This window comes from Schistocerca serialis, chromosome 4 (assembly GCF_023864345.2).
Source record: "Schistocerca serialis cubense isolate TAMUIC-IGC-003099 chromosome 4, iqSchSeri2.2, whole genome shotgun sequence".
Lineage (NCBI taxonomy): Eukaryota > Metazoa > Arthropoda > Insecta > Orthoptera > Acrididae > Schistocerca > Schistocerca serialis.
Genome location: NC_064641.1, coordinates 113,551,088 through 113,695,266, shown reverse-complemented (window position 1 = coordinate 113,695,266; position 144,179 = coordinate 113,551,088).

Below are 144,179 nucleotides of genomic sequence, written 5' to 3'. Positions count from 1 at the left end.
TAAATAAATAAATAAACTACCACTTACCCCAAAGGGTCCTAAATACGCACCAACCGACCGACAGACTGGGCGTGTGTAGGTGGTAGGGGACCAGTTTTGACACAGAAACTGCACGGGACGCATGTCTGGCGCGGACGTGGCGCTGTTTCCCGCCAGCTCTATGTTAACAAACAGCGCAGCTCACGCGGAGATGGATAGCGTGGCGCGGATGCCTGGCGGCGACGAGTCAGCGATATGGCGCGGACGGGACGCGAGCAAAATTCACGGTGAAGTGGCCCTGTTAGAGGGACGACGGACGGCCCTGCTACTGACATTGTCTTCATCAGACGAAGGTGTGGAGGCTCTGGAACTTTTGTAACTCGTAAGTGTCGAGCAGCGAAGAAGATACTCGATACATCCGTTACGGTTGAAAAGTCGTAAGAACTACAGCCTATTTGTCGTAATTGAAGAACTGAATATCTATCCGAAACATTTTCCAGCATTTTCACAGAGTGTTCAAAAGTGCTTCTATATTGCATTAGACGAAGTGAAGACCAGCATTCAAAGAAAAACCAGTGAAACTTCAACGTTTTGATCATAATTCTCATTTTCAATATGACTTTCATTTCAATGTAATCTAAACATTGCTGATTTTTTCCCAAAATTTGATAATCTGAAAACACTAGGGTTGGAACTTTAATAGTGGCAACTATTTATTTACAGCTCGTACAAAATAGATACGTGTTTCAAGTTTAACTGACCTTCAAAGTAGTCACCAGCATTGTGTATAACCCGTTGCCAGCGATGTGGAAGTCTTAGGATACTCTTAGCAGTGCCAGTTCTGTTGACAGTTCGAGCGGCGCGGTCTATGGCCCGACGAATTTGTAGAAATCGAGTTGAACTCACGAGGGCTTAAGTCAGGGGGGTGCAGTAGGTGGTATAGCACTTAACAGTCCCATCAGTCAAACAAATCAGTAACAGCTTGCACTGTACGTGCCTGAGCATTGTCCTGCAAAATGATTGTCAGGTCCTGCAGAAAGTGTCACCACTTCTGTCTCTACGCTGTTCATTTTTGGAACACAACCTACGACCAGCTTAGAGACAGAAGTGATGACACTTTCTGCAGGACCTGACCATCATTTTGCAGGGCAATGCTCAAGCACGTACAGTCCAAGCTGTTACTCATTTGTTTGACTGATGGGGCTGCTAAGTGCTATACCACCTACTGCACTCTCCTGACTGAAGCCCTCGTGAGTTCAACTGGATTTCTAAACTGAAGGAAACACTTCACGACATTCGCTTCAGAACTGCTACAAATTCGTCGGGCAATAGACCGCGCCGTTCGAACTGTCAACATAAGTGGCACTGCTAATAGTACCCTACGACTTCCACATCGCTGGCAACGGGTTATACACAATGCTGGTGACTACTTTGAAGGTCAGTAAAACTTTGAAACACGTATCTATTTTGTACGAGCTGTAAATAAATAGTTGCCTCTATTTAAGTTCCAACCCTCGTATTTCACTGCTGTAGACGAGAAATTCGCTGTTATAGAGCCTAGTTTCCAACCGTGTGATAGAGATTTTGCCCTTAGAGAGAGGAACAAAATATCCTTTCACCCAAAAAACTGAACTGCAATCATTGCCAACGCCAAGGAAAACACACTCCTTCTGTGTAAAATGGAACCACAGGATTTCATGGATCTTAGCACACTAGACCGATGGTTGCACAGGGGCTCGTTCAAAATAACTGATCATGTCTGGTTACAGTTTTTATTTGATAGTCCAGCTACACTAATTTGAAGGGAAAAGTCGTAACATCCAGCAACTGTGGATTTATCAAAGCATTGCAAAGAAGGCGGGAGGTACTGGGAAAAGAAACCTGCCGCTAGATAACGTTTCATTTTCCCTACCTCGTATGATAAAATTCTGTCAGTTAAAAGTGCCAACAAGAAAGCCTTAATTGACATGTGACAGCATATCCCAGATCAAAACAGAATGTTTATGAACAAGTGCCAAGTGAATAGTGTATTTGCACGTCTGTCCGGCAAAACTCGTTAACTGAGTACAGAAAATGTAATGCTGACTGTACGTGTTCAGTGAAACTGCAACAGGAATACTATAAAAGTTTTTCGTATCTTCTTCTTCTGCTGCTGCTGCTTGCGCAAATTTGTATTGCAGTAAACATTACGCGTTTTGACCCCTGTTTTTCTACTTTCTCAAAATAAAGTGTCTGTTTTTGCAATAAGTAATACAGAAAAAACCAGAGTGTTTCATCAGCACAACGCTGTGGCTGCGCAGATTCAACATCGTTCGTGAAGGAAAAGAAGAAAGATAGTCCTATGTTTTTGAAAGATAACATAAATAACTGTTTGATAACTATTACAAAAACGTGCAATATAGCGTTTACCTCATATTCACAGCTTGCATCAAGAAAACCGAAATACGTAAGCATAAAATAGGTAATCAAAGAGTAAACATAAAAAAGCACATTGAATACTTCAATTATATCAATAGAAAAATCCTGCTTCTCATTCACTGCTCTCTGGAACACGCACCGTTTCTTCGACAAAATGTGAAAAAATAGTTATTGAATGTTTCGGGAGAGAAACTGTTAGTGTACACAAGAAAAATTTACGTTTGCAGTATATAGCTAACTGTCACACTGGATCTGTGATTATCTGTCTGTAGTGCAATGCAATATTAATTTAAAATGTTGTTATGACGGACTTCATAAGCCACGTACAAAAGAGGAACGCTAGCCTCAAATCCGTGGAGCGTCGTGCCTAGACCTCGAAATATATCAGTTGTTCCCTCGGGACTAGAAACAAGTATCTCTCTCCTGTCACAGATAAAAACAATTTCGATATGTTAGCTTTATTTCGCACACAGCAACCTATGTCCTAAAACCAACGAAACGTAAAATGGCCAGCGACTACATTCTTCACTGCAAACTTTTCAAAATATGCTCGGTGGTTTACTTGTCAGGGAAGTACCGCAAAACGAACATAAAACCAGTTCACTATCAAGCTGCGATGTCAGACTATAAAATGTCGAAAAATTTCTTCGTATAGTTCCTTCAGAATCGAATGAGGAAGACTGCATAGTGGAGAACAAGCGTGAATCCAAAGACAAGGATTTTTGGTTTCTCATGCGATAAGTAAAAGTTTTGCTGAAACTCTGTCCACAGAGACGGATGTAACTTTGCTTCAGCTAGATAAAACAACTTTTTTGAGGCACCTCGGATGACTTCAAATTAATGAAGCAGCAGCGAGCCATTTCAGCGTCTACGCCAAGCGTCCGTTCGTGGCGACAGAAGTGCGTGGTGTGGAGCACTAAGCGACGCGTACCCGCCACACCCTCTCTGTGTAATTGCTCAGTTTAAGAAGGAGGTGGTGCGAAACACTGCACGTCCATGCCATGCCATTTCTGTGAGAAATGGGCCTTAGGCGTTTGGCCAAACGACTGACCGACTTTTCTTGTCGGTCGGTCGGTCGGGTATGACCACCAGACAGTCGACCCCTCCCCCTTCCCCCCCCCCCCCCCCCATCAGTCGATCTTCCCCCTCCTTCCCCTCCCACCATTAACACCACCTCACCCGATTGTGCTGTGTGTAGCCCTGTCGTGCCAACCGCCTGACAAGTTCGTCTTTTGTCACTGAGCGCGGGAACGTTGTTAAAATAGCGCTAACATGGCAGAGGGTGAGACGGACGAAGCTTTCATGACTTGAGTTTCTAGAGAGGTTTAGAGACTGTAGATGTTTGTTAGACATGTCGTGCGAGGAGTACAGCATTAGACATGCAAGAAATAAAGAGACATTTCATAAAATTTCGCCAAAAGTATATTCATTCCATGTCTTTGACACGTTGTACTTTCAGTCCTTACTAAACCATCCCGGGAGAAAGAGTTATCAGCCGAGTACGTCCTTATCAGCCACGATTTCATACATCTTCTGAAACCACGTCTGTTTTACATGTTTTACACGTGCAGCTGCACTGTGTTTTCTTCTATCTTCCCTACTCTTGGTTATAATGTCTTAATACTGTATTTCTATGTTTCATTCCATCCCTATTCTCCTCGAATGACAGAGGGAATGAATGCGTTTGTGTATTGTGTTTTCGTAGTGTTTCGTTGTGAGTGGACATCTAAACAAATGCACTACGAGAAGAAGATAGCAATGTCAGGGAATAAAATAAAAACAATATGGGATATAGTGAAAGAGGAGACTGGTAGAACCAGAAAGGAACAGGAGCAAATAGCACTGAGGGTAGATGACACATTAGTAACCGATGGGCATAGTGTGGCAAATCTATTTAACAAGTACTTTATATCTGTAACTGATAGAATAGGATTATCAGGATCAGTAAATAATGCCCTTGAATATCTGAAACTAGCCTTTACAAATAGCTTCAGGTACATGAATATGTCACTCACTTCACCAAAAGAAATAACTTCTATAATAAAATCTTTAGAAACAAAGCATTCTAGTGGTTACGATGAAATATCAACAAAGTTTATTAAGGCATGTTCTTGTGAGTTTAGTACAATTCTAAGTTACTTGTGTAACCAGTCAATTATAACTGGGACATTTCCTGACTGGCTAAAATATGCAGATGTTAAGCCTCTATTCAAGAAAGGGGATAAAGAGATACCATCAAACTACAGACCGATTTCACTTTTGCCAGCATTCTCAAAAATTTTAGAAAAAGTAACGTACAGGCAGCTTCTCAACCATCTGACCACAAATAACATATTATCAAGAACACAGTTTGGATTTCTGAAGGGTTCTGATATTGAGAAGGCTATTTACACCTACAGTGAAAATGTACTTAATTCGTTAAATAACAAGTTACAAGCAGCAGGTATTTTCTGTGATTTGTCAAAGGCATTCTATTGTGTGAACCACAACATCCTTTTAAGTAAATTAGAATTCTATGGTGTCACTGGCAGTGCTGCAAAATGGTTCAAGTCATACCTCGCTAACAGGAAACAAAGGGTGTCAGTGCAAGGGACTAGCGAATTAAGTCATCAGTTATCATCAGAATGGGAAGAAATTACATGTGGTGTCCCACAAGGATCCATTTTAAGGCCATTGCTTTTTCTTGTGTACATTAATGATCTCTCATCAGTTAGACTGCCAGAAGCAGAGTTCGTTTTGTTTGCAGATGACATAGGTATTGCAATAAATAGTATGTCGAGTGTAGTTCTAGAAAGATCTGCTAATGATATTTTCATGGATGTTAATAAATGGTTTAAAGCCAACTCACTGACATTAAACTTCGAAAAGACTCACTATATGCAATTCAGAACCTGTAAGAGGTTTCCACCCAGCATGTGCATAAAGTATGAAGAAGAGCAGACAGAAGAGATTGACAGTCTTAAATTCCTGGGATTACAACTTCATAATAAATTCAGTTGGGAGAGCACACCACAGAACTCCAGAAACGCCTTAACAAATCTGTATTTGCAATTCGAGTGTTAGCTGACATAGGCGACATAAAAATGAAAAAGCTTGCATACTTTGCCTACTTTCATTCCATAATGTCATATGGTATAATATTTTGGGGTAACTCTTCAAGTCAAACAAAAGTTTTCAGAGTCCAAAAACGTGTAATACGTATTATTTGTGGAGTAAATTCACGGACGTCCTGTAGAAACCTCTTCAAAGAACTGGGTATACTAACTAATGCCTTTCAGTATATTTACTCCTTAATGAAATTTGTCCTAAATAAGATATCTCTTTTTCCAACAAACAGCTCAGTTCATACACACAATACCAGGAACAAAAATGATCTACACAAGGACTTAAAAGTACTTACTTTAGTTCAAAAAGGGGTCCATTACTCAGGAACACTCATCTTCAATAATTTGCCAGCAAACATAAAAAATTGAATTACAAATAAAGGTCAGTTTAAAAGGAGCCTGAAAGACTTACTAGTTGCCAACTCCTTCTACTCCATTGACGAATTTTTTAATAGAAATAAATGATATATTGTATATATTCATACTATTAGTATTGTTGTTCCACCTTTAAAAAAAATTGACATGTTCCACATCCACAAGGATCTCCTCAGCACCGATCTATGGGACGAAAAATTAATCTAATCCAATCTAATCAGTAAACTTCTTGTCAGCTACTGTGGCAGTTTATCCAAATCTTGTACCGGCTTAGAGGGCGGCAGAGAGATTTTGTTCCTCCTGGATGGAGCGCCGTTGTGCTTAAGTTGGCAGGGAGCAGAAAGGATTTTCTGTGACCACGTCTGCTACATGTGTGGACCGTGATTTTGCTGGGGTGCTCTTCTCTTGTTCCTGGGATTATGGTGAGTGAGAATGCTCGTTTGCATTAGTTGAGTATAGTAACTGAGGTTCATGGTGTGGGTTCCTGTAGTCATGTCCTAGTTCATGAACCACAGGCAACGTATGAGTGGCCAAGTAAGTGGTCCCGACAGTCGGGATACCAGTTACTTGGGAATAAGGCGGGCATCTAGGACATATTCTGAGTCGTGGTCACCTTTGTGCTCATATGGCAAAGACTACCAAATCCACCGTTTAGTCCCTCAGCCGTTAGGGGTAAAACCCAATGGGACTCGGGGCAAGTAAGGCTAGCAACCTGCTTCCTGGTACTTTAAATATGATGCTGGCAATAATCAGAGCAAAATGCCTCGGACCTTTGGAGGTGACGGAGTCCCACCTCTAACTGACAAACCAGGGACTCCTAAGACTTGGCAAACAAATGGTAATGAGATGGGGAGCTATTAATATCAATGGGGGCTACTCTGGGAAGAAGGTAGAGCTGGCAGAGGCTGCAAGTAAGATGGGGCTGGACGTTTGAGCTGTTAGTGACATTCGGGTAAGGGGTGAGAAAGAAGAGGAAGTGGGAGAATACAAGGTCTACCTGTCAGGAGTCAAAGCAGGAATAGCACAATGGGGTGTAGGGCTTTACATCAGGAAAGAAATGAAACCCAGCGTAGTTGCAATAAGGTATGTAAACGAACGACTGATGTGGATAGATTTGACAGTGTCTATCAAGAAAATTAGGATTGTGTCAGTATATTCGCATTGTGAAGGGACAGATCAAGATAAGATGGATAGTTTTTGTGAGGCACTCAGTGATGTAGTTGTTAGAGTAAAGGACAAGGACAGTGTTCTGCTCATGGGTGATTTTAACGCCAGGATTGGAAATCGAACAGAAGGGTATGAAAAGGTTATGGGGAAATTTGGAGAGGATATGGAGCCCAACAGGAACGGGAAACAACTCTTGGATTTCTGTGACAGTATGGGCTTAGTAATCACAAACTCCTTTTTTAAACATAAAAACATTCACCGGTATACTTGGGAAGGCAGGGGAACCAGATCTGTCATTGACTATATAATAACAGATCAGGAATTCAGGAAGGCTGTTAGGGACACACGTGTTTTCAGGGGATTCTTTGATGACACTGATCATTATTTAATCTGCAGTGAAATTGGGATTGTGAGGCCGAAAGTGCAGGAGGTCAGGTCCATATGTAGGAGGATAAGAGTAGAGAAACTTCAGGATAAGGAAATCAGGCACAAGTACATAACAGCGATCTCAGAAAGGTACCAGTTAGTTGAATGTAGTCAATTACAGTCATTGGAAAAGGAATGGACAAGGTACAGGGACACAGTACTAGAAGTGGCTAAAGAATGTCTTGGAACAGTAGTGTGTAAAAGTAGGATGAAGCAAACAGCTTGGTGGAATGACACAGTCAAGGCAGCCTGTAAAAGAAGGCATATCAAAAATGGCTACATACTAGAACTCAAGTAGACAGAGAAAGTTATGTTGAAGAAAGAAACAAAGCCAAACAGATAATTGCAGCATCCAAGAAGAAATCTTGGGAAGACTTTGGAAACAGGTTGGAGACTATGGGTCAAGCTGCTGGAAAACCATTCTGGAGTGTAATTAGCTATCTTCGAAAGAGAGGTAAGAAGGAAATGACAAGTATTTTGGACAGGTCAGGAAAACTGCTGGTGAATCCTGTGGATGCCTTGGGCAGATGGAGGGAATATTTTGAAGAGTTGCTCAATGTAGGTGAAAATACGATCAGTAATGTTTCAGATTTCGAGGTAGAATGGTATAGGAATGATGATGGAAATAGAATCACATTTGAGGAAGTGGAGAAAATGGTCAATAGATTGCAGTGCAATAAAGCAGCTGGGGTGGATGAAATTAAGTCGGAACTCATCAAATACAGTGGAATGTCAGGTCTTAAATGGCTACACAGGATAATTGAAATGGCCTGGGAGTCGGGACAGGTTCCATCAGACTGGACAAAAGCAGTAATCACACCAATCTTTAAACATGGAAACAAAAAAGATTGTAACAACTACAGAGGTATCTCTTTAATCAGCGTTGTGGGTAAAATCTTCTCAGGTATTGTTGAAAGGAAAGTGCGAGTATTAGTTGAAGACCAATTGGATGAAAATCAGTGTGGGTTTAGGCCTCTTAGAGGTTGTCAGGACCAGATCTTTAGCTTACGGCAAATAATGGAGAAGTGTTATGAGTGGAACAGGGAATTGTATCTATGCTTTATAGATCTAGAAAAGGCATATGACCGGGTTCCTAGGAGGAAGTTATTGTCTGTTCTACGAGATTATGGAATAGGAGGCAAACTTTTGCAAGCAATTAAAGGTCTTTACATGGATAGTCAGGCAGGAGTTAGAGTTGACGGTAAATTGAGTTCATGGTTCAGAGTAGTTTCAGGGGTAAGACAAGGCTGCAACCTGTCTCCACTGTTGTTCATATTATTTATGGATCATATGTTGGCTGGGTGAGATTAAGGTATGTGTACATAAAATAAGCAGTCTTGCATATGCGGATGACTTAGTTGTGATGGCAGATTCGATTGAAAGTTTGCAAAGTAATATTTCAGAGCTAGATCAGAAATTTAAGGACTATGGTATGAAGATTAGCATCTCCAAAACGAAAGTAATATAAGTGGGAAGGAAATATAAACGGATTGAGTGCCAAATAGGAGGAATAAAGTTAGAACAGGTGGACAGTTTCAAGTACTTAGGATGCATATTCTCACAGGATGGCAACATAGTGAAAGAACTGGAAGCAAGGTGTAGCAAAGCTAATGCAGTGAGCGCTCAGCTACGATCTACTCTCTTCTGCAAGAAGGAAGTCAGTACCAAGACTAAGTTATCTGTGCACCATTCAATCTTTCGACCAACTTTGTTGTATGGGAGCGAAAGCTGGGTGGATTCAGGTTACCTTATCAACAAGGTTGAGGTTACAGATATGAAAGTAGCTAGTATGATTGCAGGTACTAGTAGATGGGAACAATGCCAGGAGGGTGTCCACAATGAGGAAATCAAAGAAAAACTGGGAATGAACTCTACAGATGTAGCAGTCAGGGCGAACAGGCTTAGATGGTGGGGTCATGTTACATACATGGGAGAAGCAAGGTTACCCAAGAGACTCATGGGTTCAGCAGTAGAGGGTAGGAGGAATCGGGGCAGACCAAGGAGAAGGTACCTGGATTCAGTTAAGAATGATTTTGAAGTAATAGGTTTAACATCAGAAGAGGCACCAATGTTAGCACTGAATAGGGGATCATGGAGGAATTTTATAAGGGGGTTATGCTCCAGACTGAACGCTGAAAGGCATAATCAGTCTTAAATGATGATGATGATGATGATGATGAGTAACTGAGATGGTGTAAGTTTCAGCCTAACTGAACCATTAACCCTAGTCATTTACAGTTTCAGATTGCGACAGACATGTGGTATAGTCTATTCAGTTTAGAGAGTGTTAGGATTTTGCAATCATTCTATTTTTATACTATTTTTATAGGTAGTTACTTTGTTCAGCCAAAACTTAAGAATGTAAAAGCATGGTATGCGACCTGTGTTTGGTTTCAACTGGAATTCTCGTTTGTCAGTGTGAATGTGCGTGTGCTTGCATTCCTTATTTTCTTAATTCTTCTGCCTCGCTAATTTTATTTCTGTTCTGTAATTTTTATCCGTTAGTACATTTGCTTCGCAACGGCCTTGCTGCAGTGGATACGCCGGTTCCCATGAGATCACCGACGTTAAGCGCTGTCGGGTGTGGTCGGCACTTGGATGGGTGACCATCCGAGCCGCCATGCGCTGTTGCCATTTTTCGGGGTGCACTCAGCCTCGTGATGCCAATTGAGGAGCTACTCGACCGATTAATAGTGGCTTCGGTCAAGAATACCATCATTACGACCGGGAGAGTGGTGTGCTGGCCCAATGCCCCTCCTATCTTCATCCTCCTCGGAGGATGACACGGCGGTCGGATGGTCCCGATGGGCCACTTGTGGCCTGTAGATGGAGTGTTTTTTTTTTTAGTACATGTGCTTGTATGGGGTTAGGGGTTCCTCCATGTGGGCCTCTCGCAGGGATTCTGTTGTTCTCTGTAGGCTCCGCATTGGTCACTCTTGGCTGAAACACAGTCATCTGCTGCGTTTAGAGGACCCCCCTCATTGTCGCTGTGATGCAAACATGACGGTGGCCCATATGTTGTTGGAATGTTCTCTTTTAACCGCTCTCAGGCGAAGTTTTAATCTCCAGGGTGATTTATCATCTCTTTTAGGTGACAATGTCTCTATGGCAGATCGGGTTTTAAGTTTTATTCGCGCAAGCGGCTTTTATAGGTCTATTTAATTTTATTACATCACCCTCTTTTGAGCTGTATCTTTTAATTAGTTTTGTGTTGTAATTCGACTCCACCCTAATATTTTAGGCTGGGGGTTTTAACGTGTTGCAGAGTGGCTGGCTCATCCTTTTATTTTCGTGATCAGCCGACCATGATCCTCTGCTGTACAGTTTTAATTCTTTCTGCCTTTCTTCTCTATGTTGTTTTTGTTGCTGTGCTCCATTTTCCATGTTGCTATATTATTGACCATGGGGCTTTTCTTCCCCCGGAGTTTTTCTTTTAGTGCTTAGAATGACTAATGGATGATTTCACTGTGCTCTGTGTGTTTCTGAAACATGGGACCGATGACCATTACAGTTTGGTCCCTTTAATCTTTAAACCAACCAACCAACAGAGCCCCTACTGTTCCTCCCTTTCACGGTAAGCTTCAAATTAAGTACCATTTGAATGTGTACTGTTTCTTAAACGTATTCCCGTACATATCAAATTTTTCGCGATTTATTTTCACTGAGATGCCTTGCTTTGTGTGATTTCATCACTGGGTGTGACTACCTGTACCTGCAGATGTGATTATTTTAGCATCGCAGTTTAGTTTACATTTGCAGTTTAGTTTACATTTGCAGTTTAGTTTACATTTGCAGTTTCTTCTTTGTTCCTCTCATTATTACTTCGGAAATGGGAAATATTCGAGGTTTATTCTGCAACGTAACTTGTTCACACACCTAGTTCTTTTCTAGTCCATAATAGGTGCATCCATATATCTGTGTATTACTGAGTCTGAATTTTCGATACGAGAAGCATTTCGTGTCGTAATTTCCACCCAATAAATTTTCGATGTTCATCATTGATGCGCCAGACCTGTGAATCAAACATCTCCCGAATATATGTGCTGGTGGTGTCTGTTGCAATTTTTCTACTTTCTCTTCCTTCTTCTGTGTGGCGTTATTGTGCACGTGAACGGAATGTGTGCTATGCTTAGCGTAAAATTATTCCTATTTCAGGAGTATCCAATGACTTATAACACCACGAGGCAATTTGTTTAACTTTTTGACTCACTAGGTTATCTACAGCAGGCACCAGCAACCATTATGTGTTTTATGTAAATATGTAGTATTTTTCTAATTGTCTGCATAGAACAAATGTTCAGTTTGAAGTGAATTTCACTGTTACTGCTAGTGATTTATCCCACAAATCCCAATCTCTGTTTCATAGGACGAACTGTACAGCATTTTCCCTTGTACAAATGTATGTAGGCCCATTCATTTATTTTCTTATTAAGTAAAAAATTATTTTATGAAGTGCTCAACGTAGAAACATATTGATTGTTTGATTAATGACGTTTAAAGTGTGAGTCGTTTAATTTCAGCCTGCACTGCATCAAAATTAGCACTATTTTGGATGTGCACTATCCTTTGATGATACAGGCGTATCATCTGCCTGTTAAATTCAAATTATTTATTGTTGAGTAATAAAATTACATGGTGCTGGAGACACTCTCAACTGGTCCCAAGACATATCCAGCAATTGCATCACTGGTTCATTTAATCTATAATTTTTAAATAAATCAAGCGATAAATCAATTGCTATCCAAGCTAAAACGATATACCAACAACTATCCTTCAATGGGGACCATTAATCATACCCTGTATAAGAATTACATTTTTATTGAGTATAGGTGTAGATGAACAAGTAACCGGTTATACAAAAAATCTTATAACAGACACACATTATGTGCAACCACATATATCATTCGAAGGATTTGTTTCATTTTTATAACAATTCCATAACGGTTTCTTGTGGCACACAGAGACAGTGAAAGATATACACTTTATTAATAGAAATCCGCCGACTGCCTGTATTTCTGATTTTAGGTTTTATTTCCGATATTTTTCGGAAATCAAATCTAAAAACAGAAATATGAATACATTATATTTTATATTTAATTTCATATAAATATCGGAAATAAAATTTAAAAACCGAAATAGAGGCAGTTAACTGACTTACTCATAAAATATATCGCTGTATTGTTAGATGTATTTAAAAAATCCAGCTGATCGCCATGCCTTTTTCCATGAAAGCCAAAACATATGACGTTTTCACAGCTCTAACAGTTGCAAAATGTTTCATCTCGTATGTCTCTTTTGCTGTATTTATTAAGTGATATGCGCCAACAATTTTAGGCATTATTCCTGTAATCTGAAACGAGTTTTATTAACTTATAGGGAACATTTTTCATGCTACATACATTTAAATTTGAGTGGACTCTGTTAACATCATCGGCAACTGCAGTGCGGAAACTCTCTGACTAGCAACCCTGGCCTGGCGTGGAATATCTGAGAAACTATATGATGCAGTGTCCTTTATGTCTTCTGTTATGATTTCTGAACAAAGTGCATATTATGCAACACCTAAATATGACAACAAGTGTCTAACAGAGTTGTCAGATCGGTTACTGCAGCTACAATGGCAGGTTATCAAGATTTATGTGAGTTTGAACATGGTGCTATAGATGGCACATGAACAATTGGACTCAGCATCTCCGAGGTAGCGACGAAGTGGGTATTTTCCTGCACGACCCTTTCACGAGTGTACCGTGAATATCAGGAATCTGGTAATACATCAGATCACTGACATCGCTGCATCTGGAAAAAAATCCTGTAAGAACAGGACCAACGACGACTGAAGAGAATCGTTCATTGTGACAAAAGTGCAACCCTTCCGTAAATCGCTGCAGATTCCAATTCTGAGCCATGAAAAACTGTCAGGGTGCGAGCCATTCATTGAAACATCACTGATATGGTCTTTTGGAGCTGAAGGCCCACTTGTGAGTAGTGGGACAAGGCAGGTGCGACCCCACTCTCCATTGTTGCCAAATGTACTCACGATGGCAAATCCAAGATGGTAGAGATAGATATGGAAACATCGCAATGACGTCATGGCGGGAAGTTCAGATTTTGGTGGGAAAATACCTCCACTAACTTAACCCTCTCCCCCCTCCCCTATGGGGCATATGGCATTACTTCTGAATGAACTCGTTTTTCCAGACAAATAATGCGACACTGAATATAGTCGTGAGTGTTTATTATCAGACCAGCAGTGCGGTTACACGTAGCCCATGATGCAACCTTGTGATAAAATCACCGAATTTCGAAAGTGATTCAGCTAAGGAACATGGTATGAAATAGGTATTTACAACTCCCTCATGCTGTTGTTAGGTATTTCTCCAGTATTTGTAATGTATTCTGTCTTGATGTCATGTCAGAGGTTCCACGATATCTCCATTGGATTATAAGTGAAGGTTGATTGAGAAGGATCACAAACCATAGATGGAGTGCTGATTGAAGTCGTCAGAAATGTACGCTGTCTTTTCAGATCTCTAGTAGTGCGCTCTCCAGTAGAAACGCTGTCTGGGATTTGGAATCAAGTCTCTCCATTCAACCACATATCTGTGTCGGATCCTATGAAGATGTCCTTTAATGATTACTGTCACTAGTGAATCATGTTTCTGGCGTGCTCGTATCCTGAAATGTGTCACCTTTTTCGAACCTATCAGCTACAGTAAAATTTTACATAGTCCCTATGCCTCTTGCAACTGCTGTCATTTCTGCAGCTTTGCACATGTGATAGTTGCAATTTAAGTAGGAACTGGGCAGAAGTCGGAGAGATCTATATCTACCACCTTCTGCAACCCAAGTAGAAACAGAGTGACCTGAGTTAGTGCGACAGGACCGTGTTTTGACCATTCAGTGGAAATGGAAACATGTTGTCATAGCTTTTTCAACAGTGTACGATGTGTAAGGCCAGCGCTAAACGAAGCCTGCTCCTGCAACACGAGGTAGTGTTTGTAAAGACAGTACTGAAACTAGGGAAGGACAAGGATTTTGCTACTGCATTGTGGTGCGTTCCCAAACTACATACAAGTAGTGCTGTCTGAAGCAGATCCGTGCCCCTCAGGGCCCATTCACGTCTATCAACACAACATGCTATCTTTGTTATCCTGTACCATCCAACAGAGAAAAATTACGAACTTCAAAAGCTCCACTAACTTCATCTGATAGAAAACCCAATAAGATTTTTACCATATCTCTTTCCTCCCATATATCGAAAACAAATACCATTTGCATGCTGGCATCGAGCACATGTGACAATCCTATTAAATATACAGCTATTGATCCATGGCACGGACCAGTGTAAAGTTGCATCGCCTGCACTGTAGGAGGATGACCCTATCCCACAAACTATACTATAAGTCGAAGAAACCTTCCCTGTAACCCTGTGTCGTTGTTTGAAACATTGTTTTTTTCTGCTGTAACACGCTTTGTCACTTTTATACATTTTGTTTTTTTTGCCACGACTTCGATGTCTGTTTCAGGTTCTAAACTGACATTAATACGTTCTGATCCACAGCTTTTCCCAGAAAACTTGACGTTGCTTGGTATAAGTCATGTTGTTATTGCTGCTCCCATAACACACCAAACACACTAGACGATTTTAAATAAAAGACAGCTACTACATAAGGAAACTGGAAGGGTTTGGCGGCGTTGTGGAGAGTTTCCAAACTGCTGTCTGAAGGTGATTGACGACCTCTGAATTTAAACTCATCTGTTACAGTGATGGAATAGTTGAAGGCTCTGCATTCCGTTTTGACTGATTCCTCATATTTCAGTCATGTATGCAACCACTGTTATCGTCACTAGGCATCCCCAGAAGGTGTTGCCTCTCCAGCAAAACTCTTTCTCCAACTCAAAAAGCTATATCAGCCAATCATTATGTGGTAACCAACAGTGTACCAGCGGGCGAGTGGGATGGAAAAGACATCATCGATGTACTGTAATAATAAGCATTACACTTGATAGTGTGAATAATTTTAGCAATTTTACAGTAATTTCAACACCAATCAATGATGCGACAGCATGTTCCCCAATTTCCATTCTCTTCCATTCTCTACTTTGCGAGTATCATTGCGAATGTAGATAGATGATTGTGCAGTACGTTCATTCATTGTTAATTCTCACCCACATGCATCATCAAAGTATACCAGACAGCGCTCTACTTATTTCTTGCACCATGAGTATAGTGCGTAATTAACGATCGATCTCTGTGCAGATGGGAGTCACAGAGCATTCTCGCAGTCTTAGCATAAAATTAGAGACTGAAAGACCCCCTCGCACTGTCTCTTTCCAGCCCGTCCTGAAGCACTGTTACTGATTTAATCTGCAGCTGGCCAGAAATAGACCGCTACATTCTGCATCTTGCAAATGATTGGAGCAAGCCGAGTCCCTGCCCATCCACGTACACAAGATTTCTCCAGATGCACCCCTGTCGAGGAGGTTAGCACCCCTTATCAGTGTATAGTAACATATTTGAAAGGGCTGTGATGTAACAGCAGACGGTTAAGAAGAACAAGAAATGGGTGGTTATTATGCATGATGAAGCTCCGGATGGATGTAGTTCGAAGCACTTTTATGTAAGCCAACCACACTATCAACTCTAAAGTAGAGTTCTAGAGTTTGGGATCAGTACCAGGAAAATATTGGTAAGAGAGAACATATATACACGCACTTCTAAGATGACGCTACAAAGTTCCGCACTTAAAACAGGCTATAATGTTAGATCGCTCCAGTTTCCGACCTATTAGTCATATGGAATGTAACGCTGTTAAGTTTCCAATACAAGAAATATATTTCCAGCACATGACTTACATTCTTCTTCCCGGTTTCTCTACGATAAACTACGGTAACAAACCGTAAAAGGAAAAAACTACTTCCTTAAAATATCGATTCTGTGTGATACATGCACAATATAGCTTTCCTGAGATGTATAGTTCACTGTTCACATCCGATCATGGTTCTGAAATTATACTATGCATGCATCAGTCCTACATAAAATGATCGTTAGTAATGGAGATACCTCTTAGAAGGAAACAGATAAATGCATAGCAGCGGTGTTTGACTTGTGAAATTACACATCACGCCGCCACTAACTCTGGAAAAAGGACATCTGCGAAGCAAAAGTATACACGAGGATTTCAGTGCCTCACAAACACCTATTGCTAACTTAGAATCATCTTAGTTATGAAACTGAAGTCATGATTTTATACCCAAGATGTGACAGGGGAATGGAGTGCACCGTATAAGTCATAGTTCGTTTAGAGAAATGTGTCATGTTTCATTACACATGAGCTGGAAGTCCTCTGATGTCCAAGAGTTTTATTGTTAACGATCGCAAGTCGACACGGCCCTAAGACCCACACAGAACATGCAGTTGTATATGAGTCGAACGCAGGATATGTCACACAACTGATGCATCCTGACAGATGGGGTGGCTGAGCGGTTCTAGGCGCTACAGTCTGGCACCGCGCGACTGCTACGGTTGCAGGTTCGAAACCTGCCTCGGGCATGGGTGTGTGTGATGTCCTTAGGTTAGTTAGGTTTAAGTAGTTCTGAGTTCTAGGGGACTGATGACCTCAGAAGTTAAGTCCCATAGTGCTCAGAGCCAAGCCATCCTGACAGAACATCAGGAAAAAAATAGTTAAATGATCTGCATCAGTCTACCATTGCCGTGCGGGGGAGCCACGCATTCTGAGGCTTCTTGTCACAGTCTGTGCGGCTCCCCCCCCCCCCCCCCCCCCCTGTCGGAGGTTCGAGTCCTCCCTCAGGCATGGGTGTGTGTTTTGTCCATAGTGTTATGAAACGTCCCCTTAGAAAAATTATACATGACTGTGCTTAAACTGACACACAATATTTTTAGCGCAACGCAATCTGACTTTCAAAAATCCCTACAAAAGAATGGCCCTGACTAACATTAACCTATACCTTTCACAAATCACTTACCTCACAAAAATCTTCGTTACTCGAACTACTGCAATACAGCGAGCGCCACTACTGCCAGCTAAATAAAAGATTCAAACTACGGAAGGCACTAACTACTGATAGGCATAGTTAGCAAATGAAAGATTTTAATAGAGAACAAACAATGTATTTACCTTGATAGTGTTGAAAAATCATAATATACATAGCAGTTCATGACATCCAGTCTTACAAATTTCAAAACTCCGCCATTTCTCTCCCCACATCCACCACTGCTGGCGGCTCACCTCCAACTGCGCAACGCTACGCGCTGTTCACAGCCAACTGCCCAACACTACAATGGCAGACAACAATGCAAACCAGCCACAGACTGCACACAGCACAGCCAGTGATTTTCATACAGAGCACTACGTGGCGTTATTAATAAAAAAACCTAAACAACATACTAACATAGCCCCCATGCTCCCCACAAAAAATTTTACAAATTGTTTTTGGCAGTGGCCAATACAGATTTGAAAAAAATTTTCATAATTACAATAACAAAGAAATCAAATGCACACACCTATTGACACAATGTTGGTCAAAAGCTAAAATTTTCTCACAGTCCATAAAGACAGTCCTGGTCATCCATCGCAGTAAAATTGCAGTTTTTTTTTTCAAAGTCCGAGCAGTAAAAGAAAATGCACACGGAAGTAGTGGATTTCCATGCAGTCTTGAAGAAGTAGTGTTGTCCTTCCAACAAAAAGATAATGCTGACTCTTGACATGCAGACAGGTAATGGGCCACAACAGAGCAAACCCACAGCAGAGTCAGTTGAAGTTTTAACGAATATTGGTAGGTAGGTCATCACAGAGCAGACCCACTATAGTCTTGGTAGAGAGTATGGTACTGGTGGGCCACCAGAGGTGCAGACCCACTGCAGTCCTTGTAGAGATGGCTAGCAGCCATCTGTTGCGTCCGTGCAGGTGCACAATCACCATAGAAGAGTCTTGTGGACAATATAGCAAGTCCATAAACCACCACTTGTGCACTCACAAAGTTTTTTTCTAATTGTCCTTAGAACCAGCAATGCTGTTAACCAGTCCCTTGCTGAATTATTAACACACGTGCAAACACTATCAGTCCCTACTTCTCACATATTGTCCATATACTATGACCAACAGAAACGTGTGCAGTGAAATGTAACTTACAAGTTACTTAATTTGATGAACTGGTGTCAATTACAATTTTATAACATAAGAATACAATAACAAAGGTACATAATACATCATTAAAGAACATAACAATACAGATAACATTTGTAGTAAAACAGGCTTTACAAAAGAATAGAAATAAAAATGTACATCAGTGTTACAAGAATTGTGACATAAGTACATACATAAAAGATCAGAATAACTTTTGAAACATCTACTTCACACATGAGCATTAAAACAAAACAGAACAAATAATGTCTAAACATCAGAAAAATTCTACAACGCAAATCTTATTAGCTAAACACATAAAGAAAGAAAAGAACACAAATTCACATAGCATAATAACACGAAGGTACAGTTTTCAGTGCGACATTTGGTACTGCAGTCCAACCCAAAACTTCATTCTGTAGATCTTTCTCTTATTTCAACATTTGTTTCCACCAAAAAATCCTATCCAAGCATGTTTTCTGTATTCTGTTCACATCCTCTTTCAAAAATAGTTTTTCTCCACTGTACACTACTATTTTGGCCAAACCATTTTCTTATAGCTTCCCAATGCATTTCTTCCAATTCATCACAACTCGTTCTCACATATAGCCTACCCAATCTTAAGCTAACTTAAATCTACTGAGCTCAGATGCTAAACTAAGGGACGAGGCAATGCAGCACCACAAAACAATTAACACAAACAGCAATGACAAAAAAATGGAAATTGGCAAAGCAAGCTACAGTAAATCTAAATTACCAAGCAAATGCAACATTACAATTAATATGAGCCAATGTGCAGCAACAAGAAAAATAAATCAATAGGAAAACTGGCTTAACAGAGTAATGTAAAGTGAAATTTAGTAGCACTATGCCTGGCAAATAGCAGCAGCAAATGCAATAACTTATATTTAAACATGACATAGCTCAAGCAGAAAAAATATTAGAGTAAAAATGGCCATGTTTAGTACCTATGTCACATCTTAACACTAGAGTGATGCATCACAAAAACTTACTCTGCAAGAAAGTTACCAAGTCATTAAAAAAATTATTTATGCAATTCCTGTGAAGGGAAATGTCTATTTGTGTTCTCTTTTCTAGGAAAGTATATCATAAACGTATTCTTTACTGGGTCTGTAGACAGAAAATAGTGATATTAGTACATCTATTAAATTTTATAATAACCAATGCTGCAGTGCAGTTAGAAACTAGATATTAAAGAAAATGAGCAAATATGTACAAAGGAAGACATGAAACATCATTCATTAGCCATATGACATTTCATAAGGTAGTAAAAAAATCTCTCAACTAGAAAGACAGTAGTCATAATCAGATGTATAGACATAAAAATATTTATCGTCATTTCATTAGGCATTTCAGTAAATATCATAAATTAAGAGCTCCACAGTGTAATCATATGTTTTCAAGTTTGAGCGTGTAGTATTTGCGATGCTTTCTACAAAGTAATGTCAATAGAATAGCGAGGATAATGGCCCCTTTTTTTTTCTCCACCTGTGCCGCTGAAAGGCACACACTAATGGCTTTTTTCCAGGCGACTGTTGCGCAGCTGGGTGCCAACGACTCATTACGTGAAGGTGGTCACTTAACTTTCTTACTGAAATATTTACGACACCAGTTTGCATTACAGTGACAGTCTCATATAAAAAATTTCACAGGGTGAGAATTTGTGTTGCAAATGTGTAGAAACAAAATCCTATGAATATAACAGTGTTAAAAAAGTTTTCGTCGGCATTGTGATACATTTGCGCATTTACACACATTTCATAACTCTTAAAGTACGATTCTTGTTTTCCAACATCCTTTTCCACAAATCAGAGTCCCTAACCACTACTCATTATTCATATACGTATTCGTCGACACTTCTTCAGTATTTCATCAAAATAAATACGGAGCATAATCAAATTCCTCATTTATGGTAGCATCATCTTATTGATCATTAACATACCTCAATAGCATAATACACATCGTCGTCGTAAAAATAATATCATAACACCTCAGTCAAATCTCAAAAACGTCGTAGCTTTCTGCAATAATGTCAAAACCTAAAAAAAATTCTCTGCTCATTTCAATAGTGTCATCTACCTCAAACATACTTTAAAAATCATGATCCCATACCAAATACATCTTTCAAAGCTCTCATAGTATCACAGTGGTTCTGAAAAAATATGAACAGTTCACAAAGTACAGACAAAATACAATTTCGTAAGTGTGAAGTTATCCAACTGTGTAATTACGCAAACATCTGTCACTGATGTAGTAAAAAAAATGTTTGTCTCTCTCAGTTAAATGATCAGATAGCTGTGTAATTTATGTGTTACAGAAATATGATACCTATGTGTAAAGTTGTATAAGCAAATACCATATTAGCTAGGGCTCCTTGTGCTTGCCAGACACATGGTACACAAATTAAGCGTGTACCCCCCTGAGGATAAATGTAATTATACCCTCAGGTGTTACAGATTACAGCAATGGAATGAAATGTGTCACGGAAAACCTTTGTATCATTGTACTTCAAATATCTTTAAAAATAAATGATTTAAGTGCAAAATTAATCACTCAAATACGTGTCCTGTAGCGCTAAATGTGCGTCTTGCTGTAAGATAATCTCTGTGGAAGTGTCGTAGTTATTTTCCTCCGAAAGCTAGGTTCTGCAGAAGCCAATGTACTTACTTCATGATAAACAAAAGTGAAATGCTCTGTGTATAGATATCTTAGTTATTACGCTTATTGCCGTGATGAAGAAAGTACTGTGCTGTAACGTATTGTTGTGCTACTGAAAAGGCAGTTTCATTGTAGCTATACCACAAAAGTTACTACTAACACACGTTTTACTTTCCAGAATAATACAGAAAAACTGTGCAGATATAAAACAGAAACACTGCAAAAGCAATATTGTAAATTGTCACACATTAGTAGCGTCGTGATAAAATCGTGTAGCTGTCACATAAACTAACCACTGTCTCATCTGGTATCTCACAGAAAGTACTTTAAATCCAGAATGTATTTTCAAGTAAACCAAAATGTTGCATTAAAATCTCATTAGCAGTACCAGTATATGTTCTAAGTATGTAAGCCTTATAGTCGTTACGTCATCGTGCAACTAACAAGCAACAATGTACACACACAATAACACTGTGACGTCTGTTCACTATAAAAATGCATTCGTAATTTCTGTTTAAATAAGTTCTCTTGGCTCTGGTTGGATATTTAACTTCAAACATTGTTGCATGGTAACAGTTTCTAAGTCTGACAATGCATACTAGAAATGTGAAGTGAGAGGTTTTATGGCAAAGACAAAGTTAAAAAACAGATTATCTTTCAATAAACGGTTTTACATGTTAAATGTGGTGTAAACTTTACTCTTCCTAGTACGCAGAGTTTCAACTTCAACGCAATTATCATGTGGTATACGTCGGATTCTGTAAGGTCTATTGTAAACTAGAAAGAATTTGTGACTCAAGTGTTTCTTCTTATGTGACAATGAATGAGCTTTAATGAGAACTTTCTGACCAATATATAATTTCTTTGCATTTGCTTTACCGTGTAGTTTTCTCCTTTTGTTTGCTGCAGATTTTATATTTTTAAGAGCCAAATCAATTATGTCTTTGTGTCGAAGTTTACGTGTATTCGGGAAAGGTACAAGTTCTCTGATTCTGTTCGGTGGTTCTTCATTCTTCAGTACAAGAGTAGGTGGTAAAGCAGTGGAATCATGAGGCATTTCATTCAGCACATTTTGAAATAAGTGTAAATATCTGTCCCAATGTTGATGCTTTCTGTGACAATAAAGTCTGCAAAGCTTATTGATTTCTTTCATAATCCGTTCAGAGGGGTTACAATGTGGTGAGTACAATGAAATAAAAACAGGTTTGATTTTATGATTCCGAAGCATGCGTGACCAAACAGCAGATCTGAATTGCGGTCCATTATCTGAAATGGCTTTACTAACGTGTCCAACTTCAGGTAAGAAATTTTTAACAAAGGCGTTGGATACAGACCGTCCAGTGGCTTTACGTAACGGTGTGAAAGAAACAAATTTTGAAGTAAGTTCAACAGCGACTAGAACGTACGAAAATCCAATCGATGTTCTGACAAGCGGTCCCAAGAGATCAACAGCAGCGAATTCTTTTAATTTAGAAGGAATAATAGGAAAGAACGGAGCACGATGTGAGATAGTAGATGGTTTCGCCTTTTGACAAAGTTTACAAATAGACAAGACTCTTCGAATTCTGTTTTCCATATTGTTAAAATAACAAGTCGTTCGAAGAATATGATAACATTTTCGTGGACCAAAATGTGCGTAGCTGAAATGAATGTACCAAATGAGCTTATTAACAAAATCGTCTGGAATGCAAAGTACCCATAGCTTGTCATCAACAGTGCAGCATTTGAAGAGTATGTTGTTTCTAACCAGGTAATAATGCCGAATCTGAGTGTGTGTCTTTTCATGCCATTTACTTTTGATGTCTTTCCAAATCGGATCTTTATCTTGTTCATGAGCAATGTCCTTTAAAGATGTGGTGATGAAGTTTTCAAAGGCGACTTTCTGAATGTAAAGAATACTGAAATTTTTCTGAAGGTTGCCTTCTGTGTTACTTTTCTCAAGCCCAGCCGGTGTGCGTGACAGTGCGTCCGCAACAATGTTCTCCTTGCCTGGAATGTAGACTATTGTAAAGTGGAATTCTTGCAGAAACAATGCCCAACGTTTTAACCTGTCATGACTTAATTTTGAAGACATAAGAAATTGTTATGCACGATGACCACTGTATACTTTTACGTGCTTACCAGAAAGAAAGAAACGGAATTTGTTAAATGCCCAAACGATAGCTAAAGCTTCTAATTCAGTAACGGAATAATTTTTTTCAGATTTTGTTAGCACTCGGCTAGCAAAAGCAATAGTTTTCTGAACAGTAGTGTCATTTTCTGTGGCTTCTTGAAATAAATGGGCACCAAGACCGACTTTAGAAGACGCCGTGCTAAGGCAGAAATCTTGCGACAGATCTGGATGAGCTAGTATTGGCGCGTTAAGTAGCGATTCTTTCAAAGAATTGAATTCCAACTGTGCTTGTTCGTCCCAGTTCCAAATAGTATTTTTTCCAGTGAGAGAACAAAGTTTTGGTGTAACAAGAATTTGCATATTCAGAAAACGACGGGAAAAATTTACGAGACCTAGAAAACTGCGGACTTGTTTTTTTGTGTATGGAACTGGAATGGCTCTGATTGCTTCTACTTTTTCAGGATCCGGCTGAATGCCTTCAGAAGAAATAATATGTCCCAAAAACCTCACCTTTGACCTACCGAATTCAGACTTTTCCAAGTTAACTGTAATTCCAGATTCTGCAAAAATATGTAACACGCTGTTAAGGATGCGATTGTGTTGTTCCCATGAGGCTTCTGCTATGAGAATATCGTCCACATATAAGGTGATGTGACGTTTTAAGAACTCAGGTAATATGGAATTTAGCTCGCGAATGAATGCTGCCGAAGACATGTGCAAACCAAAAGGAAGTTTCCGAAACTGATAACAAACGCCGAAACAAAGGAAAGCTGCATGTTTTCTACATTCTGGATGAAGTTCGATCTGATAAAAGCTGGATCTGAGATCAATGGAAGACAACACTTTTACACCATTAAAATTTTGAAGAAGTTCTTCCAACGTTTGCGGCCACTCTGTTTCAGGAATAATGATAGTATTGATTTGTCTCGAATCCAAGACAAGCCTGATCGATCCATTTTTCTTCTGAACAACATGTAATGGATTGTTGTATGAGCTTACTGCAGGCTCAATAATGCCCCTGTCAAGCATAGATTGTATTTCTGTTCTAACACGGTCCCTATAATGTGCTGGAATTACGAACACGAAATTGGTATTGAAATCCCTTGATTGTTCCTGTTTTGTGAGTAAAAACTGTGGAATGTGCTTGTAAAACCTCAAAAAGGTCCTGCCTATCAGTGTCATTACAATTCTCAATTGTTTGAATTTTATTCTGAATTAACTCATTAGTTTCAAATATGCCATCGATATCATCCCTGTCAGTACTTGCAGAGTGATTGTTAATGTCTAGTTCCGTAGAAAATTCCGAACTGTTGTCTAACAGAAGGTAAAGCCGATTAATTTCCGGGTCATGGTTTAAGAGCCAATCTTCAAATTTCAAAGCTATTGACCTACCTTCTTTCTCTAAACTTATTTCAGCATCGTGAAAGTTTAAGATTACTTTGTATTCATTCAAAAAGTCTACTCCCAATATAATTTCCGTCTACAATAATGGAACAATAAGAAAGTTCATAGAGAAGCTGTGGCTTTGACAAAAGAATTCTAAGTTGGTTTGTTGGTGTACATCTACACTTTTTCCAAAGATTGCACTTTGTAATTTAATCTTACGTAACGGAAGGGTGGGACAATCGTTCGATTTGTTGCATTTGCTAAAAGATGTTTCACTAATTACTGAAATGGGACTGCCAGAGTCAAGTACTGCCGTAAATTTTACGTCATTTAGAGTAATGTGAATCACAGGATATGCAATGTTGTTATGTTTTACGTCGTGCTCCTGGAGTAAGATGTCCCTAATGTCTTCCATTTTTACGTAATTACTAGCTACGGCAGCTGCGTCGTCAGTTCCATAAGTACGTTTTGTGGCTGCCAGCGGTATGAGTCATTGCCTATTGTGTCTTTGTTGGCGCGCGTCGTTATTGGGATTTGGAGACCTGAATTCTGAAAATTCACCTTGTCGAGAGGGCCCTGCTCTGTTTGAATCCCGCCAGTTCTCATGCAAGTCAGGTCTGTCGTTACGATCATATCGTCTGTCATCATGTCGGTAGATTCCATAGTTTCTTTCTTGTCAGTCACGTGGTGGAGAATTTCTCCCTGAATCGTAACTGCGCGCTGGACCGTTGCGTCTAAAGTTATTCTGTCTCCCTTGATAATAATTATTTTGGTTCCCAAATTGTCTGTTTCTCTGATTGTCTCTGTGATAGTTACTACCGCGGAGAGGTGATCTTTCCCTGTACTTATTACTACTCTGCCAACGGTTGTCATACAGGTGGTGTCTGTTTTGGTCACGATTTGTGTTGTGAGAATAGCCTTGTCGTGTCCAGTTATTATTTCTTTCATCATGGAATTGCGACGGATGTGACCTGTAATTGTTGTGTTCCTGTTCGTTCCGCGATTGTCAGTGTCAATTTCTAATTCTTGTACGAGTCCCTGAAAAGCTTCAATGTCGTCTTTGCAACGTTCTGCCAAAATAATATGTCGTAAATGTTCAGGTAATTTGATTAAGCAAATGCGGATGAGTTCTGAGGGGCTGTATGGGTTTGACAGGTACTGATTCTTGTGCAACATGTCTTCAAAATATTTCACAAGACTGGAAAATTCAGATTGTTCGAAATGTTTCATCATTATGATGCTATGTTTTACTCGGTCTTGTGTAGCTTGAGACCAATATGCTGAGAGGAAGGCACGGTAAAATTCTCCTCCACTGTGACAATCGTGAATGACCGATCGCATTCTTACAGCTGATTCATTCTCTAAATAGCCACACATAAATTCTAATCTGTGCTCTAATGACCAGTTGGGAGGAAAACAATGAGAGAATTGATGGAGCCACGCTTGTGGATGAATGTCATTGCTAGAATTGTTAAATGTTTTAAATTTATGTGTAGTAATGAACAGCTTATAGTCAAAATCATCATGTCGGCGAGTCGCATATCGGTCATTGTTACGTCCTTTTGGCAGTTCCATTTCAAAATTCGGTGCACCTTGCCAATTTCTTTCATAATTTCCGAAATGTCCTGTGTTATTATTTTGTGGTTGTTCCGTATTTCTATGTCCCTCTTCCCGTACTGGAGCGCTAGTGTTCTCTGAAATACGTAATTCTTGTGCCAACTGATCTTGTACTTCCCAGATTTATCTTTTGTACTGTGTATTGATTTGATTTTGATTTTGTTTGAATTTTCTAATTTGTTCATACTCATCAGTGTCCGTGAAGGCTACAGGTCTTGTGTCATTCAGATCATCATCTGCCTTTGTAGATAAGTTAGTGAACTGATCTGAAAGTTTGGCTACTTTATCCGATAGTGAAATTATTTCCTCTGTGTGTTTTTCTGAATCAAGTTTCAGAGTGTCCATTTGTGTTGAAATCGTATCTACTGTGCCCTTTAAGTTTTCCTGAGTTTTTGCAAGTTGCGTAACCAAATCGGTAGATGCAACTGAGTCAATTTTAGCCCACAAGGTCTCATGATTTTCATGAACAATGGTTTGCAGTTCTTTTATGGCTGCTTCGTAATTCTGTAATGCATTTTCATGACGCAAAAAAATAGGTTGGAAATGCTCAGAAATTTGTGTTTTTACGTCATTACAGACTTTTTGACATTTCGATTCAATGTTATGTAACTCAGTAGTTAAATCTTCACGTGTTTGTTCAAGTGTGGTGTCTAACTTCCGAAGATTTTGTTCCATTGTGTCTAACTGTTGCTGTGTTTGTCTCTGGTATTGTTCCATTGTGTCTAACTTTTGAAGCTTTTGCTGTGTTTGTCTCTGATTTTGTTCCACTGTGTCTAACTTTCGAAGATTTTGTTCCATTGTGTCTAACTTTTGAAGCTTTTGCTGTGTTTCTCCCATTTGTTGTATTAATTGTAATAACAATGCACTGGCGTCTGAAACTTGTCCCTCAGTGCTTTTTGGCAGTTAATTTGCACCGGCAACATTCACATTTTGGCAAGCAGAAAATGTGTCTTGACTTATTTGAGAAAATGGTGAGGACCCAAAACCTGAATCTACAGTATTTGCGAGATTGTGTCCTGTCATTTCGAATTCCTGAGGCAAGCTATTGCCGACCGATCGATCGATAATGCTTCCCTGTTCACTAATTGTTTCACTGTTTACGCCATTATTTGCCGCCCGCTCCATTTCCCTATGCACAGTTACCAAATCACTAGTTTGAACTTTAGTTAATTCATTACACGGTGGTGCTAACACACTGCTTTCGTCTTCACTGTCATTTCTCAGCTTACTTTAGAGCCTAGTATTACGTTTTTCACACGCCATTATTGTCACAATATTTCACACGACAACACAGAAAAGCACAATTTGAAGATCAAAATAAGAAAACACATTAATATAGCACTGAAAATAATATCTAGTTAATTGCAAGCCCAGCTGCGAAATACTTTTTGCAAATCTACATGCATGCCACAACAACAATGAAAGACTGCAACTACAAAGGAGATTCTCTCTACAATTACGCGCTAGCAATACACAATAGCTACACTAATTACACAAACTACAAGAAAAAAATCAGAAGATTCCAGTGAGGTATCCTCGGCTAAGGGTCGACATACGAAACGTCCCCTTAGAAAAATTATAAATGACTGTGCTTAAACTGACACACAATATTTTTAGCGCAACGCAATCTGACTTTCAAAAATCCCTACAAAAGAATGGCCCTGACTAACATTAACCTATACCTTTCACAAATCACTTACCTCACAAAAATCTTCGTTACTCGAACTACTGCAATACAGCGAGCGCCACTACTGCCAGCTAAATAAAAGATTCAAACTACGGAAGGCACTAACTACTGATAGGCATAGTTAGCAAATGAAAGATTTTAATAGAGAACAAACAATGTATTTACCTTGATAGTGTTGAAAAATCATAATATACATAGCAGTTCATGACATCCAGTCTTACAAATTTCAAAACTCCGCCATTTCTCTCCCCACATCCACCACTGCTGGCGGCTCACCTCCAACTGCGCAACGCTACGCGCTGTTCACAGCCAACTGCCCAACACTACAATGGCAGACAACAATGCAAACCAGCCACAGACTGCACACAGCACAGCCAGTGATTTTCATACAGAGCGCTACGTGGCGTTACCAATAAAAAAACCTAAACAGCCTACTTACAGTGTAAGTTACTTTCAATTAGATTAAGTAGTGTGTAGGCTTAGGGACCGATGATCTCAGCAGTTTGGTCACATAAGACCTTCCACAAATTTCCAAAATTTCAAGTCTGCCATTAAATTGTACCTCGTTACAACTCCATCTCAACCAACCACTCCATCCACTCTAGTCATCCTTAAACGCAGATGCAAGTAAGTTTAGAGGCAGATAGTTCTCTGCCTTTCCAGGAAAGCATCAAAGACTAATGTCAACTCACGTGTATAGCCATTACCTCAATAGACATACAGTAGAATACTGCCTCAACGAAAAAAATGACGCTTTCCCTGGTTCCCGATGCTTCCATGTCAACTTTTTCTCGTATTCCTCTTGCTGTCACATACTCGTTCCCATGTACAAGAATTCTTCCGCACCAACCAGAAGACACACAGGTACATCCTGCATTTCCCCTCATTTCAGTGTATTTTCTCTCAATTTACAGGGTGATCAAAAAGTCAGTATAAATTTGAAAACTGAATAAATCACGGAATAATGTAGATAGAGAGGTACAAATTGACACACATGCTTGGAATGACATAGGATTTTATTAGAACCAAAAAAATACAAAAGTTCAAAAAATGTCCGACAGATGGCGCTTCATCTGATCAGAATAGCAATAATTAGCATAACAAAGTAATACAAATCAAAGATGATGTTCTTTACAGGAAATGCTCAATATGTCCACCATCATTCCTCAACAATAGCTGTAGTCGAGGAATAATGTTGTGAACAGCACTGTAAAGCATGTCCGGAGTTCTGGTGAGGCATTGGCGTCGGATGTTGTCATTCAACATCCCTAGAGATGTCGGTCGATCATGACACATTTGCGACTTAAGGTAACCCCCAAAGCCAATAATCGCAGAGACTGAGGTCTGGGGACCTGGGAGGCCAAGCATGACGAAAGTGGCGGCTGAGCACACGGAGCCGGCCGGTGTGGCCGAACGGTTCTAGGCGCTTCAGTCCGGAACCGCGCAGGTTCGAATCCTGCCTCGGTCATGGATGTATGTGATGTCCTTAGGTTAGTTAGGTTTAAGTAGTTCTAACTTTTAGGGGACTGATGACCTCAGATGTTGAGTCCCATATTGCTCAGAGCCATTTGAAACATTTTTTGAGCACACGATCATCACCAAACGACGCGCGCAAGAGATCTTTCACGCGTCTAGCAATATGTGGTGGAGCGCCATCCTACATAAACATCGTACTTCCAACAGATGTTTATCAGCCAGGCTGGGCTTGATGCGATTCTGTAACATATCGGCGTACCTCTCACCCGTCACGGTAGCAGTTACCTGCTGTACAGCGACATCCGTCGGACTTTTGTGAACTTTGTTTTTTTTTTTGGTCTAATAAAACCCCATGTCATTCCATGCATGTGAGTCAATTTTTACCTCCCTATCTACATTATTCCGTGGTTTATTAAGTTTTCAAATTTATACTGACTTTTTGATCACCCAGTATATGTATTTTCCGCAATTCTATCAATTTTTTTATGTCTCTTCTACCCATGCGCCAATGACATGATGTCTCTTCCCGTGTTCTAAAATTGCTTATAAATGTAGTACAGCTGCCAACATCTAGCGCAAATGCACTATTTTTCTGATCGGGAGGCATAGCATAGCACTGTACTCGATTTCATCCAGACGCCTCCACCCAACATATTCCACATTTGCGGTGTGTTTGCTGTTTTCTGTATGTCTGTGTATATGCATATTTCCCAGATGAATCAGTCGAAATGGAATGCAGAGCCACCAGCTATTCTGTCACTGTGACAGATCAGTTTAAATGTAGAGGTCGTCAATCACCTTCAGACAGCAGTTTGGAAACTCTCCACAATACCGCCAAACTCTTCGAGTTTCCTTATGTTGTAGCTGTCTTTTATTTAAAATCATCAACTGTGTGTGGTGTGTTATGGGAGCAGCAATAACAACATGACTTATACCACGCAACGTCTAGTTTCCTGTGAGGAGCAATAGATCAGGTGTTAACGTCAGTTTAGAACCTGAAACAGACATCGAAGTCGCGGCAGAAAAACAAAATGTATGGCAGTGTACAAAGCGTGTTACAGCAGAAAAAAACAATGTTTAAAACAACGACACAGGGTCACAGGGAGGGTTTCTTCGACTTATAGTATAGTTTGTGGGATAGGGTCATTCACCTACAGTACAGGCGATGCAACTTTACACTGATCCGCGCCATGGATCAATAGCTGTTTATTTAATAGGATTGTCACATGTGCTCGATGCCAGCATACAAATGGTATTTGTTTTTGATATATAGGAGGAGAGAGATATGGTAAAAATATTATTGGGTTTCCTATTGGATGAAGGTAGTGGAGCTTTTATAGTTCGTAATTTTTCTCTGTTGGATGGTACAGAATAACAAAGATAGCATGTTGTGTTGATAGACGTGAATGGGCCCCGAGGGACACGGATCTGCTTCAGAAAGCACTAGGGTGTATGTAGTTTGGGGACGCACCACAATGCCGCAACTAAATACCAGTCTTCCCCCAGTTCCTGTACTCTCTTTTATACTACTTCGTGTTGCAGGAGCAGGCTTCGTTTGACGCTGGCCTTACACATCATACACCGTTGGTGGAGCTACGACAACATATTCCCATTTCCACTGAATAGTCAAAACACGGTCCTGTCGCACTAACTCAGGTCACTCTGTTTCTACATGGGTTGCAAAAGATGGTAGATATAGATCCCTCCGACTTCTGCTCAGTTCCTACGTAAATTGCAACGATCACATGCGCAAAGCTGTAGAAATGGCAGCAGTTGCAAAAGGCATAGGGACTATGTAAAATTTTACTGTAGCTGATAGGTTCGAAAAAGGTGACTTGTTTCAGGATATGAGCACGCTAGAAACATGACTGACTAGTGACAGTAATCATTAAAGGACATATCCATAGGACCCAACACAGATATGTGGTTGAATGGAGAGACTTGATTCCAAATCCCAGACAGCATTTCTGCTGGAGAGCGTAATACTAGAGATCTGAAAAGCCAGTGTACACACCATCTACGGTTTGTGATCCTTCTCAATCAACCTTTGCCTATAATCCAGTGGATATATCCTGGAACCTATGACATGATATCGAGCAGAATATATTACAAATACTGGAGAAATATCTAGAGGTAGCATGAGGGAGTTGCAAATACTTATTTCATACCATGTTCCTTAGCTGAATCACTTTCAAAATTCAGTGATTTTATCACGAGGTTGCGTCGTGAGCTACGTGTAACCGCACAACTGCTCTGATAATGTACACTCCTGCCATCACGGCTATATTCAGTGTGCCGTTATTTGTCTGCAAAAACGAGTTCATTCAGAGATAATGCCATATGTCAATTCATAAAGCCATTGTAGCTTTTAACATGAATACTTGTGTGTCTATATTGGACTCATGCAAGACTCCACATGACCCATCTCGCACACACTTTGCTTTCCAATGTGTGTAACGTCCAACCTAAGGCATTATAGCTGACACTCACCTGTGCACACAAGTCTTCGTTCATAACCCACCGATCGTCAGGAATGACTTGATCGAGACACTCTTCATTATGGGGGACGACAGCACAGCAGGATCGATAAGGACACGGCTTTTCGTACACATTGGTTACAGAACTATTGAAGTGCACTAACCATAACCCCACTTTGATTTCGTCTACAGTTTCGTCTCCATACCCCTTTCGCAACTTGTTCAGAAGTGAGAAATTCGATGATATATATCTAGTTTATATACACCTTAATGTCAGACGTCATTCTGGAATGCCCGCCTGCTGCTGCTACCTGCCGCAGGAGAATGGAACCAACAGAACATTAGCGGGTAGATTCAGTAGTTAGTATTGCATCATCATAATCTGGTTCCGACACACGAAGTCAGCACAAGATAGTAGGAAGCATTAGTTTCGGAATGACGATGACACATTCTCTTCTCCTGCTGACACAAGCCTGACGATTTTATTAAATACTGAGAACTCTGAAACTAAGATTCTCCGTCACTTGAAATATGTTGAATGAAGGACATTTTTGATGTAACCATATCGACCGAAGTTGCGTGATTTACAGTCTTGTAAAAGCAGTATCAGGCATTATGGCCGTCTTAAATGGTACAGTTAAAAACATTTACAATGCATAACATGCATCGAACATATGTGGTCCATTAAGTTTTGTAAAAAAATAATAGGAAGTGTGATCAGTTACAAATACGGGCAGTAGCCAATGGTCCAGTTATGAAACTCACAACTTAACAAATTGAACATACAAAGTATAAATACCATGTAGTTCAAGGAAATGGACACAGGATATAATCTTAGTTACAATCAAGTGTACTGTACATAACATTACTTCCCAGTAATGATGTGTGATTTCGGGTGTTCAGCCGAGTTGTTGATTCCATTTTATGTACTATATTTGGACAACCGATCAAGTCGCCTCTACAAGTGCAGCGGGATATATTATTATGTGTACTAGCTGCCTGAAAAGTTGAAGAAGGTGAAGTTAGTACAGAATCAGAAAACGAAACAATTTGAGGGAATATAATTGTCAACGGTGGATTAAACATGGCCATCGGATGCTTTTATAGACCTCACTGCACAGCAGCGGTGGTGGCGGAACATTTGAGGGGAAACAGGGAGAAATTTCGCGTAAATTTTCCGATCGTGTTATAGTATTAGGTAGAGATTTCAAGTTAGTAGCTGTAGACTATACGACTCAAGTTATTAAGGCGGATGGGAGGGACAGAGAGTCGTGTGAAATTGTTTTAAATGCCTTACCTGGAAATTAGGTTGAGAAGCTATCGGAGAACCAACTCGTGAAAATAATGTTTTAGATCTCTTGGTCAGCAAGAGGCCCAAACTTTTCGACCCAGAGCGAAACAGCGAATCGATGATCACGAGGTTCTTACATTACATTACATTAATACTTCTCCCATAGATCATGAATACGACATTTCGTAATGATGTGGAACGTGTCACTTTAACATGAGTTTTTTTACGCAAAATAATTTTTTTTTTTTTACAATTACTGCTTAATATCTAAAAATTCATCTATTGAGTAGACGACGTTGTCATTCAGCAATTCTTTTAGTTTGTCTTTAAATGTTAGCTGGCTATCTGGCAGACTTTTAATGCTATTTGGCAAATGACCAAACATTTTTATGGCAGCATAATTCACCACTTTTTTGTGCCAAAGTAAGATTTAACCCAGAATAGTGAAATTCATCCTTTCTTCTAGTATTGTAACAATGCACTTCGCTGTTATTTCTGGACTGGGATGGGTTATTAATAATAAATTTCATATGTGAATATATGTATTGCGAAAATACTGTGAGTATCCCAAGTTCCTTAAATAAATGTCTGCAAGGTGATCTTGGGAGGGCCCCAGCTATTATTCTGATTACACGCATTTGTGCAGTGAATACCTTTCCTCTTAATGACGAATTACCCCAAAATATGATGCCATTTGAAACCTGTGAATGAAAACTGGCATAGAAGGCTAATTTACTGATATGCTTATCATCAAAATTTGCAATAACCCTAGGAGCATAAGTAGCTGAACCTAACCGTTTCAGCAGATGATCGATGTGTTTCTTCCAGTTCTCATCAGTGCACACACCCAAAAATTTTAAATATTCTGTTTTAGCAAGAGACTTCTGTTCACAGTCTATGTTTAACAATGGTATTATGTCATTTACTGTACAGAATTGTATCTACTGTGTTTTCTCAAAATTTAGTGAGAGTCCATTTGCGGAGAACCACTTAATAATTTTCTGAAAGACATTATTTACAGTTTCCTCAGCTGATTCTGGTTTGTTGGGTGGGACTGAACCCTGTGGGATACCATTCTTGATACCTCCCCAGTTAGAGTACTCTGCTGATTTTTGCAGACTATCTGCACTGTTAATTTCAACCTTCTGCATTCTTACATTTAAATATGAATTAAATCATTTGTGCACTGACCAACTCATACCACAATACTTAAGCTTATCTAGAAGAATTTCATGATTCACACAATAAAAAGCCTTTGAGAGATCACAAAGTACCCCAATGGGTGATGGTCGGTTATTCAATGCATTTAATATTTGATCAGTGAAAGCATATATAGCATTTTCTGTTGAAAAGCCTTTGTGAAAACCAAACTGACATTTTGTTAGTACTTCCTTTTTACAAAATAGGTGATGCTAGTCTTGAATAAATTACTTTTTCAAGAATTTTGGATAAAGCTATCAGAAGTGAGATTCGGCGACAGTTGTTAGCATCATGCATTTTATGCAATGGTTTAACAACAGTGTATTTCAGTCTAGCTGCTACTTATCTGTTGGGGACAAGCTTTTAGTACTGTGTTGGAAATGCCATCAATTCCATGAGAGCTTTTATTTTTGAGTGAATTTATTGTTTTCCTAATTTCAGTAGGAGAGGACAGTTGAATTGCAATTTTATCAAATTGCATAGGTATTGCCTGTTCCATATACCACTTTGCACTTTCTAAGAAACAGCTGGATTCTATTTTCTCTACAACAATTAAAAATGATTCTTAAACATGTTTTCTACTTCTGACTTCTTGTTAAAAAACTTTTAATTGAGTTTGATAGACATACGGTCTTTCTGTGCTCTCAGTTGCCCTATTCCCCTTTTAGCAATATTCCAAATTGTTTTAATTTTATTCTTAGATGTCCTAATCTCAGACATAATGCACATACTGCTGGACTTTTTAATAACTTTTCTTAATATAGTGCAGTAGTTTTATAATGTTTCACTGTTTCTGGATCATTACTCCTCCTAGTTATAAGATATATTTCCCTTCTCTATTTACAAGATATTTTATCCCTTTAGTAAGTCATGACTTTCTGGATGGTTTCTTGCAATTATATTTCACTGTTTTCTTAGGGAAACTGTTTTCAAATGTACTCACAAAGGTATCATGAAATAGGTTAAATTTTAAATTAGTATCAGGTTTGCTGTACATTTCATTCCAGTCTAACAGTTGCAATCTTTCCCTAAAATTCTCAGTTATTAAATCGTTAATTGAACACACTATTTTGGACGACTTTTCTGCATTACTATATGGAGCTATGTTGTATACTGTTACTATCTGTGCATCATGATGAGACAGAACATTCTTAACAGGAAAAGTTTTTATTTGATTAAATTTATCTTGGTCTATAAAAACATTATCTGTCAATGTGCTGCTTTCCTGTACCACATGAGTAGGAAAATCAGCAACTGACATTAAATTGAAATAATCAAGTAATACATCAGGATCAAGATTTCTAACGGACTCTTTAAGAAAATCTACATTGAGATCCCCACAAACAATAATTTGTTTCCCTCTGTCTGACAGATAGCACAACAAAGAATCCAAGTTCTTCAAAAATAGTTGAGAATTTTCCAATGGGGACGTAAACACAGGTACAATTATAAAAGTACCATTATTTAGTTTAAGCTTACATGCACATGCTTCTATGTGTTGCTCTACACAAAATTTGTTAGTTTCCAAATTTTTCGCACTGTAACAGATTTTTTTAAGATATATGGCAACTCCTCCTCTCTCAATAGTGTCTCTACTTACATGTTCTGAAAGCTTATATCCACCTACATTTACCATTTCCATACCTATGACTGTATGATGTTCAGACAGGCTAGTACATCTATTCCACCATCAGTTTCAAAACCTTCTGAACAAACAAGAAGCTCATCTACTTTTTTTTTAATCCCCTGATATTCTGATGCAATATACTAACATTATTTTTCATTGTACTGTTATGAAAAATCTTGTGATATTTTAATACCTCTAGTACCTGCCTGTCTGAGCTACTAATTAAGCTTAATTTCAATTAATGTTAAATCATTGAATACTGATCTTAGACTAAAAAAGAGGTACTCCCACGAGTTTCATTGGCCCCCCTTAAAAATTTTGCTATCATTCCAGCCAGTTTACCCTTCCCTTTATCATGGTTAATGAATAGCAATACAAAGAAAGGCAGCAAGATATTTCTGTTTAAGGAAGAGGGACAAGAAACTGATTTCAGATTTCATCTTTGAGGGGGTAAAAAAAAAAAAACCTGGAATAACATTGCCATGGGCGGAGCTTGTGTAGTACTCATTTCTGCCGCTAGTCGTGTATAGTGCAACTCACTGCCAGTTCAATGCCACCTGTACTATCGACTTGATTGTTCTGTTCATCTGCAGTGATTCTTTTTGCTACCGCTGTTTTGTTCTTGTTTCGTTTTTTATGATGGAAAATTTAAGTTAAGAACGTGCAGCTGTGAAATTTTGTTTCCTACTCGGTAAAAATGCTGCTGAAACTGTTTTAACGTTGAATACAGCTTACCAAGATGACGCTATGAGAAAAATTCAAAAGTGTAGGAGTGGTTTGCTCCATTTAAAAACGGGGAAATGTCGATTGATGACAAACCTCGTTCTGAAGTCAGCTGCCCGAATCGACGAAAATATTGAAATAAATCGAGAACTTGTGCTCACAGACCGTCGACAGACTTGATCAACTGTCAGAGAGCTCGCTTCATCTAATTTTAACGGAATATTTGGGAATGAAAAGGGTTGTTACCGAGTTTGTTCCTCGGCTTCTGACAATCTAAAGGAACGTCGAGTTGAAACATGTTGTGCTTTGACACAACAGCTTGAAACTGATGCAGATTTTCCGTCAAAGGTGATGAGTCATGGTGCTATGGTTACGACCCAGAAACAAAGCAACTGTCAAGCCAATGGGGGACGACATCGCCTCCGTGTCCAAAAAAAAAAAAAAAAAAAAAAAAAAAAAAAAAAAAAAAAAAAAAAAAAAAAAAAAGTCAAGTCAAATCAAACATCAAAACAATGCTGATTTGCTTTTTTGATGGCAAGGGTGCAGTTCATTCAGAGATTGTTCCTCCAGGTCACACTGTCAATCAAACCTTTTATTTGGAAGTTTTAAGAAGACTGTGCAACAGTGTTCGTCAAAAAAGACCCGATTTGTGGCACACAGGAGACCAGTTCTTCCACCACAACAACGCACTTGCACACACAGCCATCTCTGACAGACAGTTTTTGGCTAAAATGGCACGGTTCCGCTGTTCCATGCACCTTACTCGCCTGACCTGGCTCTGTGCGACTTTTCCTTATTTCCACGCATAAAAAGCCGCATGAAAGTACGCCGATTTGAGAACACTGAAGAAGTCAAGAAAAAAAGAAAACAAGGGAGGAGCTGTTAGTCATTTCCAAAGATGACTACAAAAAATGTTTCGAACAGTGGAAGTGCGGGTGGACAAATGCATTAGTTGTAATGGAGAGTACAGAACAGGTTAAGGCTGTTTGGTAAACAATTTGAAAACATATAGTTTAAAAAATATTTCCAGTTTTTTGGGTACCCTTTGTGCATCCAAGTCTACATTGAAACTTCTTAATATCAATTTTTTTACTTAAACTGCTGAGTGCTTACTCAATATTCTTAAACAGCTGAGTGAAATTGACTATACTGTCTCTTTGCTTGTCTTTATCATCTCAACACTGACCCACAATATTCTAGCGCAACGCAATCTGACTCCTCAAAAAAATGAAAATCTGACTTCAAATAATTAATACAAAAGAATGGCCCTGAATTAGAACAAATCCTAACAATAAACTATAAATTTCACAAGTCACTTACCTCACAAAAATTTTCATTGCCCGAACTACAGCAATGCCGCAAGCATCAATACTGCTAGCTAAATAATAGATTCTAACTACTGAAGGCTCTAACTACTGCTAAGCATGTGGTTATCAAAGGAAAGATTTTGTTACAGAGCAGACAATGTATTAAGAATGTGACAACAAGTTCAAAAATTATATAATCATCAGTAATAAATTTCATTGACAAAAAAATGGTTCAAATGGTTCTGAGCACAATGGGACTTAACTTCTGAGGTCATCAGTCCCCTAGAACTTAGAACTACTTAAACCTAACTAACCTAAGGACATCACACACACCCATGCCCGAGGCAGGATTCGAACCTGCGACCGTAGCGGTCGCGCGGTTCTAGACTGTAGCGCCTAGAACCACTCGGCCACCCCAGTGACAGATATACATTCAGACTGTCCGCTCGCGCTAATACTGCAAACCTCCAACACCGCTAATTATTAAACTCTAACCTCCATCACTGCTGACTACTCACTCCCAACTTCCATCACTGCTGGCTGTTCACCTACAGCTTCCATCACCGCTGACTGTTAACTTCCAACCGTTAGAACGACCAGCCACAGAGTCTCTTACAGAGTGCGCACAGCGCTGTCAGAGTTATTAATGAAGAGCGCTACATAGCGCTCCCAACATACGAACACATAGACAGCCTGAAACTTCCTGACAGATTAAAACTGTGTGCCCGACTGAGACTCGAACTCGGGACCTTTGCCTTTCGCGGGCAAGTGCTCTACCATCTGAGCTACCGAAGCACGACTCACGCCCGGTACTCACAGCTTTACTTCTGCCAGTATCTCGTCTCCTACCTTCCAAACTTTACAGAAGCTCTCGGTTGGGCACACAGTTTTTATCTGCCAGGAAGTTTCATATCAGCGCACACTCCGCTGCAGAGTGAAAATCTCAATCTGGAAACATAGACAGCCTACTTACAACATCATACTCAGCAAAGCCACCTAATGGTGTGCGGCGGAGGGTACCTTTTGTACCACAAACTGAGTCCAGAAGAATAATTGTCGGTAAGCCTCTGTATTGGCTCTAATTTCTCGAATTTTCTCCACGTGGTAATACGTGAGGTATGTGGGGGGAAGTAATATATTGTCCGACTCTTCCCGGAAAGTGCCCTCTCAAAATTGCAGTAGTGAATCTTTCTGGAATGCACAACGCTTATCTTGTAACGCCTGCCTGTGGAGTTCGTTGAGCATTTCCCTAACGCTCTCTCGCCGGCTAAACGATCCCTTAACGGAATGCGCCGCTCTCTGTAATACATTCTCTCTCTCTTCCATCAGTCCTACCTGGTAGGGATCCCAGACAGATGAAAAGGGCTCAAGAATCGCTCGAACGAGCGCCTTATAAGCCACTTCTTTCGTGGATGTGTTACATTTCCTTAAGATTCTTCCGATGAATGTGAGTCTGGTGTCTGCTTTTCCCACTGTTTGTTTTATATGGTCATTCCACTTAAGGTCGCTCTGGATGGTTACTCCTAGATATTTTACAGTAGATACTGTTTCCAGCAGGTTTCGTCAATAGTGTAGCTTTTTCTGTAGTATTTCCTATGTATGCGCAATATGTTACATTTATTTACGTCCGGGGTTAATTACCAGAGTATGCACCATTCATCAGTTCTCTGGAGGTCATTCTGCAAATCGTTACTATCTTCTGGCGTTGCTACTTTGGTATAGATAACTGCATCATCTGGGAATAGCCTTAAAGAGCATACGACGCTTTCTACTAGATCATTTATATACAGGGTGGGTCACCTAACGTTACCGCTGGATATATTTCGTAAACCACATCAAATACTGACGAACCGATTCCACAGACCGAACGTGAGGAGAGGGGCTAGTGTAATGTTTAATACAAACCATACAAAAATGCACGGAAGTATATTTTTTAACACAAACATACGTTTTTTTTTAAATGGAACCACGTTAGTTTTGTTAGCACATCTGAACATGTAAACAAATACGTAATCAGTGCCGTTTGTTGCATTGTAAAATGTTAATTACATCCGGAGATATTGTAACCTAAAGTTGACGCTTGAAACCTCCGACGTTCAGTTGCGTGTTGTAACAAACACGGGCGACGGTCGGCGAGCAGCATCTGCAGGGACATGTTTACGATGACGACCGTGTTTACGAGTGTGGCTGTAGTGCACTGTTGCGGTTTGGTCTAGCTGTCGCAGTGTCCACATGTAGCGCTTGCTGCTATTGTTATTCTGCATTCGTCTCCGCACGCAGACCAACTGCAGTACACCGTGTTACCAGACGTCTGTGATAGTGTAGTGTTGTAGGAACTGTGACCATGGTGTATTCGAAGTCTGAAAAGGCGGAGATGATACTCATCTATGGCGAGTGTCGACGAAATGCAGCTGAAGCCTGCAGGGTGTATGCAGAACGGTACCCGGACAGAGAGCATCCAACGTGCCGCACATTGCAAAACATCTACCGCCAACTGTATGCAACAGGTATGGTCGTAGCACGCAAACGGGTCCGTAACAGGCCCGTCACAGGAGAAACGGGTGCAGTTGGTGTGTTAACTGCTGTTGCCATGAACCCACACATGAGTACACGGGACATTGAGAGAGCAGGTGGACTGAGTCAAAGTAGTGTCATGCGCATACTGCATCGTCACCGCTTTCACCCGTTTCATGTGTCGCTACATCAGCAATTACATGGTGATGACTTCAATCATCGAGTGCAATTCTGTCAATGGGCATTAACAGAGAATGCGTTGCAGTTCTACCTGTTTACCGATGAAGCGGGTTTCACAAACCACGGCGCACTGAATCTACGGAACATGCATTACTGGTCCGTGGACAATCGTCGCTGGCTCAGACAGGTAGAGCGACAGCGACCGTGGACTGTAAATGTATGGTGCGGAATCATTGGTGACCACCTCATTGGTCCTCACTTCATTGCAGGGGCCCAAATAGCTGCCACATGCATCGTGTTTCTACAGAATGATCTGCCAACGTTGCTCGAAAATGTCCCACTGGAAACGCGTCGACGTATGTGGTATCAGCATGATGGTGCACCTTGTAATAGAACATATTGAAGGCTTTACTTTACCGAAGTATGTGATACCCTCCAAATTCAACCAGTTTAACGAGTATTTATGATTATAGAAAAGTTATTGTGTATGTTAACAATGATTGCACAACATGTCTCCATAAACAGTCAACCCATTAAATCATACTGAATAACTGACCCACACAAAAGTTAATATCACTTGATCACTGATACAGCAAATGTCATCATGTAAAAACACTAAGTTTATCTTAAATAATTAATATGAAGTACGAAAAATAGTAGCCAACTTAGGTATTTTGGATCTCCCTAAATAAAAATCACCCAGTGAAACCTATTTGTTCACTAGGAGTGTTTTCACTCAGTATTCACGTAATCAATCCTATTTTAGACGAAAACCAATGTAATTCTTAATAATTCATGTTACTTACTTATTTATGCAAATTAGAGAAGTCAATTGACAAACTTCTAAAAAATGGCCTTTTTGTAACAGAGAATTATTCTGTCAAGTCAACAAATCTGTCTGTCATTTTCATAACATGTTAAATTATGTCACTCGATGCAAATTAATAACTTATCTGCACAAATTATGATAACAGATGTACATGTGACTTATAAACTATATCTCTTTTTAGTAGTTCTTTGACAATGTTATAAATACAAGCAGCAAGAAGGGTCGAGGAGGCAGTCGGAATGTCACTCTGGTAAAGTGTGTTTGTGTGTTATTGTTTGAGGTGGATAAACAATGCAAAGATCATGTAATGGAAGTACTACTTTGTGTTGTATCATGGTCTTTGGTAGACAGTGGAATTAAGATGGCCACCATAATAAATATTTGAAGGTTACATATTTGTTGGTTTCGCTCGTTCTTTATCATCAAAAGCACATAAAAAACACGGGACCTCATGTTTTTAACCCTAGACAACCAGATTTAGAGCCAGCATCAGCATCGAGACACAGCAGCGATCCAGCAAGCAGCAGCGATTACTACAACGCATTTTAATGGTGCCAACCTAACATCAAGTGCTAACAAGCTCCGTAAATGGGAGTGAAATAGTGCGATTACAGCAATTAGCTATATCAACGACTAGGCGACCATTACAAAAGTGGGGGCTCAGCCGGGATCTTTAAGTGCATCGATGATAATAGTGCAGCGATAAATTTCGTAAGTGCTTAGCACTTCAAAAAAAAAAAAGTTTATTTGTGCAGTGTGGCAACAGTGAAGATATGTCAAAGTGAAAAACAAAAAAACGTGTGTATGTGAGATTACGAAAAACTATCATCACACCGCTCGGAAGATTAACGTCTGGATTGTCAATGGAATTCATCAATCAAGATAAAACCGAATAGATGTGAAAAAAGCCAACAAGAACACCGATCACATCAGAGTATAGCTACATAAAGCAAGGTATTTTGTTGGTGTCATCAAAAAAAAAAAAAAATTTATAGTTAACATGTCTCTACCTGAGACCGTAGGAAATGTAAAAATTGAACCAGGGGATGGTGAACAATTAAACTTAACAGAGTGGCTAGCAGAGTTTGCAACTCAAATAAGCTCGCAACTTAAACAATCGAGTGAACAAGTAAGTTTGAAACTTAAAGAAAACACAGATAGACTGGGTAAGTTAAGTTTGAATTTTGATCTATTAACTACTCATCTCAATGAGAAGTGTGAGGAAATTAAAACTACCCTCAGTAAGGACACTAGCGAACAGCTGATACACTTCAGAAAAGAATTTCAAATTAAAGTTGAAAGTTTAAATGAAAATATACAAGCTAACACAGACAGTATTGCTGTCATCTACAACAGAGTAGATACTGAAGTTGAAAGATTAGATCAGAGAATAGACAAAACATCAGAAAACCTTAAACAAGAGTACAACCTGTATACCACTAATGTAGATACAAAAGTAGAAAAGATACACACTAAATATACACAATTGGAAGATGCATTGATGTCAAAACAAATGTTTTACAATCAAAATACAATGTATGGGCACATCCAAGTGAAATGCTTTCCTGGTGAAAATCTGCACCCTATTGACTTTATTCATCAATGTAAGGATATGTTTGTTGTAGGAATGACAGATAACATAAAAATTAAGTTAGTAAAACGGTTTCTAGAAGGGGAGGCCCTATCCTGGGCAAATGAGAATAATGATTCTTGGAATACTTTTGAAGAGTTTGAAGCTAAATTTATTTGCAAATTTTGGTCACAATCCATACAAGCCAGATTAAAGTCAGAATTTCTAAATGGACCAGTGTATAGAGGGAAAGTAGGGGGAATGCAAAAATTTTGCAGAGATCAATTGAAAAAACTTGCTCACTTGAATAACTCTTTTGATATTATGACACAAATTGATGTTTTAAAAAGAAGGTTACCAGAGAGACTGCAGTGGGAATTGGTCCATGGACCAGACGATTCAATGGAAGAGTTCCTGAAATTTGTAGATAGATTAGATAGGGCCTTGGAAAGAGAGAATAACCAAAGTTTTGGCTCTGGCAACAATCAGTATGGGGGGTGGAACAGGAATGTAAATAGAGATTATTATGGGAGGAGAGACTTTGAAAATTCTGGAAATAATGCTCCAAATAGGGGAGATAGGAGATATGAAAATGATTTCAGAAACAATACACAGGAGGGAGGATGGAGGAGAGATAACAGGAATGATAGAAATAGGTATTGGGGAAGAGAACAAGATAGAAGGGGGTTTGTTGAAACTAGTGAACAAAACGACAACTACAAACGGACAGACCGAGGGAACCAGCCGGGAAACGGTGGACAGTCCCACTAGATGTCCGTAGTTTTGGGGCTAGACAATATTATGATAGGACAACACATAACCGAAACTGGAAAAGGAGAGGATACAATGTAAAGAGTAAATACCATGAAAATACTGATGTTGTTAGAATGAATAAATTAGAATTTAATAAAAGGTTTTGGGATACTATGAGTAAAAGTGATACAGTTAATAAAAACAGTGTTCAAGCACAGGTAGTTAGTGAAAGTGCAGAAGTTGAAGGTATTGCAGAGTTCCTTAGTTGGGCTGAAAAAGATACTGGTGTTAATAACAAGTCAGACACACCACAAATAGAATCTATTTTGGGGGGTTTATTTGATAAGAAGGGGGATGCCGAAGTGTTTAATGGAGCCAAAGGCCCAATTGCTGAGATTCAGATACATAGGGGGGAAACTGAAGATGGGGTTGTTGTGGAGGAGGAGGAAGAAGTAATAGAGGGACATTTAAATAATGATCCTAAATCAAGTGATGTTATTGATGAGAGTGTGGAGGAAGAAATAAAAGTATTTGTAGAATTGAAAAGTGATTATGTAGTAAAGGTAAGTGATGTGACAAACATGGGTAATAATGAGGTTAATTTAAGTGAAATGCAGACTAGGGAATGTGTATCTGAGGACAAGCTATTGCCTATTGGGAACTATGAAACACTAATCTATGAGAATGGTAATAATAATAAAGAAAATATAAAGGGATGGAATGTAAATGTGTGTTTTCAAGAAAAAGGGGAAAAGTTTTTGGAAGTTTTGTGGAACAACTATGGAAACTGTATAAACAAAGATGCCTTTTGGAAAGAATTAGCAAAGGTAAGTGCAACCTTGTATCCTACATGGTGGACAAGAATCCGTAGTGGACTTTATAAAAAATGGGGTGAAAACAGTAGTTTGTTAAGTGACAACACAGTGTTAAGAGGAACAGATGAAAACAAAGGTTTATGTTTAAATGTCAATGCTTTGCAAACAGAGAGGGATGTGTCTAAGTGTAGGAAAGAGACATTAGACTTAGGAACTAAAGAAATTGAAAATGATCTATTGTTTGAAAATACTGAAATAGACAAAGATGTTGAGCTAGGTTGTCCATATGTTAAAGTAAACATTGACAAGTGGGAAGGAAGAGTGTTAGTAGACACAGGAAGTCCTGTTTCTGCCATCACTTCTAGACTTAGAGATAAGCTCAGAAATTCTCAACATTTTCCTGAGATGCCAGTTGTTGGATTAAAAGTGAAAGGAGCTACAGGCAGAGCCAGTAAGGTAGTTAAGAAACAAGTGTTACTTACTTTTAAAATTGATAACCTAAATTTTGAACATGGATGCTTAGTAGTAGATGACCTGAATGAAAATTTCATTTTAGGTATGGATTGGATATTAAAAGTGAATGCTGGGTTTAATTTTACAGCAAAACAAATGTGTATTATAGAACCTGTTAAGCAACAAAGCTGTGTAGTGAATTTGTTAATTTTAAACTGTGGTGACAGCTGTAACCACATTCAATCGGTGTGTCATGAAAATGATGATGTTTATTACCCGGATGAGAACTTAGGGGATGATGCAGAGGGTCAAGAGTTTGAGAAGTTAGTAGAGAAAAAACTGGGGGAAGCTGAAAGCCTAAATAGTACACAGAAGAAAAAATTAAAAGAGTTATTATGGGAATTCCAGGATGTGTTTGATGATAGACCTGGTAGAGTGAAATATTATCAATGTAAATTACAGTTAAAACCTCATGAGCCTTTCTTTATAAAACCGTATGGAATACCATTTGCAAAAAGAGACGCTGTGGAAAAAGAAATACAAAAAATGGAAAATTGGGAAGTTATAGAAAGAAGTTGCAGTGCCTACAACAACCCGTTGGTCATTGTAAAAAAGGGAGAGAATAGCGTTAGGATTGTATTAGACTCCAGACATCTGAACAAGTATCTCATCAGAGAAAACGACCACCCAGAAAGTATAGATGAGCTGTTAGGTAAATTTGAGTGTGTCAAACATATGACAAGCCTAGATCTCACCGCTGGTTTTCATCAAGTTGAACTTAGTCCTGATTCGAGAAAATATACAGCCTTTTTATATAATGGTAAATGCTATCAGTATACAGTCGTTCCATTTGGTCTCAATGTATCAGTTGCGGAATTCATCAGAGCATTAGATTTTGTAGTTGGTCATGAGACTAGTTCAAAATTAACCATTTATGTAGATGACATTTTAATCACTGGGAAAACTTGGGAAGAACACCTTGAACTATTAAGGGAGGTATTTATAAAACTCAGAAAGGGAGGAATGACATTAAAATTAGAAAAATGTAAATTTGGGCTAGAGGAGTTAAAATTTTTGGGACACATCATTACAGAACAAGGGATTTTGCCAGACAAAGACAAAATAAAAGCCATAGAAAATTTTCCAACACCTAGAAACAAGAAACAACTCAAATCATTTTTCGGCTTCACAGGATTTTACAGAAAATTCATCAGTAATCAAGCATTAAATGCAGTTTGTTTGTATAACTTACTTAAAAAAAATGTAGTGTGGGATTTGACACCAGAATGTGAAGATGCTTTTAACAAAATCAAAACGCAACTATGTAACAGCCAACTTCTACATAGACCAGACATGTCAAGTCCTTTCTGGCTAGCTACTGACAGCAGCGATGCAGGGTTAGGAGTACATTTATTTCAAGAAAAGGAAGTAAATGGAAAAATGGAACACCGAACAATTGCATTTGCCAGCAGAATTCTTCAAAAACATGAAAAACACTACACAGTGACAGAAAAGGAATTACTAGCTATACATTGGGGTTTTACAAAATTTAGAAATTACCTCTTGGGACATAAAGTAATAGTACAGACAGACCACAAAGCATTAAGCTATCTCCAAGAGTGCAGGTTATACCATAACAGACTTACCAGATGGGCCATGTTTCTCCAGCAGTTTGATTACGAAGTGAGGTACATTCAGGGAAAACAAAATGTGGTAGCAGACGCTTTATCAAGACTACCTTTGGGAAGTGATTTGGAGGGAAGTAGTGGAGAGGATGAGAAAATTTTCAAAATTATGTATCTAAAGGGCATTAAAGAGGAAAAGGAAAGACAAAAAATCTGTAACGACATTAGGAGGATTCAGAACCACGATGAAAACTGGAAACTAGTCAAAAGTTACATAGGAAAAACTGGGGGAGAAAAGGTAGAAGCATACTATAAAGTACACAAGGGGATACTATTCAGAAGACCTAAACCCGGTTTAGACTATTGGAAACTGTGTTGGCCTGAGCAACAAATAGATACGCTCATTACTTATGTACATGAAAGCTTTGGCCACTGTGGCACCACTAAGTGTATTCAAAAAATACAGGAGAACATTTATTTTTACAACATTAGCAGAAGAGTAACGAAAAAGTTATCAACATGTGACAGATGTCAGAGGGTAAAAGTGACAAACCAAACAACCAGGGGAATAATGCAGAACATATTACCCACAAATAAACTCGATCTCGTTGCAACTGACATCTACGGACCGTTACCCAAGACAAGGGGGGGTTACAGTTATATTTATAAGGTTTTCAGAAAATCCTGTATTCGTATCTGTGGCTAAGTGTGTTCAGCGATGTTTACGAAAAACAAGATATATGTTTCCAACAGTGCCTCATAAAAGTAATATACATCTAGTGAAAGTTTTAACTTGTGAAATTGTGAAAAACAAGACACAATGGTTTCAAAAATACGTCCTAAAAGAGATATATATATACCTGCAGAAAGATTTATCTCCACAGATACTCAACCACCCACACAATGGGTACAAAAAAGCACTAAATGTATATACCATCTGATGATGAGTTGCTAGGCAGCTCGAAGCCGGTCATGGTTAAATAAAATACATCTACATAAAAGGCGACTGGTTGCAGTAATTTCTGAAAACCTTTTCACACCACAGTCGCAGTGTTCCACATCCACAATGGATAAAAGTCTTAGTTATATTTATGTCATGGTAGACATCTTCTCCAAATTTATAAAGCTTTATCCCTTAAGGAAAGCTACCAGCAAACAAATAGTTTCAAAAATTACAAGTAATTATTTCAACACTGTGGGAAAACCTAAGGCAATACTTTCAGACAATGGGTCTCAGTTCACCTCTAAATACTGGAAAACTTATATTGAAGACACGGGAATTAAACACATTTTAATATCTGCTTACCACCCATCAAGCAATCCGGCTGAGAGATACATGAGAGAGATTGGAAGACTGTGCAGAACCTACTGTAGCCAGAACCACACTAATTGGTTAGAGTACATAAATAGTTTTGAAGAAATAATGAACAGCTTACAGCACTCTTCCACTGGGTTTTCCCCACACGAAATAATGTACAACCAATACCCTGCTAGTTTCTTCACTGAAAACATAGAGTATCCACCTTGCAAAATTATGTCGCCACAAGAAAGAGAAGACGGTGTACGGGAAACCATGAAAAAACAAGGGGAATTGAGAAAAAGGCGACATGCAGCCAAAGGAAAAGCTACACAGTTCAAACCAGGGGACCTTGTACTCGTCAAGACACAAGAGAAATCAAAATTATTGTCAGCCGAACTTAAAAAGTTTTTTGATATTTACATTGGTCCATTTGAAATAAAAGAAAGCCCACATCCTAATGCATATAGACTTATCTTTCCCAGATCAAGAAGGGTATTTGGATTAAGAAACATCACTGAATTGAAACCATATAAACATGATTAAGCACATTTCCCTGTTTGAATACAGTTACTTACCCATTTTCCGTAAAGCATTTTATCAGCAAAGATTTTTACTGGGTGTGTCAAATAGCAACTACCACTCATCCTACAGACCCTGGAAAAGTTCCAGATCTCTGAGACAATGTTTTTATATTTTTATTGTCACTATTGAATATTAAATTTGGAGACATCTTCTTTACTTGCAAGGGGCAAGTTTAAACATGCACCCAAAGAGGTGACAAACATTTATTACTTTCTGTTTGTATTGTTGAATATGGGACATACTTGCACCAAATATAAGAGACAATGTAAAAATTGTTGTGCAAGACCCATCATTTTGTTACTATTTTCTTAAGCATAAGATTTGTGTACAATTTTCTACAGCTAATCAGATGTTCACCAAGTTTGATGTTTGTGTTATGTTGTGACCAATTTAAGTGTCCAATTTTAGTATTAATATGTTCTTGTACTATCTTGACTGTCTCAATGGGAGACAAGTTTTTTAAATATTTTCTTTTTTTTAAAATGCATATTATATTCATACATGTGACTTCTCTAGTGTTTGTGTTTATATATCATGTCCATACTTCTAATTATGTTTTTTGTTTTCATTTCCTTTATGTGGCTCAAAAAGAGCAGACAGTTGCAATATTTTCCTATGGACATCTGACCTGTCCATCTATGTAATATATTTATGTTCCTTCTATTATCTTGATTATTCTGTGACTCAATGAGAGCTGGCTTTGAAATAATTTACATATATTTTTTTTATATATCTTAAGATCGCATGTGATATATTTGTGTCTGTTTTTGATCATTTTCCATGTGGCTCACTGGGAGCAAAGATTAAGTTTTTTTTTTTTTACTTTCATATATTACTAAATATTTTTATTATGCTGTCGTACTGAGAGCCATAACACAAAGTGCATTTGAAAGAACATAACTAAAATATTTGCAGGAAAAAGTCATTTTGAAACGGTGTAACGGTCATGGTATACATACACATTATGCATAGTAAAAAAAAAAAAAATTAGTAAAGTAGTACTTTTCCAAATTTTAAGCATTTGACACATTTGTCCTAGTCGGCTAATATCATTAACATTCTGTAAATGATATTACCCGAGGGGGGTATTGTAATAGAACATATTAAAGGCTTTACTTTACCGAAGTATGTGATACCCTCCAAATTCAACCAGTTTAACGAGTATTTATGATTATAGAAAAGTTATTGTGTATGTTAACAATGATTGCACAACATGTCTCCATAAACAGTCAACCCATTAAATCATACTGAATAACTGACCCACACAAAAGTTAATATCACTTGATCACTGATACAGCAAATGTCATCATGTAAAAACACTAAGTTTATCTTAAATAATTAATATGAAGTACGAAAAATAGTAGCCAACTTAGGTATTTTGGATCTCCTTAAATAAAAATCACCCAGTGAAACCTATTTGTTCACTAGGAGTGTTTTCACTCAGTATTCACGTAATCAATCCTATTTTAGACGAAAACCAATGTAATTCTTAATAATTCATGTTACTTACTTATTTATGCAAATTAGAGAAGTCAATTGACAAACTTCTAAAAAATGGCCTTTTTGTAACAGAGAATTATTCTGTCAAGTCAACAAATCTGTCTGTCATTTTCATAACATGTTAAATTATGTCACTCGATGCAAATTAATAACTTATCTGCACAAATTATGATAACAGATGTACATGTGACTTATAAACTATATCTCTTTTTAGTAGTTCTTTGACAATGTTATAAATACAAGCAGCAAGAAGGGTCGAGGAGGCAGTCGGAATGTCACTCTGGTAAAGTGTGTTTGTGTGTTATTGTTTGAGGTGGATAAACAATGCAAAGATCATGTAATGGAAGTACTACTTTGTGTTGTATCATGGTCTTTGGTAGACAGTGGAATTAAGATGGCCACCATAATAAATATTTGAAGGTTACATATTTGTTGGTTTCGCTCGTTCTTTATCATCAAAAGCACATAAAAAACACGGGACCTCATGTTTTTAACCCTAGACAACCAGATTTAGAGCCAGCATCAGCATCGAGACACAGCAGCGATCCAGCAAGCAGCAGCGATTACTACAACGCATTTTAATGGTGCCAACCTAACATCAAGTGCTAACAAGCTCCGTAAATGGGAGTGAAATAGTGCGATTACAGCAATTAGCTATATCAACGACTAGGCGACCATTACAACCTGCACATTCCGCAATTAACACTAGGCTGACCCTTGACAGGATGTTCGACGGGCGTTTCATAGGACGTGGAGGACGCATAAATTGGCCAGCCCGTTCTCCTGATCTTACACCTCTGGACTTCTTTCTGTGGCGTACGTTAAAGGAGAATGTGTACGGTGATGTGCCTACAACCCCAGAGGATATGAAACAACGTATTGTGGCAGCCTGCGGCGACATTACACCAGATGTACTGCGGCGTGTACGACATTCATTACGCCAGAGATTGCAATTGTGTGCAGCAAATGATGGTCACCACATTGAACATCTATTGGCCTGACATGTCGGGACGCACTCTATTCCACTCCGTAATTGAAAACGGAAACCACGTGTGTACGTGTACCTCACCCCTCATGGCAATGTACATGTGCGTCAGTGAAAAAGACCAATAAAAATGTGCTGTTCCAGTCTCTTCTGTACCTAAGGTCCATCACCGTTCCCTTTGGATCCCTACGCAATTCGGTGCTCTCCGATACACACGATCGAACAGTGGTACTCAAGCGTCAACTTCAGGTTACAATATCTCCGGATGTAATTAACATTTTACAATGCAACAAACGGCACTGATTACGTATTTGTTTATATGTTCAGATGTGCTAACAAAACTAACGGGGTTCCATTTTAAAAAACGTAGGTTTGTGTTAAAAAACATACTTCCGTGCATTTTTTTATGGTTTGTATTAACCAATTAGACTAGCTCCTCTCCTCACATTCGGTCTGTGGAATCGATTCGTCAGTATTTGATGTGGTTTACGAAATATATCCAGCGGTAACGTTAGGTGACTCACCCTGTATATTGTAAACAGCAACGCCCCTATCACACTTCCCTGTGGTACTCCGGATATTACCTTTACATCTGTCGATTTAGTTCCGCTAAGAGCGACGTGTTGAGTTCTGTCTGCAAGAAAGTCTTGAATCCGATCGCATGTCTGCTCCGATACTCCGTAAACTCATATTTTTTTCATTATACGGCAGTGCGGGACAGTGTCAAATGCCTTACTGAAATCAAGGAACACGGCATCAACCTGAGTGCCGTTGTCCACTGCGCGGCGGATCTCATGGGGGAACAAAAGGAGTTGAGTTTCGCAGGATCACTGTTTGCAGAACCCATGTTGATTTTTATAGAGGAGATTTTCAGCCTCCAAAACCGTCATAATTCTTGAACATAGAACACGTTTCGTAATTCTACAACAGATTGATGTCAACAGTATAAGTCTATAATTGTGTGTTTCTGTCCTGCGGCCCTTCTTAAAAACAGGAATGACCTGCTCTTTCTTCCAATCGCTAGGTACCCTTCGTTGCTCAATCGATCTACGATAAATTACTGCGAGAAGGGGAGTAAGCTCTTTCACATAATCTTCGTAGAATCTGTTAAGTATGTCATCCGGTCCTGACGCCTTTTTACTTGTAAGCGATTGTAATTGTTTCTCTATTCCGCGTTCGGTTATCTCAATATCTATCATTTCGACATTCGTACGACGCTTGAAAGGAGGGACAGTGTTACGATCTTCCGCGGTGAAACAATTTCGGAAGATCCAGTTCAGTATTTCGGCCTTCTCTCTGTTCTCAGACGATTTTGACCCACTTGCTGATTTTACATACTCTTATGGTTTTTACTCAGATCGGTTGACAAAGTTTTACTTTGAAAATCACTGAACAATTCGCTCATTGCTTTCCTTACGCTCATTTTCGCTTCGTTCAGCTTTTGTTTCTGAGCTATGTTTTTATTTCTCTTGAAGTTTAGACGAAGTTCCCTTTGTTTACGTAGCCATTTTCTACATGGCCATTAAACCATGGTGCGTCTTTCCCATTCTTTAAGACCTTACTCAGAACATACTTGTCTAGGGTATATTGCGTGGTGCCTCTGAATTTTTTCCATTTGTTCTCCTCATCTTCGTCCTCATCGCCGAATATTTGATGCTGACTGCTCAGATACTCTGAAATTTGCATCCTATCACTCTTACTGAGTAAAAATATGTTCCTACCTTTTTTAACATTCCTTTTTAAGATCCGTTGTTATAGATGCGATCACAATCTAATGATCACTGATACCTTCCTCTACGTTAACTTATTCGATAAGTTCAGGTCAGTTTTTTGCCAGGTCTAAGACATTACCTTCACGAGTTAGTCCTCCTCTCTACTTATCTACTCAAAGTAATTTTCGGACAAGCCATCCAGAAAAATGCCACAAGAATCCCGGTCTCTGGTACCACTTTTGATGGCATAACACACCAAATCTATACCTGTCAAGTTGAAGTCACCCTCTATTACAACGACATGATCAGGAAAATTATTAATGATATTATGCAAATACTACCTGAAGCGCTCTACCACTAGAGCTCATGACCCAGGCGATCTATAAAAGCATCCGATTAGCATTTCTGACCGTTCTTTGCTACTTTACTTCACCCACATTAATTCAGAATCAGAATCCGTAATAACCTCGCTAGATTTTATCTAATTCTTTACTGCAACAAACTCGCAGCCACAATTGGCGACTAACCAATCCTTATGATAAATACTCCAAATTGAATCTAGGATGAAACTTCCTGACAGATTAAAACTGTGTGCCAGGCCGAGACTCGAACTCAGGACATTTGCCTTTCGCGGGTAAGTGCTCTCGCAGGAGAGCTTCTGTAAAGTTTGGAAGGTAGGAGACGAGGTACTGGCAGAAGTAAAGCTGTGAGGACGGGGCGTGAGTCGCGCTTGGGTAGCTCAGTTGGTAGAGCACTTGCCCGCGAAAGGCAAAGGTCCCGAGTTCGAGTCTCGGCCTGGTACACAGTTTTAGTCTGTCAGGAAGTTTCATATCAGCGCACACTCCGCTGCAGAGTGAAAATCTCATTCTGAATCTAGGATTTCGTTGTCATTAACATCCGGTTCCAATCAACTTTCTTTTCCTAATATTATCTCTGCATTATAACCTTTAATAAGTGATACTAATTCTGGGACATTCCCTTGGATGCTCCTGCACATTACTAAAATCATATTAACCTTTTCTATCTCTGATCTGGAACGGCGGATATTCTCTGAGGACCTTATAGTTAAATGTTTTCCTGAGACATTTAAGTCTCTTTTTATTTTCTACGATAATGATCGAAGCAGACGAAATGAATCAAAATTTGTGGTGCGGCCGGTACTCGAACTCGGGTCTTCTTGTTTATTTTTTTTTTAAATTTTTTTATCTCATTTTGTTGTAGATTGTTCCTTGAATTTGTTCGTGGCGGACGTCCGATGACGCCTGTTCAGGTTGATCGTTGATTCGTTCACTCAGTTTTTTTGTTACAGAGAGTAGCTAAGCCCTCTGACCGAACACGCTGAGCTACCGTGCCGGCGCTACGATAATGATCGAAGCAGGCGAAATGAATCAAAATTTGTGATGCGGCCGGTACTCGAACCCGGGTCTTCTTGTTTAGTGGGCAGAAGTGCTAACCATTGTACTAGCACAGAACGATGGTCAATATTGCTGCACGAACTACCTAAGCTGAGTGCCCTCCCCAACACAAAACTTCAATTCATTCCATTCATAAGATCTATTAGATCACCAAATGGTACAAGGACGTCCCATTACGTCCAATGCAGCGGTGCTTGCCAATATCGTAGAGCCCTGGCAGTAGTGACAATATGTAAGGGAAAAATGAATTGAAGTTTGTGTTGGGGAGGGCACTCAGCTTGCGTAGTTCGTGCAGAAATGTTGACCATCGTCCTGCGTTGCTGTAATGGTTAACATTTTTGCCTAGTAAGTAAGAAGATACGGGTTCGAGTCCTGGCCGCAGCACAAATTTTAATTCATTTCGTCTGCTTCGATCATTCTCTGAAGGCTTTATGGCTAATTTATACAGCCGGTTGCACCCAGTGAGCTCGATAGCCGCCACATCACGGATCGAGACTCCCTGGCAAACATACGGAGTGCGCACTGGCATTCTTTCCCGCTTTGCCTGCTATTTCCTCGAGGGGCTCCATCACCCGCTTAACATTGGAGCTCCCAATAACTAGCATACCCACCCACTGTACCTGTCCAGACAGGGCAGGAAAATCGACCGGTGCTCCAACATGACAGGCATCCCGCGCTGGCTCATAGTTATCAACAACACTGGGCAGCAGCACCTCGCCCCTGTTGCTAAAGCGTAGGGAGCCAGACGCGCGACCTGCTCCCTCTTTCGCCTTCCGCCCAGCGACACTCGAGCCCACCACTCTCTGCCACCCATTGTCGAGTGTTGACGGACCAGTCAGCTGTGTATCAGAAGATGCAGCGGCGCCCAGGTCACCAGGGAGTTCCAACGGCACCGAAGGTGTCTCAGGACTCGCCACCAGCGCCCCGATGTCACCACAACGTTAAGCATTAGCCAGAAGTATGTCGACGGTAGCCAACGCAGCTTCCAGCTGTTTACGGTAAGCAGCCATTTCTCCTTAAGTGAGCGGCCAAGATGAAAGTTTCATTTCTAGCGCTGCCAGTGTTGAGCATGAAGTGTAATGTATACAATACATTAGGCTTTAGACAGTTATGTGTCGAGTAGAATTGTGGGGGATGAGAAAGACCCGCCGTGGTTCGACATCCGTGTTAGAAAGCTGCTACGAAAGCCCAGAGAGCTTCACTGAGAATTTAAATCTAGCCAAAGCCTCACAGACAAACCAAAACTGAACGAATCAAAAATTAAAGCAAAGAGAACCATGCCGAAGCGTTCAATGGATTCGAAAGTAAAATGCTTTCTACTGACTCGATATGATATCCTAAGAAGTTTTGGCCGTCAATCAACGGATCGAAGCCATCCGTCCAGACCCTCTGTGAGCATAATGGCATCGAAACGGCAGACGACAGAGAAAAGGTCGAAATACTAAACGTCTGTTTCCAGAACTCTTTCACTGAGCAATATCGCACTGAAGTTCCTCCTCTAAATCGCCGCACAAACGTCTTTAAAATGAGGGATATCGAAGTAAACTGACTATGGGATAGAAAAGCAACGTACATCGTTCATCAGGGGAAAGACTACTGAACAGGATACCAATGTACGAAGAGTATGCGAAAGAACGTGCTTCTTTTCTTCCAGGAGTGTACTAAAGTAGTCTGTACTTAGTTATTGCAAGAAAACGCAGGTCATTCACATGTCCAGGAAAAATCGAGCAGAGCCTTTATTTCGGACGTCGGTCTGTTGTAGAATTTTGCAACATGTTTTATGCTCTCGTATTATGACATTTCTGGCAAACGAAAATTTCCTTTGTAGGGATCAAAATGGATCCCGAAAACAACGATCATGTGAAACCCAGCTAGCTCCATCCGTCACCGAACCCCAGAATGGAAGGCGTTATATACAGTTACGCACTGCCGCATAATGAACAAAGTACGTCCGTACAAAGTATTAGACCAGCCATATGATTGGACTGAAGAGTTTCTAACAAGCAGGACACAGTATATCATTGTAACGAAGAGAAATCTTCAGATTTAAAAGTAACTTTGGGCGTACCTCAAGGAAGTGTTATAGGAGGATTACTTTTCACAATATGTAGAAGTGACTTAGTGTATAACGTCGGACGTTCCATGAGGCTTTTCGTGCGCGATGCTGCTTTATATAGAGACGTCGCGACGCTGGAAAATTGTAGCGAAATGCAGGAAGACGGGCTGAGGATCGTCGCTTGGTGCAGGGAGCGACAGTTAGCACACAACGTAAGCAAATGCATCAAACCTCGCGTAGGAAGGCAAAAAGGCGCACTGCTGCATGATTACAAGTTTGCAGAACATTCAATGGAAGTAGTCACATCCATGAAACGCCTATGGCTAAGCATACGGAGCGGTTTAAAGTAAAACGGTCACATAAAACTAATCGTAGTTAAGGCAGATGCCAAACTGGGATTCATTGGAGGCATCCTCAGAAAATGTTCACCCGCAGTGGACATAGTTTCCAAAACTTCCAAAACCTTGGTTCGACCAGTGCATGAATATCAGTCGTCATTCTGGAATCCGTAACAAATAAGATTGATGGAGGAGCTAGAGAAGATACCGTTGGGAGAGCCAGCGATGAGGAAACTCTTCCAACTGGTGAGCAAGATGTACGACGAAGGCGAAATACCCTCAGACTTCAAGAAGAATGTAATAATTCCAGTTCCAAACGGATGTGAAAATTACGGAACTGTCAGTTTAATAAGTCACGGTTGGAAAATACTATCACCAATTCTTTACAGAAGGAGAGAAAAACTGGTGCAAGCCGACCCCGGAGAAGATCAGTTTGTAATCCGGAGAAATGCAGGAAGACGTGGAGAAATGTAGTACTTCTCATAGAAGATAGGCAAACCTACGTTTATAGCATTTGTAGACTTAAAGAAAGCTTTTAACAATGTTGACTGGGATACTCTCTTTCAAATTCTAAAGGTGGCAGGGGTAAAATACAGGGAGCGAAACGCTATTTATAATTTGTACAGAAACCAGATAGCAATCGTAAGAGTCGGGGGCATGAAAGGGAAGCAGTGGTTGAGAAGCGAATGAGACAGGGTTGTAGCCTGTCTCCGATGTTGTTCAATCTATATATTGAACCAGCAGTAAAGGAAAAAAATGGAGTAGGAAGTAAAGTTCAGAGACAAGAAATAAAAACTTTGAAGTTTTCCGATGATGTAATTCTATCAAAGACAGCAAAGGACTTGGAAGAGCAGTTGAACGGAATGGACAGAGTCTTGAAAGGACGATATAAGATGAACATCAAAAAAAGCAAAGCGACTATAATGGAATGTAGTCGAACTCAGCCAAATGATGCCGAGGGAATTAAATTAGGAAGTGAGACTCTTAAAGCAGAAGATAAGTTTTGTTTCTGAAGAGGAAAAATTTGTTAATATCGAGTATAGACTTAAGTGTTAGAAAGTCTTTTCTGAAGGTGTTTGTCTGAAGTGTAGCCATGTATAGAAGTAAAACGTGGACAACAAACAGTTTCGACAGAAAGAGAATAGAGGCTTACGAAATATGGTGCTACAATAGAATGTGAAGATTAAATGGGTCGATCACATAACTAACGAGGAAGTACTGAATAGAATTGGAAAGACAATAAATTTGTGGCACAACGTGACCAAAAGAAGGGATCGGTTTATAGCACACATTTCGAGACACCAATTTAGTACTGGAGGGAAGCGTGGGTTGTAAAAATCGCAGAGGGAGACCAAGAGATGAATATAGTAATTAGATTAAGAAGGATGTAGGTTGCAGTAGTTACTCAGAGATGAAGAACCGTGCACAGGATAGAGTAGCATGGAGAGCTGTTTCAAACCAGTCTCTGGACTGAAGATTACAACAACAACAAAAACAACAAAGAAGAGCAGCACTTTTAGTTACAGGTTCAATCAGTAAAGTGTCACGGCCACTCCGACCCAAGTCTAGTAGTAGACGCTCCAAGAGAGGGCTTCTGCAACACAGTGTGAGTTTTTATTAAAGTTGTGAGAGCTTACGTTCCCAGAGATGTCAACAAATAATTGCTGTGCTACAGAAAGTATCCTCCCCCACACCTCGTTGGGTGGGTTGCGGCGTATAGGTGTCGATGAAGACGACTGGATGGACTGTCAAAATCTGTGCGTGAAATGGAAACAACTTGGCTGAGCACCTGAAACGGTACCATTAACCTCTTCAGGGATATTGGCACATATGTGGCCATTAACCTTATGCTCAATATATTGAAGAAAATGAGATCCTGTAATGGGTAGTGGTTACATCTGTGGCCATTGTATTCCCATAAGTTGTCTACCCTGTCCCTAGTTCATTATCTTTGACTGTTATGGAGAGAGCTGTTTTTATATCTGTGGATAGTCAGCGGCTGCCTGTTGTTCAGTATGTGCATTAGAAATCAAAATTTACATTTTTTTTTCAGGAGAATTTTTCATATACATCTTTGACTGTTATGGAGAGAGCTGTTTTTATATCTGTGGATAGTCAGCGGCTGCCTGTTGTTCAGTATGTGCATTAGAAATCAAAATTTACATTTTTTTTTCAGGAGAATTTTTCATTGTGTGCTTTGAACATTTATCATTTAAATGTTACTGCTGAAACGGCGATATCTGGGAACTATTTTGTATAAATCGACTGTTTACAAACGTACACATTTGTGGACGCAATGCAACAGGTAACATAGCCTGAAATACAACGCAACCACCAGTGCCTCAATTATAAAATACCGTTTTTGTCATTTTCTTACTTTCATTTATTTTACAGTTTCTCGTCCAACATTATTAAAAATGAATCGAAGGAAAACATTGAGCACAGAGGAAATTTTATTCATTTTAGATTCTGTTGATGATGCCAATTGTTCTAATTTGGACGTAATTACAAGTGATGAAGACAGTGATATTCCTGATGACGATTCTGATGAGATAGTGTTGATGGTGATGACATTGTTGCTAGTGCTGATTTAGCTGTTGATAGCGCAATTCAGTCAATAACAGTGTAGACCAACAGTGCAGCTACAAGTTTCACAGTTTCGAATTCTCCATTATCATCCCATATTATATGGTATCCAAAAAAGGACAATGACTTCGTTGGTAACATTCTTGCATTCTGTGGCGTTTACAGAAGTAATAGTAATCCTTCAGTAGAAAGTACATCATATTTTTACTACTGCAACATGTTCACTCCTGAAGCACTCGACGTGACCGTTAGAGAGACGACAAAGTATGCTTTTTCAAATGGTGAAGGCAATTTCTCTGTCTCAGTAAATAAAATGCATTGCTTCTTAGCGATTAATTTGATTATGACATACATAAATCACCCAAACTATCGTACTGGTCAAGTAACCCAGCTTTGAGAATGGATCTTATTGCTGACATTATGACACTAAAGAGATTTGAGAGAATAAAAACGTATTTACATTTTGTGGACAATGACGAAATCCGTGAAAACAACACTGACATGTTTGTGAAGGTGAAACCCATTTTGGACATACTGAAAGAGACATTTTCAGGGACAGTAACTCCTACTGAATATTAATATGTAGATGAAATGATTATTCCCTTCGAGGATAGAAGCAGGGTAAAATAGTATATAAAGTCTAAACCCAAAAAGTTGGGATTCAAGGCATGGGTATGCTCAGATGGATATGTGACATTTTTTCAGATGTACCAAGGCAAGAACAGAATAACACATTGAGCCCTAACTTTGGTCCTCTTGGGAACACTGTCGTTAAGATTGTGCCAGGGGCCAGAAGGAAGAAATCACAAGATCATTCTTGACAATTTATTCACAACAATCCCATTGCTTTCGTGTCTGAAGCAAAAGAAAATTCATGTATTGGGAACCATAAGGTCGAACAGACTGAAGGGTGCACAGGGGAAATTGACCAACAGCAAATCTCTAACTAAATCAGGTCGAGGTTCAATGTCTATTGCTACTTCTAATGACAATATTACAGTTGTGCGATGGGTGGATAGAAACATTGTCCACATGCTATCCATCTTTGCTGGAGGGACATCAACTGATACTGTCAAAAGATGAGATTTGAAGAACCATGCTTGCATAGATATAGAGAGGCCATATGCTGTAGCATGCTACAGCAAATTCATGGACGGAGTAGACATGACTGACCGGATGGTTGCACACTACCCTCACACAATGAAGAGCAAGAAGTTTTATTTGAGAATATTTTTCCACTTTTATAATGTTGCACTAGTAAATGCATGGATTCTTTACAAAAGAGACACCGAAAGAAATATTTTTTCATGGAATTCAAGGAGTAGACAGTTATAGAGCTTGGAAGCCTGCAAAGGAAGTGTGGCAGACCATCAAACACCCCTGACTATGCTCACTTAAAGAAAAGGCAGCGCACTGGATGTTCTGCAGATATAAGATTGGATGGAATAGCCCATTACCCTAAAAAAAGGAGTGTAAGACTCCTCCTAGGTGCAGAGATAAAAACTGCAAAAGAAGAACAAGATACATTTGCAAAAAATGCAAGGTTCTTGTTTGTCCAGAATGCATGGAGTTCTTCCACAATATATGATGTGAACAATTTCTTGTTACTTGAATTTTGCTATTATTTATCACATTTTTTTTGGTTTCTTTATGTTATCACCATGTTTGCTCTCATGTAACATGCTATGCACCATGTACACAAATGTGGCCATTTCCTATTTTCATTGTTGTACAGTAAATTGAAGCATTTGTTGAAAAAATATATTTGTAATGACTTCCTTACATCTCCAATATAGTGTTAAAAATAACTGTCAAAATTGAAATTATTAAAAAAATTTGTCTCTGAAGAGGTTCCCATATCACACACACCAACTGCACACGTCCTACAAAGTCTCCTCCAGCTCGAACGGTCCCCCGCCGACATGCAGGCTCCATGGATTCATGAGGTTGTCTCCATACCTGTACACGTTCATCCGTTCGATACAATTAGAAACGAGACTCGTCCGACTAGGCAACATGTTTTCAGTCATCAACAGTCCAATGTCGGTGTTGACGTGCCCAGGCGAAGCGTAAAGCTTTATGTCGTGCAGTCATCAAGAGTACACGAGTGGACCTTCGGTTCCGAAAACCCATATCGATGGTGTTTCATTGAATGGTTCGCACGCTGACACTTGTTGATGGCCCAGGACTTAAGTCTGCAGCAATTTGCGGAAGGGTTGCACTTCTGTCACGCTGAAAGATTCTCTTCAGTCGTCGTTGATCCCGTTCTTGCAGGACCTTTTTCCGGCCGCAGCGATGTCGGATATTTGATGTTTTACCGGATTCCTGATATTCACAGTTGTTGTTGTTGTTGTTGTTGTGGTCTTCAGTCCTGAGACTGGTTTGATGCAGCTCTACATGCTACTCTATCCTGTGCAAGCTTTTTCATCTCCCAGTACCTACTGCAACCTACATCCTTCTGAATCTGCTTAGTGTATTCATCTCTTGGTCTCCCTCTACGATTTTTACCCTCCACGCTGCCCTCCAATATTAAATTGGTGATCCCTTGATGCCTCAGAACATGTCCTACCAACCGATCCCTTCTTCTGGTCAAGTTGTGCCACAAACTTCTCTTCTCCCCAATCCTATTCAATACTTCCTCATTAGTTATGTGATCTACCCATCTAATCTTCTGCATTCTTCTGTAGCACCACATTTCGAAAGCTTCTATTCTCTTCTTGTCCAAACTATTTATCGTCCATGTTTCACTTCCATACATGGCTACACTCCATACGAATACTTTCAGAAATGACTTCCTGACACTGAAATCAATACTGGATGTTAACAAATTTCTCTTCTTCAGAAACGCTTTCCTTGCCATTGCCAGCCTACATTTTATATCCTCTCTACTTCGACCATCATCAGTTATTTTGCTCCCCAGATAGCAAAACTCCTTTACTACTTTAAGTGCCTCATTTCCTAATCTAATTCCCTCAGCATCACCCGACTTAATTAGACTACATTCCATTATCCTTGTTTTGCTTTTGTTGATGTTCATCTTATATCCTCCTTTCAAGACACTGTCCATTCCATTCAACTGCTCTTCCAAGTCCTTTGCTGTCTCTGACAGAATTACAATGTCATCGGCGAACCTCAAAGTTTTTATTTCTTCTCCATGAATTTTAATACCTACTCCGAATTTTTCTTTTGTTTCCTTTACTGCTTGCTCAATATACAGATTGAACAACATCGGGGAGAGGCTACAACCCTGTCTTACTCCCTTCCCAACCACTGCTTCCCTTTCATGTCCCTCGACTCTTATAACTGCTATCTGGTTTCTGTACAAATTGTAAATAGCCTTTCGCTCCCTGTATTTTACCCCTGCCACCTTTAGAATTTGAAAGAGTACATTCACAGTACACTCGTGAAATGGTCGTACGGGAAAATCCCCACTTCATCGCTACCTCGGAGATGCTGTGTTCCATCGCTCGTGTGCCGACTATAGTACCACGTTGAAACTCACTTAAATCTTGAGAACCTGCCATTGTAGCAGCAGTAACCGACCAAACAACTAGGTCAAACACTTGTTGTCTTATACAGGTGTTGCCGATAGCAGCGCCGTATTCTGCCTGTTTACGTATCTCTGCATTTGATATACGCCTGCCTGTACTAGTTTCTTTGGCGCTTGAGTGTATAACACCGCATGATAATGTTCTCGCGTCACAGACCTTTTGTGCTTCGCAACATGGTTACAATATTTCTTTCAAATTAAGGGTTTCCTTATAGCATAATGGAAAGTTTTGTGACTGCACACACTCGAGATTTATTTTGGATGAATGTGTAATGCATCTTATTCGTACTGAATATTTTAATGGTTTTAAATGCCGATATTACTTCGGGAAGAGTGTAAATAAACATACACGTTAAGCAGCTTCTGGAGATGTTGTAGTATCAAAATGCTCTCCTTTCAATTAACTGTTAATTCGCCGTGTCTGACAACAGATGACATGGCCACGGGTCGATCAGACTCTTTGGCAGCGGCGAGGTCCGCCGAGGTCAAGTGAACGAATCTCCCGCGACATCCCAAGTGTCCCCTTATCTCCGACAGCAGCTGTATTTTTCTTCGCGTACTCTCAATTCGACGGAAGATTACTGCTGTCTGGCGATCCTGACAAACATGTTTTTCTTCGAGCACTGCTTCCGCCCTTTGTGAACTGGTCCATTAAGAATGTTCATCAGTCCGTTTCCAATACGCACACAAATCAATCGCCTGTAGTTGTCAAACAAGATTACGCATTCTGAAGGGTAGGAGACTGGGTCTTAACGTACCGTCGACGACGAAGTCATTAGAGACAGAGTACGTGCTCCAATTGGAGAAAGGATGCACCCTTTTCAGAGGAAACATCCCACTATTTTGCCTTAAGCCGCTGTCCTCCCTAACACTCCAGTGTCTTACTACAGCGCCACTTCTCTCAGTCGGCATGTATAATTAGCGAATCTGAGGACATGCAGCTTTACTGTATGGTTAAATGATGATGGCGTCCTCTTGGGTAAAATATTCCGGAGGTAAAATAGTCCCCCATTCGGATCTCCGGGAGGGGACTACTCAGGAGGACGTCGTTATCAGGAGAAAGAAAACTGGTGCTCTACGGATCGGAGCGTGGAATGTCAGATCCCTTAATCGGGCAGGTAGGTTAGAAAATTTAAAAAGGGAAATGGATAGGTTAAAATTAGATATAGTGGGAATTAGTGAAGTTCGGTGGCAGGAGGAACAAGACTTTTGGTCAGGTGAATACAGGGTTATAAATACAAAATCAAATAGGGGTAATGCAGGAGTAGGTTTAATAATGAATAAAAAAAATAGGAATACGGGTAAGCTACTACAAACAGCATAGTGAACGCATTATTGTGGTCAAGATAGACACGAAGCCCACGCCTACTACAGTAGTACAAGTTTATATGCCAACTAGCTCTGCAGATGACGAAGAAATTGTCTGGCATTTGTAGACTTAGAGAAAGCTTTTGAAACAAAAGAACAGTTCGGAGTAGGTATTAAAATCCAGGGAGAAGAAATAAAAACGTTGAGGTTCGCCGATGATATTGTAATTCTGTCAGAGACGGCAAAGGACTTGGAAGAGCAGTTGAACAGAATGGACAGTGTCTTGAAAGGAGGGTATAAGATGAGCATCAACAAAAGCAAAACGAGGATAATGGAATGTAGTCGAATTAAGTCGGGTGATGCTGAGGGACTTAGATTAGGAAATGAGACACTTAAAGTAGTAAAGGAGTTTTGCTATGTGGGGAGCAAAATAACTGATGATGGTCGAAGTAGAGAGGATATAAAATGTAGGCTGGCAATGGCAAGGAAAGCGTTTCTGAAGAAGAGAAATTTGTTAACATCCAGTATTGATTTCAGTGTCAGGAAGTCATTTCTGAAAGTATTCGTATGGAGTGTAGCCATGTATGGAAGTGAAACATGGACGATAAATAGTTTGGACAAGAAGAGAATAGAAGCTTTCGAAATGTGGTGCTACAGAAGAATGCAGAAGATTAGATGGGTAGATCACATAACTAATGAGGAAGTATTGAATAGGATTGGGGAGAAGAGAAGTTTGTGGCACAACTTGACCAGAAGAAGGGATCGGTTGGTAGGACATGTTCTGAGGCATCAAGGGATCACCAATTTAATATTGGAGGGCAGCGTGGAGGGTAAAAATCGTAGAGGGAGACCAAGAGATGAATACACTAAGCAGATTCAGAAGGATGTAGGTTGCAGTAGGTACTGGGAGATGAAGAAGCTTGCACAGGATAGAGTAGCATGGAGAGCTGCATCAAACCAGTCTCAGGACTGAAGACCACAACAACAATGAGGTACTCCACTGCCACCTGATGCGTTGTTCGCTCGCTGACATTCAATACTGACGCCAATTTCGTCAGCGATTGGCCCGGGTCCTCCGAAATCGGCGACTGAGCCTCTTCGATGACTGGCGCAGTTCGTGACATGCGTTTCCACGAATGAAATTTCCTCGTCGGGTTAACAGAACCTTCCCCTGATTTCTTCGAAGCATTGTACTTGGGCACAATATGGTAAATAGTTGATCTCGGGTTCCCGAAGAAACGAACTATTTTAGTGGGCAAACACCCAGCGCGAAGACTTTCGATAATCGCAGCTCTTCAAGTGTACTCCGCATTGTCCGTAACACCTCGGCCGTTTTGAGGTTCTGACTGTTTACCAGGCGCTTATGGCTTTCAAGAACGCCAATCGCGACCTTCAGCGGGACTACGATATGGCGGGAAGTTCAAACTGAAATTTGTCCGAACTTAAGGGCCGCATCCTACTGCGCATAAGCGTCCGTAAGGAAGGAGGGAGGGGGAGAGGTTGGAACAACAGGGTGTATACGCGGACAAGGAAAAAAAATCCCGGATTTTTCCCGGATCTCTCGGTTAAAAATACGTTTTCTCCCGGGTGAAACTACACTTTTCCCTGTTAAGTGACAGTAAATTTTCCGTCGGAACTGTAAAACTTATCAATCCTTTGAATGGATATGGTTTTATACAGCAGCGTAGAATTTCTTGGCACTTTAGAATACGAAACTCAGGAGAAAAAACACGTTTTGGAAAGATCTTTGATGTGCAGCAACATGTACGCAGCATATTTTCGTATTACGAAAGCATAAATTCGAATTCCACCAACAGGAAAAGTTAATGGTTTAAGTTAATACAGTGTCACTACAAGAAAATCAAAGCTTTTGCATATAATATTTTTCTCGAAGATTAGTAAGTTATAAGAGAAGCTAAGCTTTAACATACAATGTTGATCTGTTTAGCGCATGTTACACTTTAAGATACATCACACGAATACGCCAGTAAAATTTTTAATACCGACATAAATCTCTGATCTTCTGGGCTCGAAATTCTTCTAAATGGCTCGTCATCAAAGAGTTGATTTGTAAATGAGAGCAAACGCTCTGTGATTTAAGAAATTCTCGCACATAATTCATCTTGCGTAAAAGGAAATTTACTTTGAAAATAACGCTTTTCGAACCACCATTCGCAATATTTTCCCGTGACCTGTTAGAAAAAGATTCATTTCAGCTGTTGCCAGAGAGCGCCAGATAAGAGCCGTCGCTGCGCTTGCGCAGCTACTGTGACGTAGGAAGCCCGTATGTTAGTACGCTTAAAACATTAAAAGATCTTACTTACATTATGTCATAAAAGAAGGATACTCCAAGAGCGTCGGAATTTCGTGAAACATACTAAAATGCATAGTTCGCCTTAAAGCGCACATTCGTATGTCCAGATTCCCAATAACATAGGCCTCGACCTGATATTAAGCTTATCGGTGTGGTTTTCGGGACGTAAATTTTCTTGGTGTACCAGTACTGTATTATCTCATGTCTGGTTTTTATTATGGCATAATGCCATACGTGCTGGAAGATGAAAACGCGCACTTTAAATGCAGCGAACAGTTGAAACTAGTCAATAGTGTGGAATTAAAAACACTTCGTTTCAAATAAATTTACTGCCTCAGCAGGAAAGCTTAATTAAAGAACAATTTCTTTAGCAAACCGACAAAAATAACTTTGTTATTCTGCTAGGCAATTAATGCTTGACTGTCAGAAAGGTGGAAATAAAGTAAAATCTGAAACTAGTAACATATTTTAGCCTTCCGTAATTATGTGAATGTATTTTAATTCACTTGATAGCTCCCAGCCACAATAATTCGTCGTGTTTTCATTTGACATGAGAGCAGTAAACGAAGAGGAAACAGAAAAATCAGTAAATGTAAACACAGGTCACGTGGAGACTATCCCCCCCCCCCCCCTTCCCACTATAACTCAGACTGCTCTGCGCATCAGAACGTCAAAAATTAAAAAAAAGACTTTTCAAAAATAAGTTCAAACATGCACCGCACATCTGTCCGCCCATGGTAGCTGAGGGTCAGCACGACAGAATGTCAATCCTCAGGGCCCGGGTTCGATTCCCGGCCAAATCGGAGATTTTCTCCGCTGAGTGATTGGGTGTTGTGTCGTCATAATCCTCATTTCATCCCCATCGACGCGCAAGTTGCCAAAGTGGCGTCAAATAGAAAGACTTGCACTAGGCGTACGGCCTACCCGACGGGAGGCCCTAGTCTCACGACATTTTTTTTATCTACGCACATCTTTCTGAAGAGTCTGACACATAGAACATATATCTCCGAGGAAATGTAAGACATATTATTTGGTCTTAAGTGTGCCGAAGTGCAGTGCCACACCTCTTCAAACAGCAGTCTTATACCGCTCGTCACTGTACAGTATTTCGCTTTGTGGAACTCAAACGTGTATATTTTGTAATGGATGCCATCAAACTATCTCAGGGCAGTGGAAATTAAAATGTCCTGTAGTGCCTCCCTGCTCCCAGCCCGCCGGTTTGACGTCTTGCCCCTCTTAAAAATGAAATAAAGAAATAAAAAAATCGCAGTTAATACTGGATGTGATTATTTGTAACCGGGAGAACAAGAACTCTTCAGAAAATCTGGACTCTTTATTGTCTATTAGCTAATAACTTGCTCTTCTGTGTGACATAAAATTAAATATAGGATACCTAAAACCAGAAAAGATAAGATACAGGCAAGATAGTACACATTTCTTCAATCCTTAGGTCCTAGCGATTTTTGTAACACACACCAAATAAGCGAGACTGTTTTGGCGATAATGATCGTTTTTATAGTACGACAATATAATTCACTAAATACCAATACGAAATACCTATTTGGCCTAGTGCAAGCAACAAGCGGTTAAAGGCGGTGCAGTCTGGAACCGCAAGACCGCTACGGTCGCAGGTTCGAATCCTGCCTCGGGCATGGAAGTTTGTGATGTCCTTAGGTTAGGTTTAACTAGTTCTAAGTTCTATGGGACTAATGCTCCCAGCAGTTGAGTCCCATAGTGCTCAGAGCCATTTGAACCATTTTATGTTAGGAAATAGTTTCACATTTCATTCACACGCTCCTGTTTCTCATGCACGAGACCGAAAGGTAGTAGAACGAAATTTTTGTATAAATTTGGAATCGTCATATTCTTCCATAATTTGTGTGATGTCCCCGTTTCTTCTCCTTCCTCGTTCTAACAAACAATCTTGTCATCACTAATTCTGTAACTATTCCTTCCATTGTCAAAACCCCATTCTCCGGTTAACTTTACTACTCCTGCCACAATCACCGGTTTAGTTATCCAGCTATTATTCTCCGGTTAGGCGTTATTACGTGTTCGTACAATGCGTTTTCCGCGCTACTCCCGGAATGGAACTTAAGCGGCTGCTAGCCGGGGACTACAATTGGCCCTGTCTAGTGTAGCGATCTGGCCAAAAATTTTGTCAGAATTTCACTTTCTTGGATATACCGGGAAGATAATACATAGTCTTTCTTACCTGTTATTCCTGTTAGTCGTTTATTTCCACTCTGGTAGTCAGAATCTATGGATTTCGCTAGTAATTTTAACAAAGAAAGCTGAACATTTGCAATAGTCCCGTCCCGTTTTGCCTGCAGGAAAGTTCATTTCGAGATGCGACGAGGATTCCCCTGGTAGAGACATCACGTACGCTATGCACGCATTCAAAAAATAATTAAGTCAGAAATCAACTTAGAATGTGTTCAAAAATGTCCAAAAACCAGCTTGGAGAGCGTTTCAAAATCATATGAACAATCGATAGACCGACTTGCGCTGGATGCTAGGTGCTTTGTGAAACATGATTTTTTCCCTCTAGAATATGAATTTGCACCCTCCCCCCGAAATTGCCGACCGGTTCAGATACCCCGGTTTGATCCCCCCCACTGGATCCGGACCAGCTGCGCACGCGTGAATCTGGCTGCTTGGGCGCACCAGTACAATTTTTCCGGGTACCTCATGTGGCTGGTTGCCGCTGCCGCTGCTTACACGGCTAACAGCCGCATTTCTGTAGCCAGAAGCGGGAGAAGGTATTACTCACATGCGACTCAACTGCACGTGTGCATGAGCCCGCTCGTAACTGCTTAAATGCCGGCCGGTGTGGCCGAGCGGTTCTAGGCGCTACAGTCTGGAAACGCGCGACTGCAGCGTTCGAATCCTGCCTCGAGCATGGATGTGTGTGATGTCCTTAGGTTAGTTAGGTTTCAGTAGTTCTAGGTTCTAGGGGACTGATGACCTCAGAAGTTAAGTCCTATAGTGCTCAGAGCCATTTGAACTGCTTAAATGAATCTAATGTAAACAGTTTTGACGTCACGCTCATCGGAGACAATTTGTTGTTATGAAGCATGGCATAGTCTTCCTAAAGTTTTTGACACATTTTGCTGTTGGCAGGCACTTGTACGTGCACTGTGTTATTTTATATGGCGCATTTCCTTTGCAATTTAAGTTTTATTTTCGTTTTCTTCTCTCGTTCATTTTTTAATGCTGCAGAATTATTCTGCCGTAGCGGGATACAGTAATATCCTTTGTTAGAGGATCGGCTCTTACCAGTCAAAATTACAACAATTTAACTGAAAACTAAAACAACGACAAATTCCCGGAATTCCAAAAAATTCCCAGGTTTTTCCCGGTTTTATCCCGGATGAAAAAATTCCCGGGTTTTCCCCGGATCTCCCGGTTGTCCCGGGTCGTATACACCCTGAACAATGAGGTGTTAGCACATGCTGGATGGCAACTTGGTTCTGTTTCGTTGTCAGGCTGTTCACGGTAAATTTCTCGTCGTGGCAGCGCTCCAGGCGCTGTTTTTCAGTCATGACGGATTTGAACGTTTATAGTAATTTGCCGAAATAGAGTCCCCAGCCTGACCTCAGTCGATCCCCTGTACATCCCTCGTCAAGTTGTGGAAAGCGACAGTTCAGCATCCATCACAAAGTAAACATGGCCTCAGTTGCCCTTCCCTTGCTGCTCGACATAATAACTACAGTAGTTTACCATTTGCCCGTGGAGGAAGACGGCTAGCGAAGGCTTGTTGAGACTTTATGTCCACCTTGCACAAAAATCTGTAAACTAGTCAGTTACTTTATATTTTACAATTTTGAAAAAAAAAATTATCGTTTGTAATGAATCCTACCATATTTCATACATGTTTTACATTTTTCAGTTAAACTTAACCCAAAAATTTAAATCTCTACAGCAAATACCTCCTTGCCCAGTCAATATCGTGTTCAGTATATCGAGGTTCAGGGCCTTACTCACACATCAAAATCTCTTTAAGAAATATGTTGAGAGTAGAAGTCAACAATAACTAACGAAATTAGTATTTTAAATAATTGTTTTGTGGTGGGTCGTTGAAAGTGCGTTGCTATTGCTAAACGTGTGCTAAAAGGTATTTTCGGATTCTGCACCATACTTACACATCAGCACTTCTTTAAGAAGTGTTTCGTTCGTATAATTCTACAACAATTAACAAATTTTGCTTTTTCTACCTTTTCCGAGTGAACACAAAGTAGCCGCCCCCCTTCACCAAATTGGTAATGCACTTTATGGCAATTGCCTTGGTATTGCTAGGGTGAAAGCACTGGAAATAATACATCACCGAGACAAAATTTGCTTATATTTTCGTGCTGTTGAATACTTGGCCGTAATTCTGTTTTATTAAACAAATTTTACATGTGGTGTTTGGGACTTTCCGACGTTAACAGCTGCTTGAAATGTTCTCGGGCGTTGCGTCGAATGGTATTCTGGAAATTGCACAATATTTATTGCTCCTCATCTTCGGGTTCGGCTGTTGGGAGCTGTAGTGCCTCGCCAAAGGAGGGCTACAGCTCCCCGCAGCCGAAGTCGACGATGAGGACGGTAGTCTCATTGAAATAATATGCAGTTTCCACAACACCTTATGAACACGTCCCAGAACTTTTCGAGAAACATTTTGCATATTACAAACTCGCAAAAGGAGTTCTACTGAAACGTTCCGTTTGACTATGGGCTGCTATGCTTATTACGAGTTTGTGCCACAATATTATCGATAGAAATTATTTATCTCACATTGTTAGCAAAGCTCCCCTAAAACTCGTTTGTTCATATATGGTCATACCAAACGACCTAGGCCTCTCAATAAAACACTCACACAACCAGAATACTGCAAAAATCTGCCAACTACTCGTCTGAATTAAGGTTACTGTATTCTAGCTCATTTAGTGTTGGATTTCCTACTCCACTTTACACTGAGGCGACAATAAGGCATGGGATATCTCCTAATATCGTGTCGGACATCCTTTTGTTTGGTGCAGCCTATTGCATGGACCCAAAAAGTCTGCCGGCCGTTGTGGCCGAGCGTTTCTAGGCCCTTCAGACCGGAACCGCGCGACTGCTACGGTCGCAGGTTCGAATGCTGCATCGGGCTTGGATGTGTGTGATGTCCTTAGGTTGGTTAGGTTTAAGTAGTTCTAAGTTCTAGGGGAATAATGACCTCAGATTTTAAGTCCCACAGTGCTCAGAGCCATCTGAACCATTCCATGTAAACACAACCCACTCCGTTACGGAGCTTGCAAAGTGCCTTGACGACAACTTCCTCCATAACTTCTTGGGGTCTGCGTCACACTTAAACCCTACCATCAGCTCTTACCAACTGCCCAGTAAGCAGCAGACCCGGGTTCGAATGCCGGTCCTAAACAAATTTTCAACTTTCCCCATTAATGCAAATCAATGCACGCTAGCAACTACATGTTGTAATTCCTTCGCGTCTCGATTGATAATGACTGCAGGATCAAAACGGTGTTTCTTCTTTCATACATGTCCAAAAGAACAGACATCACATAAACACAGTGAGGCAGGAGGAAATGTACATGTTTGAAGGGGTGGCAAAATTAGTGATTCTGAACAAAAAACTTCATATGGGTGTATGCCCTATTCCGAATGGTTTCCGAGACAGAAGGCACTTAATATCACTTTTATACGTTTTTCTTGAATAACTCGAAAACCGCACCCTCCAGCGAAAAAGTGTCGCAGTACAAAGTTAAACTATATTAAATTTCCTACAAAAAAGGTCGTACTCAGTTTTTTCTCTAGAACTAATGGTTTGTGCGAAGAGAGTGCGAGAATGTTGAAAAACTCGCTCGACGCGCTTGCTCTGTAGCTTACCAAGTTTTTGTAGGCTAATTTTAGGTAGTTTCCCGATTTGATAGATCACAAGTGTCCCGTATCAAACTGTTTGTCCCAACTTGCTGCCTCAATATGCTACCTCGAAATGGCCTACAGAAACTACGTAACCTACAGCGCATGCGCGTCGAGCGAGTTTTTCAACATTCTCGCGCTCTCTTCGCACAAACCATTAGTTCTAGAGAAAAAAATGAGTAGGACTTTTTTGTAATAAATTTAATATAGTATAATTTTTTACTGTGACACGCGGTTTTCGAGTTATTCGAGAAAACGTGCAAAAGTGATATTAAATGTGTTCTATTTCGGAACGATTCGGAATAGGGCATACGTCCATATGAAGTTTTTTGTTCGGAATCACTAACACTATCACCCCTCAAAGCATGTACCTTTCCTCCTCACTCACCCTGTACAGTATACACCACTGGCCATTAAAATTGCTACACCAAGAAGAAATGCAGATGATAAACGGGTATTCATTGGACAAATATATTATACTAGAACTGACATGTGATTACATTTTCACGCAATTTGGGTGCATAGATCCTGAGAAATCAGTACCCAGAACAACCACCTCTGGCCGTAATAACGGCCTTGATCCACCTGGGCATTGAGTCAAACAGCTCGGATGGGGCGTATAGGTACAGCTGCCCATGCAGCTTCAACACGATACCACAGTTCATCAAGAGTAGTGACTGGTGTATTCTGACCCGCCAGTTGCTCGGCCACCACTGACCAGACGTTTTCAATTGGTGAGAGATCTGGAGAATGTGCTGGCTAGGGCAGCAGTCGAACATTTTCTGTATCCAGAAAGGCCCGTACAGGACCTGCAACATGCGGTCGTGCATTATCCTGCTGAAATGTAGGGTTTCGCAGGGATCGAATGAAGTGTAGAGCCACGGGTCGTAACACATCTGAAATGTAACGTCCACTGTTCAAATTGCCGTCAATGCGAACAAGAGGTGACCGAGACGTGTAACCAATGGCATCTCATACCATCACGCCGGGTGATACGCCAGTATGGCGATGACGAATACACGCTTCCAATGTACGTTCACCGCGATGTCGCCAAACACGGATGCGACCATCATGATGCTGTAAATAGAACCTGGATTCATCCGAAAAAATGACGTTTTGCCATTCGTGCACCCAGGTTCGTCGTCGAGTACACCATCACTGGCGCTCCTGTCTGTGATGCAGCGTCAAGGGTAACCGCAGCCACGGTCTCCGAGCTGATAGTCCCTGCTGCTGCAAACGTCGTTGAACTGTTCGTGCAGATGGTTGTTGTCTTGCAAACGTCCCCATCTGTTGACTCAGGGATCGAGACGTGGCTGCACGATCCGTTACAGCCATGCGGATAAGATGCCTGTCATCTCGACTGCTAGTGATATGAGGCCGTTGGGGTCCAGCACGGCGTTCCGTATTACCCTCCTGCACCCACCGATTCCATATTATGCTGTCATTGGATCTCGACCAACGCGAGCAGCAATGTCGCGATACGATAAACCGCAATCGCGATAAGCTACAATCCGACCTTTATCAAAGTCGGAAACGTGATGGTACGCATTTCTCCTCCTTATAGGAGGCATCACAACAACGTTTCACCAGGCAACGCCGGTCAACTGCTGTTTGTATATGAGAAATCGGCTGGAAACTTTCCTCATGTCAGCCCGTTGTAGGTGTCGCCACCGGCGCCAACCTTGTGTGAATGTTCAGAAAAGCTAATCATTTGCATATCACAACATCTCATTCCTGTCGGTTAAATTTCGCGTCTGTAGCACGTCATCTTCGTGGTGTAGCAATTTTAATGGCCAGTAGTGTAATAATAATCAGAGCAAATGCCAGGATGCTGAATGCAAGCATGCAAACGTGCATGCATTGTGTTATACAGGAGCCGTATGTCAGTTTGTGGAATGAAATTCCAAGCCTTTGGCATTTGGTCAGTCAGTAAAGGGGCATTTAATGCTGGTTTTGTACGGTGCTGGAGTTGTCATCCTTGATGTCCGATATTTGCTCCATTAGAGACTTATCTTGTGATCGAGCAGGCCAAGACAATAGGCTGACACTCTGCAGACCATGTTGGGTTACAACAGTGGTATGTGTGCGAGTGATGTCCTGTTAGAAAACACCCCCTGGAATGCTCTTCATGAATGGCAACAAAACAGGTCGAATCATCAGGCTGACGTACGAATTTGCATTGAGTGTATGTGGGACAACCAGGAGAGTGCTCCTGCTATCATACGAAATTGCACCCCAGACCACAACTCCAGGTGTAGGTCCAGTGTGTCTAGCACACAGAAAGGCTGGATGCCGGTCCTCAACTTCCTCCTAACCAACACAAGGTCATCACTGGCACCGAGACAGCACCAGCATTCATCAGAAAACACAACAGACCTCCACTCTGGCTGCCAGTGAGCTCTTGCTTGACACCACTGAAGTGGCAAATGGCGGAGGTTTGGGGTCAGTGGAATGCACGCTACAGGGCGTCTGTCTCTGGGCTGTCCTTGAAATAACCGAATTGTAACAGTTCGTTGTCACAGTGGTGCCAACCGCTGCTGCAGATGCAGTATAATGCGCCAGAACCATACACAGAACACGATGACCTTCTCTCTAGGTAGTACCACGTCCGGAGCCCGGTCTTCTTGCGATCGTACATTCTCGTGACCACCGCCGCCAGCAGTCATGTACATTTGCTACATTCCCGCCAAATCTTTCTGCAGTGTCGCAGAAGGTACACCCCGTTTATACAGCTTCTCGTAGCTCTATTACACGATCTGGTTCAAGCTCACTGAGGTGTTGATAGTGGCGGCTTTGTCACCTTAAAGGCATTCTTGACTAACATCAGCTCACCACGTCCAATCTCAAAGGTAACTGACGCTCACGACCGGTACAGCGTGTATTTAAACTTAAAGCAAACCTGATTTGAATCCTCATAGTGGTGCTACTAGCGCGAAATTTGAATAAGCAACATCTTTCAGATGTAGAAACACGCCTACCAACTTTCGCTTTTGTCGCACAACTCCATCTTTGTGTTGTGAATTTTTTCCGTCAGTGCATATGTGCCTTGACGACAGATAATGATCTCTTCGGTGTGGATACCCTCGTTTTCGATCTGTTGCGCGAATCTGGGGAGGCTGCGAACAATGAAGATAATGGATCAGGGACATTACGTATGTAATATGCTACATGTGGGAATTTGGGTTAGACTGGAGGCGTGTTCGAATAGCCGAAGCGATGCCAGCACGGTAGCTCAGCGTGTTCGGTCAGAGGGCCGGTTGGCATCTGTAAGAAAAAACTGAGTGGAAGGATCAACCACCGAACTTGAACAGGATGTCTTGCGATGTCCGCAACGACCAAACACAACGATCAATGACGAACAAAATGAAAAAAAAGTGGTTAAGGCGGCCACACTCCAGACGTGGGAAGTCGCGGTTGGAGTACCAATCCAGCACGAATTTTTCACCTGTCGCCATCTGATTTATTCTCTTTCGTCTTGTATATACGGCTGCAGAATCATGAATGTCCGAAAAAACAGCCACCACACATATAAAGATAAGGATGTAATTGTATGCGTCTTCTTAAGTCTCCACATCACTGGAATTGCTAATTCACGACCAGACTCCCGAAATGATTTCTTGGGGCTAAGTGTGAGAGACTCTTTCACAATTTGCACACGTTTTTCAGTCACTCCTGGTCGTCTTGACGAATGGTGTTTATATGGAGCACTTGTCAGAAAAAACTTTTGCGTTGCTCTTTCATTTAATCTATTATCTATTTATAAGCTGAATGTAACAAAGTCTTAAAACCGCAATATTAATTTTGAAACACCAGGTATAGTTATTGCATCAATAAAAAAAAGGCCATAAGAGCATTATTTATAGTACTGTGACGGTGGGGGTAAAATTACAATTACTAATATGCACATTCTTTTCATTTTCGTCCAACAGCGGCACTTTGACATGCAAGATGCACGGCTACTGTGCAATGAATCGAAATTACAAGTTACATGTCGCAATTAATTTTCTATACAATTTGAACTTGTTGCGTTAGCCCTCCAACACACCTGAGGCTTGATAAATCCGTTTCGGTCATTTAAAATGTTCGACGAGGATGGGATTCGAACCCACGCGTGCAGAGCACATTGGATTAGCAGTCCAACGCCTTAACCACTTTTTTTTTTTTTTTTTTTTTCATTAAAACATTTATTAAAAAAAAACAATGTTACACATTCCAAATACATACTAGGTTATACATACATGAAGTTATTTAAACAAAACAGTTTGATCATTTCAATTATGCTGACGTTAAGGAAAGACAACAGAACATTGTGTTACTGACTAAATTACCAGAAAGAATTACGTTAAGAAAAAAAAATTTTTTTTAAGGCATTTAAACTTCAACCTGAAGAAGTAAAATCTGCACTTTGAATTACATGAGCTGCAATCTTTACAGAAGCATAATTTCTTTATGATGGATATCAACAAGTTCGTGGGATAATTTTAAATATAAAACAATTTAATAATCATATTAGGCAATTTCTGAAATACTTGAGAATGGCGGAAAGGAGATATATATTACATTTATCAGATAGAATCTCATGGTTTTAACCAATCGATAAGGACATTTCTATAAAAACTGTCTATTTCCAAATTTCTAGTATAACCAATAATGCACCTTCAAGGTATTGTGTTTTGACACTATTAGACACACATCTCAATGTCACATAAGTTCTGTACATTAGCTTATAAGTTTCAAACACTACGCTCTGAAGTAGAAAAGCACACATCATAAATATACTGTAAAATCGTAAATAGTATCCTTAAGGTAACTACAATACATCATTGTCAACACAGCCTTCTTTTTTATATTAACCAATGCCCATTCTTTCAAATACAATTTTTAACATATTGCCGAACTTTTTCTTGTGATTCGAATAGCTTCTAATTTTGTGGAACTCACACAGCATGTATACCTTGAACTCTATGAGGCTATCGGATCCTAATTTGTTAAGGACGTAGTTAATAAAGTTTCCCAGCAACCAGTACACAGCGTTATTTTTTGCTTCTGGGAAATAGCGTGCTTCAGGCCTGTGTATCAATGACAGCGATACATACTCAGGGGATGTTCTTGTAATCAGAGCTATTTGCTCCCGGATCCACTTCCAACTATTCATGTGACCACTGCAAGTATATCTATGAATTACTGTGTCAACTAGATGGCATTGTTGACATAAATTTGTTTCACAGAGTCCGATTGCATGCAGTCTTTCATTGGTGCAAACTATGTTGTTAACCGTCTTGTACCATGACGTTTTTATATTAGACGTGAGCACATTAGAACTAATGTTCTTCCAAATCTCAGTCCACTCAATGTTTGGAAATTGTCGTTCTATTTTGTTCCTTCCTTCGCTTTTCTTTCGTTCCCGCATTATGGCTCTCGATGTTAAGTGTCGGGACTGCCTGAGTTCGACACTGACATAACTAAACTCAACATAGAAAATCCTCACGTGCTGTAAGCGACTGTTGATATTCTGCACGTCAATCGGGGGAAGCAGGCTTGGAGGTTTAATGATCTCGAAAAGTTGGCTGGTTATGCTTTCTCGCGAGTCTCTTATTAAATTAACTTGCCTTTTGATAAAAAGAGCAGAGGCTTTATCCGTTATATCAGTTAATCCTAGTCCACCATTTTTAGGATCTAAAGTGGCTACTTTAGCAGGTACTCTGAACACTTCACCTCTCCACAAAAAGTTGGTGATTTTAGACATTATTCTCCTCGCTATCATTCTCGGTATTGGAAACAGCTGGGCAGTATAATAAGCCTTAGCAAGGATGCATGAGTTGATATACTGTGTTCTTTGAACTTGGTTCATATAACGAGCTAAATTCTCTACAATGGCTCCTTGCACTTTATCTGCTGCAACTTTCCAATTTAAAGCCGTCATTTTCATAGGGCATGCTGTCAGGGTGATCCCAAGTGTTTTATGTTGTGGGACTAATTTTGCCCACTCGACGTTTATATTATCAAAACCTCTGAGATTTAACATCTTACTTTTTTTTTCGTTTGCATTGGCTCCAGATGCTCTACAGTACGAATCAATCACTGTTGCTAGCGTGGTTACCTCATCATTGTTCCTTATAATGACCCCTATATCGTCAGCATAGGCTCTTATAACGGTTTTATTTCCTGATAATGTTAAGCCTTTTAATCTAGCATGGACATGGCGGAGGAAAGGTTCCAGCGAAATGGCGAAGAGCGACATGGACAGAGGACTTCCTTGAGGAACACCTCGTTGTATTTGCATCGGCCTGGATTGTTGACAATTCACCGCTATTTTAGCATTTATTCCAGTTGCTATGTTCTTAATCAACTGTATGACCCTATCGTTGAAACCTGTTTTCTTCAATGTCTGTAGAAGATATTCATGATTTACTACATCGAACGCTTTATAAAAATCTAAAAACAATAAAGCACACTTTATGTTTGTTACCGAAGATATAGCAATGATATCCCTGAATTCCGCTAGATTTTGAAAAATGGTTCTGCCTTGCGCACAGTTCTGATGTTGACTAATAATTTTATCTGTAAGGCATGAAATTCTCTTGTTTATTATTCTAGCTATTAATTTATAATCAGAATTCAGCAGTGAAATTGGACGAAAATTATTTAAATCTTTTTTTCCATTATTTTTGGGCACCAGAACAATTTTACTCTCCTTAAACTCAGCCGGAATCATTTTACCCTGAATAACCTCATTTACAATGTCCGTGATTTTCGCACCTACTATTGGCCAGTAACGGATGTAAAACTCTGCTGGCAGACCATCCGGTCCTGGGGATTTTTTTGGTGGTGAGGCGCACAGAGTCTCATACACGTCTTCTTCACTGACAACCTCTAGAAAATTTTCGTTGTCATCTTCTGTCAGCTGTGGGGCTAGGATGTCAAGGAATTCTTCCAAGGAAGCATCACTACTTTGATGTACAGAATATAGCTCGCAATAGTAGCGATAAATCTCGTTCATGATATCGTGTTGGGTTCTGAGAGTCGTACCGTGTTTTGTTCGAATTTCATCAATAAAAGTCCTTCTCCCGTTTTTCGTATGCCTCACTAAATGATATCCACTCGGCCACCTCGTCGTACGCTATATTGCGCTCCGAAGCGCGCCATCTTGCTTGTACATTTGGCCGTATCGTTGCTTTATTTCAGTGTCAGCAGATGCACGAGAATAGAGCTTGCAGTAAATGAAGATGACCTCTCAGTCCTTTGGCACTAAAATTATACAACACTGTCTCCATCAAACATACTGCCGAGTTTTGAAACGATGCAGCAGTCTCCCCAATATGGCGCACACAGTCGATGCATCGGCCACGATGTTCGTCGCACAAATGATGAACTAGCGTAATGTTTATTGCGGTTTCACTAGTTTTCCTTACATATTTCAGTCTGTATGAGATCACACTGCCCACGTAGTCCTAGTAAGCTGAGGATGATTTGGCCATAAATAGCATGAATGGACAGCATAATTCGTAATAAGGTTAAAAATATTTTAAAAAGTTAGGTTAACGGTTTCAGTGCTTACTGTTCATATTAGAAATGTTTGCATAAATAGTCACTGATGTATTTGATTTTTGAGACATCACGTGCTTTGTATTACTTCCTTTCCTAATATTATAAATAAATAAACAATACTGTTTAGACTAGATGAACAATATAACTCTGATGCGCCGAAGTTGGGAAACACCAAGGAACATAGAATAAAACACGATGCTCAATGGATTTGTTCTTTATACTGATGACATCACCATCACTGTAACTGGAAATGAATGAGAGAGCCTAGTGCAATAAATAAAAACACCTTAGAATATGCAGCATCTGATTTAAAGGTAATCAATTAGTTATAAAATAAGAAAGAATTCAAAATATAGTTTTCAGCTTACTACGTAAATCTGACAGCGATTGTATGTCCGTTAAACTGTTGTGTGTAAAGTTATAATTCAAATTCACTTAGAACCATCAGCCAGACTCTCAACTATAAACAGGCACATTTTTTTAATGTAAACTTACAGAACCAATGTATGTGTGAGTGAAAATAAGCTTAAATTTTATTACGAGTTTTTTTCATAGTTACAGAACAGGCTTCACACTGTTCAGGATTAACTCTTGCAGATATAAGAAAACGGTTTCGCGTGGTAGAGTAGGACAGCGAAACAGTTACACACATTATCACCTAAGCATTAAATTTTTAAATGCACTACCTTCAGAAAGAGTGTTTTAGCAAAGTCATAGAAAATCCACGGGAAGAGATATTTCATACACCTGAGGTATTCATAAAGGAAGTCTTGAATTTTGACTCCTACTCAGTAAATCTGTGTGTTTTCATTTGTGTGACCTTAAGTGTCCGGAGTTGCTTTACAATGGTTGAACGTATTTAAGCTGAAATGGCTCTGAACACTGTGGGACTTAACTGCTGTGGTCATCAGTACCCTAGAACTTAAGCTGTTATGTTTTAGTTTAGTTTTTTTATTGATTGCTTAATAAAGTAGGATCAGTTTATTCTGTCTCGTGAGATTTTTTTTTTAAACCCAAAAAACACTTATCAGCTACTGAAGGGAGCTACAACACTAAGAAGAATCGCTTCTCGGCTTTTGACAAGATCAATGTTTATCTCTCTCGCATTCCTTTGTTTCTCAACATTCTCCTCAGCTCTTTCATCTCTGTAATACATGCTCTCTGGAGACTTGTGACGTCATTGTTCAAAGCCGACGGGTTGTATCCCCTGCTACACTAGACCCAATAAAGGAAACGGTTACTTACAGCAAATGTCGGCATCTGTGTTCGGCTTGTTGCAGAATGCTCTAATTAGACAATTCTTCAGTTTCATCCTTTAACACGTGAATTTGCTTTATCAAACGATTTTTTTTTTTAGGTACATCACACGGTTAAAAGCAACCAATACTGGAGTAACAGAATTTGTATTTTCTCCTTTATTCATGACGCTCTCATATCAGATAACAATCAACTTTAAATGAATTTAAATTCGATTATTTTAGGGTACAATAATTCAGCGGAAACAGGAACAAAAAGGAAAGCAAACTCTTTACTTCTGCAACCATAGAGTTAACAACATGCAACAGTCACAGATGTTACCTTACAAGGAGTAGCAGCTAATATCTATGTCACAGAGCTGGTTTGAATACAAGTACTAAAATTTACGTAACGCAAACTACATTAAATTGTTACACTTGTTTTACTGTGTACAAAAATAAAGAAAATCAACTATAAATACACTACTGGAAGTGGCAAAACGCCTGAAGGTGGTGGTCCTTGGTGAGTTCATACTGTCATGGACACGCTCCTATGTCCCATTCAACCTGCATACCGATGACATACCGATGACCAACCAATACGACTCACTTCCTGACGCTGCCGATCAGACCATCACAGTTCACGGAAAGAGCTTTGAGGACGTAGAACAAAACATGGAATTCTCTGTAAACACCATATCAGAACACTATCAGGAAACTTCCCTTAAACCAAATCTCTCAAAAATCCATGGCAGCACCTTCTATCGTCGCCCAAAACAAGGAAACAGAAGGACTAATGTAACCTGGAAAGGCATCACTGCGGAACACACAGATAAACTGACATACTTGGCTGTCGTACTGGACTGGTCATTAAATGCAGATGTCGCTTCAAGAAAACCCATTACAAAGTCACAGCAAGAAATAAGACGCTGAGAAAACTAGACAAACAGTGAATGGAAAACTATGCCAGAGGTGGTGAGAACCACAGCCCTGGCAATATGCTTCTCCATGGCCTTGTCCAGATCTCCACACGATAAAAAAGTAAACTTAAGCTTAAATTAAACATGGCAGCTAATAACCAGCTGTGTGAAACCCCTGCTGTTCGATAAACTATTCAAAACGGCAGTGAGTAATGGGGCTGTGGATGTTTCAAAAAAGCCTGCACTGTTGCAGATTTTCAGTGACGTCATTCATGACATCAGATTCCCCCTTCTCTACTCCTCTGACATAGTCCATTTGACCTATGAATAAAACAGCAGAATATTCGAAAAACGGCGGGAAATTTAAAATAGCCCATTTGTGCCACAGGGGTATTCCCCACTCCTATGACACCAAAGCTCAGAACCAGTGTAAACTGGTTGGAAACTAAGAAATGTGTAATTGTGCTAATGGTGGTAATAAGTCACTAGTACTAAGAAGAGTGAAAAACGGCGGACTTGAGGATACGAGCCCAGCCGGTGTTGTCAGATTTTTCGTGTGTGTTCTAAGTTTAGAATCTAAGTATAAAACGGTGGGCAAAACCAAAAATCATTGGTATACGATATCTGTTCAAAATTCCGGAACTTTTACCATAAATTTTTTTTACACTTACTTTTTACTTTTTGTGCATCGATTCCTTCGAACTACTCTCCTCCACAATTGATACACAGGTTGCAACGCCGTTCCCACTTCCGCAAGCAGTCTCGTACGCCTCTTATTGGATAGCGCGAAGCGCCGTCTGCGAATTTTTTTGTCTCGTCTAACGTTAAAAATCTTCGTTCTATCAACGGGGTTTTCAACTTTGGAAGTACACTATTGGCCATTAAAATTGCTACACCAAGAATAAATGCAGATGATAAACGGGTATTCATTGGACAAATATATTATACCAGAACTGACATGTGATTACATTTTCACGCAATTTGGGTGCATAGATCCTGAGAAAGCAGTACCCAGAACAACCACCTCCGGCCGTAATAACGGCCTTGATACGCGTGGGCATTGAGTTCAAAATGTGTGTGAAATCTTATGGGACTTAACTGCAAAGGTCATCAGTCCCTAAGTTTACACACTACTGAACCTAAATTATCCTAAGGACAAACACACACACCCATGCCCGAGGGAGGACTCGAACCTCCGCCGGGACCAGCCGCACAATCCATGACTGCAGCGCCTTAGACAGCTCGCCTAGGGCGTTGAGTCAAACAGAGCTTGGATGGCGTGTACAGGTACAGCTGCCCATGCAGCTTTAGCACGATACCAGAGTTCATCAAGAGTAGTGACTGGCGTATTGTGACGAGCCAGTTGCTCGGCCACCATTGACCAGACGTTTTCAATTGGTGAGAGATCTGGAGAATGTGCTGGTCAGGGCAGCAGTCGCACATTTTCTGCATCCAGAAAGGCCCGTACAGGACCTGCAACATGCGGTCGTGCATTATCCTGCTGAAATGTAGGGTTTCGCAGAGATCGAATGAAGGGCAGAGCCACGGGTCGTAACACATCTGAAATGTAACGTCCACTGTTCAAAGTGCCGTCAATGCGAACAAGAGGTGACCGAGACGTGTAACCAATGGCATCCCATACCATCACGCCGGGTGATACGCCAGTATGGCGATGACGAATACACGCTTCCAATGTACGTTCACCGCGATGTCCCCAAACACGGATGCGACCATCATGATGCTGTAAATAGAACCTGGATTCATCCGAAATAATGACGTTTTGCCATTCGTGCACCCAGGTTCGTCGTCGAGTACACCATCACTGGCGCTCCTGTCTGTGATGCAGCGTCAAGGGTAACCGCAGCCACGGTCTCCGAGCTGATAGTCCATGCTGCTGCAAACGTCGTCGAACTGTTCGTGCTGATGGTTGTTGTCTTGCAAACGTCCCCATCAGTTGACTCAGGGATCGAGACGTGGCTGCACGATCCGTTACAGCCATGCGGATAAGATGCCTGTCATCTCGACTGCTAGTGATACGAGGCCGGTGGGATCCAGCACGACGTTCGTATTACCCTCCTGAACCCACCGATTCCATACTCTGCTGTCATTGGATCTCGACCAACGCGAGTAGCAATGTCTCGATACGATAAACCTCAATCGCGATAGGCTACAATCTGACCTTTATCAAAGTCGGAAACATGATGATACGCATTTCTCCTCCTTATAGGAGGCATCACAACAACGTTTCACCAGGCAACGCCAGTGAACTGCTGTTTGAGTATGAGAAATCGGTTGGAAACTTTCCTCATGTCAGCACGTTGTAGGTGTCGCCACCGGCGCCAACCTTGTGTGAATGCTCTGAAAAGCTAATCATTTGCATATCGCAGCATCTTCTTCTTGTCGGTTAAATTTCGCGTCAGTAGCACGTCATCTTCGTGGTGTAGCATTTTAATGGCCAACAGTCTAATAAAAGTCCTCAGGGGCCAGGCCTGGGGAGTACGGAGGATGAGAAAGCACACGACGAATGTGCGGGTGCGTCATTGTGATACAAGAGCCACGAATTGTCTCGCCACGTTTTAGGCCGTTTCCTTCTCACATCATCTCGCTGGCGACACAACACGTCCCGATAGTAACTCCGATTAACAGTTTGTCCCTGTGGCACGAATTCGTGATGAACTAATCCTTCAAAGATAAAGAAAACTATGAGCATGGCTTTGACATGTGACCTGACCTGACAAGCTTTTTCTGATCTTGGATAACCTTTCCCAGCCCAGCGTGAAGACTGAACCTCGGTGTCAACATCATAACCGTAGACCTCCGTCACATTACGAGTTATGATTCTCTTAAGGAACATCTCGTTCTTATTTGCGCGATCGGAAAGCTCTTCACAGATTGTGAGACGAGGGTCTTTCTGGTCTTGACTCACGAGCCACGGGACGAACTTGGCGGCAACACGATGCATTCTAAAAATGTTGCGTCAGGATTTCATGCCATGATCCAACTGAAATGTTACGTTCTTCTGCAATCTCTCAGTTAGTCAGTCTTCGACTAGCATGCACAATTTTGCTGACGTTCCTGACATGAGCTTCATCGGTACACGTGGAAGGACGTCGTGAACAAGGGTTCTTCAACTTCCGTCCGGCCATTCCTAACACCGAGTACGGCTTAACCACTCAACACCGTAGGCTTTCTACATCATTTGGTGTGCCCCTGTAAACGTTTTCTTGAGTTTCAAGCAAAATTTAATGCAGAAGAGTTGCTCCTCTAACTCTGTCGTCTGGAAATTGGCAAACTTTGCGACACAACGTTCTACTCAATACGGCACTGAACAATAAGACATACAAAAATGAAACTTTCGGCAGTTACACATTTATCATGGGCGTGTGCAGGGATGCCAACCGCATTTCGCTCCAACGCGCCGTTGACGCAACATTACGAATGTTCCGGAATTTTTTGAAAAGGCACTTCCAAGGCACTGCCGACCGAAGTGGCCGAGCGGTTCTAGGCGCTTCAGTCTGGAACCGCGCGACCGCTACGGTCGCAGGTTCGAATCTTGCCTCGGTCATGGATGTGGATGATGTCCTTAGGTTAGTTAAATTTAAGTAGTTCTAAGCTCTAGGGGACTGATAACCTCACACGTTAAGTCCCATAGTGCTCAGAGCCATTTGAACCATCTAAGGCACTGCAGTCCACTTGTGCTAAGAGTTTACTTGCCCTAACTTTAAAACAGTATATATTAAATATTTGTAGTAGGCTACGATGAAGACGCAGGATGGGGCATCGGTGGGTAGCGAGGGACTCCTTTGTAAGGCTATATAGAGGGAAATTTCTCTTCTCATAGGATGGGGCATCGGTGGGTAGCGAGGGCCTCCTTTGTAAGGCTACATAGAGGGAAATTTCTGTTCTCATGGCGAGAATACGCAATTTAGTCCACCCCACAAACTCTGTGAATACGTGGCGCCACGGAGTCGCATTAGGGTGCCTCTTTGTAACCATACGTGTATTCGTTACTCTCTCGAAAACTGTGGACTGGGGAGCCCCAGAAACAAACACTGATGCTCTAGGTGATTTCCTGTCTGGCATCATTCCGTCGCCAACCACTTATAGTAACGCCCTTTTCCTCTGATGCTTACAACAGACAAATATAGGAATTGTTTACGTAGTGGTATGTTGGGAGTAGCCCACGCTATGGCTCACGGAACTGGATAGTTTCCCTGCTATTGTAAAGACTCGCAAAGGCGATGGCTTTGAAGAGCCCATGGGAAAAATGAAACTCTTTCGCGCCGAAACTGATTTTTTTATGTCAAAATAGTGGCGTTCTCTCTGGCACCACGAAGATGGATGTTCACAGCCAAGTTTCACCGGCACAATGCTAAGGCTTTCTGAATACCAGATTGCCGCTATACTCTACATCTACATCTACATGGTTACTCTGCAATTTACACTCAAGTGCCTGGCAGAGGGTTCATCGAACCATTTTCATACTACTTCTCTACCATTCCACTCTCGAATGGCGCGTGGGAAAAAGGAACACCTAAATCTTTCCGTTCGAGCTCTGATTTCTCTTATTTTATTATGATCATCATTGCTCCCTACGTAGGTGTGTGTCAACAAAATATTTTCGCTACCGGAAGAGGAAGTTGGTGATTGAAATTTCATAAATAGATCTCGCCGCAAAGAAAACCGCCTTTGTTTCAGTGACTGCCACCCCAACTCGCGTATCATATCAGTGACACTCTCACCCCTATTGCGCGATAACACGAAACGAGCTGCCCTTCTTTGCACTCTTTCGATGTTCTGCGTCAATCCTACCTGGTAAGGATCCCACACCGCGCAGCAATATTCCAGCAGAGGACGGACAAGTACAGTGTAGGCTGTCTCTTTAATGGGTATGTCGCATCTTCAAGTGTTCTGCCAACAAAGCGCAGTCTTTGTTTCGCCTTCCTCACAATATGATCTATGTGGTCTTTCCAATTTAAGTTGCTCGTAATTGTAATTCCTAGGTATTTATTGGAATTGACAACCCTTAGATTTGTGCGATTTATCGTATACCCTAAATTCACCGGATTTCTTTTACTGCCCATGTGGATGATCTCGCACTTTTCTTTGTTTAGTGCCAATTGCCACTTTTCGCACAATACAGAAATTCTCTCTAGATCATTTTGTAATTGGAATTGATCGCCTGATGATTTTACTAGACGGTAAATTACAGCGTCATCTGCAAACAATCTAAGGGGGCTGCTAAGATTATTACCTAGATCATTTATGTAAATCAGGAACAGCAGAGGGCCCATGACACTACCTTGCTGAACGCCAGATATCACTTCTGTTCTAGTCGATGATGTACCGTCTACCATTACGAACTGTGACCTGATGCCAGCTCTGCTGTTAAAACACCTCTCTCTCTCTCTTTCCCTCTCTCTCCTTCTTCCACAGAATTTTCCGCTGTAATATTTTTCTCGCAATCAAGTTAAGAGGGGGCTTCTCGCCATTGGCTGACCACGAGCTAGGAGTTGTGATTAATTGAAGAACAGTTTTACGGACGATATATTCCGGAGACACTAAGGGGCGTACAACTCAACTCCGTTCGAGGAAGTCTCGGAAGACCCTAACGGTACTGACCAACCGCCGTGTCATCGTCAGCCTATAGGCGCCACTGGATGCGGATATGGAGGGGTACGTGGTCGGCACACCTGAGGGTGTACAGACAGGAATTTTTAAGACGTCTTTGCTTTTGAGGCTTCGACGAAACCAGAGTGCTCTTGTCGAAGGTCGAATGCATCTTAAATGTTTTTCTCTTTAAGCTTCTCAGTGTCTCCCCTTAGTTGATGGAGTGTATTGATCTGGACACGAAACAAAGGGCATCTGCGACAAATGATTTCGAGAAAGATTTTGAAACTAATGAACAATGAAATTTTCGGCAAGACGACGGAGAATTTGAGAAATGCCAGCGAAATTCATATTAGAACGAAATGGGATGGGCGTTGTGGTGTAGGGAAGTGTATCACCGGACCAGATTTCAATCAGATCACAATCTTCAACAAAAACTTAGTTGCTTTGGAGGTGGTGAACACTGCAGTAGAGTTAATGAAACTTGTCTCTGCGGGGATGTGCGTACCAGACCTGCCCAAACTCAACATGTACCGAATCCAATATGAGTTATCGAAAATTAATTTCGCTAATGAGAGATTACTTTACATGAACATAGGTAGATTCATTTATTGGGTGAAGGGTTGCGATACATATAAAGTAATGAGGTGCCACCCCAATGCATTCGACACGTCTCCATACTTGGCCGATGATCATTACGGTATTGCTCCACAGAACAAGAAGGTTATCGGCGTTATGAAAGATGAGAGGCGAATCGGTTGACGATCGTGGAGTTTGTGGGTCGTAGATCGAAAATGTATGCGTATCGCACATTGGGAGGTGACACTCAAGAGACAGGCAAAGAGTGTGTGTCATGCAGTATCAAGGGTTCTCAAAATCGAACACTGCTTGCAGTGTCTGTCTATCGGCGTTGGTGATGTTCCACTGCTGCAGCCACACATGGTGCAGCAAACTACATCTATATTCCGCAAATCACACAAATCAAAGTGCCTGGCTGAGAGTTCATCGAACCACCTTCAAAATAATTCTCTATTATTCCAATACCGAACAGTACTGCCGCGCAGGATTAGCCGAGCGGTCACGGACTGCGCGGCTGGTCCCGGCGGAGGTTCGAGTCCTCCCTCGGGCATGGATGTGTGTGTTTGTCCTTAGGATAATTTAGGTTAACAAGTGTGTAAGCTTAGGGACTGATGACCTTAGCAGTTAAGTCCCATAAGATTTCACACACATTTGAACATTTGAACAGAACTCGGAAGAAAACAAACACTTATATCTTACCAGGCGGGTTCTGATTTCCCTAATTTCATCATGGTGATCGTTTTTCCCTATGTATGTCGGTGTCAACAAAATATTTTCGCATTCGAAGGAGAAAGTTGGTGATCGGAATTTCGTGAGAAGATTTCGTCGCAACAAAAAACGCCTTTCTTTTACTGATGTCCAGCCCAAATCCTGTATCATTTCAGTGACACGCTCTCCCATATTTCGCAATAATACAAAACGTGCTGCCCTTCTTTGAACTTTTTCGACGTACTCCGTCAGTCCTATCTGATAAGGATCCCACACCGGGCAGCAGTATTCAAAAAGAGGACGGACAAGCGTAGTGCAGGCAGTCTCCTTAGTAGATCTGTTACATTTTCCAAGTGTCTTGCCAATAAAATGCAGTCTTTGGTTAGCCTTCCCCACAACATTTTTCCTTCCAATTTAAGTTGTTCGTAATTGTAATTCCTAGGCATTTAGTTGAATTTACGGCCTTTGGATTTGACTGGTTTATCGTGTAAGAGAAGTTTAACGAATTTCTTTTAGCACTCGTGTGAATGACCTCACACTTTTCGTTTTTAGGGTCAACTGCCAATTTTCGCACCATTCAGATATCTTTTCTAAAACGTTTTGCAGCTTGTTCCGATCTTCTGATGACTTTATTAGTCGATAAACGAGCGTCATCTGCAAACAACCTAAGACGGCTGCTCCGATTGTCTCCCAAATCGGAACAGCAAAGGGCCTATAACATTGGCTTGAGGAATGCCAGAAGTCTCTTCTGTTTTACTCGATGACTTTCCGTCAATTACTACGAACTGTGACCTCTCTGACAGGAAATCACAAATCCAGTCACATAACTGAGACGATATTCCATAAGCACGCAATTTCACTACAAGCCGTTTGTGTGGTACAGTGTCAAAAGCCTTCCGGAAATCCAGAAATACGGAATCGATCTGAAATCCCTCGTCAATAGCACTCCTTCATGCGAATAAAGAGCTAGTTGTGTTCCACAAGAACGATGTTTTCTAAACCCATGTTGACTGTGTGTCAATAGACCGTTTTCTTCGAGGTAATTCATAATGTTCGAACACAATATACAGGGTGAGCCACGAGGTTTTCCCGCCGGGTTCTGGAGGCTATTCCTTAGGTTATTTGGAATAAAAAATGTAAATAAAGTAATGGGATCAGATTCAGAATTAAGGAGGTACAGTAACTGAAAAAAATGGCAGAAAAAACTTTTATTGTAGGATTACACTGTCAAAAATTTGAAGGCAAAGTTTCACACGGAAGTGAACCGCGCGAGTAGCATTTCGTAGTTTTACGTGCTCGTTCCTTATTGACTTCGCGGCATCGAAAATTCGTTGTATCAGTTCTTCTCGTGTTTCCACCTTAACTTCGTACACGATGTCTTTCATCCACCCCCAGATGCAGTAGTCTAGTGGTGTTAAATCTGGAGATCTGGCAGTCCAGTTGACAGGGCCCCCGCGACTTATCCATCGATGCGGGAATTGCTGATTAAGATAAGTTGTTACCATATGGTGAAAGTGTGCAGGTGCCCCGTCACGTTGGACGTACGTGTGGCGTCTTGTTTCCAGAGGAATATCTTCAAGAAGCTGCGGTAAGTCTTCTTCTAAAAAGTTACCGTACATCTGACCATTTAAATTTCCCGGGAGAATAAACGGCCCAGCAACTGGTCACACACAACACCACATCAGACATTGAAACTCAAGCTGCGTTGAAATACTACCGTGGCATGGGGATTTTCGTCTGCCCAGACAAGCATGTTATACATGTTGTTGATGCCGTCTCTTGTAAAGATTGCCTCATCACTGAACATTATCAAGCGACAGGGCTGCCGATTTCCATCTAACCAGTTAGAAAAGTGCAAACGGTTCGCACAATCATGTGGCTCTAAATGGTGAACTTTCTGCACATGAAAAGGATACAGTCCATTCTCATGAAGAATCCTACATACCTTAGATTGTGAAACGTTCAGTTGGATAGTTAGGCGTCTTGTACTTGAACGAGGACTGCGCTCTACTGAATTAAGAATGTTTTCCTCTTCTTGAACGTCACGATGCAAAAAAATGTGTGTGAAATCTTATGGGACTTAACTGCTAAGGTCATCAGTCCCCACACTGGACTCGCATTCGGGAGGACGACGGTTCAATCCCGCGCCCGGCCATCCTGATTTAGGTTTTCCGTGATTTCCCTAAATCATTTCAGGCAAATGCCGGGATGGTTCCTTTGAAAGGGCACGGCCGACTTCCTTCTCCGTCCTTCCCTAACCCGATGAGACCGATGACCTCGCTGTTTGGTCTCTTCCCCCAAACCAACCAACCATCAGTCCCTAAGCTTACACACTACTTAACCTAAACTAACCTAAGGACAAACACACACACCCATGCCCGAGGGAGGACTCGAACCTCCGCCGGGACCAGCCGCACAGTCCATGACTGCAGCGCCTTAGACCGCTAGGCTAATCCCGCGCGGCGAACGTCACGATGCCTTTCTAGCTATGTCCGATATGTTACACTAAATGTTTTGGCACTCGGAATCCTACGACTAGGATATTGACGGTGATATTCGGCAACAGCAGCTTTCGCGTTACCATCACAGAAAACGTACACCATCTCTCCATACTCCTGCTATGAAAACGTGTGCCGTACACACGAGACAATAACAGTAAACATTACTGCAGTATCAACAACGTGGTTGTTATGCAAACGTACTACTCGCTGCACTTGTCTACCTAAGACTGATCGTGTGTCCTATGAACACAAGTGTAGCGCTCCATACACCGTGGCATGTTTTGGAACTCTGTTGTAGCTCCTTAACTGTGGATCTGATCACATTACTGTATTTACATTTTTTGTTCCAAATAACCTAAGGAATAAACTCCAGAAACCGAGGGAAAACATTGTGACTCAGCCTGTATGTTCCAAAATCCTGCTGCATATTGACATTAAGGATATGGGCCTGTAATGGATCTTCCGTCGAGCGAACGGTTGTATATGATAAGTATGGAGCTAATGCATCAGCATGCTCTGAAAAGAACCTAATTGGTGTACAGTCCGGACCAGAACACTTGCTTTTATTAGGTGATTTAAGTTGCTTCACTACTCCGAGGATATTTACTTCTACGTTACGCAGACGTTTTGAATTGGTGAGTGATCTGGAGAATGTGCTGGCCAGTGCAGCAGTCGAACATTTTCTGTATCTAGAAAGGCCCGTACAGGACCTGCAACAAGCGGTCGTGCATTATCCTGCTGAAATGTAGAGTTTCGCCGGTATCGAATGAAGGGTAGAGCCACGGGTCGTAACACATCTGAAATGTAACGTCCACTGTTCAACGTGCCGTCAATGCGAACAAGAGGTGACCGAGACGTGTAACCAATAGCACTCCATTCCATCACGCCGGGTGATACACCAGTATGGCGATGATGAATACACTCTTCCAATGTGCGTTCACCACGATGTCGCCAAACACGGATGCGACCATCATGATGCTGTAAACAGAACCTGGATACATCCGAAAAAATGACGTTTTGCCATTCGTGCACCCAGGTTCGTCGTTGAGTACATCATCGCAGGCGCTCCTGTCTGTGATGCAACGTCAAGGGTAACCGCAGCCACGGTCTCCGAGCTGATAGTCCATGCTGCTGCAAACGTCGTCGAACTGTTCGTGCAGATGGTTGTTGTCTTGCAAACGTCCCCATCTGTTGACTCAGGGATCGAGACGTGGCTGCACGATCCGTTACAGCCATGCGGATAAGATGCCTGTCATCTCGACTGCTAGTGATACGAGGACGGTGGGATCCAGCACGGCGTCCCGTATTACCGTCCTGAACCCACCGAGTCCATATTCTGCTAATAGTCATTGGATGTCGACCAACGCGAGCAGCAGTGTCGCGATACGATAAACCGCAATCGCGATAAGCTACAATCCGACCTTTATCAAAGTCGGAAACGTGATGGTACGCATTTCTCCACCTTACTTGAGGCACCACAACAACGTTTCACCAGGCAACGCCGGTCAACTGCTGTTTGTGTATGAGAAATCGGTTGGAAACTTTCCTCATGCCAGCACGTTGTAGGTGTCGCCACTGGCGCCAACCTTGTGTGAATGCTCTGAAAAGCTAATCATTTGCATATCACGGCATCTTCTTTCTGTCGGTTAAATTTCGCGTCTGTAGCACATCTTCGTGGTGTAGCAATTTTAATAGCCAATAGTGTATATTTCCAAATTAATGTTCCTAATTAGGCTGGCGACCGTTCGTTTTTTTTCAGTCATCTACAATGTTACCACTTCTGTTAACTCCCATTGTTAAGGCCCGTTTGGTTTTACCAGTCCGATACCAGATTCTATTAGACGCACGCACGGTGAAACTTTGAAGTCCTCTCAGAGGATAACATTAGCGTGTTTCACGGCACGTTAGTGTTATAGATTGGATGAGAATACGCTTATCGTGCAGCACGTATTTCGTTGTGGGAGCAGTTGGTACATGATCGTGTTTGGTTCCAGAGGCACATAGAAATCATGTCTAATATTGTAAGCGTCCGAGCGAAGTTACATCTTGGAAAAAAAAAAATTGGTACACAGAATTCGAGGTAAAAAATCATTTATTATTCACTCAACTTAAAAAAAATTTTACGTTTTCATGAGCACACACAACATGATTTTCACACAATGTCTGCTTCTTGAGCTGATGAAGAGAGGGACACTAGCAGAATTCAAGGTATTGAATGGCTCAAAACATGAAGCTTGGATGCATCCATGTGATCTTCCCCTGGCCTTTGACGTAGATGATGGTACCCGTGTGGTCGAATAATCGAAGCGATGTCACCATATCTTATATGTTTTTGCGCATTTCACGTCCTTCAGAGGAGAGACTCAGTGATACAATGGTTGCTGAGAACGTCTCCATTACACTGGCATCTTCTGCGTATGCTATGAAAGCAATATCTTTAAATATGAACTGTCTACGCTCATCGCCATAGGATCCCTGAACGTCTGCAACGCTATTCACACTTGAGATGCCATTGTGAATTGCTCTTGGTATGACACAGCACTAGATCATAATTGAGCATAATTGAGCGGACAGTAGTTAATCAAACGGTCGTGTAGAACTAGAGCATACGCTGCACTGTGGTTTGCGAAATTTACTGAAGATTCAAATTCAATTTGTACATCCATAGGTCCAGACTTAATTATCTCGTTCTGTTTTGAGCAGTCTGTTATGATGCTTGGTGCCAGCTCCTTGAATTCCCGTGGGCAGAGTGGACATCCTGCCTCTTCGTAGAAAGAAGCACAGAACCTCACATACATATCAAATGCCAGATTGTAAACATTTTCACCCTACTGAAGCTGTAAATTGTATGAATTCCGAGTTCATGTAGGCTCTGGCACTAGTTAACCTGCAGTTGTCAAATTTGGTGGAATCATTTGCTATATACAATCTTATATTGGTCTGACGAACCTGGGCATCTTCAGTTGAGTGTAGGTTTTAATAGTCTGCTCGCAGTCGGTAGCGCTGGGTACTCGAAAAGCTCCCATGAACAGAAGGAGAACGGTGGAAATACACCGGCATTCAGAACTTTTAAACGCTTTAAATACTGCTCATGCAATACAGTGATACATGGCATTTTCAATGTTATTTTATTGATGATAATCTCGTTCTCCTCTTGACCTCCTTGAATGTATGAGCTGTTATCCATTGCACTCCACACCAGAATAAGTTCTGTTCAGCAGTCATGGCAATTCGCTGCATGTCCTCAAAGTATCGCAGAAGCAATTTTAAAGGTATACATTGACAGTAGGCAATACTCTCTTAGGATTTAAAGGTTGGCTACAGCACGCATACACAAGCTCTGGAATCTAAGATACGGTTGTCGCGCTTCGCAGGCACGGATTAAATTAGTGGCAGTTTGTAAGCCAGTGTAGGGGCACGCCTGCTGTGGTGCGCACGTGTGTTGGGCGAGGGGTCGTCGCCGAGCTGCTGTACTGCCGTGTCCGCCAGCAGCGACACAGGATATGGTATTGAGTTGATATCTTTTATAATTTGCAGCGCGCTTATTAATTTAAAGGAAAGGGTTTGTGTACGTGCATAGCAGTAGACGGTAATTTTGATAATGATAGGAGTTGAATTCTTAAGGGAAACCATTGTTAGATTAAGTATTGATTTTTGTCACTGATTTCTTTTGTAATTGTCAGGGAACTGTTTCACTATGTATTTAATTGAGAAATATTTCGATCTGTCTCAAGAGTTTGATTAATTTGTAATGCCACTGGAGGCAGATTTACATACGAAGCGATTGTTCAAAGAACTTCTAGCGTTTTGTTAATAGAATGAGAAAGAATCGCTTTCAGAATATAGTATTTTTTTTTAAAAAAAAGGAATTACTTGTTTGGGTTATCATTTATCGAGTTCAGATTTGACCAAACCCTTTCTCTTGAGTTATATGTAGTTGTAGTAAGCAGCAGCAGCCGCAGCAACAGCAGGAGCCGCCATACAGAACATGCATTGCACTAAGCATGAATAATAGGTTTTTTTATGTTTTTGTTAAACGATGGAATGCAGCAGATCAAGCAGTGGCAGCAGAAAGACGAAGTAAGCTATCTGTTGCGCACAGGACCAATTAAAAAAAAAATAAAGTTTAGGCGACCTCTGTAATAGCAAATTTAACAAGAGTACAAGCACGAGATTTTCAGTAGAAAACACGAGATAAGAAGATAGAGCTCGCGACTTTCAACATGCAGTAAGTCCCTTGTACTCTTCCACTGTTATACCCACCGGCTCGTTTATTAACCACTCAGCATTTTCTAAATCCTTCAAATTCGAGGCGGAAGCGCAGACGTAAGCTTTAAGAGTTGATGCTATGAGTAAATCTCTACCCTGTTAAATTGGTATCGTATCTCATGGAACAGGAATGCTAAAGCATTATGTGTAAAGTTCGATGCACTGTAGTAGTACCATCCCTTTTCGTAAATGATCCATTAAGATGTATGAAACTCTTGAATGGGAGGGTTACAGGGTCTTCATCCTGAATGACAATCCTAATTTCATCTTTTTATTGCATTTGGTTGAAGCATAAGATTTATCCGAGAAATATTCCTGGCATACAATACAATCGTCACATTCCAGTAGGCTAGTTATATCCAACGGCATCATTGCGAGTTTTCAGACCTATTGGTTTAAGAAACTCGTAGCTCGCACATATTATAACCTTGCGATCCTGTTGTGAAGTGACACGCTGTGAGTCGTACACGATGGTTTTATATTTTCTTTCTGGTCTGTAATGTGTGGCCACTGGCACACACGCGAGTTCTGACCGGCTGAAGGTCGCCTTCGCCGCTTCCAGCTACCCACCAATGTGGGATCTTTGTTCTCGTCGAGAAATTGTGGTGGGTAAAGTGCAGGTTCTGGCCAGTGGAAGGTCGTCGCCGCTTCTGGTCCTGACAAGTTTCTGAATGTTCTCAGTCACTCGTGATCTGCTTCTGATGTAGCCGTACAATGGTTTCCCCGCCACGAAAGTCGATGAGTTGGTTATCCTGGGCCACAATACGCAGCTGCAGATGGCCCAATGTCTGAACTATGGCCGGAAGGTGGTGTTCCAATGATCTTATAGCCTCTTCCAACAGATGCGAAGAACCTGTAAATTGTGTGAATCAATCTATTGTTGAGATAAGAGTTTGTTGCAATGTTAGAGTCGACACTGATTGTGCTGACAGGAAGTATAGTATATCCACTGACAGATCGCATCTTTAAAATTTATTAAGATCGTTCTTAAAAACCTGTCGTTTTGTGAAACCCATAGATCGTTCAATTGATCCTCCCTGATTAAAGTCAAACGTTGCACTCATTGTCTTTATTCCAGATTTAAATGTATTAATGTTTGCATGAACACAATCCCTCTTCCAACCCATTTTAAAACTTGATTTAAATCATTAATATCGTATGCACCAGATTCTGTTTCCGCAAATTCTTTTCTGCCATTAATTTCCAGATAAAGTTTATTGTTAGCCTGCATGATATTCCACATACTGTTGTACATCTCCAATCGAGTCAGTACTAAAATCCACTCTGTATATATTTATACATATATACAAAGTTGACAATATCTCTGTTGAAGTGACACCACCTAGCAACAAAAAACCAACGTCATATTATGGTCCCCGTTGTCCTATGCAACTTTTGACCTACAAACTTTTCAGCTCCTATCATACTTTCGGAGTTACTCTTGGTGGCTGGTGGCAATAGGTAGTGACTAACCCTGTACATACATAAAAAGTTTATAGGACAAAAGTTGCACGCTACAACGGGAGCCATAATATGAAGTTGGTTTTTTGTTGCTAGGTGGGGGTCACTTCAGAGATATGAAGGTCGACTTTGTTTTTCTAAATGGGATGCTATAGTTGGTACTTTTTTTCTGATAGCGGCTATCGAAATGAGTCCAATGACGTGTAACAGTAAGGTCAACGAAGGTCACAAAAGTGACATGAAAGTCTATTTACAGAAGGTGTTCAAAGTGATTACCACTGGTACTAGTCTTACCGTTCCTGTTAGTGTTATATTGGAAACTGTCGAATGGTGTTTACATGTTAATGGCACATTAGGTGGATACGCCGTATTCAGCGAATATTTACTATTTGCACGATATACGGCACTTATCGAAGCATATTCTCTGACAATTCTGTCTGGCATTTCTTCAGATGTAGTTGGAACATCTTGATAAACAATATCTTTTACGAATCCCCACAAGAAAAAAATCCAAAGGTGTCAACTCTGGCGAACGAGCTAGCCATGACATCTCCTCCGCGTCCAATCAAACGATTTGGGAATTGTCTCTGCAACTCATTTCTAGCCATCAGCGAAAAATGTGCCAGACACCCATCGTGTTGTGAGACCTGAGTTTCTCCTGGCGTATACAACTTTCAAATAACTTCCGGGAATTCAGCCAGGTAACACTTTCAGCGACCGCCGATATTTCGGCGGGAGAACACCCCGCCATTTTCAAGGCAAACTGCAACGGACAGGCGGCGTACATGCAAATTTAATACCTCGGTTCTCGGACCCAAGCAGGAAAGATAACACACACACACTGAACACTAGTGCCACCAAAGATGGCCAGAGTCAGAGCTATCGATAGTGAGACTATGAATTCGCACGTGAGGTAGCATTGAGTCTGTCCCTCTGTTTCTTGACAAGGGAGAGAGCCGGATTCCAAACAGAGTTTAAACAGAAACCTCCATCCCTGTTAACAAGGTTGCTCGCTAATTTAATCTCAACTGCCTCCCGAATCACACTGTCCCAATAGCTGGACGTGCATGCCAATATCTCGGTGTTATTATATAACATGGAGTGACCAGTATCCAAGCAATGTTCGGCAATAGCAGATCTATTTGGCTGCTGTAATCGTGTGTGCCGTTTATGCTCAGTACATCTGTCCTCCACGGTCCTGATAGTTTGACCAATATATGCCATGCCGCAGCTACAAGGGACACGATATACACCCGCCTTACGCAGTCCAAGATCATCCTTAACGGAACTCAAAAGTGCTCTAATTTTAGATGGAGGTCGGAAAACACATTTCACATCGTATTTCCGTAAAATACGACCTATCTTATTGGACGTGTTTCCTACGTAAGGCAAGAAGGCAGTAGACTTAGGTGTTGACTCAGAATTATCATCAATCACCTGATGTACAGTTGGTCGATAGCGCAACGCACGTTCAATCTGTCTATCACTGTAACCATTTTGACGAAATGTAACTTCAAGATGGGACAGCTCAGCTGGCAAAGTCTCAGCGTCAGAAACGATATGTGCCCTGTGTACCAAGGTACGAAGTACCCCTTCACGCTGAGCCGAATGGTGACAACTAGTAGCTTGTAAGTACAAGTCGGTGTGAGTACGTTTCCTGTAGACTGCATGTCCCAATGATCCATCATCCTTCCTCCTAACCAACACGTCGAGAAAGGGAAGGCAACCATCCTTTTCCACCTCCATCGTAAAACGAATGTTCGAGTGGATCGAGTTCAGATGTTCTAGAAAGACATTCAAATTCTCCCTACCCTGAGGCCAAACAACGAAGGTATCGTCAACGTATCTATAGAAACAGGCGGGTTTTAAAGGCAGACTCAATGCTACCTCACGTGCGAATTCATTGTCTCACTATCGATAGCTCTGACTTTGGCCATCTTTGGTGGCACTAGTGTTCAGTGTGTGTGTGTTATCTTTCCTGCTTGGGTCCGAGAACCGAGGTATTAAATTTGCATGTACGCCGCCTGTCCGTTGCAGTTTGCCTTGAAAATGGCGGGGTGTTCTCCCGCCGAAATATCGGCGGTCGCTGAAAGTGTTACCTGGCTGAATTCCCGGAAGTTATTTGAAAACCCATCGTGTTGATACCACATTCTGTTCCTTGTTCCTAAAGGTATTTCTTCCAACAACAGACCTAACATTTCTTGTAGGAATGTGGTGTACGTTCTACTATTAAGGTTTCCTTCGATGAAATAGGGGCCTATAATTCTGTCCTCCAGAATTCCACACCATATATTCACCGACCACGGTTTTTGGTGTGCAACATGCCGCTGCCAACATGGATTTTCAGTTGCCCAGTAATGCATATTATGCAAATTAACATTTCCATGGTTCTTGAGTGTAGCCTCGTCAGTAAATAAAATCAAATTAATAAATGTGTCATCCTTCTGAATCTGAAGTTGAGCCAATCAACAAAATTCAGTGCGATGCGTACAATCCGTACCAGTTATTTCTTGGTGGAGACTGATATGGTAAGGATGATATTTATGGCGATGCAGAACACGAACAACACTGTCTGTTTCATGCCAGATTCCCTTGCGATTTGACGCAAAGCAACACAAGGATCTCGAACCACAGTGGCAAGAGTACAAATTTCCGTTTCCTCGTTAGTAACTTCCACTGCCGGATATGTCTCCGACACGTTGAAGATCCTGTTATTGTCAATTTATCATACACATAATTAAATGTACGACGTGTAGGGTGAGTACATTGAGGATACCTTTCAGCGTATAAGTCTCTAGTTCTCACTGAATTTTGTTGTTATTCTCCGTAAATGAGAAGCGTGCCGACTTGTTCCCCACAGGAATACGTCATTGACATTCTCTTGTTTCGACGATACTAGTCTTACCGTTCCTGTTAGTGTTATATTGGAAACAGTCGAATGGTGTTTACATGTCAATGGCACATTAGGTGGATACGCCGTATTCAGCGAATATTTACTATTTGCACGATATACGAGGGAGAATTGTCAGAGCATGTGCTTCGATAAGTGCTGAAGTGATAAGGAATTCCACTCAGTCCATGATAAGAAGATTGCAGCACTGCACTGATACCAATGGTCGTCACGTCGAACAACTTCTGTAAATGGATGTTCATGCCACCTTTGCGATTTTCGTTGACCTTCAAAGATCTTACATCATTGGATTCGTCTCGATAGCCACTACCAGGAAATAGGTACCAAACTACAGCATCCTGTTTGAAAAAAAGAAAGTTGACCTTCATATCTCTGACGTGACTCCACCTAGCAACAAAAAAACCAACGTCATATTATGCCCCCGTTGTCCCATGCAACATTTGTCCCACAAACTTTTCAGGCACTATTATACATTCATAGTTGTTCTAAGTGACAATAGTTAGTGACTCACCCTGAAGGGTCGTTCAGTAGGTAATGCCCCACATTTTTTTTTTCTCAGAATATATTTATTGTTAAGACTCAGAATTTGGTGACAATATACATCAACATGTCCATGTCCTATTTTTATATGTAGCCTCCATCACGTTCTATGGCCGTTCGTAAACGTTGTGGAAGAGCATGTATTCTTTGCTGGTAAAAGCTCTTGTCCTCTAGGTGTAGGCCATGTTTTCACTGCACGACTGACACTCTCGTCATCTTCAAAGTGTGTTCCCCGTAGAGAAAAAAGTGGCCCAAAGACATGAAAGACCGAGAGTGCCAGGCCTGGATTGTAGGGTGGATGAGGCACTGTTGTCCGACTCAATTTGACGATGTGTTCCAGGGTTCTCAGACTTGTGTGTGGGCGTGCATTATCGTGCTGGAGCAAGATTTCTGCTGGATTCTTGTCCGATCGAACATGTCGGAAACGGTTCTTGAATTTATTAAGAGTCTTCACGTATGCCTCTGAATTGATGGTTGGGCCTCTTGGCATCGTATTCAAGAGAATTACGCCATCACAATCCCAGAAGACTGTCACCATGATCTTTCTGGCAGAGGGGGTTGTCTTGAATTTCTCCTTTAGTCGTGAATGAGGATGATGTCAGTCCATGGACTGCCTTTTTTTTGTTTCCGGCGCTAAGTTGTGCACCCAGCTTCTGTTGCCCGTAACGATCCATGACAGAAAGGCCTCACTGTCAGACTCAAAACGCTCCAACAATTCAGATGAAATTGCGTTTCTTTGAATCTTGTGGTCCGCTGTGAACATTCGTGGAATGCATCGTACGCAACGCTTTGAAAATCCGAGAGTCTCCATCACTGCAGACGCACTTCCAATGCTGACTGACAACTTTAGAGCCAATTGTCGAGTTGTGATGCGGCGGTCGGCACGAATAGTGGCATCTGCACGACTCGGCATGTCTGGAGCAGTGGCTGTGACAGTTCGCCCCGAGCGTGGCTGATCATGGAGCTCTGTTTCTGCATTTCCTGAGGCTGTAACTTTCTTTACCCATCGCCCAATTGTACTCCTATCAACTCTGCAGCATCGCCATACACTGCACACAAACGTTTACGGATGTTCACCACGGTTTCTTTTTCCGCACACAAGAATTAAATAACAGCACACTGCTTGTAACGTGAGTCGTATGTAGACGCCATTTTGACGCAGTACTACCGCTCTGCCATCTGGCAGAACGGTTCGAAAATTCACCGGCGCGCAGAACAAACATCAAATGTGAAGCACTAACAAGGATATTTGTGTATGTATATTAATTGCTTTTTGAAAAAAAAATGGTGACACACACACACACACACACACACACACACACACACACACCAGTCGGCTGGAAGTAATACGCGCGAAATACCTACGTCTTTTAAAGCCAGAGTGTATGATATTGTATCTGAAGGTCAACTGATGAGCAGATGTTAAATGCAGCATCTTATGTATCGTTCTTTGTAAGCAGTAGAAAGAATATGATTTACAGATGTTCAGACAAGTAAATATTATAGTCCTAGTAGCGATGAAAACTGCAGAACACAAGCCTCTGTCGTTGAAGTATCGTTCTGGTGGCTCTAAGTCTCCAAATGAGTCGAACAAAGATGTTATTTGTATTTTTCTTAACATACGCCACTCAGTGTGTTCCAGGTCCATCAGCAACATCTAAATTCAAAATTCCACATTCTCTGGATTTCCACGTGGTCTTTAGTAATGTGCCTCGCGTAAGCAACCTGCAGAATCTCGAAATGCTGAATTTTTCCTAAGAAACTTGAGCAGGTCCGTATTTGTAAGTGGTCGATTTGGTAGGATGGTTAACTGGCTGTTTTTTATTTATGAGGAGACCTAGCTGTTTCTTGTACAGTTTCAGATTAGTCCTTCCCCAATGGCTGCTGCTTCCATCATGCAGCTATGTCTTCCTACTTTCTCTAGCTGCTCCTGGGAGTTATGTGCGTTCTTGACTGTTCTGGAAATAGCCACAGCACCACCAGCCAGTGAACCCATTGGTGAGACATCTGCGAGGGCAGGAATGAGGAAGGCGATAATTCCACCAGATGGTTGGATACCGATAGAGCCCTGGGTGCTTTGACCGGCAGTTATGCTTCAGAGCGCTTTCAGCTACATGCATCGCTGTCAGGATACAGATTTTTTTAAACACCGCTGCCGTGGCTTCTTCTTCTTCTTCAGTGTCATCTTCTTCTCTTTCAGTGCACGATGTGTGCCGTCCGCCCCCAGTAGCTGAGTGGATCGCCGGCACGGTAGCTCAGCGTGTTCGGTCAGAGGGCTGCGTGGTGTCTGCAATAAAAAAATTGAGTCAAGGAATCAACGATCAACTTGAACGGATGTCTTGTGACGTCCGCCCAGACGAAACGCAACGAACTATATCGAACAAAATGAAAAAGAAAGAAAAAAAAAGTGGTCAGCGCGACAGACTGTCAGTCTTAAGGGCCCGGGTCCGTTTCCCGGCTGGGTCGGAGATTTTCTCCGCTCAGACACTGGGTGTTGTGTTGTCCTAATCATCATCATTTCATCCCCATCGAGGCGCAAGTCGCTGAAGTGGCGTCAGATCGAAAGACTTGCACCAGGCGAGCGGTCTACCCGACGGGAGGCCATAGTCACACGACATTTACATTTTTATTTACGATGTGTGACGTTCATAACTTGCCTGAAATTCACACTCAAACTCAATTTTACCACGCATCATTTTATCAACTACAAATGCAACAATGCGCTGCCCAATACCAATATCCTTTTTCGCACGTTTGCCTTCGGTTTGTCAGCTAAAATTCGATCTGCAACGTGACGTCCTGAAGGCTGTCTATGTATTGCACACGCAATGTCGTGTTTCAAACATGAATCGTCGAGCAGGTTAACCCCCTTATCGCTATGAGCCAAATGTTTTTGAAGCCTTGTACCATTTTCACAATAGTTTTCCCCCGGAACATACAATTCAAAATGGTTCTGAGCACTATGGGACTCAACTGCTGAGGTCATTAGTCCCCTAGAACTTAGAACTAATTAAACCTAACTAACCTAAGGACATCACAAACATCCACGCCCGAGGCAGGATTCGAACCTGCGTCCGTAGCGGTCTTGCGGTTCCAGACTGCAGCGCCTTTAACCGCACGGCCACTTCGGCCGGCACATACAGTTCAACTGGGATTTTGTCGATAATACCACCACCTCCTATAGTGTGTCTCCTGTCGCACATGTCATGCTACTGTGCTGGTTCTGCTCTGTTCACCCCATCATATAGCAAATCGTTGTGTGAATCCAGCTGCTCTGTGTTGCAGGAAAAGCAAGCAGTTTAACTAATACTCTATTTCCTCGACGTCTTATGTCCGACTCTAAGAGAAACACATGTGGTTCTGAACTCTTCAGCAGATCCTCTGTGTAAAGACATCCTGAAATTCCAACACTACTGCTACACTTCAAGAGGTAAGTTCTCTGCACTTTGGAAACCGTGAATATCTCAGTCGACCAGTTTGGGCGGTAAGACTTCTCAAATACTGTCTTGTGTTTTGAAACACATACCAAATCAGCCACATTAAAGTTTTGTTCATGTTAATCCAGCATTTTAATACGATAGTAGACCATATCCATGAGTCGATCATCACGAACATTGATTAGTCTCGTTTTTATTGTACGATGACTGGTTCGATTATACTGGGCGATTATTTGTGGAAGGATATTTGTCAATTTGCGTGAACCACAGAAATAAAACTACATCCACATTTTAGTTTTCATTCTTCTGTTCGGACCTTCTACAAAACTCGCCTTCAGGTGTGTGAATGTTGAGTAGTAATGTATTCCATACCGCTACGTCACGGTCTTGAGATACTTATTGTAAAACTCTCTACTGTGATCAGTTTGAAGTTTATCTGAGCATCGATTCATTTCCATCTACAACAGTCACTCAAACACCCATGTTACACCCTTCCCTGTGTCTGTTTCTGTTTTAACAGGTAACACCTAGGTGAATTTAAAGTATATGTCAATGACCATTAAAATATATTTGAAGCCATTGTTGGTATGCAAATATTTCCACATATCTACAAGATCAGCCTGCCTGCCATAAGTCATCCAAACTTCTAATCATTACATAACTATAAGGGTGAAAGAAGTCTACTGGTGCACACTTGTATGTGGGACCTGAATATGATAAGAATATTAATGTAAACTAAACTAAAACTATGATATTATAAACAATTTGTCTCTAATGGGCTTTATAAAGCGCATCGCTGACCATTCACGACCAAAAAGCCAAAGATAGTGCTTCTGGTCTGAGATTGTTCTGTTGGAGTAAGAGAGTGCTAGGCGCACAGCTGTAAGTAGCTGTCTCTGAGTGAAAGAGGATGGAATAGGCAGTTTTTGTGGTGTGCTCTGTGAAGCCATCAAGTATTAGATTAATTTACGTATGTCAATATTGTTGAACAAGCAAGAACCAATGTACCGAAGTCTCATTGTATCCAAGCGAGACATTATGCTCATAAATAGAAGCACATGAAGGTGTGAAATGTGCCACCCATAAACGTGTGTAGGATATGCATGACATAAGCAACTTATATGGAACACTAAACACCACAGACACTTCTCACACTATTTCCTGGCAGGCTTTTATAACCATTTTGCTGTTAATGTACTAGGTAAATTAGGCAGATTGCCTATAAAGATTTAGGATTAGGAATATTTTTTCTCTGCATTTTATGTTAGGTATAAGAGTATTATTACAATTTTTAATGAGTATTCATGCCATGAGCTGCACAAATTTTATGCAAAATGATGGAATGTTGATATGTAATGGGCGTTCATGCCCTGGGCTGCTCTCCAGTAATGAGGATTATATTGATATTGACGATTTTCTATAGTGATATTGTATGATGTTAATACATATTTTGTGTAAGTTGTGTCCTTTCTAGGAAAATCTGTCTTACCTTGTGACACATAATTGGAGATGTTTGTGGAAGACTGTCAAAGAAGTTTTACACCTAAAAACATTTTTTTTCACCATTCCTTATGAGATCGCATAAGACACTGCCTTCTTATGTTAGCATGTATGACTTTTCTCTATTTTTGTAATTCACCATCATCTTTGCATATTTATTTCATAGTTTACTGTGATACGTTACTTTTATTTAGTCAGTAAGCTATTTTGCACTGAGTAACCCTGTCATTATGCTTGCATATACTATAATCACATTTTTTCTTTGCTATGGCCTAGCATTTATTTACTCTGAATGAATGATAATTGACTGTTAATTATTTTCTGTACAGATAAAGTGCACTGCCCTTATTAATCATACCCATATCCTTCCCTGTAACTATGCGCATTGTTAGAGATTCAGATCATTTACTAGACTGAAATTTATGAAACCCTGAGGGTGCTACATAACCTATAAGTATTGTGTTTTTACTCACACGATGCCATACTTTGATTCTATGATTCTATTTGTCTAATAACTACTCATACAGGCCATACGGGCCATACAGGGATATACTTTTATGTAACACTGCCATTTATGCACTTTGTTCTTGTAAAACCCATGTCAAGTTACGTATTCTTATCATGAATTATGCATAGGCCTCGGAGTGCCATATAAAGTTATAGGTAAATGATATTTAATGAGACTTTCTGAGCTTTGATGTTTATGCTATGTAAAACTAGGCCAACTTGAGCCACAAAGATGTTTTCTGTCACGTTTTTACTATTAAGGTCAGCATTTATTTAACGTAAAACCAGGCCACTGTGAGCCACAAAGAAGATTCCTGTCACATTCTTAGTTATTAAGGTCAGCGTTTATTTCATGTAAAACTAGGCCACTTTGAGCCACTAAGATGATTTCTGTAACATTTTATAGCTACTAAGATTAGCATTAGTGTATGTAAAAAGGCCATTTGTAGCCTCTGATTGATATTTTCTATGCAATTGTTTTAGTTATTAAGATTTGCATGTATTCAAAGTACACAGCCACCTGGAGTATTTCAATTCTTCATTTTACTGTTAGGTTTTCTTGAGTAATAGTGTTTCAGTATTGAATGTACAAGGCCACTGAGAGCCACAGTATAATGTTATGAACCAGTGATATTCTCTGTGATGATAGGTTATTTTATGTCTAATTGGCAGTCTGATGCAACACTTATTGATTTTGTCTTATTCAGAGTTCACTTTCAATTTTGCCTATTGACTCTGATGTAAAGCATTGTTGCTTCATCTAGTCTGTAATTTCATTAGGATCACGAACTTTTTCTGATGAGGTAGAAATGGCCATGTTGCACTACCTTACCTTTGCTACCTTTTCATACCTTTCATTATCCAGTTTCCTACCTCTACTCATACTATTGGAACAATTTGTTATTGGTATTCATACTTCAACATAAGTGACTATATATGTCGCTTGGATCTCAGAAGAATCTCTACTATGAAGAGCAGTGATGCTGCTGGCCATCACATTACTGACATTATGAAAATTGCCAACTATGTTTGTTGGTAATTTGTTGCTGAGTACCTCTTGTATATCTGCACATAACTGAGGAACATAATAAGGAGTTCAGATGTCTTGGTAAACTGAATGCAATCCACATTGGTCACTACTAAGTTGTTGAACCTCAAAAAAGAAATGGACTTTATGATGCAGTCACTTCAACATGCTCATAGGCTTCAGCCATGACTCTTCCTTCCCCTTACCCAATTTTATACCATTATCTTGATGCTTAAGACTATATACCGATTTTGCTTTATGTGATGTATTTGTCAGCAACCTTGTTACGGATACTATTTACTCATAATATAACCAGATTATGATTTATACTAGTGCACCTGAGCACTATCAATTCTTTCAAGTTTAATGGTGCTATACAATTAGATTTTATTATACAGTCATGATATATTACTTTATAGTGGTCCTTAGGTCTACACTGTAATGGTTTTACACTACTCAAGATTTCTACTTATCAGTAAGGAGATAAATTTACCACGCCTTTATTGTACAAGGTACTTCAAATATGTGCCAAATTTGTTAAACCCCACTGGAGGGTTGTGCAAGGAGTCTGCTGGGGCACACTTGTATGTGGCACCCTAATATGATAAGAATATTAATGTAAACTAAACTGAAACTATGATATTATAAACGATGTGTGTCTCTAATAGGCTTTATAAAGCTGATCGCTGACTATGCTCGAGCGCCAGAGATACTGCTTCTGGTCTGAGATTGTAGTGTTGGAGTAAGAGAGTGCTTGGGGCACAGTTGTAGGTAGCTGCCTGTGAGCGAAAGGAGATGGTGTAGGCAGCTTTTGTGGTGTGCTCTGTCAAGCCACCAAGTGGTAGATTAATTTATATGTCAATATTGCTGATCATGGAAGCAGAAGTCTTCATGCAAGGAAGGTAAAGATGTTGAATGATTATGAGTTTTGTTTTGACAGCACCTTAGATGGGTTGGCTGATAATTTGTAATTGTTGAGTAATCGCACAATGTTTTGATAAAAAAGCTAGTTACATATTTCACTTTTGAAATGTGTCTAAGACTTGTTAACAGAGCTATATGTAATTTGATGATTTGCATTTACGTTGGGCTATTGTCCGTGAATCAATCAATAAATATATTTTTTTTGACCAATGTAACGTCACTTGTCAGATGTTTTTGAAAAGGCACACTTAACTTGCAGTATAATTGTGCTAAAAAACTCATTGTTAGTAATTCACCACAATCAGTACCACCTCCCTGTTCAGATCATATGTTTGTCAAAGAAGTTGGATTTTTCTTAAATGTTTTCATTTATCAGCCAAAAGAATTTCATGTACATTCGAAAGTATTACGGTCAGCATTGCACACCGCTGAGCCTGTAGCTAGCATATTTATATTTTGTCATGAGAGACCAGAATATATCGCGTTCCACTGTTGCTGGTTTAGAGGTAAGACAATTTAATTTATTTGTTATATGCACAGGGACCAAAATTATTGGTTTTGAACAGGGCCAGAGGATTCAGTACCTAAGGGGCTGAATGTGTGTTGCAGTGGCTGTATTTCTTTATTGGCATTGGGAGTTGCATTGCCCAATCAGTTCGTATAAAGTTTTGCTTATAATAAGACAGAGTAAGCACACCACTTGCAGTTACAACACGCTACACGATAATTACCGCTTTGCATCCATTCCGCAGTCTTGTCATCATTCATTGTATTCCATACAAAGCAAAATAATTTTACTAAGTATTACAAAGAATTTATTTGTTTAAAGAACGTTACAAGGGCACGTTTTGATGCTGGTTTGTGCAGTTCTTGAACTATTGCGTCCACACGTATTCGATTATACCTCTCTCTCTAAGCTCCAAAATTACTTAAACAACCTCATTCGAATGAGCAGTATTACCAACAGCAGTTGATGCCGTGAGCATTCTATTAGCTCACTGAGATTGTCATAACATATATGCTGTGGGGGTCGATTGCTGACTCTTTTACTCTGTCAGTATCATCACCAGTGCTATATTGAGCATCTTCTAATGGTTTTATAATGGTTCTGTATTTCGTACTTCGCTGGTTTCCAGCTTTCCTATGTACGCTGGTCAGTTATAATATTTCACCATATGTCTCAAGATCTTGGGGTGAAAAATTGCAGTTTTTGCCATCTTGAGGATAATGTGGTTCATTTGACTACGTGTTCTTTGAAATTCCCTATCACCTATCTGTATGGTTGTCTTTTTTTCTGACGTAAAGGCTGCATGTCCAGCATGTATAGTTTTACACCACTGACACCATATACTTTATGTATCCTAGAATCGCTTTGATGATTAATGAAACCAACAAACTTGTCATCATTGTGTAGTTTCACTGAGAGTTCACCGGGAGATTCAGTAACTAGTTTACAGGTTTCACTCAGTATCTCAGCTCTCGATCCATATGTCCTAGCCTAACAGACGCAGTTTCTTCTGAATAGCCTTCCATATGTCCTAACCTAACACACGCAGTTTCTTCTGAATAGCCTTCTGTGTCCCGATGACCTTATACTTAATCAACATCTTATTATATACTAAATGGACTCCTTCACAGACTGTGACATATATTCTCAATCCAGTTCTATCACCCTTCACAGTTAAGATGTGTATATTCGTTCAATTCAGTCTTTACAGCTAAGTCATCTAGTTTCTTTTTCAGAATGATTCGGATGTACGTCTCTAGTTCTTTAACACTAGCATCTAAGTCGTTGGTCATTGTCAGAAGGGTCTACGCATACGTCTCTAGGTCCTTAACTTAATATTATTCTAGCTCCTTAACTTTACGTTCGAGAGATCTCTGTCATGCTTACCTGGCCACTCGGGCTGAGTGCCTGACATACGCTCAGACTTGTCCATTCTGTGATGTAAATTAACGTACTCATCACTTTCTTCATAGCTATATATAATGAAACTTCTGGAAGTTCCGTCTATAACTACTGCCATTCAGTGTTATTGATTTATTATTATTATTATTTATTCAATGGGGCCATCTAGAACCACGTTAAGTCTTTTTGCACTGATCGTGGCTTTTTTCTGAGCTCAGATTTCCTTCATTCGTTGTGAGTGGGCCTGCCTGCACTCTCCTGCCCAAAGGACAGCGTACCTTCTTTTCGGTAGCTCGTCTCGGGTTATTCCAATATTTTTGATTAACCTATTTCCGTCAATTCGTCTGAGGTGACCATCAAACCATGCCCGTCTTTTACTGACTGTGTCTGTATTTTTTTTTTCCATTTTATGTTGACTTCCCCCCCCCCCCCCCCCCCCATGAACCATGGACCTTGCCGTTGGTGGGGAGGCTTGCGTGCCTCAGCGATACAGATAGCCGTACCGTAGGTGCAACCACAACGGAGGGGTATCTGTTGAGAGGCCAGACAAACGTGTGGTTCCTGAAGAGGGGCAGCAGCCTTTTCAGTAGTTGCAAGGGCAACAGTCTGGATGATTGACTGATCTGGCCTTGTAACAATAACCAAAACGGCCTTGCTGTGCTGGTACTGCGAACGGCTGAAAGCAAGGGGAAACTACAGCCGTAATTTTTCCCGAGGGCATGCAGCTTTACTGTATGATTACATGATGATGGCGTCCTCTTGGGTAAAATATTCCGGAGGTAAAATAGTCCCCCATTCGGATCTCCGGGCGGGGACTACTCAAGAGGATGTCGTTATCAGGAGAAAGAAAACTGGCGTTCTACGGATCGGAGCGTGGAATGTCAGATCCCTTAATCGGGCAGGTAGGTTAGAAAATTTAAAAAGGGAAATGGATAGGTTGAAGTTAGATATAGTGGGAATTAGTGAAGTTCGGTGGCAGGAGGAACAAGACTTCTGGTCAGGTGACTACAGGGTTATAAACACAAAATCAAATAGGGGTAATGCAGGAGTAGGTTTAATAATGAATAGGAAAATAGGAATGCGGGTAAGCTACTACAAACAGCATAGTGAACGCATTATTGTGGCCAAGATAGATACGAAGACCACACCTACTACAGTAGTACAAGTTTATATGCCAACTAGCTCTGCAGATGACGAAGAAATTGAAGAAATGTATGATGAAATAAAAGAAATTATTCAGATTGTGAAGGGAGACGAAAATTTAATAGTCATGGGTGACTGGAATTCGAGTGTAGGAAAAGGGAGAGAAGGAAACATAGTAGGTGAATATGGATTGGGGGACAGAAATGAAAGAGGAAGCCGCCTGGTAGAATTTTGCACAGAGCACAACATAATCATAACTAACACTTGGTTTAAGAATCATGAAAGAAGGTTGTATACATGGAAGAACCCTGGAGATACTAAAAGGTATCAGATAGATTATATAATGGTAAGACAGAGATTTAGGAACCAGGTTTTAAATTGTAAGACATTTCCAGGGGCAGATGTCGACTCTGACCACAATCTATTGGTTATGACCTGTAGATTAAAACTGAAGAAACTGCAAAAAGGTGGGAATTTAAGGAGATGGGACCTGGATAAACTAAAAGACCCAGAGGTTGTACAGAGATTCAGGGAGAGCATAAGGGAGCAATTGACAGGAATGGGGGAAATAAATACAGTAGAAGAAGAATGGGTAGCTTTGAGGGATGAAGTAGTGAAGACAGCAGAGGATCAAGTAGGTAAAAAGACGAGGGCTAGTAGAAACCCTTGGGTAACAGAAGAAATATTGAATTTAATTGATGAAAGGAGAAAATATAAAAATGCAGTAAGTGAAACAGGCAAAAAGGAATACAAACGTCTCAAAAATGAGATCGACAGGAAGTGCAAAATGGCTAAGCAGGGATGGCTAGAGGACAAATGTAAGGATGTAGAGGCCTATCTCACTAGGGGTAAGATAGATACCGCCTACAGGAAAATTAAAGAGACCTTTGGAGATAAGAGAACGACTTGTATGAATATCAAGAGCTCAGATGGAAACCCAGTTCTAAGCAAAGAAGGGAAAGCAGAAAGGTGGAAGGAGTATATAGAGGGTCTATACAAGGGCGATGTACTTGAGGACAATATTATGGAAATGGAAGAGGATGTAGATGAAGATGAAATGGGAGATATGATACTGCGTGAAGAGTTTGACAGAGCACTGAAAGACCTGAGTCGAAACAAGGCCCCCGGAGTAGACAATATTCCATTGGAACTACTGACGGCCGTGGGAGAGCCAGTCCTGACAAAACTCTACCATCTGGTGAGCAAGATGTATGAAACAGGCGAAATACCCTCAGACTTCAAGAAGAATATAATAATTCCAATCCCAAAGAAAGCAGGTGTTGACAGATGTGAAAATTACCGAACTATCAGCTTAATAAGTCACAGCTGCAAAGTACTAACACGAATTCTTTACAGACGAATGGAAAAACTAGTAGAAGCCAACCTCGGGGAAGATCAGTTTGGATTCCGTAGAAACACTGGAACACGTGAGGCAATACTGACCTTACGACTTATCTTAGAAGAAAGATTAAAGAAAGGCAAACCTACGTTTCTAGCATTTGTAGACTTAGAGAAAGCTTTTGACAATGTTGACTGGAATACTCTCTTTCAAATTCTAAAGGTGGCAGGGGTAAAATACAGGGAGCGAAAGGCTATTTACAATTTGTACAGAAACCAGATGACAGTTATAAGAGTCGAGGGACATGAAAGGGAAGCAGTGGTTGGGAAGGGAGTAAGACAGGGTTGTAGCCTCTCCCCGATGTTGTTCAATCTGTATATTGAGCAAGCAATAAAGGAAACAAAAGAAAAATTCGGAGTAGGTATTAAAATTCATGGAGAAGAAATAAAAACTTTGAGGTTCGCCGATGACATTGTAATTCTGTCAGAGACAGCAAAGGACTTGGAAGAGCATTTGAATGGAATGGACAGTGTCTTGAAAGGAGGATATAAGATGAACATCAACAAAAGCAAAACAAGGATAATGGAATGTAGTCTAATTAAGTCGGGTGATGCTGAGGGAATTAGATTAGGAAATGAGGCACTTAAAGTAGTAAAGGAGTTTTGCTATTTGGGGAGCAAAATAACTGATGATGGTCGAAGTAGAGAGGATATAAAACGTAGGCTGGCAATGGCAAGGAAAGCGTTTCTGAAGAAGAGAAATTTGTTAACATCCAGTATTGATTTAAGTGTCAGGAAGTCGTTTCTGAAAGTATTCGTATGGAGTGTAGCCATGTATGGAAGTGAAACATGGACAATAAATAGTTTGGACAAGAAGAGAATAGAAGCTTTCGAAATGTGGTGCTACAGAAGAATGCTGAAGATTAGATGGGTAGATCACATAACTAATGAGGAGGTATTGAATAGGATTGGGGAGAAGAGAAGTTTGTGGCACAACTTGACCAGAAGAAGGGATCGGTTGGTAGGACATGTTCTGAGGCATCAAGGGATCACCAGTTTAGTGTTGGAGGGCAGCGTGGAGGGTAAAAATCGTAGAGGGAGACCAAGAGATGAATACACTAAGCAGATTCAGAAGGATGTAGGTTGCAGTAGGTACTGGGAGATGAAAAAGCTTGCACAGGATAGAGTAGCATGGAGAGCTGCATCAAACCAGTCTCAGGACTGAAGACCACAACAACAACAACATGTTGACTTCCTTGTTGGATCTTTTTCAATGGATACCATTCTTGTACTTGGATCCTTGGATTCTTGGATTCTTCTAATGATTTTGCGCTCTTTTTTTTCCAATTCTTCAATGACTGTTTTATCAGCGTTCAGGGATAAGGTTTCGGTTGCATACAAAACTACTGGCTTCAAAACTATTTTGTACTGACGTATCTTAGCGTTCTGGGAAAGGCATTTCTTGTTGTAGATCGTGCGGGATGTTTGGTAAGCTGTTTCTAGTTTGCGTATCCGCTCCCTAAGTGATTCCTTGTCCAGGTACTTGAATTTGTCTACCCAGGCGATGAACCCATATTACGTACGGAGTTTTGGTGGGGCGTCTTTAACGTTAGTCATGACTTCCGTTTTCTCAAATGATACGAGGCTTGGAACTATTTATTTACAGCCAGCCGCTGTGGGCGAGCGGTTCTAGGCGCTTCAGTCCGGAACCGCGCGACTGCTACGGTCGCAGGTTCGAATCCTGCCTCGGGCATGGATGTGTGTGATGTCCTTAGGTTAGTTAGGTTTAAGTAGTTCTAAGTTCTAGGTGACTGATGACCTCAGATGTTAAGTCCCATAGTGCTCAGAGCCATTTGAACCATTTATTTATTTACAGGTCGTACTAAATAGATACGCATTTCAAAGTTTTATTGACCTTCAAAGGAGTCACCAGCATTGTGAATAACCCGTTGCCAGCGATGTGGAAGTCGTAGGACACTCTTAGCAGCGCCAGTTGTGTTGACAGTTCGAGCGGCGCGGTCTATTGCCCGACGAATTAATAGCAGATCTGAAGCGAGTGCCGTGAAGTGTTTCCTTCAGTTTAGAAATCGAGTTGAACTTACGAGGGCTTAAGTCAGGGGAGTGCAGTAGGTGGTACAGCACTAAGCAACCCCATCAGTCAAACAAATGGTTCAAATGGTTCTGGGCACTATGGGACTTAACTGCTGAGGTCATTAGTCCCCTAGAACTAAGAACTACTTAAACCTAACTAACCTAAGGACATCACACACATTCATGCCCGAGGCAGGATTCCAACTTGCGACCGTACCGGTCGCGCGGTTCCAGATTGCAGCGTCTAGAACCGTTCGGCCACTCCGGCCGGCAGTCAAAGAAATCAGTAACAGCTTGTACTGTACGTACTTGAGCATTGTCCTGCAAAACGACGATCAGGTCCTGCAGAAAGTGTCATCACTTCTGTCACTATGCCCTCCTAAGTTCAACTCGATTTCCAAACTGAATGAAACACTTCACGACATTCGCTTCAGAACCGCTACAGATTCGTCGGGCAATAGACCGCGCCGCTCGAACTGTCAACACAACTGGCACTGCTAACAAGGGAACCTCCCCATCGCAACCCCCTCAGATTTAGTTATAAGTTGGCACAGTGGATAGGCCTTGAAAAACTGAACACAGATCAATCGAGAAAACAGGAAGAAGTTGCGTGGAACTACGAAAAAATAAGCAAGATATACAAACTGAGTAGTCCATGTGTAACATATGCAACATCTAGGCTAACGTAAGCCCAGGACCGTCGTGGTCCCGTGGTTAGCGTGAGCAGCTGCAGAGCGAAAGGTCCTTGGTTCAAGTTTTCCCTCCAGTGAAAAGTTTAATTTTTTATTTTCAGTTTATGTGACAAACTCTTATGTTTTCATCACTTTTTGGGAGTGATTATCACATCCACAAGAAAACCGAAATCGGGTAAGGTAAAAGAATCTTTTTACCCATTCGCCAAGTGTACAAGTTAGGTGGGTCGACAACATATTCCTGTCATGTGACGCACATGTCGTCACCTCTGTCGTATAGAATATATCAGACGCGTTTTCCTGTGGAGGAATCGGTTGACCTATGACCTTGCGATCAAATGTTTTCGGTTCCCATTGGAGAGGCACGTCCTTTCGTCTACTAATCGCACGGTTTACCGGTGCGGTCGCAAAACACAGACACTAAACTTATTACAGTGAACAGAGACGTCAATGAACGAACGGACAGATCATAACTTTGCGAAAATAAAGAAATTGAACATTTCACTGGAGGGAAGACTTGTACCAAGGACCTCTCGATCCGCAGCTGCTCACGCTAACCACGGGACCACGGCACTCCTGAGCTCACGTTAGCCTAGATGTTGCTTATCTTACACATGGACTACTCAGTTTGTATATTTTGCTTATTTTTTCGTAGTTCCATACAACTTCTTCCTGTTTGATCTGTGTTCAGTTTTTCAAGGCCTATCCAGTGTGCCAACTTATATCTAAATCTGAGGGGGGTGCGATGGGGAGGTTCCCTTGTAAGAGTATCCTACGACTTCCACATCGCTGGCAACGGGTTATACACAATGCTGGTGACTACTCTGAAGGTCAGTAAAACTTTGACACACGTGTGTATTTTATACGAGCTGTAAATAAATAGTTGCCACTATTAAATTTCAACCCTCGTATTTGGAGACCAGTTTGTTCAGCAATTTCTTTTAACAGTTCTGTTTGAACTCTTGAATTTGAATTCTTGATTTATCAATAACGAGACACTTGTACCATGTGTGATTCCAGCAATCTCTGCATATCTTTGTAAAATCGTTGAATGACATGTCGGTTTCTACTTGCAAGTGCTAAATGTGTTTTAAATTCAAAATGTCTTATTTGAAAGCTATAATGAGGTTTTCATTACCCTGTACCAAGTGTTTTGGAATTCTGGAATATGTTTGACTCAAATAAAATACGTAAACAGCCATATGATGACCAAAACAGAAATATCATAGAATTTGAGCCTGGTTTTCCACAGTGACACCGCCAGATATGAATATGGTGTTTGGCTTTACTTTTTCTGGCGTAAGGATTTGACTAAATGTCATGATATTACACCATCTACACCTTGAAGTATCTTCTGCAGCAGCTGATAGTTGGGCTGAAACAGCTTTTTTAAAAATAACGTGTACATGCTCAAAGTGGACACCATCTGAGTGTGTCAGCAGCGTCAAGAGAACATTTGCCTTGCCACAGCTGGAGATGCAATTAGAGCTCGCATACTGTCGGGAGGGAATATACCATTCTTTTTCTTCTTTTGGTCTTCTTCAGCATCATCACCGAACCAGTCGCTCACAACAAAGTCCTTATGACGAGGATGCTTCACCGACCCTGCCGTGATACCGACTACATCAGATACTGGTGTGCAATGGGCTTTTTATAGAAAAACAAAGTATTATATGTAGCCACTAAAACGCAGTCAGTACCTTACTGACTGAGCTACAAAAGCTCCATTATAACGAGAGTTATGAAGTAATAAAAACAAAAGATTTATTATAACATATTTTATTTACACTTCAGCAATTGTACATAAAATGTAGTACATCATCATCAAAAATCTTCACACCAGTGCAGTATTTAGCAAATAACGGCATCCCGTATGTACCAAATTCAGGACATATTTCCCTCATATTGATAGGTGTATCATAAAACTCAGGTATTCAAACCGTACGTTTAGCATGGATGGACTCTATTTTTATCGAGGTTGACTGCGGCACTGCATTGATAAGTGAAGCACTCTTCTAAATCGTGGACATACACACTATGCACAGGAAGATACCGTAGTTTACGTCATTGTACGTAGCTTGAAAACAAGGCAGCCAGCGATTCAGTCTCTCCAACATAAGAGATGACACCATCAAATGGCTGTGAGCACTGTGGGACTTAACATCTGAGGTCATCAGTCCCCTAGAACTTAGAACTACTTAAACCTAACTAACCTAAGTACACAACACACATCAATGCCCAATGCAGGATTCGAACCTGCGGCCGTAGCAGTCGTGCGGTTCCAGACTGAAGCGCCTAGAACCTCTCGGCCACACCGGCAAGCTCACACCATCCTTACTGGAAGTAAGTTCATGACGGTAGGGTGCTGTAGATAAATGAACATGTCCCCTGATTTCACCTGGAGCACGGTGGTATCATACCTTTAGTGATGGACAGCATCAGATCAGTACAGTAAATATCCAGGGAAGAACGAGATGGGTAATCCTCGTTAGTCATCTGTGCGTTGATGTAGATTATAGCCCAACATAGTTCATCTCATCCCAACTCAGTAAACTGCACACACTCTTCACCAAATTTTTTATCTCCGTCACAACACGCCAGTGGCTGTCTGCTACTGCTTCTACACCAATATTTAAGCATTTTGAACTGCTAGCTATTAAACTAAAAGTTGAAGTGAAAAGCAGCAGGTCACTGGGAGCAACTAGCACCTTCTCATCCACAACATGTACACTCTGTCCTTGCAGTAACACTGGAATCTTTTGGGATGGCGCATTTGTTGGACGCCATTACTGATTTCATGCATGCTGCTTGAGACACCTAGTGCTCTGATGCTGCTGAGGGACATCCCGGGTGTATATTTTACACTTAGCTGCTGTGAATAGACGTCTGTGATGCAGACGAAAAATGGCTCTGAGCACTATGGAACTTAACATCTGAGGTCATCATCCCCTAACTAACCTAAGGACATCATACACATCCATGACCGAGGCAGGATTCGAACCTGCGACCGTCGCAGTCGCGCGGTTCCGGACTGAAGCGCCTAGACCGACCGAGGTGGCGCAGTGGTTAGCACACTGGACTCGCATTCGGGAGGACGACGGTTCAATCCCGCGTCCGGCCATCCTGATTTAAGTTTTCCGTGATTTCCCTAAATCGCTCCAGGCAAATGCCGCGATGGTTCCTTTGAAAGGGCACGGCCGACTTCCTTTCCCATCCTTCCCTAATGCGATGAGACCGATGACCTCGCTGTCTGGTCTCTTCCCCTAAACAACCTAACCTAACCTGAAGCCCCTAGAACCGCTCGGCCACCGCGGCCGACTGATGCACACGAATACCGAGAATGTAGGTACGTAATTATCTACTTGAAGAAGATTTTTGAATCATTGACACGCGTAGTGATTTTATAAACAGGTGACTAACGTATAAACTGTTTTATTCCTTACAAGGGAAGCTCCCCAACGCACCCCCCTCAGATTTAGTTATAAGTTGGCATAATGGATAGGGCTTGGAAAACTGAACACAGATCAATCGAGAAAACAGGAAGAAGTTGTGTGGAACTATGGAAAAATAAGCAATATATACAAACTGAGTAGTCCATGCGCACCATAGGCAACATCAAGGATAGTTAGAGCTCAGCAGTGCCGTGGTCTCGTGGTTAGCAAGAGCAGCAGTTATGACCTGTCCGTTCGTTCATTGACGTCTCTGTTCACTGTAATAAGTTCAGTGTCTGTGTTTTGCGACCGCACCGCAAAACCGTGGGAGCCGAAAACATTTGATCGCAAGGTCATAGTGTAACACTACTGCCCTCCTCGGACGTAGGTTAGCTATATAAAGCCTGTACTGTAATAAGTTCACGGGCTTAACCTTATGAACAAGGATTTTAGTACAAAAGTTGACCGCATGTACCTAATAGAAGCAAGATCGGACTTATACTCAGTCAATAACTACAGTGATGCATCAAGCAAATGTACAGTATAATTATTCTTTCGCATGGACAAGAAGTACACACAGTAGATGCTACCTATAACTAACAATTCGGTCGCCAGCCTACTTAGGCAATTAGTGAGTTTTTCCTTGTACAAGTGGGTGCATGTACAAGCATAGTAACACGTAGTAATGATGCGTTATATGGCAAAGTTTGGAACCCGAAAAATCCACTGAACTAAAGTTTTCTCTTTTTTGGTACTAATTTGGACGAGCTACATTTACACAACACCACACAGTAATGATTACTACGAACTGCATTTTGTATGTTGAGCAGACTGAAATCGGGCATAGATTGACCTAGCGTCGACAATCTTAAAAGTACACACACAATATCACTATGAATAATGGAAAAACACTAATACATTTAGGATTAATATAGAATTTAGCTTTACTGGTCAAATTTGATCAGTACACATCAAGGTTTGAACGAATGAACAAGAGCAAAGGGGGGGCCCTGAAACTGTTATAGTCGTTATACTGAAACTGTTAAGTACTGAAGGCAAATTAGCACTCAAAATTTATCAATCTCTGGATAACTACTCTTTTGTCTTACTTCTGAATAATTTAACTGTCATTATTTCTGTCTCAAATTAATTAAATAACATCGCTAACTCAATCCAACAAAAACTCTTTTGTTCTTTACCAATATTTGCAACAGCACACAGAACTATAGATTCCTTTATTGTATAGATTAATCTGCTGATAATTTTCATTAACACAAATATTAAACTTTCAGTTTAGGATGCTCGGATTGCACAATACGAGGTAAGGATCCTGTCTTGGTCAGTGATCGGGATAAGTCATGGCTAAAGCACTTCTGGTACAAGTCACGTTATTATTGAACCATTAGAAACAGTTTCGACACTGGTCCACACAGATACACTTCTAAAGATGAAATAAATGTTTAACCTGTGCAAGTCGGTGCGGCGGTTGGCGGGCAGCGAGATAGCGGGCAGCACGGCACACATGCAAGCACGGCTAAGGCTCACACAACATCGGCACTTTCCATCTTCTCAGCGTCGTAATCTTTCCAATTTTGTGCCTCAGAATATAGCCATGCCAAGTAGTCGTCGGAATCGGTTCATCCGAGGCTCAATGGAATCCACTTTTCCTGGGTAGCCTCCTCGGTACAGTACGTGTACTTCCGACTGTTGCTCGCCTCCGACTGTTATACTGAGCCCGTTGTGCCGAACCGCGCCAGTGTGCGTTTTCCCGCCTCGCCTGCCTCCACCTTTTCCCGCTCCCCTACAGGTAGGGTATTCACCACAGGTTTTCTACTACACATATCCTAATGCATTACCTACGTATGGACCGAGTGTATAAATTACAATTTTCACATCTTACAATAGTTTTAACATTAAATACACTTTCCTTTGATTACCACATTATTTGAAATCTAACATAAATAATATTCGTTTCAAAAGTTACTCACAGTTTCTTTAACATGACACGAAAAGAATCGAAAAAGAAATTCAACACATTGCTATTATTAATTTATCTAAATTCATAAAGAAAAAAAATTCTTATACGTATAATTCTCGTTACACATGCCCCTGTTTCCAGAAAATTTTCTTAAGTCCAAATTTTATGGGAACACTAAATCTTACAATTATACAGTGGTTCTGAATTTTTACTTAACTGTCCAGAAAGATTTACACTACATATTTCCTTTTGCTCACTGTATATAGGTTTACACTTTTTTAATACTTCAAGAATACTGACTTGTCATTTACTCAAGTGCCTTTCGCACAGTCCAACTTCCCATCACAATCTCACTAAAATAGCAATTTACTTATTTTTTCTAAATTTCTCAAAGAAATAATTTAAAATTCTGGAATACAAACATTTAACTACAAAAAACAATTTCATATTTTGTGTACACTATAAGAAAATTTATCGCTGCATGCTTTGAATAGCAGTCCATTTTCTTACTTACTAAACAAAACACACACACACATATATTCAGAAAATTAACTACATATATTTGCTGCCTATTATGTGGATTTGGGCAGTCCTTTTTACTTCATATTGTCACATCTCCTGGATCACATTTACAATTTTCCATCGATTATTTATCTGCCCTCATTGGTATTTGGCAGTCCTTCATATTATAGTTCATACACTGCCCATTTTCATTTTTTGACAGTCCCATCTTTTATCTGGCTGATAGCATTTATCCATTCTTTCAGCCCTTTTCTCCATACATTTTTACAGTTACAGTACAATTGGTAATCTGAAACTCACATAACTACATTAGCACACTTTCAAGGGTATACAGACATTTACAAAGATTAGATACATTTAGGATAACTTGGGTTCAGCATAAGATACAGCACATTTACTCGTTCCTAGGTACATACAGTTTCAGGTCCACAATATTTCTTACACCTAAAGGTCTTTTGGATTTTGGGTAGATCAGGTAGTAAGCATTGTCGTGTGGAATATTCTGTATTAGATATGGTCCATTATAAATATATTTAAATTCTGAAATTTCATGGTTTAGTTCACTAGACTTTTCGTGGGTTTTTAAAAGAACATAATCTCCAATTTTAAATTTTGAAACCTTTAAATTTTTATTGTGTCTTTTAGATCTAGATTCAGCTTTTTGCTTTGCCCTTTTTATCACCAATTCTTTCTTTTGATCCAATCCCAAACTTGTACAAGGTGGAAACTCTAGTTTTTCTTCAATTAAACGTTTACTACTTCTGCCTAACAAAATTTCTTCCGGTGGAAATCCTGTAGTTTCATGATGTAATGTGTTCATGACATTCTCAAAATCCAATATAAATCTGCCCCAGGCTCTAATTCAACAAACAATAATTCACTTTCAGATAAAACTGAGTTACAGTAATAATAAAGTCATGCATAATATTAATAATATATAAAAATACAACATCCTGCCCCCTAATCTCTTTATTAACAAGGCAGTCTTTTCTGGTTCATAAAACAGTCACTTAAGTCTGGTGGCTTCTTAGGCTTCTGGAGTTCAAAGTCTTTGCTTACTTGAACTCTTCACAAAATAAACATTGAGTCGTCCGGTGGCTCTTTCTTTCTTTGTTCGGTCTCAACATCTGGATTTTGCTTTGAAGTTTCTTCATCCTTAGGTACAATGCCGCAATTAACTGCATCCCCTTTATTTTCACTGATTTTCTCATACCCTCTTTCAGTAAAAGTATATTCATTTTCCTTTACACCTGAAAATTCATCTTCACTAGAGTCATCACTACACTCTTCCTCAACCTCAGATTCACTTAAGTACGCTACTTTTGCACAATAGGGAGAGTTAGTACATTCATTTTCGTCTGTATTTGCGTATCTTTCATCATCTGAACTATCGTCGGAATCCGACCATTCCGGATCGCTTTCAGGTTCTAACATAAAAGCTTTTCTGAGACAGGCACTAAGTTCTTCCTCTGTATTGTCGTCAGGCTTGGATTTCAATTCAATCTCCTCTTTTGGCAAAACGGCCTCATCCTCAGCTTTATTCACATCCACTGTGACTTCATATTCGGTGTAATCCTCGTGGACTTTAATTACTTTCAGGTAATCATCTGCCCCTTCTCCACGGTGCCTCTCGGTAGCAGCTCGTACTATTGGCGGACTGTTAGCAGAAGTTATTTCTTCGTCAATGCTGAGGATTTCATCCTCCAAATCCTTCCTATCATTAACCTTCATCCTATTGGCGGCACGCGTACTTTGCGCGGCGCTATTTATTCTCCCCTCTTCAAATTTGGGCCACGTCACTTTATGGACGTCCCTACTATCTCTCTTTCCACTAACTAATTTCTTCGCCTCATACTCCCTTTTAAAATCCTCCCACTCACATTGCTTTAGGCCCTTGTACAGATCATCGATCTGCACACGCCAATCAGTAACTTCTGCTAATTCATTATCGCCTTTTACCTCATTGCAAACACTGCTAACCGCACCTCTCTGTGTACTCACAGTCTCATTTATTGTTTCCTTTGCCACGGAATTATTACTCGTAAAATTTTCATTAGCTCTGACTGCTACGTTCGTCATCATCAAGAAATTCCAGTAGACTTTGCCTGCCTGTCGTTATCTTGCCTGCTTTCTGAGGTGTGGAGGACCCGCCAACACAAGCTGTAAATCACGGTGACACACACAAAACGGTGATGTACTGCTCACAGTACGCATGTTTGCTTCAGGATAACAGGGCCTCAGTTGCGTGCCACTGGTTACGCCCTTTATCTTCCCACAAATAGCGTTTGTCAGCTGTTTCCTGCCGAGTTGCTTATTAGTGATGCTCGGAGTAATTTATGATGACTTGAAAGAATGATCTCAGGGGTCATGTGTAGTTAAGAGAGAACCCTGTCGAGATAGGTACGTCCCGTTTTACAAGGAGAATGTTAGTGCCTACACATACTGACGCAGCACAGAGACATGTTTCTCTAGCTGTGGCAGCTGGAAGTGTGGTAGAGTGTCAGACACTTCAAAAGTTACTCTTTAATGTTAAGCTTGTGTAAGAAGTAGAAGATGGCTCCTCTACAACTTCTTTAAGAAGAGTCGACTTTTGTTAGCCCTTGAACACATTAATGGCATTTTGCCATGCTGTTCCTTTCTTCTACATAGGAGTCAAAAAATATGAATTTTCGACTCTCCTATCCCATCACATTTAAAAAGCTTTAACTTCTACATGTAATACCACAATCCCTTGGGACCCTGTCTCCTATTCCAGTCAAATCTCCACTCTTCCAAAGAGGATATATGTATAATACTAGTAATTTACACTCTTTGACATTCTTTACTTTGTGTCTCACCAGTATATGGAATGAAGGAAACATGTTGGATTAAAAACTAATGTACTATCATAATTTACAAACAATACAAACTTCAGACACACGTAGGAATAAGTTTTCTATTGTAATTATGGAGTAATTAGCGACTAAAGTTCCGGTATTTTCAAGTCATCGAGAGACAGCTATTTTTATGTTTTTAAGCCAGAAATCGTTTGTACCCCTAATAGAAATAGGACACGATGATTTTTCTTTCAGAATTAAGCATACTCATATTTTAATTGGAGTTAGTTAATAGAACTGTAATTACAACCATACAGAAATGTAAAATTTTACTTGTACAAGATTTAATTAACTGAATCTAGGTCTTTCATTCAGTGAAACTAATCTCTCTGTTTGCCTGAAAATGATAGTATGATTTTCCTCTAATTCAGTAAGATAATATACGCAAAGTAACGAAATATATTGTTGCAATGATAAAACATGTAATTTATAGCCTTAATAGAAACAGATTCATTCTTGTCTTTGTATGACATTATCCACTTTTATTCCCTGTAAATTTCTATGTAATTTTGGAAGATGTATGTAAAAACTTTAATTGTGTAAATCCAAAATTCAATATGTAACAATGACAGTAATTGTTTAAAACCATAGAAATAAAGGCGATTTGTACGCCGCCATAGGCCAGTCTTATTTCAGTCTTAGACCGAAATTTTATCAACAGCATGTAGTCAGACTTTGTAAGTTACACGTTCGCCACCGAACATCTAGTGCGCGAAATAAACTCTATTGTAAACATGAAGCACTGAAACTTATTCAAACTACATAAATTCCATGTGACGATGCAGTAACATCAAAATGGACCTACGGCAGCATCAAGAAGCAGCACCCCCGATTGCACAAGATACGTATGTAATTGGTGGAGAGTATGTGTGGTAAAACGTGGTATACTCGATATTGTGTTTTGTGTTAAACAACGATACACACCCCAGACTTCGCAAAAACATTTTCGCCACGTTTTATTACATACAGTCACTGGGGCTACCATTTCAGCAACCTTTTTCTAATGGCAATAATACAGGAAATATGTTTTGTTGCTATGAAACCCTAATAGTCGTAGATAGCATTATTCACCCGCACTAATCTCTTTTTGTTGTCTTCATTACTCCAGCACCGGGCGTAACCTTGCTTTCTATGTTACACAATTCTTTCGGATACTGGTGGATGTGGGGAGAGAGATGGCGGAGTTTTGAGAGCGGATGATCTGGACGTGTGTCTATCAGAGACAGTAAATTTGTAAGACTGGATGTCATGAACTGATTTTTATATATATATATATATATATATATATATATATATATATATATATATATATATATATATAACCGTTAGTCGGTACACATGAGATTGCATGCGCTAGCAATATGTTCCAAAACGCCGTGCATAAAAACGGTTTTTTTCCAGGGGTGATACCTAGTTTTTATCGGTGATAGAAAGGTGGGGACACGTGTTCTGCATAGCCGTTGGGTTAGGAACCATTATGTTGTAAACTAACAGAAGGATCGTCTTAGTGTTAACTCTCCCACAGTACATAGTCAAAGTTTGAATAATACACACTTCATCCAGTTTAGGCAAATGGATGAAACCGGTTGATTCTTTTTGTATTGGATGCAGTTGTAAGTAGGCTGTTTAGGTTTTTATGTTGGTAACGCCATGTAGCGCTCTATATGAAAATAACTGACTGTGCTGTGTGCCGTCTGTGGCTGGTTTGCATTGTTGGAATAGTCGCCATTGTAGTGTTGGGCAGTTGGCTGTTAACAGCGCGTAGCGTTGCGCAGTTGGAGGTGAGCCGCCAGCAATGGTGGATGTGGGGAGAGAGATGGCGGAGTTTTGAGAGCGGATGATCTGGACGTGTGTCTATCAGAGACAGTAAATTTGTAAGACTGGATGTCATGAACTGATTTATATATATATATATATATATATATATATATATATATATATATATATATATATATATATAATGACTTTTGAACACTATTAAGGTAAATACATTGTTTGTTCTCTATCAAAATCTTTTATTTGCTAACTATGCCTATCAGTAGTTAGTGCCTTCAGTAGTTAGAATCTTTTATTTAGCTGGCAGTAGTGGCGCTCGCTGTATTGCAGTAGTTCGAGTAACGAGGATTTTTGTGAGGTAAGTGATTCATGAGAGGTATAGGTTATTGTTAGTCAGGGCCATTCTTTTGTAGGGATTATTGAAAGTCAGATTGCGTTGCGCTAAAAATAATATGTGTCAGTTTAGTGTTGATAAGAATAAGTAAAGAGCGAAATGTCTGACAAGGGAACCTCCCCATTGCACGCCCCTCAGATTTAGTTATAAGTTGGCACAGTGGATAGGCCTTGAAAAACTGAACACAGATCAATCGAGAAAACAGGAAGAAGTTGTGTGGAACTATGAAAAAAATTAGTAAAATATACAAACTGAGTAGTCCATGCTAAGATAGGCAACATCAAGGAGATTGGCAGTCAAGGAGCGCCGTGGTCCAGAGGTTAGCGTCAGTAGCTGCGGAACGAGAGATCCTTGGTTCAAGACTTCCGTCGACTGAAAACTTTACTTTCTTTATTTTCGCAAAGTTATGATCTGTCCGTTCGTTCATTGACGTCTCTGTTCACTGTAATAAGTTTAGTGTCTGTGTTTTGCGACCGCACCGCAAAACCGTGCGATTAGTAGACGAAAGGACGTGCCTCTCCAATGGGAACCGAAAACATTTGATCGCAAGGTCATAGGTCAACCGATTCCTCCCCAGGAAAAGACGTCTGATATATTCTATACGACACTGGTGACGGCATGTGCGTCACATGACAGGAATATGTTGTCGGCCCACCTATCTTGTACACTTAGCGAATGGGTAAAAAGATTCTTCTACCTTGCCCGATTTAGGTTTTCTTGTGGATGTGATAATCACTCCCAAAAAAGTGATGAAAACATAAGAGTTTGTCACATAAACTGAAAACAAAAAATTGAACTTTTCATTCAAGGGAAGACTTGAAACTATGACCTCTCGTTCCGCAGCTGCTCTCGCTAACCACGGGACCACGGCGCTCCTTGATTACCATTGTCCTTGATGTTGCCTATCTTCGCATGGACTACTCAGTTTGTATATTTTACTAATTTTTTCATAGTTCCACACAACTTCTTCCTGTTTTCTCGATTGATCTGTGTTCAGTTTTTCAAGGCCTATCCACTGTGCCAACTTATAACTAAATCTGAGGGGGTTGCGATGGGGAGGTTCCCTTGTAAGTACGTTCAGTTCTGCTCAGCTGTTTGAAAGTCAAGTAACGTAAGGGGTTTACCAGCACAGTAATTCAATAATTTTTCTAAGGGGACGTTTCACAGTTTACGGTGAGCCTTATAGGACTTGTATAGGCATCATTTAGTTCATGGGCGGTTTCTGAGAAAACCTGAAAAAAGTGTTTTTGTTTTCTTCGCCGTCAGCACCAATACAGAAATAACTAACGACAGAAAATTGCTCAAATTTAAAGGTATGTCATCTAGGCATTTATCTAGATCTGCCATCTTCCGCCGGCCAGAGTGGCCGAGCGGTTCTAGGCGCTTCAGTCTGGAATCGCTCGACCACTACGGTCGCAGGTTCGAATCCTGCCTCGGGCATGGATGTGTGTGATGTCCTTAGGTTAGTTTGGTTTAAGTAGTTCTAAGTTCTAGGGGACTGATGACCTCAGATGTTAAGTCCCATAGTGCTCAGAGCCATTTGCACCATTTGGTCAGTGTTTGTTACGTGATTTCTCCTGAACTATGAGTCATGCAGTGATATACTTTTGCAGGTACATTCAGTGATGTATGTGCTAATACTGTCTGCGAATTGTGTTGTAGATTGAGTCGGTAGCAAAGAAGTAATAAATTATAACGTCTTGTCTAAAGGTGAAGTTTTACTGTGTGAACAGTGAAAATGCAGTAAGCGATAGGCTTTTTTTCCATTTATCATTTGAAAGGAGCGTCAGCGGCAAAAAGTTTCGTAAAGGCTTGAAAATATGTGTAAAGTTCGTTGGAAATCGCTAACTGCTCTCATTCTCGAATACTGGGTGAATGAAGTCCAGGTATGTGATTCTTCAATTTCTCCAGGCGCATTTTATGACGAAATAAATCTCGTGTGAACAGCCAGGTATGAGTGTGCATAGGACACAATATTTCGGCAATCGACCACGTTGCCATCATCAGGTGCGCTGATGTACTGACCGGTCAGTACATCAGCGCAACTGACGATGGCAAAGTGGTCGATTGCCGAAATATTGTGTCCTATGCACACTCATACCTGGCTGTTCACACGAGATTTATTACGTCAAGTCTAGGTATAGCTGCACGCCGCCATTTACACTGCTTCAAGACAAACACGCGGTCTATAACTGTAATAGGCCTACAATGTTAAACTTTTAACATAAGATTATACCTCTTAAAGGAGTAACGGTATAACGTATAAGGGTATAACGGGAGTAGGATTCGTTATGAATAGGAAGGTGGGGCAGAGAGTGTGTTACTGTGGACAGTTCAGTAATAGTGTTGTTCTTATCGGAATCGACAGCAAAACAACACCGACAACGATAGTCGAGGTTTACATGCCTACATCCCAAGCTGAAGAGATAAGGAAAGTATATGAGGCTACTGAAAGGGTAATACAGTACGTAAAGGGAGATGAAAATTTAATAGACATGGGGGACTGGAATGCAGTTGTAAGGGAAGGAGTACCCAGAACAACCACCTCTGGCCCTAATAACGGCCTTGATACGCCTGGGCATTGAGTTAAACAGAGCTTGGATGGCGTGTACAGGCACAGCTGCCCATGAAGCTTCAACACGATACCACAGTTCAGCAAGAGTAGTGACTGGCGTATTGCAACGAGCCAGTTCCTCGGCAACCATTGACCAGACGTTTTCAATTGGTGAGTGATCTGGAGAATGTGCTGGCCAGGGCAGCAGTCGAACATTTTCTGTATCCAGAAAGGCCCGTACGGGACCTGCAACATGCGGTCGTGCATTATCCTGCTGAAATTTAGGGTTTCGCAGAGATCGAATGAAGGGCAGAGCCACGGGTCGTAACACATCTGAAATGAAACGTCGACTGTTCAAAGTGCCGTCAATGTGAACGAGAGCTGACCGAGACGTGTAACCAATGGCACCCCATACCATCACGCCGGGTGATATGCCAGTATGGCGATGACGAATACACGCTTCCAATGTGCGTTCACCGCGATCTCGCCAAACACGGATGGACCATCATGATCCTGTAAACAGAACCTGGATACATCCGAAAAAATGACGTTTTGCCATTCGTGCACGCAGGTTCGTCGTTGAGTACACCATCGCAGGCGCTCCTGTCTGTGATGCAGCGTCAAGGGTAACCGCAGCCACGGTCTCCGAGCTGATAGTCCATGCTGCTGCAAACGTCGTCGAACTGTTTGTGCAGATGGTTGTTGTCTTGCAAACGTCCCCATCTGTTGACTCAGGGATCTAGACGTGGCTGCACGATCCGTTACAGCCATGCGGATAAGATGCCTGTCATCTCGATTGCTAGTGATACGAGGCCGTTGGGGTCCAGCACGGCGTTCCGTATTACCCTCCTGAAGCCACCGATTCCATATTCTGCTAACAGTCATTGGATCTCGACCAACGCGAGCAGCAATGTCGCGATACGATAAACCGCAATCGCGATAGGCTACAATCCGACCTTTATCAAAGTCGGAAACGTGATGGTACGCATTTCTCCTCCTTAGACGAGGCATGACAACAACGTTTCACCAGGCAACGCCGGTCAACTGCTGTTTGTGTATGAAGGGCTCTGAGCACTATGGGACTTAACATCTGTGGGCATCAGTCCCCTAGAACTTAGAACTAATTAAACCTAACTAACCTAAGGACATCACACACATCCATGCCCGAGGCAGGATTCGAACCTGCGACCGTAGCAGTCGCGCGGCTCCGAACTGAGCGCCTAGAACCGCGAGACCACCGCGGCCGGCGCTGTTTGTGTATGAGAAATCGGTTGGAAACTTTCCTCATGTCAGCTCGTTGTACGTGTCGCCACCGGCGCCACCCTTGTGTGAATGCTCTGAAAAGCTAATCATTTGCATATCACAGCATCTTCTTCGTGTCGGTTAAATTTCGCGTCTGTTGCACGTCATCTTCGTGGTGTAGCAATTTTAATGGCCAGTAGTGTAAATTTCAGCTAATAATAGCGAATGCTCTGTTCAAATGGTTTAAATGGCTCTGAGCACTATGGGACTCAACTGCTGAGGTCATTAGTCCCCTAGAACTTAGAACTAGTTAAACCTAACTAACCTAAGGACATCACAAACATCCATGCCCGAGGCAGGATTCGAACCTGCGACCGTAGCGGTCTTGCGGTTCCAGACTGCAGCGCCTTTAACCGCACGGCCACTTCCGCCGGCCGAATGTTCTGTTCAAGACTCACAAGAGGAGGAGGTACAGTAGGAATAGGGCGGGAGATACGGGACGATTTCAGTTAGATTACAGTATGCTCAGACAGAGATTCCGAAATCAGATACTGAATTGTAAGGCGTACCCGCGGGCCGGTGTGGCCGAGCGGTTCTAGGCGCTTCAGTCTGAAACCGCGCGACCGCTACGGTCACAGGTTCGAATCCTGCCTCGGGAATGGATGTGTGTGATGTCCTTAGGTTAGTTAGGTTTAAGTAGTTCTAAGTTCTAGGGGACTCATGAGCGCAGATGTGAAGTCCCATAGTGCTCAGAGCCATTTGAACCATTTTAAGGCGTACCCAGAGGCAGATATATACTCAGACCACAATGTAGTAGTGATGAAGAGTAGGCTGAAGTTAAAAAGATTAGTCAAGTAGAATCAATATGCAAAGAAGTCGGATACGGAAGTGCTAAGGAGTAACGAGATACGCTTGAAGTTCTCTAAGGCTGGAGATACAGCAATAAGGGATAGTTTAGTAGGCAGTACAATTGAAGAGGAACGGACGTCTCTATAAAGGACATGGTTCAAATGGCTCTGAGCACTATGGGACTTAACAACTGTGGTCATCAGTCCGCTAGAACTTAGAACTACTTAAACCTAACTAACCTAAGGACATCACACACATCCATGCCCGAGGCAGGATTCGAACCTGCGACCGTAGCGGTCACGCGGTTCCAGACTGAAGCGCCTAGAACCGTACGGCCACACCGGCCGGCCTCTATAAAGGACAATCACAGAAGTTGGAAAGAAGAAAACTTAAGTACGAAGAAGGTAACTGAGAAGAAACAATGGGTAACAGAAGAAATGTTTCGGTTGATCGGTGAAAGAAGCATGTGCAAAAATGTCCAGGGAAATTCAGGAATATAGAAATTACAGGTCACCGAGGAATGAAATAAATAGGAAGTGCAGGGAAGCTAAGACGATATGGCTGCATGAAAAATGAGAAGAAATCGAAACGAAATGATCGTCGAAAGGGCTGATTGAGCATATAGGAAAGTCAAAACAATCTTAGGTGAACTTAAAAGCAAGAGAGGTAACGTTAAGAGTGCAACGGGAATTCCACTGTTAAATGCAGAGGAGAGAGCGGATAGGTGGAAAGAGTACATTGAAGGCCTCTATGAGGGGGAAGATTTGTCTGATGTGATAGATGAGGAAACAGGAGTCGGTTTAGAAGAGAATGGGGATCCAGCATTAGAATCACAAGTTAAGAGAGCTTTCGAGGACTGAAGATCAAATAAGGCAGAAGGGATAGATAACATTCCATCAGAATTTCTAAAATCATTGGGGAAAGTGGCAACAAAACGACTATTTACGTTGGTTTCTAGAATGTATGAGTCTGGCGACATACCACCTGACTTTCGGAAAAATATCATCCACACAACTCCGAAGACAGCACGAGCTGACAAGTGCGAGAACTATGGTTCAATCAGCTTAACAACTATTGCATCCAAGTTTTTGACAAGAATAATATACAGAAGAATGGAAAAGAAAATTGAGGATGTGTTAAAAGATGATCAGTTTGGCTTTAGGAAAGGTAAAGGGACCAGAGAGGCGATTCTGACGTTGCGGTTCATAATGGAAGCAAGACTAAAGAAAAATCAAGACACGATCATAGTGTCTCTCGAATTCGTTAAACCGTTCGACGCTTAGAATGATGCAAGATGTTTGAAATTCTGAGAAAAATAAGGGTAAGCCATAGGGAGATACGGGTAACATACAGTATGTACAAGAGCCAACAGGGAATAATAAGAGTGGACGACCAAGAAGGAAGAGCTTGGATTAAAAAGTGTGTAAGACAGGGGTGTAGTCTTTCGCCCTCACTGTGCAATCTGTACATCGAAGAAGCAGCGATGGGAATAAGAGAAAGATTCAGGAGTGGAATTAAAATTCAGTGTGAAAGGCTGTCAGTAATATGATTCGCCGGTGACATTGCTATCCTAAGTGAAAGTGAAGAAGAATTATATACTCTGGTGAATGGAATGAACAGTCTAATGAGTACAGAATATGTATTGAGAGTAAATCGAAGAAAGATGAAAGTAACGAGAAGTAGCAGCAATGACAACAGCGAGAAACTTAGCATCAGGACTGATGCTCACGAACTCGAAAAAGTTAAGGAATTCTACTACCTAGGAAGCAAAATAACCAATGAGCATTATGCAATGTTTGTACGTCCGCTTGTACCTTGTCAATGTCTGTTCTCAATTGATTGTGACCTGTTATTAAGTTTCCTATCACTTCTCGAGATTCTTTTGCCTCGTCTTCAGTATGACTTAGGTGTAACTGAATTTTTTTGTTTTGTTCTTTAATCGCACGCATTTGTCTCGTGGTTTCTGCATTCTGAATTTGAATTTGGTTCTCTATGTCTTTATTTTGCCTTGTCATGGTTTCCGTAATTTGTTGTAATAATTCTGCCAGATTGGTGGGTCCTATTGCGATTTCTTCCGACGTCCTACGCTCTGTGTTTTCGCCCAAGTGTTGGTTCGCAACCGATTGCATTGAACTGTGCTGTGACACGTTTCTGCTCGCTTTCCTTGTACTCTGTGGTGAGGGAGCTCTGATTACTTGTACTATGGGTTCTACGTATTCAAGACGCAAGTTAGAATCCTCATCGACTGTCTCTCTACCTTCCTTCTCCTCTGTCGTATGCTGACTTACGTTTTCTATGCCTTGACGTACATTATCCTCGTTATGGTGCGTTATATGTCCTATTTCTCGAGATACTGCATCGTCTGTTGTACTGTCCTCTATTCTCTGTCTATCTTCATGTTGGGTCTCTACCTCAATTCGGTCAAGGTCTCGATTTGCCATTGCTAATCTTTCCGAATCCCTTATTTTCTGTTTTAAAAGCAATTCACGCGCCCTACTTCGAGTCAACATGTGCTCATACGATCTCACGCGTTTCATAAACTTTTTGTTCACACGACTTGACACTTACTATACCCAAGACTGACAATCCATTCACTTACTTGTTGGGTCAGGACCAACTTGTCGACGATGTATCCGCCACCTGTGCGCTTGCATTGAGGAGAAAACTTAATTCTAACAATTTTTAAAATTCATTACTTAATTATGCTATTGTCTCTGCTAGAATGTCTCACTATCTATCGCTGCAGCTACTGTTTTCAACTATCTATGCCTTTCAAAAAAAATTTTTTTTATTACGAAATTTTTTTAACAGGATGTTTTTCTGACCTAGTTAGGCATGTGGTCGACCTTCAATCATGGTATTTTACCATCCTGGCAGGGTCGCCATTTTCTAACATTCTGCGTGGTGTCTGTTTGGTCTATATCGTGTCTCCCTACCACTTTCGCGCATCGACGCTCTGAGCGTGTTTTTTAGGGAATTGACTAGTTTGAACCTGGGACCTGTTGCTGGTAAGAAGACACCAGACCACACATGACATGTAGAGTTCAGAAGAGTTCAGTGAGACTAGCGATGATATAACCAAATACTTAATGATTTCAGCGTCAGCTCCACTGCACTCCCTGTAAAAGAATCTTAATACTAACTAAATTTAGTGGAAGGGGTTCAAGGCTTTCCTATTTTTAGTTAGCTGGTAAAATAACGTCGAAAAAGTAGTTAAGTTTACTATTGGAAATGTTATTCTACTCACAAAAGATTGTTTATAAATTGCACTATTGATAAAAGGAAATGTTTTAGTACAGGATGGTAAAAACCAACTGCGTTCAACAAAAATGTGAATGAATATTCCCTGAATGGATTTCCAAGTTCTACAATGGATCGAAGGATGACCTATGCCATATCACATCTATAATCTAGGTTTAAATTAAGTTTCACAAGAAAGAAAACTATCAAAATAGTCTACAGTGACCCTCAATTATCTTTAATTACTTATCTAACTTGTCGTAAATTACAGTGGCTGATGTGGCTTCTCAACAACTATATAACAGAAAAATCATCGCGGTTCAGATTTTTACTTCAAGTGGCAAATGTGAACACCATGAGCTTTAATTGGATCGACACTAGTGTTACGCAAAAAGGGGGTGTAACAGATGACACTTCTGCAGTTCTGAGAGAAGCTTTATGCATTGTTATGCGGCATCGCGTGCGTTCATTACCTTGTCGGTGTTCGTCAGGGGGCGGCGGACAGCACAGCTCCGCTCACCTCGCCGTCTCGGAAGCAACTTTCTCCTAACTTCTCCTTACTACAATTTACCGAAGTTGGTTTAAAAAAACTATCTGGCTGTGTTTTCATCTGACCAATCAGGGTCTCAATGTTAACCTTAAGCTCCGCCTACAAAAATTCTGTCTATCCAATGAGAAACGTTATACTTTTCGTGATGAGGCAATGTTTTTAAAGTTTGCAACGTAACAGAGACGCGAAAAAGTCTCACGCTAAAACTAGCAGCTGGTGTGGTCCTTTTAGTGTTATCGTAAGATCTATACTGTTCTTCTGGAGGGCTCAAGCTTTTAACATGGGCTGGGGGGTGGTCCTAGCGGTTAGCTGGCGACGTGGGTGTCCGTGGGTGTCCGTCCCTTATCGTAGGGCCTTCCGGTTTCTGTTCTCGTTTCTCCCCTCGGAACTGCGTCTGTCTCACGGTGGGAAGGTATGACATGCATTTAGGCATTCTTGTGTTAGTCTGTGGTATTCCATTTGCTCACTCGTTACTCGTATTACTTTGGTTAATTTAATGTCACGATTTATTCGGAGCTATGTGACATACTACTGGATTTGTTTATCATGTCAGGGTTTTCATGGAAGGTGTTGGATTTGCCTGACACCTTACATGTATTATGCTTTAGAGTGTTGTATGGGACGACGTTTTTATAACATGTAAAAGGGCTCTTTGCAGTTTACAGCAATGTCCTCTTGGCAGTCTGCTTTCGCTTTATTTCTTTTAAAGTAATCAATCTATAGAGTATATTTGTAATTTCACAGAATAAACGTAAAGAATGGGACAATAAAATAAAGAAACAACTGCATCAAACGTGCGGAAATATTATTATTAGTAATAATAATATTAAGAATAACATAATAATAATAGTAATTGATTGCAGATGGGAGCGTTGCGTACATTAGATGTGCGAGTTGTGGCTAGATTCTCGCCCTTGTGCACCCGTACTGCTGTTGTGCGACATGAATCCGTGGAATGGTATCGCCGTTCTCGTCGAACTGTTGCATAGCGATTGTCGTGTACGTACGATAACGGAAATACTGAAGACGAGAGAAAATGTGCGGCGTTCGCACTGTACGTCATTGATGAATGGAATACGCCGAACGTCACAAAAGAGGAAACATTAGATATCGACAAGTGCACACCAGGTGGAGCGAAATCGTTAGTTTGTGGCCAAGTGAATGGACTAGAGTCGACGTCTTCGAAATCGTCGCCAGAAGAGTACTCAAGCGATGGAAATGATGAAATGTCGCAGAAGGAGAAAAGGGTGGTGTTTTATTCAAGACACGAGAAAATGGAAATGCTCAAGGATTGACTTAACGTCAAAAATCAGCCGAATCCAACCCAAACATTTGCACATCGCACGATGTCTACAACGAAAAACAGATTTCGCACTATATTTCCTGCACGGTGTATGCTATATGAATGGAAACGACAGTGGGAAAGTGGAGAGTTAATGTCTGTGAAGAAGTACAAGCACATTACAATGCGTGTGATGGAGACCTTCAAACACCGCCGCCGGGAAGGTCGATGTATTCACGATGTCGACATCAAACTGTGAGCGAAAACAAAAGCGAGGCAGTTAAATTTCCCGAGATTTGACGCCAGTGACAGTTGGGTCTTGCGCTGGAAGCGTAAAATCATTATTGTAAGCCGTAAGGTCCAATCTTTTGTTTCAGTGAAAATGTATCACAGGAGAGACGACATCCACAAAACGGTAGAGGACTGGCAACAAGCAACATGTGCGCAAACACAGACGCAAATATCTACAACGCCGACGAAAGTGTATTCAACAAGGAGACGACTGTGGGCCGCACTCTTGCAACTAGAGTTTCCAAAGATATTGTCCGTTCAACCTCACGTGCACAATTACTCAATTGCTTTCATAGACGGGCAAACTTGCTCCTAAGCTGTTTATTGTCATTCAGGAGCCTCGTTTTTTTTGAGTACTCATACACGTCAATCCATATTCGCAGCACCAAATTTAATCGTCCACTCTCACTCCTCCGACAAAATGACCAAAGAACTCTTCAGGACATGTCTACAAGAAGCGGTAGTGATACAAATCAGTGGAGAAAAACTTCTGCTAATACTATATCCTTACGTGCCCCACAAAGACACTAGTGTTCTTCGTGACCTGCTCGTACAAAATAACCTACCAGAAGACAAAATCAAAATTCACATGATCCCACCAAACCCTCCTCCATTGCAGAATGTAGAAGCAAATGATTCGTAAAATATCCGATGCTGCTCGAGGTTCTTCGGAAAAGATTAGTCCGCAACAACGGAATAATCTTCTTAAGTTGCAATGCCTCACATACAATCATTTATGTTCTCCACGTTTCTATAAGTCTCACCGTTACGGGTGAATTATGGCTAAGCACGTTGATAAACCAAGACCCTTTCAAACTTCGACGAAGTTCTGTTTCTGACACAAGCTTTCATTCTGCAATATACAAATGGTTCAAATGGCTCTGAGCACTATGCGACTTAACTTCTGAGGTCATCAGTCGCCTAGAACTTAGAACTAATTAAACCTAACTAACCTAAGGACATCACACACATCCATGCCCGAGGCAGGATTCGAACCTGCGACCGTAGCGGTCGCTCGGTTCCAGACCGTAGCGCCTAGAACCGCACGGCCACTCCGGCCAGCTGTAATATACAGGGCGGATGCGCAAATGTGGGATTCATCAGATATGCTTGAGGGCGCTAATGACCATTGAAGTTGTGCGCCCTAAAACCACCAAAAAAAAAAAAAAAAAAAAAAAAAATCAGATATGCTTGGTGTACGAAGCTAATTTTCTTCACACACTTCTTCGTACGCAACCGTTATTGTGAAGCCTTTGTTTCTGAATAAATGACACTGTGTGTGTGTGTGTGTGTGTGTGTGTGTGTGTGTGTGTGTGTGTGTGTCTGCAGGCATTTACCATGCGGGCGGTGATACCCTCTGGGGGGTTCTCTGCAATTACACTCGTGTGATGTATCAGCAACGCCGCGCATTTACGTTGGAGGTCGACAAGGCATAGTCCACCTTCGTCCACACCTAAAGTGCGACTTGTGCTTTGCACTCTGAATATTTCGTGTCGCTAGAGAAAGTATTGAATTGCCCCTTCTATGGCGAGCACTATTTCTTTTGGTGGACTGAAAATTTGGGCGAGAACCCATACTTCCGAAAGCAGCTGTTCGTTCATCATCTTGGCATTCTGGATTAAATCCAGTTCTCTGGTTGCATTTGTCCTCGCTAGCCCTCTTATGGTGTGCAGTACCGATCTCCAGTTTCGAGCGGCCATTTTTAACGGACATACATATAATTGAAGCGAGAGACACTTGTGGGTATCTACCACTTTATACCAGTGGCTTCTTTCGATCAATGTTTTGTAGGTAGCAGAATCGTCTTCTGTGGATTTATTTTCGCTCCTACCGCTTGCTCGAATATTTGTAGGCTATCTTCTATTTTGCCAAGGTCTGTTTTATCGCGGACGAAGAAACCTTTGTCATCTGCATAGGCTTTGCATTTTAACGTCGCTCCGTTTAGTGTGCATCCTTGGATTTTCTGCAGCACCGTGTCCGCCGCGATGGCGAAGAGGGACACAGACAGGGGGTATCCTTGTCTTACGGACTTTTGTATGGGTATCCGTTTCTTTGGAGTGGCCGTTTATCCGTGCTGTTAATGTAGCACTTTTTGGAATGTTCTTTACGACTCGCAGGAAGCGATCCCCGAGTTCCAACTTCTCCATGGCTTTGAGCAGGAAACCGAAACCCTCTGCACGACGACGAAACGCTCTACCAACACGCCCACTGGAACTATGCATATTCACGGCTCATAGTTACTTTTCCTGTGCTCTAGTAGTTGTGGTGTTACTTTTAATTGATGTTTACGCATGTTCTGATGAACGACAGCACACAGTACATACCATATCGGTGTTTTGGTTGATACTCTATCGGCACACAATGTTTGCTACAGATCTGAGTGTCCGACATCTGGATGTTTGGCCGTGTGTTGTACTGGAGCACGTGGCGAATTTTCTGGCGTGCGCAAGAAAATTTTAACGTTTATGGCTGCCAAATTATGACACCGACTTTGTCTATTTTCTTAATAGAATAGAACAGACTATTTATTCACCTTTGAACATGTTAAACGCAATCCGTGCCGTCATATAAAATTTACGTACACATATAGTTACATCACAGTGATTTTTCATGGACCCTTACCTAATTATGTTACAAAGAGGCTCTTGTGTAAGTTAATACTTTCGGAAAGTACATTGTTCACTGTTTACAAATCTAATAAAGTATGCCACAATGAACCAGTAACTTTAAATCCGTAAAAGCTGTAAATAGTTATAATATTCATAAATTTTATCTTTATTCTGACTAATACAGTATGGCACAATGTGTCAACATGCCAGACAACTTTATAAAATATTACAATTTATAATTTTGTATACTCCTATACCAAAAATCCGTCATTCGTTGTACATTCTTCACATTCCTTCACCGTATAGAAAGCTTTACTCTTTGCCCTCTTTGCTATTACGCTTTTAAATTTATTCAGGGCCACTGAGTGGGAATTTTTAAATAGATGTTAAAATATGTGAGACCCATGTTTTTATGCCTGTTGTCAACCTTTGCTGGTCTGGCACGTGGTTTGTTACTTGCATGTCTGTGACTAGAGATATGATCGTACACTACCATCCTAAGGTCTAAATTATAGCGGTTTTCTTTGGTGTATACTAGGCAACAATAAACGTAAAACTAGGTGTTGTCATAATATTCAAGTCCTTGAAGTAATGTCTTGTAAGAAGCTGTTTAGGTTTTTTATTGGTAACACCACCTCTGTATGAAAATCACTGGCTGTGCTGTGTGCAGTCTGTGGCTGGTTTGCATTGTTGCTGCCATTGTAGTGTTGGGCAGATGGATGTTAGCAGCGTGTAGCGTTGCGCAATTGGAGGTGAGCCGCCAGCAGTGGTGGATATGGGGAGAGAAATGGCGGAGTTTTTTGAAATTTGTAAGACTGGATGTCATGAACTGCTATGTATATTATGATTTTTCAACACTATTAAGGTAAATACATTGTTTGTTCTCTATTAAAATCTTTCATTTGCTAACTATGCCTATCAGTAGTTAGTGCCTTCCGTAGTTTGAATCTTTTATTTAGCTGGCAGTAGTGGCGCTCGCTGTATTGCAGTAGTTCGAGTAACGAAGATTTTTGTGAGGTAAGTGATTTGTGAAACGTATAGGTTAATGTTAGTCAGGGCCATTCTTTTGTAGAGATTTTTGAAAGTCAGATTGCGTTGCGCTAAAAATATTGTGTGTCAGTTTAAGGACAGTCATGTATAATTGTTCTAAGGGGACGTTTCATATGTCGACCCTTAGCCGAGGATACCTCACTGGAATCTTCTGGTTTTTTCTTGTAGTTTGTGTAATTAGTGTAGCTTTTGTTTATTGCTAGCGCGTAAATATAGAGAGAATCTCCTTTGTAGTTGCAGTCTTTCATTGTTGTACAGTAAAACAGGTGTGGCACGCATGTAAATTTGCACCAAGTATTTCGCAGCTGCGCTTGCAATTAACTAGATATTATTTTCAGTGCTATGTTAATGTGTTTTCTTATTTTTGCTCTTCAAATTGTGCTTTTCTGTGTTATCGTGTGAAATATTGTGACAGTTATGGCGTGTGAAAAACGTAATACTAGGCTCCAAAGTGAACTGAGAAATGACAGTGAAGACGAAAGCAGTGTCTTAGCGCCACCGTGTAATGAATTAACTAATGTTCAACATAGTAATTTGGTAATTGTGCATAGGGAAATGGAGTGGGCAGCAAACAATGGTGTATACAGTGAAACAATTAGTGAACAAGGAAGCATTAGCGATCGATCGGTCGGCAACAGCCCGCCTCAGGAATCGGGAATGTCAGGACGCAATCTTGCAAATACTGCAGATTCAGGTTTTGGGTCCTCACCGTTTTCTCAAATAAGTCAAGACACATTTTCTGCTTGTCAAAATGTGAATGTTGCCGGTGCAACTTCACTGCCGAAAAGCACTGAGGAACATGTTTCAGACACCAGTGCATTGTTATTACAGTAAATGCAACAAATGGGACAAAGGCTACAAAAGTTCGACACAACGCTTGAAAAAAATCAGAAACAAATGGGACAAAATCTTCAAAAGTTAGAAACAATGGAACAAAATCTTCAAAAGTTAGACACAATGGAACAATACCAGAGACAAACACAGCAACAGTTAGACACAATGGAACAAAATCTTCGGAAGTTAGACACCACACTTGAACAAACACGTTAAGATTTAACTACTGAGGTACATAACATTGAATCGAAATGTCAAAAAGTCTGTAATGACGTAAAAACACAAATTTGTGAGCATTTCCAACCTATTTTTTCGCGTCATGAAAATGCATTACAGAATCACGAAGAAGCCATAAAAGAACTGCAAACTATTGTTCATGAAAATCACGACACCTTACAAGCTAAAATTGACTCAGTTGCATCTACCGATTCGGTTACGCAACTTGCAAAAACTCAGGAAAACTTAAAGGACACAGTAGATACGATTTCAACACAAATGGACACTCTGAAACTTGGTTCAGAAAAACACACAGAGGAAATAATTTCACTATCGGATAAAGTAGCCGAACTTTCAGATCAGTTCACTAACTTATCTACAAAGGTAGATGATGATCTGAATGACACAAGACCTGTAGCCTTCACGGACACTGAAGAGTATGAACAAATTAGAAAATTCAAACAAAATCAAAATCAAATCAATACACAGTACAAAAGTGAAATCCGGGAAGTACAAGATCAGTTGGCACAAGTAATACAAGAATTACATATCTCAGAGGACACTCGAGCTCCAGTACGGGAAGAGGGACATAGAAATACGGAACAACCACAAAATAATAACACAGGACACTTCGGAAATTATGAAAGAAATTGCCAAGGCGCATTGGATTTTGAGATGGAACCGCCGAAACGAAGTAACAATGGGCGATGTGCGACTCGCCGACACGATGATTTTGACTATAAGTTGTTCATTACTACACGTAAATTCAAAACATTTAAGAATTCTGACAACAACATTCATCCACAAGCATGGCTTCATCAATTCTCTCATTGTTTTCCTCCCAACTGGTCATTGGAGCACAGGTTAGAATTTATGTGTGGCTACTTGGAGAATGAACCAGCTGTAAGAATGCGATCGGTCATTCACGATTGTCACAGTGAAGTACAATTTAATCATGCCTTCCTCTCAGCGTATTGGTCTCAAGCTACACAAGACCGTGTAAAACATAGCATCATAATGATGAAACATTTCGAACAATCGGAATTTTCTAGTCTTGTCAAATATTTCGAAGACATGTTACATAAGAATCAGTACCTGTCAAACCCATACAGCCCCTCAGAACTCATCCGCATTTGCTTAATCAAATTACCTGAACATTTACGACATATTATTTTGTCAGGACGTTGCAAAGACGACATTGAAGCTTTTCAGGGACTCTTACAAGAATTAGAAACTGACACTGACAATCGCGGAACGCGAAAACAGAAGCACAACAATTACAGGTCACATCCGTCACAATTCCGCAATGACAGAAATAATAACTGGACATGACAAGGCTATTCTTACAATGTAAATCGTGACCAAAACAGACACTACCCATATGACAACCATTGGCAGAGTAGAAATAATTACAGAGAAAGATCACATTTCCGTAGTAAGTAATATGACAGAGATAACCATAGAAACAGACAATATGGGAACCAAAATAACTACTATCAAGGGAGACAGAATAACTTCAGACGCAACGGTCCACCACGCAGTTACGATTCTGGGAGAAATTCTCCACATGACAGACAAACAAGAAACTATGGAATCTACCAACTTGACGACAGACGATATACTCGTAGCGACAGACCTGAATTTCATCAGAACTGGCGGGATTCAAACAAGGCAGGGCCTTCTCGTCAAGGTGTATTTGTAGAAGTTAGATCTCCAAATCTTAATAACGACGCGCGCCAACAAAGAGACAGACAATGACTCGCACCGCAGGCAGCCACGTGTGCCGGCTGGCTCCGAGAAAGACAACATAGACGCTAACCTTGAGAAAAAATTTTAGCATTCGTTACCGACTTACACAACATGATAATTGCTTTGAAGTTGAAACTCTGCACACTAGGAAGAGTAAAAAGATTGCACGACATTTCACACGTAAAACCGTTTATTGAAAGATAATCTGTTTTTTTAACTTAGTCTTTGCTACAAAATTTTGCACTTTACAATACTAGTATGCTTTGTCAGACATAGAATCTGTTAACATGCAACAATGCTTGAAGTTAAATATCCAGTCAGAAACCAAGAGAACTTATTTAAACAGAAATTACTAATGCATTGTTATAGTGAACAGATGACACAGTGTTATGGTGTGTGTATATTCTTGCTTGTTAGTTGTATGATTACGTAATGACTATAAGGCTCACATACTTCGAGCATATACCAGTACTGCTGACGAGATATTAATGCAACATTTTGGTTTACTTGAAAATACATTCTGGACTTAAAGTACTTTCTGAGAGATACCAGATGACACAGTGGTTAGTTTATTTGACAGCTACACGATTATATCACGGCGTTACTAATGAGTGACACAATTTATATTATTGCTTTTGCGCTGTATGCGTTTTATATCTGCACAGTTTTTCTGAATTCTTCTGGAAAGTAAAACATGTTTTAGTAGTAACTTTTGTGATATAGCTACAATGAGACAGCCTTTTCCGTAGCAAAACAATATGTTACAGCACACTACTTTCTTCATCACGGCAATAAGTGTAATAACTAAGATATCTATACGCAAAGCATTTCACTTTTGTTTATGATGAGGTGAGTACATTGACTTTAGCAGAACTTTTCTTACAGAGGACGACAACTACGACACTTCCACAGAATTATCTTACAGCAAGATGCACATTTAGCGCTACAGGATACGCATTTGAGTGATTAATTTTGTACTTAAAACATTTATTTTTAAAGATTTTTGAATTACAAAGAAAGTTTTCCGTGATACATTTCATTCCAATGCTGTAATCTGTATCACCTGAGGGTATAATTACATTAATCCTCAGGGGGTACACGCTTACTTTGTGTACCATGTGTCTGGCAAGTACAAGGAGCCCTAGCTAATATGGTATATGCTTATACAACTTTACACATCGGTACCAAATTTCTCTAACACACAAATTACACAGCTATCTGATCATTTAACTGAGAGATAAACTTTTTTTTTACAATGTCAGTGACACATGTTTACGCAATTACACAGTTGGATAACTTCACACTTATGAAATTGTATTTTGTCTGTACTTTGTGAACTGTTCATATTTTTTTGGAACCATTGTGATACTATGAGAGCTTTGAATGATGTATTTGGTAAGG